General features: G+C 42.4%; 6 protein-coding genes across 16 annotated transcripts in view; 5 read left to right on the forward strand and 1 right to left on the reverse strand.

The window, feature by feature from the left end:
- Positions 1–15,934, reverse strand: part of arhgef1a (Rho guanine nucleotide exchange factor (GEF) 1a) — a 55,292-nt gene extending 39,358 nt beyond the window's left edge. For 3 of the 5 annotated variants that reach the window (XM_034545929.1, XM_034545927.1, XM_034545926.1), the window contains exons 1-9: positions 15,720–15,934; positions 6,832–6,994; positions 6,308–6,375; positions 5,777–5,840; positions 5,508–5,640; positions 3,220–3,329; positions 2,302–2,445; positions 1,902–2,152; positions 1,045–1,170 (exon numbers count right to left, since the gene is read on the reverse strand). In XM_034545929.1, coding sequence (XP_034401820.1) covers positions 1,045–1,170; positions 1,902–2,152; positions 2,302–2,445; positions 3,220–3,329; positions 5,508–5,640; positions 5,777–5,840; positions 6,308–6,375; positions 6,832–6,994; positions 15,720–15,782 — 1,122 coding nt within the window. In that variant the 5' untranslated portion in view covers positions 15,783–15,934. Of the gene's footprint in view, positions 1–1,044; positions 1,171–1,901; positions 2,153–2,301; positions 2,446–3,219; positions 3,330–5,507; positions 5,641–5,776; positions 5,841–6,307; positions 6,376–6,831; positions 6,995–15,719 lie in introns of those variants that run through there. The other 2 variants (XM_034545928.1, XM_034545930.1) reach the window with 2 other exon arrangements.
- A 4,865-nt stretch (positions 15,935–20,799) lies between these two features.
- On the forward strand, positions 20,800–38,151 carry thap7 (THAP domain containing 7). 3 transcript variants are annotated; one of them, XM_034545816.1, is made up of 5 exons: positions 20,800–20,862; positions 26,097–26,176; positions 29,275–29,412; positions 29,532–29,642; positions 35,667–38,151. In XM_034545816.1, the coding sequence occupies exons 2-5, from the start codon at positions 26,097–26,099 to the stop codon at positions 36,982–36,984; spliced, it is 1,647 nt and encodes a 548-aa protein (XP_034401707.1). In that variant the 5' UTR covers positions 20,800–20,862; the 3' UTR covers positions 36,985–38,151. The 3 variants fall into 3 exon arrangements, with proteins under 3 accessions (XP_034401707.1, XP_034401708.1, XP_034401709.1); XM_034545817.1 differs by lacking the exon at positions 20,800–20,862 and adding an exon at positions 20,870–21,066 and having other exon boundaries at positions 35,667–38,136; XM_034545818.1 differs by lacking the exons at positions 20,800–20,862; positions 26,097–26,176; positions 29,275–29,412; positions 29,532–29,642 and adding an exon at positions 32,285–33,992 and having other exon boundaries at positions 35,667–38,136.
- Positions 38,152–40,653: 2,502 nt separating this feature from the next.
- On the forward strand, positions 40,654–48,634 carry s100v2 (S100 calcium binding protein V2). Its single transcript, XM_034545186.1, has 3 exons — positions 40,654–40,761; positions 45,600–45,731; positions 47,172–48,634. Exons 1-3 carry the CDS (start codon positions 40,753–40,755, stop codon positions 47,337–47,339), a joined length of 309 nt encoding a protein of 102 aa, XP_034401077.1. The 5' UTR covers positions 40,654–40,752; the 3' UTR covers positions 47,340–48,634.
- A 10,598-nt stretch (positions 48,635–59,232) lies between these two features.
- On the forward strand, positions 59,233–86,997 carry sema4ab (sema domain, immunoglobulin domain (Ig), transmembrane domain (TM) and short cytoplasmic domain, (semaphorin) 4Ab). Its single transcript, XM_034545456.1, has 14 exons — positions 59,233–59,329; positions 59,906–60,066; positions 60,916–60,975; positions 61,277–61,375; positions 61,558–61,651; positions 64,554–64,676; positions 65,511–65,638; positions 66,167–66,348; positions 69,907–70,051; positions 70,749–70,938; positions 76,816–76,931; positions 81,942–82,105; positions 84,859–84,953; positions 86,183–86,997. Exons 1-14 carry the CDS (start codon positions 59,233–59,235, stop codon positions 86,995–86,997), a joined length of 2,469 nt encoding a protein of 822 aa, XP_034401347.1.
- A 4,455-nt stretch (positions 86,998–91,452) lies between these two features.
- Positions 91,453–104,275, forward strand: LOC117739556. Of its 5 annotated transcripts, none has more exons than XM_034546034.1 (10): positions 91,519–91,641; positions 92,003–92,212; positions 94,174–94,276; positions 94,735–94,848; positions 94,942–94,998; positions 95,639–95,776; positions 97,498–97,545; positions 97,761–97,874; positions 100,970–101,056; positions 103,205–104,275. In XM_034546034.1, exons 3-10 carry the CDS (start codon positions 94,181–94,183, stop codon positions 103,310–103,312), a joined length of 762 nt encoding a protein of 253 aa, XP_034401925.1. In that variant the 5' UTR covers positions 91,519–91,641; positions 92,003–92,212; positions 94,174–94,180; the 3' UTR covers positions 103,313–104,275. The 5 variants fall into 5 exon arrangements, with proteins under 5 accessions (XP_034401929.1, XP_034401925.1, XP_034401926.1 ...); XM_034546035.1 differs by having other exon boundaries at positions 92,006–92,212; XM_034546036.1 differs by having other exon boundaries at positions 94,177–94,276; positions 103,205–104,242.
- Positions 104,276–106,848: 2,573 nt separating this feature from the next.
- tmem106bb (transmembrane protein 106Bb) lies at positions 106,849–113,161 on the forward strand. The gene is made up of 8 exons (XM_034545447.1): positions 106,849–106,943; positions 108,341–108,544; positions 108,750–108,813; positions 109,206–109,365; positions 110,323–110,463; positions 111,489–111,538; positions 112,799–112,852; positions 112,966–113,161. The coding sequence occupies exons 2-8, from the start codon at positions 108,349–108,351 to the stop codon at positions 113,114–113,116; spliced, it is 816 nt and encodes a 271-aa protein (XP_034401338.1). The 5' UTR covers positions 106,849–106,943; positions 108,341–108,348; the 3' UTR covers positions 113,117–113,161.
- Positions 113,162–119,600: the final 6,439 nt, after the last annotated feature.

Raw genomic sequence — 119,600 nt, forward strand, 5'->3', positions numbered from 1 at the left:
TTAAAGCTGCTATACATAAATAGAGCCCCACCAGAAAAAGAAAAGTATAAATACTTGAAGAATGGATTGTTAAAAATAAATAAAAGAGGACAGCTTGTCTTGTTAGAAATGTACTTATGAGTATGGATTATCTTCTAACATTATTAAAAAGATTTAAATTCCAATTGTTTGCGCTTCTGTTATGCCTGATACTTTTGTATGTTCTGGCTATATAGTACTGAAACTATGTACTTTTTGCTATAAAATTATTTGTAAATAATAAAACAAATCTAAAATAAAGATTGTTCCACTCAACAGTAAAGGGTAATTTTTTTTCAATAAGTTCACTTTTTAAGCAAAAAAATATATCTAATGTATGTGTTTGTCAAATCATCGTTTAACGTATCTAACGTATATACCTGAGTTAGGTCTAGAACTTGGATTGACTGTAGCCAAACTCAAGACTTCAAAACTTGTCAACATACCTATTGGAGGACATCACGTTGTTCTCATAACAATCTGATACTTGGTGTCCCTTTCTAGCAAATCAAAGTATGACATTGTATAAATATGAATGTTTGTTGACCCATCCACCTCCACTCTATCCCAACCTGCGTGACTTCTTTGGTTGTTTTAGTAATCATCATCCTCTCGGATATTTGTCTCTGAGCATCTAATAATGACGTGGATGGGTTTACATTGTAGTTACTTCAAGCCGCCGCTGTGTGTGTTTGACTTATCCACCTGACCTCCTGCCGACCCTGTGTGGAACATCTCACTCTTTATACTACGGCAGTTGGTCCGAGACTAATGCCGCCAAAGTTTCATACACACACTAAATGAGTGTCAGACGCTGGATGAGAGACTGACAGAGATTGAATTAGGTTTCACTTTCATTCATATTTCCATGCTTGTTGAACAGATGTCTTTCTAAAATATCTAATTAAACAATACAATTCACATATTGTGTATAAACTCTTAATTCAGTCAGTATAATCTCACTTTTTTCTCATTTGTAATGCACTGTATTTTGGTGTGTTTGTAATGTCTGTGTGCCTGTCTCACCCGTATGAAGCACTGGAACTTCTTGTCTCTGGCCATCAGTTCCTTGTATAATTTGACAGCCTTCAAGTGGCGGCTACAGAACTCAGCGTAGGTCTTTCGCATCTCATCTGCACACTGGCCTGAGAACTGGCAGAAGAACACATGCACATGTTGATTTGGGGTAACTTCAGGGTTAACCCAACATAATCTGCTCCGGAGCAGGTTATGTTGGAGATAAGAGATCAACTGTGTAAAAGCATCGCCTAATGACTAGTCAAAGCTCGGTACATGGAATGTTAGATTATATTGTTTGTACATGTAACTATAGTCCGATCGATCATGCTCTATATGAAGTGATATTATGAATCTATTCATTTACATATTCACACAGTCGGTTATTTCTTGCCAGCTGTCCTTCCCGCATTAGGCCTTTTCAACTGTGTTACTCTCAGCCCAAATGATGTATTTATGTCTATAAATATTTCTATAATATAGTTTTCTCTTGGTGTGTAAAATGTGCCGCTCTATTTTGCAAATATTTACAATAGTTAATAACATCACAAAAATCAATATAAAAAAACTAAAAAGATCATACAAATATCAATATAAAATATGAATACAAATTTGTGCTTATTTTAGCAATTAATTGCTAATCAACTAAAACTTAAATATAACTTAAATAAACTTTTGAAAAATCATTGTTTTCTTAGTGAAATTGTGTTCAACTCATGTTGGAATCATTCATTACCTATTGTAGTTATAGACTTCTGCGAAACTATAGAAAAAACATCATCTAATGACCGAATACAGTTACATTTTGCTTCCAGTTCTGTGTCACTGTGCCAGTGTGAATGGTTGTGAGAATGCATGGCAGCCACCTGCTCTAGTAGCATATCCCCCAGCTGGTGAATGGTGAAGTTGCGGCTGGATCCAGACTGCAGACTGCTGTTGCGCCTCAGGAGAAGCTGTGCCAGGAAATGGGAGTGTATCCTGGTCAGCTGGTCCAGGCAGGGGAACATGGCATACACAGTGCACAGGTCCAGCTGAAGCTCCTCCAGCATGCCTTGCCGGAACACCCTCTCCATTATATGCAGCGTTCGCATGTGGTGCAGCTCTGTCTGAATCAGCTCTGAGAGGGACACACACACGCACACACACACACACATATAGTAAATACCTTCTCTGGACATTCATTTCTTTCCTCCAGCTACTGTATATTCAGAAATACATTAAATATCTGGGTTTAAAATAAAAAGGTCAATCAACTACACATGTCACCATAGATGACATCCTGCCTCTTGATGACGTTTTTGCGGTGTGTCTGCAAGTAGCTGCTTTCCACAGCCATGCTCCACGAGTCAGCCTTAAAGTCCTGGCTCTCCAGCTCCAGATCCTCCAATAGTGCAGTATAGTATAGGTCTCCTAAATAAGAGAAATACATCAACATCAAACATCACACGTCTGAGGGAAATATTGAGCTTTTTTACTCCACTACATATATTTGACACTTATAGCCAAGACTAGTTCATTTTCAGATGAAGATTTTTTTTAATGCTAAAATATGTTGATTTTATAAAATATGATGCAGTGCTATGACTACTACCCTGCAGTGTTGTAATGTACAAACTAGAACGGTATTTGCATAGGATTTACCTAAAAATAACACAACACTTTTAATACTTTACATTTTGCTCATAATACATTTTAAGAATTCAGGATTTGTGAATTATGTGTTATTTTTGGGGAGTTTTTCCTGATCCGATGTGAGGTCCTGGGACAGGGATGTCGTATGTGTACAGATTGTAAAGCCCTCAGGCTAATTAGTAATTTGTGATATTGGGCTAAACAAAATAAACTGAATTGAATTGAATCTGTTAATAATAAATAATAATATTTTCTTTATCAGACTAGTCTCTCCTGATTGAAATGTAGTCAGTTTTCAGCTTCTATTGCCCTTTTAACTATTACTTAACTATTATTACTCACCTCCACATTACTCAATTTACTTATGGCACTTATCACTTCTTTTCAAACATTTCCAAAAACTTTTTAAGTAAAGGTCTACATTTAATAATTCAAACGTCTATCCTGCTTATGCACTATACACCTTACCAACTAGCTAACCCACATCTCCCTCCAATGTATCCAGATTCCCAAGCCATTGTACTATGATGTATAGGTTGAATGTAGTGATACCGTCATCATTGAGAGACTCCACTGACATAGCTCTGGTCCTGAAGCTGAGTGAGTCTGTCGACTGGGAAAGGATCCTGCGCAGCCCGAGGGGAGAGTTGTCAGTCAGGGTCCTACAATACACACACACACACGCATACACACACATACATTGGTAGCTCCAAACAGACAGTGGCCGTCCAGGCAGAGCTACCTGCTAGTTCTATTGTCCACATTTGGTTCCAGCCTGAGTCTTGACTTTTAAAAGGTTTTTTAATTAACATCTAAATAGCAATTTTGTGAATTGTGGTTGTGGTTACCAGTTGTGGTGGCTGGGGCGTGGTTAGGCTCAGCTGCAGTAGATAAGGGTTAATGTGTCTTGCCCCTATATCAGGCGTGTTGGAGATGGAGCAGGGACCGGCAGAGCAGATATCAAAATAAAGTATCTTGCCAAACATTACACGACGTGTGTGGGGTTGTGACAGGACTTGTTACACCAGTCATTAGTTTTTGATCAGTGTTCGGTTGACTGGTGGTATATCTTGATATTGAAGTTTGCAGAAAGTATTTGAGAATGCACGTCACAAGAAAAAATGGTCTGTCTGCGTGTCTCAGCTGCACTGGGGCCAAATCGTTTTGGCCCAGAAGAGGCGGGTCTAAGAAGCAGTTTAGCCTATTACTGATTAAAGATATAAATAAGTGATATACAATTGAGCCAATCAGCGTCCTAAAATAGATTCAGTTTTGGGCCAAAGTCATCTGGCCCAAAAGCTGTGTGTTCTTGTCAGGCGCCTTTTTTTTTCTTCCAGCATGGACAGTTACGGGAGTAAGAACATGAAGCACTTGTTGGAAGAATTAATAAAACATGAGAACACCGGGACACACATGATAACTCCTCAAGCAGCCATATTGAGCAAAGTGAACGTCACTACCAGCTGGACCACGGACACAGGTTGAGGTGAAGAAACACAAAGAGGAGGTGGATCAAAACAGGCTCACTTTAACCCTACAAGGTTCATAGGGCCATCTTAATATATAAGCATGTTCTATCAGATTTTTATATATATATATATATATATATATATATATATATATATATATATGTGATTTATACTATACGATATTTATATGTTATTATAATATATTTATGATATATATATTATATACATATACATATATATATATATATATATATATATATATATATTAATATACTGAATTATATGAATAAGATGTCCTTATTATGTCAGTGTTAGAATACATGTTAAATATTTAACTACAAAGTAGAAATATGTGTTTGATACTTGTTTGCATTGAATCACATTGGGATGTTTGCTGAAATTGATTGGATGGCCCAACCAAAAAAGATTCCACCAGCCGCCACTGTCTGAAAATATGCGATGATCAGGGGGCAACTTCTGATTCTGAGAAATGAATCAATGTCTATGATTTAAGGGCCCCTTCTTCTTACCTAAAACTCTCAGCTAAACCTCCCTAAACATTGTTAAGATGAGTTTATGTGTCACTAGTATTTCCAATACAGCATAATGTTCACTGGTTGCAAAAAAACAAATCCAAGATGTCAACGGACAACCGGACTTAATGCTTCAAAACCGCACTAGACAAAGTCTAGCATCTTGTAATTAATTTCTCTACATTTAAAAGTCTGTCACCTGTACAATATTTCATGCAGACATAATATAATCCCCTCCATATCTGTCTCACCTCCTCCAAATCAACATCCCCACCCGGTCTCTCAGGTCTGCCTCCTCCATCAACCTGACTGTCCCCCCAGCTCGTCTGTCCACCATGGGGTCAAGAGCCTTCAGCCGCTCTGCCCCTCGCCTCTGGAACTCCCTCCCCCCTGACATCAGAAACATTGACTCTATCATTTTATTCAAAACCCACCTCAAAACCCACCTTTTCAGGCAGGCCTATGCCTGACGTGTTCCCCTCTGGGTTGCTCTGCTGCAGACTGTTCTGCTTTTAACTGCGCTGCTTTTTAAATTGTGTCAGATTTTTAAATATGTTGTACGGCGACCTTGAGTGCCTTGAAAGGCGCCTTATAAAACAAATGTATTATTATTATTATTATTATAATCAAAACCAGGATAAAACTCACATGTATAATATACTGCTGAACAATGTCATCTCACAATGAAAATTAAACAAAAGATGTGCCTAGCCAATTCACAGGATCAAGATCCACAATTGTTGTGCTTGTGGACAAGTTCAACAGTGGGACCAAATCCTTGGGTAGCTGCCTGTGCCTCATTGTGTTGTAGCTGCTGGCCAATGAAAGTGATGCTCACCCTGCAATGTTGTTGGTAGAGACACTTTTGGACAGGGATAGGTTTGAGCGTCCACGGCGGGATCCCAGCAGGGACTGTCGGAAGCTGTCAGAAGGATAGATGGCTGAACTTGGACGCTCGCGCATTCCTGGAGCTGGGAAGTTTTTTTAAAAGGTTGCAGGAGAGTGACAAGCAAATCGGAGGAAGGCAAGAGGAGACAAAATAGGAATGGCTAAATCAGAATTATTTGAGAAGGAGACTGAATATATGTGTATATAAGAAAAACTCACTTTTTGTGCGCAGCGTGACATTCTGTACGGCTGAGTTGTTCCTTATTAGGGCCATCTTCTGCTGCTGTATTAATAAAGAACACAAATCGTAATGTTACATCTACAATAGTATTCCATATAAAGTATATATAAATCTATTTGTAATGTGTGTCGATCTGAAATCTTACATAGCATCAACATAAAATTCATTTTGACACTAAGCTACACTTTCTGTATTCTAATTCAAGAAACTCTGACAAAACCAGCGTTGCTTTGTCAAACTCTCAATCACATTTCCATTGTTTCCAAAAAACTGTCATCAATTTGTTTAGAATCCACATTTAACTGGAAGAGATGTTATAGACCTGCTGGCCTGTCCCCTTCAGTTGTTTTACCAACAGTCTATCAGCTTTATCTTCAAATTCAAAATGTCACTGATTTAATTACGCATGAGGTTTTATGACCTGAATGGAGTAGTACTCATACTGTGTGTAAAGATGGTCGCCATATGTATTAAAAAAATGATGATTTGTGGTGTAGCCTTCATCTTACCCTCTGTTTCATTTTGGCGCAGTTTGGCAAAGTGTCTCGACAGCGGTTGTGGATAGTGACATTACAAGCTGGAAAAAATGGGAGACATAAAGAGGACGAACATGTTATACCTCCTCTCTCGTTAACATATTTTCTCCCAGATTACGGTTGCAATTTAAAACTCGTGGTTAACGTTGTAAATTAAATAAAACTAATCAATGCTACAAATGCACCTGGTTAGGTTTAGTAACATACATCAGGTTTTGGCTTAAAATGACTCAGAAATTTAAACAAAACAAAACAAAAATGCTTAGTTATATTTATGCAACCAAACTACTTGGTTCAAACAGGGCAAAGGCAACCTCTCTCGGGTAAAAGAGTCCAACCTCCTCCCTACACAGATTCCCGCAGACCAACGCAGTTTTATTGTTTGGGAATGTAAGTCATAGATACCTTCACAGTCTTACCTAAGTATGAACTGACAGAACTGTTACTTCTTCTTCCATTTACCCACCTCTCACTGTGTATGTGCACTATGTACTTACTAGGGCAGCTGAGCGCCTCCTTGGCAGTAATACTCTTGTTGCATGCTGAACAGAGTGTGGTTGCTGACACTGTCAATGACGTGAAGAGGTGACCATTGCTGTAACGTGCCTCCCTCTCCCTTGCCGCCTTCTCTCGCTCCCTCATGCGCTCTCTCTCTTTATTCTGAAAGAGAAAACAGAGACTCAATGTGAAAAAGACTTTCTGTACATTTGTAAAGAGACCTATGACCTCTGTCAGCATCAAGTTTTGACATGTGTCTTTTGACCAGTGGTTCTCAAACCTTGTGCACATCAGGGGACTGCCGGCCCACGCAGCCGAGAATGTCTGCGACGTTTGGACAACGCGCAGACGTGTTAGAAGTTTTTTTCCTTCATGGAGTGTCGCTGGAAATTATGCTTTAAACAGTCCACCACTTCCTGTATCAACTGTGTGGCACTAGACAACATGCATCAACAAGTGTAGTTCATTTGCTAGGTTGGAGGCAGTTCTAAGTGGGTTAGATGCACGGCTCCGCGCCATCGAAGCTCAGACAGTTACACTAGTTAGCCCGCCTCCCCCATAGCCGGTGCGGAGCCTTTAGCATTAGCCTCTGTTAGCTGTCCCCCGGCAGCCCCCGAGCAGCCGGATGGCTGGGTGACTGTTCGAAGAGGTTTTAAGTAACAGAAGTCCACTGAGCACCGCCAACCTCTTCACGTTTCGAACCAGTTTTCCCCACTCAGCGACGCACCCGCTGAGAAACCCACTCTGGTTATAGGTAGCTCCATAGTCAGAAACGTGAAGATAGGGAAGCCAGGGACCAAAGTCATATGCATCCCGGGGGCCAGAGCGGGCGACATTGAATCTTGTTTAAAACTGCTGGCTAAAGATGAGCGTAGTTACAGTAAGATTATAATACACGCCAGCGGTAATGACTCCTGACTGCGGCGGTCGGAGGTCACTAAAATTAAGGTGGAATCGGTGTGTGCTTATGCCAAGACAATGTCGGACACCGTAGTTTTCTCTGGCCCTCTCCCCAATCTGATCAATGATGACATGTATAGCCGCATGTCGTCATTCAACCGCTGGTTGTCCAGGTGGTGCCCAGCAAACAATGTGGGCTACATAGATAACTGGCAGACTTTCTGGGGAAAGCCTGATCTGATGAGTCGAGACGGCATTCATCCCACTTGGGATGGAGCGCGTCTCATTTCTGCAAACATGGCGAAGTTGATTAGCGGACTTAATCCATGACCCAGAGTTCAGATCAGGAAGCAGAAGCAGAGTTGTAGTCTTCACCCTTCTCTGCACTTCCATCCGAGCCGTTATCCACCCTTAACCTTAACTCTATACAGACTGTGTCTGTCCCACGGCCACTTAAATTCATTAAATCAAAAGTAACCAGAAGAGGAGTCATACAAAATAACCTCATCCAGGTTAACATCACTATTTCAAAAGTGCAACAAAACAAGAGAATTAAATGTGGACTCCCAAATATTAGATCTCTGTCATCTAAAGCTCATTGTTGGACTTGATTGGCTTCTGTCAGAGAGTACAGAAACCCACTCACTGCTTTCGCCACACCCTCAACCTTGTTCTTGCATATGGCATTGACATTGAGCATTTGGTGGTCTCCATTACCTCATAAGTTTTGAGTTCATACTCCCGGAGTGTACACCGTTAGTCAAAAGTTTCTACACCAGATGTCTAACTGACAGTGCTGTAGCTAAATTTAAAGAAGCGATTCCTTCTGCATTTGATTCAATACCACGTCTCAATGTGACGGAGGACTCCTGTGCTAACTTTAGTCCGTCCCAGATTGATCATATTGTCGATAGTGCTATAGGCTCACTGAGAATGACACTAGACTCGATAGCCCCACTGAAGAAAAAGACAGTGAGGCAAAGGAGGTTTGCTCCCTGGTAGAACCCTCAGACCCGCAAACTAAAGCAAACATCACGAAAGCTCGAAAGTTTATGGCGTTCCACCAAACTGGAAGAATCACGCTTAGTTTGGCGAGACAGCCTTAAAACATATAAAAGGCTCTCCGTAATGCCAGAGCAGCCTATTACTCATCAGTAATATAGAAAAATAAGAACAACCCCAGGGTTCTCTTTAGCACTGTAGCCAGGCTGACAGAGAGTCACAGCTCTGTGGAGCCGTGTATTCCTATAGACCTCAGTAGTAATGACTTTATGAACTTCTTCAATGAAAGGATTTTAACTATTAGAGGCAAGATTGATGATCTCTTGTCCTCAACTACTGCCGATCTGTCATCAAGAGGAGTGGCCTTGGAAACGGCTGTATGCCCTGGTGTATATTTGGATAGCTTTTCTCCCATTAACCTAGACCAATTGTCTTCAACGTTTTCTACTTCTAAACCGTCTAACTGTCTCTTAGACCCCATCCCAACTAGGCTGCTTAAAGTTGCCTTTAATTGGCACCTCTCTGCTGGATATTGTTAATGTGTCTTTGCTAACAGGGCATGTACCACATTCCTTCAAAGTAGCTGTAATTAAACCTCTCCTGAAAAAGCCCACTCTTAATCCAGAGGTGTTTGCTAACTACAGACCGATCTCTAACCTTCCCTTCCTCTCTAAGATCCTTGAGAAAGTAGTCGCAAATCAGTTGTGCGACTTCCTACATCAGAATAGTTTATTTTAAGGAGTTTCAGTCAGGATTTAGAAAACACCACAGCACAGAGACAGCACTGGTAAACATTACAAATGACCTCCTAATTGCATCAGATAAAGGACTCATCTCCGTACTGGTATTATTAGACCTTAGTGCTGCGTTCGACACCATTGATCATGACATCCTATTACAGAGACTGGATCAGTCGATTGGCATTTCAGGTACCGCACTAAGTTGGTTTAAATCCTATTTATCAGATCGATCTCAATTTGTATTTGTAAACGATGAAGCCTCAATGACCACCAACGTTAATCACAGAGTTCCACAAGGTTCTGTGCTTGGACCAATTTTATTTACCTTATATATGCTTCCTTTGGGCAATATTATCAGGAAACACTGCATAAACTTTCATTGCTATGCAGACGATACTCAATTATATCTATCGATCAAACCAGAGGAGACCAACCAGCTCGCTAAAATTCAAGAATGTCTTAAAGACATAAAAACATGGATGACCTGCAACTTCCTGATGTTAAACTCAGACAAAACTGAAGTTATTTTACTGGGCCCTGAACACCTCAGAGATCAATTATCTGGTGATGTGGTTTCTGTAGATGGCATTTCCCTGGCATCCAACACCACTGTAAAGAATCTCGGCGTTATCTTTGACCGAGACTTGTCCTTTAACTCCCACGTTAAGCAAATCTCAAGGATTGCATTTTTTCATCTACGTAACATTTCAAAAATCAGACACATCTTGTCTCAAAAAGATGCAGAAAAGCTGGTTCACGCGTTTGTTACTTCCAGACTAGATTACTGCAACTCCTTATTATCAGGCTGCTCTAATAAGTCTCTTAAATCCCTCCAGTTGATCCAGAATGCTGCAGCTCGTGTACTCACAAAAACTAAGAAAAGAGATCACATGACTCCTGTATTAGCTGCGCTGCACTGGCTCCCTGTAAAATCAAGAATCACATTTAAAATTCTTCTCCTCACCTACAAAGCCTTGATTGGTGATGCACCATCATATCTTAAGGAGCTTGTAGTACCATATTGCCCCACTAGAGAGCTGCGCTCACTAAATGCGGGGCTACTTGTGGTTCCTAGAGTCCTAAAAAGTAGAATGGGAGCAAGAGCCTTCAGTTATCAAGCTCCTCTTTTATGGAACCAGCTTCCACTTTCAGTCCGGGAGGCAGACACAGTCACCTCATTCAAGAATAGACTTAAGACTTTCCTGTTTGATAGTGCTTATAGTTAGGGCTGAATCAGGTTTGCCCTGGTCGAGCCCCTTGATATGCTGCTATAGGCTTATAGGCTGCTGGGGGATGTTTTAGGATACACTGAGCACCTATCTCATCTTCTCTCTCTCCTTATGGATGAATTTACATCTCTCCATTGCACCTTATTAACTCTGCTTCTTCCCCGGAGTCGTTGTGACTTCACGTCTCATAGGGTCCATTGGACCTGGAGGTGTCTGATGCCTGGTGAGCCGGCCTCCCGCGGTGGCCCTACTGATGCCCCGCCCCCTCCTCTCTACCTCCTTCTGTTTCATGGATTGGAGTTCCATTCATACATTGTCATATTCATGTAATGTGTTTATGTAACTTTGTAAATGCTGTTCATTCTGTACACATGACATCTATTGCTTCTGTCCATCCGGGGAGAGGGATCCTCCTCTGTTGCTCTCCTGAAGGTTTCTTCCCTTTTTTCCCTGTCAAAGGTTATTTTTGGGGAGTTTTTCCTGATTCGATGTGAGGTCCTGGGACAGGGATGTCATATGTGTACAGATTGTAAAGCCCTCTGAGGCAAATTTGTAATTTGTGATATTGGGCTATACAAAATAAACTGAATTGAATTGAAAGTTAGTCTCAGAATATTATGAACAATACCCCGAGTGTGCTCATTCCTTGGTGCTGGGGGGGGTAACCCGGGGAATGTGACAGGAGCGTGTACAGTGTAATATCAATTGGGTTGTGTGAAACGTAGCTCATTCACTAGCCATGACGATGAGGTCGTCGAGATAAACGAAGACCCTGAAACCATGGTCTACACTGCTGAAGGTGTGGGGAGCCATGGAATAGCTAAACAATAAATCTCATAATTCTCAACTCATAGGCTATCACCTAAAAGGCAAAACACAAGAATTTCCTGTGTTATGAAGACACCTCAACATGAACGTGTGCATCCTTAAGTCCATGCAGTGAACCAATCGCTTGGCTGTATAGATCCAGCTACTGTCTGATGGTTAACCCCCTATGTCAAGGGCGTAGGTTTGCATATGGTCCATAGGGGCTAGTCACGACCAAAGTTTTGGGAAAGACACAATTGTTCCCACCAATATTTTGTTAATTTGAAAAAAATTATTGTGCACAATATATTTGCAAACTCATTTGTATCATTATCTATTCAATATTATGTTTGTCGCTCAGAAGAGTGAAAAATAATTTCCACGATTTCCAACGCGCCCTCGAGCCTGCGAGACACGATGCTGTCATGTAAGTTAATTGGCTGAAGTCAGAAACACTCCAGTGCAGATGGAGTGCAGGTTGAGGAAGCAGCAGCTGGACCACCAGTGCTCCAGGTGAGGTCTTGATCATGGCATGTTGTGAAGAATTACCATTTTACCATACATTAGCAAGGAAACTGAAGGATGTTTGGGGAATCTGACCTCATGTCAGCACTTTTGGATTGTGAATTATGTGATGTATAAAAAAAAACAAGGCTGTTCCATAAAACCTGAACCTATTACCTAAATATTCAAAATTGCTTTCAACATAAATACATATACTACTCATATGGTCTACATTTATTCATTAAGGCATTATTTTGAAATGCATTCAGGAAACTCAGAAATCAGGATGAGGAAACAGCAGCTGGACCACCAGGGCTTCAGGTGAGGTCTTACATTGATTCTGTGTTGAGGTGTATTATCATGGCTGACAGGGTAAACATTGTCTACCTGTTTTAAGTGAATTATTATTATGTTAAAACATGCATGTGCACACTAGGCTAAGTTCTTTTTGCTCTTTAGGGAACAGTCAGTTTGAGTGACAGTGACCGTCATGAAGTGAGTGTAGCAGTGTCCTGGACCTGGGGAGTGAACCATACAGCCTGACCTTAAATACATCAGAGTCCAGCAACTTCAGCACAAGTGTTACAGTTTCAGGCAAAGTGGTATAGTCAATATCTGTGGCTGCATTATAGCCCTACATTGAAAAAGGTACTTTGTTTTAAGTGTGTCAAAGCATAACCATCAAAAAGACCATTCAAAAAAAGAATGGCCCAGCCTTCGGCTTTAAGGGTTTTAGTAATTGGAAAAATGTCATTGAAAGCTTTAATCGCCATCCAGCGAGTAAAGCACACCATCAAGCTGTAACAACACATGCATTGGAGAAAACACCAGTTCACACCCAACTACGACGTGCAATGTCTAAAACACAGCAGGAGGCAAGGTACTGTCACTACACAACTGGTAAAAGTTGTTTATATATATTTTGGATATAGAATATACTGTTACACTATAATGGCATTTTATTAATTTATTATTATTATTTATTTGGTGCAGAATAGTGTTTTGTATTTAAACTATTTTTTTATTACTGTAATTATGTTAAAATCAGTTTCAAGTTACACAAATGTTAATATATTTTAATAAAGTTTGCCTGTTCAACATAATATCAACTATGTTTTTTTTTATATGGGGGAGGGCGGGGTCGAGGGAAAGCTGGCAGTGTCCCTACCAATGCTGAGACCAAACCTACACCCTTGCCCTATGTCTGTCGTGAGTGAGGACAGTAGACAGATCTGTTTCTGTAAAAGGCCCTAACTCTCTTCTGAGAGGTAATCTATCTCTTCCTGGGAGGATAGATTCACCTCTTTGACCCCCATGAACAGAGGAGGGACGCTGCAGAACTGGAGAGAATAACCCAGTTTCAGTTTATCCATACTGTCAACACGCAGCTGTGTCGTTACTCCCCTAAAAGCTGTGGTTGGGGATGAGTGACTAGTTGTGGTGCAACAGCTAGAAAGCTGTTATATCCGGCTCTTGTTTTCTCTTCTGCCAGAACCTCCCTAAACATGAGGATGGCCCTTGGGGGGCCGACATAGAAAGGGCAGAGATGGCAATGAGGTCCGAAAACATACAGTAGAAGACATTGTGTTAGCAAGGTTACTTCAGGGTTAACTCTGTGTTTTTAAATTCCATTAGGTTTATTTTGTATAGCCCAATATCACAAATTTGCCTCAGAGGGCTTTACAATCTGTACACATACAACATCCCTGACCTTTGACCTCACATCGGATCAGGAACAACTCCCCAAAAATAACCTTTTCACGTTTTCAGTAAATAAATATTTGAGGTATGTTTTGCCTTGGCTAACTTAATAAATTAAATTAATATAGTGCTATAATGCATTGCACTGGCAAATTGTATACCACTAATCTATAATAATACCTTCAAAACAGGATTTAGATATACTCAAAAACTAATGTTATTTTCTGACACCGTGTGTTGATGAAGATGAACACATTCTAAATACCTTAGAGGTATGTTTAGCCTTGGCTAACTTAATAAATGAAAAAAATATAGTGCTATAATTCATTGCACTGGCTAAGCCTAAACTCATAATCCCCACCTATAACTGGCCCATTATAAAGGGAAATAAAGTACTTATTGTTTCATGAACACTGGTAAATAGACTGCATATATGGTGGGGACGGAGTCACTGTGACATCACCCTTAGGTTTTTGGACGAGTTTTGAAGCCTTTGGTTCAGCATTTTGGCCGGCGCCATTTTGTTTTTTTTAAACCAAAGTGACACGTGTTGTTGGATAGTGGTACAGTCTTACATTTGTCAGCCACTTGGGATCCACACCTTCAATTTCATTGCAAGCCTGTTTGGTCGTTGTTTCCCAGATGGTGTGTTGCTTGTTGGCTTGCATAATAAGGAAAGAGCACTCACATTTCAACTTCTGGTCACTTCCTGTCCTTGCAAAACGGGTTCTTGTGATCTGGGGACTGAATCCAGTCACAAGTTCCTGTTTTTGGAGTGTTTAGTATTCTGGTGTGTCTTGAAGCCAAGATTGATATAGCTGTCCTGGTAAATACGCTTGTTATTTTTGACACCTTCTCCCTGACGATTGGCCATTTCTGGGTCGGCTCTCTGGTAGTTTTAAGCACATAACTTTTGTAACGCAGGACTACACTATTTAGCTAGCTTGCTACATGAAACAGAATGAAAGCTCACTGAATATGCTCACATCTACAACGTACCACTTTTCTCGCAAGACATTCCTATCTTCATTTTTTTCTAAATGGATAACTTACAAGAAATAACTTTTTTTCTTTTCTTCGCTGAATGTTTTGTTTGTTTTCTTTCACCCCTTAAATTCAAGAGGTCTTTGCAACCCCCTGTGAAGCTTTCTTAGTAAGAGTTTGTTCCAATTATTGTTGCCAAGTTCTCATCTCGCACAATGAGACATGCATTGAATTTATTATTGTTTTTGTCTACAATGTATCACCTTACAGAAGAAGCTCAATACAGTCTGGGACACTACAGTCAGGGTGGATAGTGCGCAGCTGATGGCTGTAAAATGGGGAACCTTGGCAAATCAAGTACATCACATGATCAGTTTTTTTGTGTGTTTGTGTGAGTGACCTAATGCACATCTTTCAAATGAGAATGCACATATGTGCATTTAAGACTAGTGTCACAGTAAATCCCAGCAATGACTACTTTTTTATGAATTTATTTATACAAATTTCTGAGGCCTGCAACATTCTCAAAGAAAGCAGTAATATTACAACGCACACCCACTGCCATTTCTATGGCAACAGTTGCTATAGTTAAATATCCAGTGAAAAAGGACACTGTGTACAAGCAAATATACACACCACCACCTACATCCAAAAAAATACAGAGAGATTTATCCTGTTTATCTAGAGGAAAGATGCAGTGATATCAGGGCCTGAGAGGCCCTGATATCACTGCTCTGTAGGATGTGAGAAGAGGGCAGGCAGGCCCTGTGTCAAATTGAGGAAATGTATTCTGACTGCGAGTGCAAAAGCAGGCAATGACACGGATATAGACAGGGGGGGAAGTGACAAAAGAGAAATCTACAAAGTACCATTTAGTCGTCATCTCGAAATATCTGTTGTTTTGACTGTCCTATTTAAACACTGTGTGGCTGGCCGGAACTACTAAAGTGAATCCAATGCCATTGCCTGATGTTAATGTATTTAATGTTACACTCAATGATGAACATAATGCCAACTTACCCGCAGGTTGATCTCCCTCATCCTCTCTTGTCGCAGCTTCGACAGATTAGCAACTCTGGACATTGTGATGATCTTAAAATAAAATATCCAAAATAGGCAGGTGTATACTTTTTGGATCCCTCAGATCCCTACCAAAGAGAAATAAAAAGACAACAAAAATCTTCCTTCACTGGCCAACTGCAATGTGCTTCTGCTTCTAGTGAAGTGACTGTTCCTGTGAGAAATCTGACTTCTGAATCATCACCGCCCCCTCACACACACACACACACACACACACAGTGTTCAGCTGTGTGTGAATGCCTTGTATAGACGATTATCTGCACTTTACTACATCCCAATATGAAACCATTTACAAAATGCTAATATTTAAGAGCAGCTTTTTATACTCGGAAAACAAAAGTAAATTGTACACATATTGTATGTCTAAGAGCATGAGCAGTTAGTGTGCTGAGAAAGGCTCAATTTGAAACACACTCATCTGAAAGTATTCAGCTCCATTAGTTTGTAGGTGAGAATGTAATTTACAAAAACGTGGGACCTGACAGGTGAGTGGTCTGTTCTTTAGTCATTACTCTTATGGGCATTACAGTTAACAACTGGTCACAGGCATACAATTCGATCAGGAGAGACTTAATTGCTTCACCTCTTTGTTGACATAGCTGGTTGGTCGTGCTTTAAATGCATGTTATTGCATATTAGTGCAATAGAGGAGCTCTGCTTTGACAATGAAGTAATGAATAAGCTCTGCTATGAACTAATGAATAACGTCAGCTATGACTATGAATGAATGAAAAAGGTAAGCTATGACTTTAAACTGATGACTAAGGTCCGTTATGACTATGAACTACGACTAGGTCAGCTAGAAATATGTAATAAATACTGTTATTACTATGAACTAATAAATAAGGTTTGCGATGACTATGGTCAGCTATGACTATGAACTGATGAATAAATTCAGCTATGATGATGAATTAGTTATTAATGTCTGCTTTGACTATGAGCTAATAAATATACTGTTAGGACTATAAATTATTGAATACTGTTTGCTCTGACAAAAATCAATTCAATTCAGTTTATTTTGTATAGCCCAAAATAACAAATCACAAACTCCCCTCGGAGGGCTTTACAATCTGTACACATACGACATCCCTGACCTTTGACCTCACATCGGATCAGGAGAATATCCCAAAAAAACGGAAAAAAAAACTTTCACAGGGAAAAAAGTGAAGAACCCTTCAGGAGAGCAACAGAGGAGGATCCTTCTCCCCGGATGGACAGAAGCAATAGATGTCATGTGTACAGAATGAACAGAGTTACAGAGTTACAACACATTCAATGAATATGAGAAAATATATGAATAATGAGTAGTAGGCATGGACCACAATCCATGTCCCAAAACAATCGCCACACCGGGTGGGCGGAGGGGATCTGGAGGAGGGCTAATACTCCTCAGACATCTCCGCCCTCTCCTCATCGGCAGGTGAGTTGTCCGGATCGGAAGATGGCTCGTCCTCAACCTCCCCGATGTCTGATGCTGCCAAAGGAAGAGAGGGAACAGAGTCTGGCTGGGTAGCCCCCTTGGGCCCAGAGCACTTGGAGGGCTGGTCACGGTGGCTGCGATGAAACTCTCTCATGAGAGGGGCATCCATGATGTGTCGGGCCGGGACCCAGCATCTCTCCTCTGGGCCGCAGCCCTCCCAGTCAACCAGGTATTGTAACCCTCTTCCACGACGACGGGAACGAAGCAGGCGGCGAACCCTCCCTCGATGAACCGCGGTGGGGGCTGTACACCAGGGACCAGTGGACACCGGTTGGCTGCTGCGTAGTAATGGTTGGCTGAGATAAACAGCGCAACTCTAGCCTTGGCCCAGGTACGGTGGCAGCGGCAGACGAAAGCCTGGACGGAGGGGCAGGAAACCTCTTTCTCCAGGGCCGAAAACAATGGAGGTTGAACCCCGTAGGCACACTGGAACGGGGACATTCCAGTGGCAGAGCTGGTCAGGGTGTTGTGGGCATACTCCACCAGGATGCTGGAGTCTCGGAGACCAAACACCGTAGAGCCGTCTCCATCTCCTGGTTCTTGCGCTCAGTCTGGCCATTAGATGACAGGCTCGCTGTGGCCCCGATGAGTGTGCAGAACTCCATCCAGAATACTGACGTAAACTGAGGACCCCGGTCAGAGACTACATCCGTGGGGAGACAGTGAAACCAGAAGACGTGCAGCAGAACCAGCTCAGCAGTATCCTTGGACGAGGGGAGCTTGGGCAAGGGCACGAAGTGGGCCATCTTGCTGAACCGATCTACCACAGTTAGGATGGTGGCGTGTTTGTTGGACAGTGGGAGACAAAGTCCAGGGAGATGTGAGACCAGGGCCGATTGGGCACAGACAGTGGTTGCAGTAAACCAGCGGGAGCCTGGTGGGATGGTTTGTGCTGGTTGCAGACAGGACAGGCATTGATGAATTCACCAGAACCTCTGCTGCAAAGCATCCCTAGTACGCTGGCTCCAAGGATGGCAAGTGGGACTGGAGCTATGGGCCCACTGGAGGACCTCGGACCTCAGGGTCTGGGGAATGAACAGGCGGTCAGGGGGACAGGAGCTTGGGCCGGGCTGGGACTCCTGGGCAGCCTTGACTCTTTCCTTTACCTCCCAGGTGATAGAGGCAACCAAGACGTGTGTCCATGTGTACTTGAGTCCTCCTGTACTCGTGTCCTTGTGTACTTGTGTTAAGTTGACTTGTGCGTACTTGGGACAGCCAATATCCCAGAATGCATTTCGCAACAGGGAACAATGGCGGAGGAGAAATAAATACTACTGTTGTTGAGTAACAGAATGAAATTGTAGGATGTTTTCAGGTGAGAAGTTATCTGTTTAAGCATTTAATCTGTGGTCAGTTTGTCAAGATTCAGCCAATTTTAAAAAATATGGTCCGCCGATTTTGGAGAAGTCTGCCAAAGTTCTTCTCTCAAACGGGTCTTGGAGGAGAGATTTTACCGGGTCGGGTCTTCTTGGAAGAGAAGTGCTCACGCTGGCTGTTGTCATGTCGTTAAAAAAGCACCTGACAAGAACACGCAGCTTTTGGGCCAGATGACTTTGGCTCAAAACTGAATATATTTTAAGACGCGGATTGGCTAAATTGTATATTACTCATTTATATCTTGAATCAGTAATAGGCTAAACTGCTTCTTAGACCCGCCTCTTCTGGGCCAAAACGATTTGGCCCCAGTGCAGCTGAGACACGCAGACAGGCGGAGAGGATGTGCAGGAAGTGCAGGATTTTGTGCAGATACCCTATTTTACAAATATTACTGGGTATATTCCATATTTCCAAAACACAAATATTGACAATTTGTATAATTTATTGATATTATTAATATTATTATTAGGAAAGTCTTTCTGCAATTGTGGGCTGCACGGTGGTGTAGTGGCTAGCACTGTCGCCTCACAGCAAGAGGGCCGCGAGTTCAATTCCCGGTCGGAGCGGTCCTTCTGTGTGGAGTTTGCATGTTCTCCCCGTGGCAGCGTGGGTTCTCTCCGGGATCTCCGGCTTCCTCCCACAGTCCAAAGACATGCTGCAGGTTAATTGATCTCTAAATTGCCCATAGGTGTGAATGTGAGAGTGAATGGTTGTATGTCCCTACATGTGCCCTCGATGGACTGGCGGCCTGTCCAGGGTGTCCCCTGCCTTCGCCCTATGTCAGCTGGGATAGGCTCCAGCGCCCCCGCGACCCTAATGAGGATAAGCGGTATGGAAAATGGATGGATGGATGGATGGGATGGATGGAAAGTCTTTCCAGCAGCTGCTGACTTAATGACGTCAGCACCTCAGCTGAGTTTACTCGATTCCAATTAATCAGCATGTCTTTGGACTGTGGGAGGAAGGCAGAGAACCTGGAGGGCTGCCACGGGGAGAACATGCAGACTCCACACAGACCACCGTGCAGCCTCAGCTTCACATTTATTCAAATAGCAAATGTCATTGGAAGTCTATATATTATACAGCTAGTCAAGTCAACATTTCACATAATGTTTTGTTAGTGTGCAATGGAATGAAAGACAAAGTGATTGAACTCTGAAAAGCATTTTCTTTGTCAACATGCTAACAATGCTACGTCTATGTTGACTACACTCCTGTGAGCCCCCTGAATGTGCACCATGTTGGCACCTATGCTTGTACACAAGAGACCCATCTATGAGAAAACGCCATGTAGCCTCAAACTCAACAGTTTAGCATGACAATGGTAAACATCTTAATAAATATACACACTTTTAAGAACTCATCTGCAGCTCTCATGGATTCCCTGTCAAATGTGTCATGGAAGAGTATAGACAATTCAAACATTAGCTGTTTTTGCAAATATAAGTGTAAGATGCATTCTGCTTGTAATCCGTCCTAATGTGGGCCTGAGGTCAAATGTAATGTTATTGTCATAATGCTATGATTAGGTTTGTAACTATTCAGATTTCGATTTTTGAGAATTGTAGATGCAATGCTTGAACATGCTGTAATTAAGTGCAGTACGGTATGGGATGCTTAGTGGTATTAATTGTTCAGTCCTGTTTGCAAAAAAAAAAAACTTTTCAATATGTGCCAATATCTAATCACTACTTGATGTATTGACTTAGATTTAGGACAATACGTGTATACAAATGAAAGACCTGAAGAACAGGAATTTCTAGAGCTAGATATGAGTAAATCAGACCGCCCCACTTGGGATACCTCATTGTCCAATAATTAATCTCCTCACTTTAAAATGGGACTCAAAAGATTCATCAGAATAAATAATGCACGTTGAGCTTGTACCAAACAAGGTGCATTTTAGGATATATTTATTCTCTGGCGCCACCTTGTGGAATAACAGAACTATAGCAATTCATAATGACATTGATAACAAGATTGTCTTAATAATAACATAACATAGCCGATACTGTAATACGCTTGGTTGAAAGTACGAAGCACACTGTATGCTATTTATTGCCCTATAACATTCTATTATAAATAAAAGGTGTTCCTTCAAATGTGAGCTGCGTGTTTTAAATAAAGTTGTATTTAGAAAAAAAGAGGAGGACGAGGAAAAAAAAGAAGAGGGCGGAAGAAGAGAAGATCAGCCATCTTCGTGAGGTCGAAATCTCCAGTGCAGGGGTAATATCTTTAGTATTTATGAATTATCATGTACTCCAGCGACTCAATGAACGTTCGTAGCCAAAGACTGAACGTTAGCAGCGGGTCGCTTCCGACTCGCTCCCCCGGTAGCTTGTGACAGTCTGCGGCGATCAGGGTGACGTTGACGGGACTCGGGACTCAGACTGCCGGCTACAAGCGGAATGAGTGGTTCCGCGTTACACGGTAACGGTGCCGTTACACGGTAACGGTCAAGATGTAACAACAGAGCTCTATTGTTCCCTTTCAGATAACTTTATTGCACACATCGTAACGCGCCATGAAATGATACAAACATAGATGCAACAAGGAGAAAGAGGAATGGAAGTAAAACATGCATTTAACATAACGGGGGACTTGAGAGTTACATTATTGATAAAGACGTGATAGATATAAAATAAATAGTAAGTGGTTAATGTTTTTGTTGGCTAATTTACATGTGACATGTTTTCATAATACAAATGTAATTAATAATGTACACTGTAATAATAATTGTCTTCCAACGTGTTGTGGGGCTGCAACTATGATTAATGTCTCTTTTCTTAGTCTTTTTTGGTGTTGTTTCCCACCCACCAAGTACAGCCTTAAGCACAACATGGAGCTCAAGGCAGCTGGTCCCATGTCAGACAGCTGGTCCCTTGTCAGACAGCTGGTCCCATGTCAGACAGCTGGTCCCATGTCAGACAGCTGGTCCCATGTCAGACAGCTGGTCCCATGTCAGACAGCTGGTCCCTTGTCAGACAGCTGGTCCCATGTCAGACAGCTGGTCCCTTGTCAGACAGCTGGTCCCATGTCAGACAGCTGGTCCCTTGTCAGACAGCTGGTCCCATGTCAGACAGCTGGTCCCATGTCAGACAGCTGGTCCCATCTTGTCAGACTGCTGGTCCCTTGTCAGACAGCTGGTCCCATGTCAGACAGCTCGTCCCTTGTTAGACAGCTGGTCCCATGTCAGACAGCTGGTCCCATGTCAGACTGCTGGTCCCATGTCAGACAGCTGGTCCCATGTCAGACAGCTCGTCCCTTGTTAGACAGCTGGTCCCATGTCAGACAGCTGGTCCCATGTCAGACAGCTGGTCCCTTGTCATACAGCTGGTCCCATGTCAAACATCTGGTCCCTTGTCAGACAGCTGGTCCCATGTCAGACAGCTGGTCCCTTGTCAGACAGCTGGTCCCATGTCAGACAGCTGGTCCCATCTTGTCAGACAGCTGGTCCCATGTCAGACAGCTGGTCCCATGTCAGACAGCTGGTCCCTTGTCAGACAGCTGGTCCCATGTCAGACAGCTGGTCCCTTGTCAGACAGCTGGTCCCATGTCAGACAGCTGGTCCCTTGTCAGACAGCTGGTCCCATGTCAGACAGCTGGTCCCATGTCAGACAGCTGGTCCCATCTTGTCAGACTGCTGGTCCCTTGTCAGACAGCTGGTCCCATGTCAGACAGCTCGTCCCTTGTTAGACAGCTGGTCCCATGTCAGACAGCTGGTCCCATGTCAGACTGCTGGTCCCATGTCAGACAGCTGGTCCCATGTCAGACAGCTCGTCCCTTGTTAGACAGCTGGTCCCATGTCAGACAGCTGGTCCCATGTCAGACGTCAGACAGCTGGTCCCATGTCAGACAGCTGGTCCCATGTCAGACAGCTGGTCCCTTGTCATACAGCTGGTCCCATGTCAAACATCTGGTCCCTTGTCAGACAGCTGGTCCCTTGTCAGACAGCTGGTCCCATGTCAGACAGCTGGTCCCTTGTCAGACAGCTGGTCCCATGTCAGACAGCTGGTCCCTTGTCAGACAGCTGGTCCCATGTCAGACAGCTGGTCCCATGTCAGACTGCTGGTCCCATGTCAGACAGCTGGTCCCATGTCAGACAGCTGGTCCCATGTCAGACGTCAGACAGCTGGTCCCATGTCAGACAGCTGGTCCCATGTCAGACAGCTGGTCCCTTGTCATACAGCTGGTCCCATGTCAAACATCTGGTCCCTTGTCAGAAAGCTGGTCCCATGTCAGACAGCTGGTCCCTTGTCAGACAGCTGGTCCCATGTCAGACAGCTGGTCCCTTGTCAGACAGCTGGTCCCATGTTAGACAGCTGGTCCCTTGTCAGACAGCTGGTCCCATGTCAGACGTCAGACAGCTGGTCCCATGTCAGACAGCTGGTCCCATGTCAAACATCTGGTCCCTTGTCAGACAGCTGGTCCCATGTCAGACAGCTTGTCCCATGTCAGACAGCTTGTCCCATGTCAGACAGCTGGTCCCTTGTCAGACAGCTGGTCCCATGTCAGACAGCTCCTCCCTTGTCAGACAGCTCCTCCCTTGTCAGACAGCTGGTCCCATGTCAGACAGCTGGTCCCATGTCAGACAGCTGGTCCCATGTCAGACAGCTGGTCCCTTGTCAGACAGCTGGTCCCATGTCAGACAGCTGGTCCCTTGTCAGACAGCTGGTCCCATGTCAGACAGCTGGTCCCTTGTCAGACAGCTGGTCCCATGTCAGACAGCTGGTCCCATCTTGTCAGACAGCTGGTCCCATGTCAGACAGCTGGTCCCATGTCAGACAGCTGGTCCCTTGTCAGACAGCTGGTCCCATGTCAGACAGCTGGTCCCTTGTCAGACAGCTGGTCCCATGTCAGACAGCTGGTCCCTTGTCAGACAGCTGGTCCCATGTCAGACAGCTGGTCCCATGTCAGACAGCTGGTCCCTTGTCAGACAGCTGGTCCCTTGTCAGACAGCTGGTCCCATGTCAGACAGCTGGTCCCATGTCAGACAGCTGGTCCCATGTCAAACAGCTGGTCCCTTGTCAGACAGCTGGTCCCATGTCAGACAGCTGGTCCCTTGTCAAACAGCTGGTCCCATGTCAGACAGCTGGTCCCATGTCAGACAGCTGGTCCCATGTCAAACATCTGGTCCCTTGTCAGACAGCTGGTCCCTTGTCAGACAGCTTGTCCCTTGTCAGACAGCTGGTCCCTTGTCAGACAGCTGGTCCCATGTCAAACATCTGGTCCCTTGTCAGACAGCTGGTCCCTTGTCAGACAGCTGGTCCCTTGTCAGACAGCTGGTCCCTTGTCAGACAGCTGGTCCCTTGTCAGACAGCTGGTCCCTTGTTAGACAGCTGGTCCCTTGTTAGACAGCTGGTCCCTTGTCAAACAGCTGGTCCCATGTCAGACAGCTGGTCCCTTGTCAGACAGCTGGTCCCTTGTCAAACAGCTGGTCCCTTGTCAGACAGCTGGTCCCATGTCAGACAGCTGGTCCCTTGTCAGACAGCTGGTCCCATGTCAGACAGCTGGTCCCTTGTCAGACAGCTGGTCCCATGTCAGACAGCTGGTCCCATGTCAGACAGCTGGTCCCTTGTCAGACAGCTGGTCCCTTGTCAGACAGCTGGTCCCATGTCAGACAGCTGGTCCCATGTCAGACAGCTGGTCCCATGTCAAACAGCTGGTCCCTTGTCAGACAGCTGGTCCCATGTCAGACAGCTGGTCCCTTGTCAAACAGCTGGTCCCATGTCAGACAGCTGGTCCCATGTCAGACAGCTGGTCCCTTGTCAAACAGCTGCTCCCTTGTCAGACAGCTGGTCCCTTGTCAAACAGCTGGTCCCATGTCAGACAGCTGGTCCCATGTCAGACAGCTGGTCCCATGTCAGACAGCTGGTCCCATGTCAGACAGCTGGTCCCTTGTCAAACAGCTGGTCCCTTGTCAGACAGCTGGTCCCATGTCAGACAGCTGGTCCCTTGTCAAACAGCTGGTCCCTTGTCAGACAGCTGGTCCCATGTCAGACAGCTGGTCCCATGTCAGACAGCTGGTCCCATGTCAGACAGCTGGTCCCATGTCAGACAGCTGGTCCCATGTCAGACAGCTGGTCCCATGTCAGACAGCTGGTCCCATGTCAGACAGCTGGTCCCTTGTCAGACAGCTGGTCCCATGTCAGACAGCTGGTCCCATGTCAGACAGCTGGTCCCATGTCAGACAGCTGGTCCCATCTTGTCAGACAGCTGGTCCCATGTCAGACAGCTGGTCCCATGTCAGACAGCTGGTCCCTTGTCAGACAGCTGGTCCCATGTCAGACAGCTGGTCCCATGTCAGACAGCTGGTCCCATGTCAGACAGCTCGTCCCTTGTTAGACAGCTGGTCCCATGTCAGACAGCTGGTCCCATGTCAGACGTCAGACAGCTGGTCCCATGTCAGACAGCTGGTCCCATGTCATACAGCTGGTCCCATGTCAAACATCTGGTCCCTTGTCAGACAGCTGGTCCCATGTCAGACAGCTTGTCCCATGTCAGACAGCTCCTCCCTTGTCAGACAGCTGGTCCCTTGTCAGACAGCTGGTCCCTTGTCAGACAGCTGGTCCCATGTCAGACAGCTGGTCCCTTGTTAGACAGCTGGTCTTATGTCAGACAGCTGGTCCCTTGTCAGACAGCTGGTCCCATGTCAGACAGCTGGTCCCTTGTCAGACAGCTGGTCCCATGTCAGACAGCTGGTCCCTTGTCAGACAGCTGATCCCATCTTGTCAGACAGCTGGTCCCATGTCAGACAGCTGGTCCCATGTCAGACAGCTCGTCCCTTGTTAGACAGCTGGTCCCATGTCAGACAGCTGGTCCCATGTCAGACGTCAGACAGCTGGTCCCATGTCAGACAGCTGGTCCCTTGTCATACAGCTGGTCCCATGTCAAACATCTGGTCCCTTGTCAGACAGCTGGTCCCATGTCAGACAGCTTGTCCCATGTCAGACAGCTCCTCCCTTGTCAGACAGCTGGTCCCTTGTCAGACAGCTGGTCCCATGTCAGACAGCTCCTCCCTTGTCAGACAGCTGGTCCCTTGTCAGACAGCTGGTCCCTTGTCAGACAGCTGGTCCCTTGTTAGACAGCTGGTCCCATGTCAGACAGCTGGTCCCTTGTTAGACAGCTGGTCCCTTGTCAGACAGCTGGTCCCTTGTTAGACAGCTGGTTGCTGTATAAAAACATTAGATGGAACAGGGAAAGGTTAATATCATTATAATATGAGTGTTATACTGTGAATGAATTGTTAACAAAAAACACGTTCCAGATGAAGTTTCATGCGAAAAAACAAATATATATATACAGTTGCTGGTATTAATATGGTGATATTACATATAATGTTTAATCCTTTTGGAGTAACTTTCTCAGGATGTTTCTGTTTAAGGTTCTCTGTTCAGATCTAATTATTATCATGTTTGAATTTGACATGGTATTTTTTTTCTTCTCGATATCAATTTCAGATGCCAAGACATTGCTCAGCAGGCGGCTGCAAATCTCGAGACAACCGCGTGACTCGTAATGCTGGTATCACCTTTCACAAGTGAGTATATTGTAGAACGTCAGGGTTGTTTGCTTCTAGGATTGAAAGACCTTTTGATGTCTGTTCTATTCACTATTTACAGGGCCCTTTCAACAATCTTTCTAATAAATGTAGCTGGTGATTTTGATGTAGCTTTCCTCTAGTGTTTTAATGATGAAGCATTAGTCAGTTGATAGAAAAATGATCTTGTGGGAACCCGTGTTAAACCGCCTGCCAAATTCTGACAGATTAACTAATGCTTTTTCTGACAACCCAGAGCTGTGTCAGATATTTGATTAAATGAATGAACATAGTAAAAAAGACATGTAAACAAGATGTTGTGGAAAGTTAACTCAGGCTTAGAGCAGCAACTTTAACATTAAATGTGATGAATTCAAAATTCAGAGCACATCTATGATTCAGGGATTGCCTACACATAACGCTGCACTGATGACAGGAGCTACGTGGCACCTGCCCATCAGGACTCTAACTAATCGTTCGCACACATTCACACGCCGCTGGAGCAACTTTGGGGTTAAGTGTCTTGCTCAAGGACACATCGACATGGACTAGCGGAACCGGGAATCAAGCCGCCGATCCTCTGATTGAAGGATGACCCGCTCTTACACTGAGCAATGCAAACAACGACAAAAGTCCTGACAGAAGTAACACTGTTTACCTGAGGGGGAACTGAAGCGTGGGTGCTATGTTTCCACGACGACAATGTGGATGCACTTATCAGCTGTTCCCGCCTAATGGGCGCAGTGAAGAGCGGTAGCGATTAGCTAGCCAGTGGGGCACAAGCACTGGGCCTCGCATGCATTACAATGTGAACAAAGCACAGATAAAGCTCTGATAACAACACACACACCACTCACAGGGAGAGAGACCGGGCGCCTGCGGCTCAGCGGTGAGCAGGGTCGTCCTTCAATCAGAGGATCGGTGGTTCGATCCCCTGCTCCACTAGCCCATGTCGATGTGTCCTTGAGCAAGACACTTAACTCCAAAATGTCTCCCGTAGCTGTTCTACAGTGTGTGAATGTTAGTTACTGCTGATGGGCAGGTGGAACCTTAGCTCCTCCCATCAGTGTATGAATGGATGTGAATGGGTGAATTATGTCATGTCGTGTTAAAGCGCTCGTCGGAAGGCTAGAGAAGCGCTATACAAGTACAGGTCCATTTACCATTTTACCATTACTTCCTTCTCTGCACAGGTAGGCATTACTCTAGATCTTTACATACTGTAGTCTATAGTTATTTGACAATATAGTAATGCTCTGAATATCAAAACATCTGCATCCAGATTATAACACATCCGCAACATGCATACTATGTCTCCCATCCCCATATTTTTTGACTTTTTGTCTTGACTATTATATATATTATATATATTTGAATATCAGAGTATCTTTGGAAGTCCCAACTTCTCTCCACGACGCTGTGTCAAAAAGTAAATTCGCACACATTATCAAACTGGTATAGGGAATAAAATGCTTTTAAATGTTTGTATTTCTTTAAACAATCACACTTGGGCTGTGAATCAGACTGTTTTGTAGCACACAAAACACAATTTATTTTACCTGTCAACATGCAGGAGAAGAATGTATCTTTTGGATCGTAGAGAACTGACACTATACAATGCTTATCCATGTATAACCTCTACGACTCTGGCGACCCGCCATCATTGTTTTTACTCCGCCATAGTTTCATATTCGACCGAAAATATCAGAAAGTGAAAATGTGTTGCGGCTCTGGCCGGTCAACTTTGCAGCACCCATCGCCCAAACTGTGCCGCTTCCCAGAGCCGTGAACTCTGTGCTCGCTGTACCCGCTCGTCCTGCGGGGCGTGACGGAGCCATCTGTTCCAGTTGTGACTGATCACCGGTGCGGATTGTCCTCAGTGTGTGGTTTGTGGCGATGTCAGCCACCCACCAGACCCGTCTTAAAACACGTTTACCAAGCTTTGACTGCAATGTTTTTGCTTTCATCACCTTCATATTTATACAACCAATGTGTTGAATTGTTTACTAGAATACTCAGTTACAAGTAAAAGTCCTGCATTGAAAATGTTACTTAAGTAAAAGTATGAAAAGTAAAATTATGCTAATTATGCAGAATGGCCCATTGCAAATAATATATTTACAGAACTTATATCATTGATGCATTAATATATTAATAATGCATTGAATTTATATAACGCTTTTCAAAACACACAAAGACGCTTAAGTTAAATTTGGGCTTAAATATGTTAATCACTTTAATGTTGCAGCTGGTGGGGTTCATTTTACTTGTATAATTAGGCTGTATACTACTTAGTATACATCATAGTTTATTTATATTTTGTATTAAGAATCTAATATTGTCAAATAAATGTAGTGAAGTTAAAAATACAATATTTCCCTCTGAGATTTCCCTCTATTGAACCAGAGGGATAAAGCTACATACTGTGCAATGGTCATACTCAAGTAAAGTACAAGTTCCTCAAAATTGTACTTGAGTACAGTATTCAGTAAATATACTTGCATCAAACCACTGCTAAAACAAGAGCGCAAAAGTGTTTATGAGAGCACATTTTCATAGATCTAGCCTCTGAATTTTGCTCTCAAAGTGCAGAAGATTGATGCATTTAACTCTGAAATGTACAACATTGTATGACTGGGTGTGAATGATGTCATGCAGTGTTAAAGCGCTTTGAGTGGTCGGAAGACGAGAAGCGCTACACAAGTACAGTCCATTTACCCTTTACCCCTCGAGGGTCGGAGGTCCACCCCCCAAAGTCGAGCCAAATCCTCACGGAAGAACTGGTATAAAGAAGGACCTGGCAACATGGACTCAAGAAACCGGCGATACATATGCTCACATAGCGAGCCTGGAGAAAATGTTGCTGTAATACAATTTAGATTCTACACGTCACTACAACACACTCACTGGGTGTCACATTAAAAATATATTAAGTCATCCATCTTGTTGTTCATAACTATCATAGATGTTCTTTGTAGCTTTTATGATGTTCTTAAATATCTCCCTTGAAATTGTGTATTGAAGTGACAAACGTGAAAACAACAATAAGGAGACACAATGTTATTTGATGAATAATAATTTGTCATTGTGATGGATAGATTACCAAAAGGAGCAACTCGAAGGAACCTTTGGATCACCAACTCACACCGTGCAGACTCCTGGGATCCTCAGACGGACTTTGTCTACTTCTGCTCCAAACACTTCACCACAGACAGCTTCGAACTGACTGGATGCAGGTCTGTTAACTCAATCAGTAGCAATAGTTTCTGTTATTGACCATGGGTGCTGAATATGAGTCTACTGCTGATTGTGTCTTTATAACAGCCTCTAATGTGTTTGACCTTCTCACCCCCAGTGGGATCAGAAGACTAAAGGAAGATGCATTTCCTACAGTATTTGATTCCTCTTCCACAAGCAAATGTAAAAGACCAGGAACCCTGCAGACACCAGAAGACCTTCCTGTCAGGTACTCAGAACTGATACAGAGTCACATTTAGTCATTGGTGATGAGCCGTGTCAGTGACGTACCATCTGCCAACCTTTGGCTCACAAGCCTCACTTGTGAGACAGAGCACAACATATTCTGATCTTGTAAAATGACAGTGAGGCATGAATTCATATGACTTGTTTTTGCAAGAATGTTGACATTACAATTGTTCTGTTCCCAGTTATGTCATTAGTGAGTATGGGTATTAAAAATAAATAAATAAATGACGGCAATCTGCAAAACAATATATACATTTAATTTAGTTTTTGTGACTAGAGTGCTATTTGTAAATTCACATGGGCTAATAATATTATATAATGTTTATTTTTACAGCACTGAGTTTAGTGCTTTACTATGGCTGTACACCATGTCACACCAATCCATTAAGTAGTTGTTGATATATTTCAGTCTGGACCAAAGTGGTGGACTAGATATTGCCATCCTTAGATCTATGCTGCTAGCATGGCTAAAATGTCATATATAAAGACCGTAAGCAGAGGTATTCATGGACAATACATCACCATAATCAATTATAATGATAATCATTGGTAAACAGGTAGACTTCATCCATTTCTGTTTCAATTCAATTTCAATTCAATTCAATTCAATTCAGTTTATTTTGTATAGCCCAATATCACAAATTACAAATTTGCCTCAGAGGGCTTTACAATCTGTACACATACGACATCCCTGTCCCAGGACCCCACATCGGATCAGGAAAAACTCCCCAAAAATAACCTTTGACAGGGAAAAAAGGGAAGAAACCTTCAGGAGAGCAACAGAGGAGGATCCCTCTCCCCGGATGGACAGAAGCAATAGATGTCATGTGTACAGAATGAACAGCATTTACAAAGTTACATAAACACATTACATGAATATGACAATGTATGAATGGAACTCCAATCCATGAAACAGAAGGAGGTAGAGAGGAGGGGGGGCGGGGCATCAGCAGGGCGCATCAGCAGGGCGCATCAGCAGGGCGCATCAGCAGGGCGCATCAGCAGGGCGCATCAGCAGGGCCAACGCGGGAGGCCGGCTCACCAGCATCAGACACCTCCAGGTCCAATGGACCCTATGAGACGTGAAGTCACAACGACTCCGGGGAGGAAGCAGAGTTAATAAGGTGCAATGGAGAGATGTAAATTCATCCATAAGGAGAGAGAGGAGAGGAGATAGGTGCTCAGTGTATCCTAAAACATCCCCCAGCAGCCTATAAGCCTATAGCAGCATATCAAGGGGCTCGACCAGGGCAAACCTGATTCAGCCCTAACTATAAGCACTATTAAAGAGGAAAGTCTTAAGTCTATTCTTAAATGAGGTGACTGTGTCTGCCTTCCGGACTGAAAGTGGAAGCTGGTTCCATAAAAGAGGAGCTTGATAACTGAAGGCTCTGGCTCCCATCCTACTTTTTAGGACTCTAGGAACCACAAGTAGCCCCGCATTTAGTGAGCGCAGCTCTCTAGTGGGGCAATATGGTACTACAAGCTCCTTAAGATATGATCAAGGCTTTGTAGGTGAGGAGAAGAATTTTAAATGTGATTCTTGATTTTACAGGGAGCCAGTGCAGAGCAGCTAATACAGGAGTCATGTGATCTCTTTTCTTAGTTTTTGTGAGTACACGAGCTGCAGCATTCTGGATCAACTGGAGGGATTTAAGAGACTTATTAGAGCAGCCTGATAATAAGGAGTTGCAGTAATCTAGTCTGGAAGTAACAAATGCGTGAACCAGCTTTTCTGCATCTTTTTGGGACAAGATGTGCCTGATTTTTGAAATGTTACGTAGACGAAAACATGCAGTCCTTGAGATTTGTTTAACATGGGAGTTAAAGGACAAGTCTCGGTCAAAGATAACGCCGAGATTCTTTACAGTGGTGTTGGATGCCAGGGCAATGCCATCTACAGAAACCACATCACCAGATAATTGATCTCTGAGATGTTCAGGGCCCAGTAAAATAACTTCAGTTTTGTCTGAGTTTAACATCAGGAAGTTGCAGGTCATCCATGTTTTTCTGTCATTCTTGAATTTTAGCGAGCTGGTTGGTCTCCTCTGGTTTGATCGATAGATATAATTGAGTATCGTCTGCATAACAATGAAAGTTTATGCAGTGTTTCCTGATAATATTGCCCAAAGGAAGCATATATAAGGTAAATAAAATTGGTCCAAGCACAGAACCTTGTGGAACTCCGTGATTAACGTTGGTGGTCATTGAGGCTTCATCGTTTACAAATTGAGATCGATCTGATAAATAGGATTTAAACCAACTTAGTGCGGTACCTGAAATGCCAATCGACTGATCCAATCTCTGTAATAGGATGTCATGATCAATGGTGTCGAACGCAGCACTAAGGTCTAATAATACCAGTACGGAGATGAGTCCTTTATCAGCACTAAGGTCTAACAAAACAAGAACAGAGATGAGTCCTTTATCTGATGCAATTAGGAGGTCATTTGTAATTTTCACCAGTGCTGTCTCTGTGCTGTGGTGTTTTCTAAATCCTGACTGAAACTCCTCAAATAAACTATTCTGATGTAGGAAGTCACACAACTGATTTGCGACTACTTTCTCAAGGATCTTAGAGAGGAAGGGAAGGTTAGAGATCGGTCTGTAGTTAGCCAACACCTCTAGATTAAGAGTGGGCTTTTTCAGGAGAGGTTTAATTACAGCTACTTTGAAGGAATGTGGTACATGGCCTGTTAGCAAAGACACATTGATTTCACACAAACGGAAAATCAAGACTTGTTTCTAGAGTAAAATCCAAATAAAAGCTTCAGCTTTTTTGCAACATACTGGATATGTCATCGATCCAAAACTGTATTTTAAGGTATATACAAACTCAAATGTGTTCAAATTGTCATGGACAATGCTGATCGTACTGCTCTCAAAGTAGTAAAACAAATGTTTAGTGTTTCCTGTAAAAACAGTTCATGTAATCTAATACATACTAAAGTTACTCACAAGCCTTAGCAGGAGTGGTTGCACAGCAAATTAAGAGTTTTCAGCATAGAAATTAAAGGCTAAATTTGCTATATTCTGCCAAAGGCCATTTCTGTATATTATTAATAATAGAGGGCCCAGAACCAAACATTGTAGTACCTTGAGAACTTGTGAGGTAGCACCACTAACTAAATTGCTTGTGGTATGTCTATGAGATTGTTTGCAATCCACCCAGCTTCATTTTCAGAAAAACGAACAACTGTAAGACGTTCAAGTAAAGTATTGTGCTAAACAGGTCTGAGCGAGGTCTTTGAAAAGAGAGTCCGCAATGCATGTTCTTTGGGCTTCAGTTGTATAGTTTGACCGTCATGGCAGCAGTAACAGTACTATGGTTTTAGCACAATCAGTATAGAGTTGGTTGCCATATAATAATAACAATAATTAAAGCTGCATTGATCGGAGTTTGTCGATCCCGTTCGTGCCCAGGAAGAGAGTTTGGTCGAGTTGCCCTCCCGACTCCAGCGAAGGATAGGAGGGTTCTGGATTCGCTGGACAATTCTGGTCGTTGTTTTGTTTGTTTTATTCTTTGCTGTTTCCCCTGGCATATTGGGAGAATAAAGTCCTCACTTTGATTTTGAAAACTGCTGCGTGAGCGTGCGTTTGGGTCCTCCACACCACACATCATAACAGAACGAACTGACCAACATGACGGACCCAGCCGCCGCAGCAGCATCGCTTCCTGCGGATATTCTGCAGAGGTCGATTTCCTCTCAAGGCAATCTCCTCGGCCAATACCATCAAGTGCTGCAGGACCTACTTGACTCATGTTCCATCGTGTCCCAGGTGGCAGAGATAGGAGGCCTGTTACGGGACCTCACGCTGCGCCTTTCTCTTCCTCCGGAGCCGGTCCTGCAGGACTCATCTGGCACCCATGAGTCTTTTGTTCCTTTATCTATGCCCTATGGTGGAGCGTACGGGGAGTGCAGAGGGTTCATGCTCCAGTGTAATTTTGTTTTTGACCAACAGCCCTGCACATTCGCCTTGGACAATGTAAGAGTGGCTTATATGGTGGGGTTGCTGCGCAGCAAGGCACTGGTCTGGGCTGAAGCTTGGCTCATCAGATGCTCCTCTGCCCGGGTTTCCTACGAGCGCTTCGTGGAGGAATTCAAGAGAGTATTCGACCACCCGGTGTACACCCGGGACGTTGTTCAGCGCCTGCTCAGTCTTTGTCAGGGGTCAACCAGTGCAGCAGAGTACTCTGTAGATTTCCAGATTCTGGCCATGGAGTCCGGTTGGGACAAGGAACCGGAGAAACCGATACAGCTCGGGCTGATTCATCTCTCTCCGGAGGAGAGGGTGCGACACCTCCGCGCTGGAAGCTGTTTGTACTGTGGTGAGTCGGGACACCGCATGGCCGTTTGCTCTGTTCGGCCAAAAGAAAGAGCTCGCTGGTAAGAGTGGGGATGCTGGCGGGCGATTCAAGGACAATTCCCCATTCCAAGTCTCGATCACTATTTCCTGTCACCCTGGGTTTGTCATCTGGGCCGGTACATCTGTCAGTGCTCATTGATTCAGGCTGAACAGAACTTTTTGGACACAGTTTATTAGGAGTCATGGAATTCCTGTGGCGGCGTTAGAGAGCGCTCTGCTGGTGTACGCTCTGCTGGTGTACATTCTGCTGGTGTACGCACTGGATGGCAGTTCACTGGCAGAGATAACACACTGCACTCAGCCTATTTCCCTGCTTGTGTCCGGCAATCACAGTCAGAAGACCCGGTTTTTAGAGTTTCCTTCCCCGCAGACACCCTTGGTCCTAGGACTTCCCTGCCTCAAGGAACACAATGTTAATCGAATGTTTTTTCTTGGAAATGTGTTCAGGCCTTGACTGGCATCATGAATGATTATCTTTGGAAAGATTGGTTTAGTTAAAGCAACAGTTTTAGCATAACAAAGCACAGAAAGTGGGATTTTATTGGAATATTTTTAACGACACGTGAGAGTGGGTGAAAGCGACATTTTTTTTGCTGAATAATCGTTGTCAAGGCCTTCTGATCATCCTGGAAAGAAGATTGAAGTCGATCGGATAATTTTTGTGGGAGATAACGTTAAATGTATAACGGCGAAAAGTGCCAAAAACGTGAAAAACGGGCAACTTCAGCAAATTATTGTAGCGCCCCCTAGTGTTTAAATTGCACAAGCTTTATTTAGCAAGTTAAGGCATGCCATGCGCACTTAGGAAAAATGTTTCAAAGTGATTAGTCTTAACAGTGTTGACGCTATGAGCATTAAAAAACAAGACACGCCCCTAAGATATTCATTGGGCCATAGATCCTTACCACAATGAGATATCAATAAACGGTTGACATATTCTAGGTCATCTGGCTTCAATGATTTGATTGATATCAGGTTTTGTTGATTTGGACCAAGCATGTAGTGTAGGCAGTCAATTGTGTGTTTTTCACAAAATTCAAAATGGCAGAAAATCTAAGTAGGCGGACCTTAGGGGTCTGAGAGGCTTTTTTGTAGAGCAGGTGGATATGGAAATTTCAAGTCAATCGGACATTCTGGGTGAGGGGCGTCGCCGGTCAAAATTTTAGGGGGCGGTAGAGAGAAACTATGAATTGCAAAAATTTGACTCCTTGATCAGATGGCTATTTTCACCAAGCCTGACAAGCGTGCCACATTTGAGCGGTTTTCGTCGCTCGCAAATACCCCAAAATGCGCTCAATGTTCACGCTAACAAACTCAATAGGCTTTTCTTCGCCCTGCATCCACTTTCCCTCAACACACTTAATATAATTTAATTGATGCAACGATTTTAACCAAAGAGAAATTGAGTCACAACATGGCACAAAATAAGAACCGAAAACAAATATACTCAATACAAACAAGTTCCAAACATTGGTGTTCAGTTGTGTTCAGCATCAACTGTTGTCCTAGTAAGAGTGCTGGAAATTGAATGTGCAAAGATTTGTCCTTCCATTTGTCACACACCTGCATGTCCTGCCATATGAAGGCAACACTAATGGTACAAACAGCCTTTGTCACTTTATGTTCTTTTCTGTAGGAAGAATCCCCGCTCAGGACACCAGGAGAACGCTCAGCAGGAGAGAGACAGGTATCGAACTCGAGAAGAACCCACAATTCAGAAGTCAGTTGCAGCAGTTGAGGAGAGTCATTTAAACATACCTGCATCTTCTCAAAAGCCATCCGGGATGGAGAACCTCTCACAGCAAGATTGTAGTCCATCACCAGCGTCTTGTCCCCTCTCCCCATCACGTTACATGAGGCGTTTGCCCCCTCCTCTAGGCTTTTACCTGCCTAAGGAGCACAGCTATGCTCAGCTCTGCCCCCTGCTGTGGAGGAGACGTTATGACCAGGCTATTGACTGCTTGGAGAAGGCTCTCCGGCAATTGCATGCTGCTAGGCGGAGGGAGAACCGCCTACGCAGCACTGTGCTGAGGCTCCATGATAAACCAGATGGTTGTAAAAACAGAGGGAGCTGGACACAAGTGGGGGAGAGGAGACAAGGAGGATCTAACCATGAAGAGAGTGAGATTGATGCTAAATCTGAGGATACAGGGTTGTGTGAGGACAGATATGAGGATCAGACGGAGTTGGGGAATACTTTTCTTCCAGCAACTAACAGCTGGTCTGAGGAGGAGAAGGCGTACTGCTTTTACTGTGGAAGAGGGCAGGCACAAGTTGGTGGTCAGGTAGCACGCAGAGATCCAAAGACTGGGAACGATGTCCAGACCACAGTGCACGAGGACTCTCTGCACATTCAGAGATGTGTTGAAACCAGTACTTGTGACACAGTTGACAATGCCAAAGACATACAAATAGTTAGGCTGGAAAAGGAAACCAGTGACTCAAATTCCCAAATCCTGCTCCAAACCCAAGGTCTTCAACATGTGATCCCTGCTGGAGGATCTGTGCCTGATACTCATGAGCAGAGTTTGCCGTTTTTAGACTCTCAGCAGAAGCTGCTCCCTGACACGTGTGAGGGGCAGACTGAAGCTTTGGGTCAAGACCATCACCTGGATCTGCAGCTGTTGTGGATACATGACAGTTTAGAGGGACAGGTCCTTCTGATGCCTGTCTCTGCTGAAGAGGGATTACAACGAGTTGTGAAGATGGAGGGAGTTGCTGATGAAGCACAAACCGTACTTGTTTCAGAACTGGATCTTAAAGGAGACTTGGGACAGGTGACAGAGAAGAGTGGAGGTCCGTCCAGAGTTCAAACAGCCTGTGATGAGGAACAGAGTGACCTGCATTCTGTTGTCAACACTAGACTGGTGGAAATGGGAGAAGATGTGAGGGAGAAACTTAAAGAACACCTGGAGGGATTTCACCTTCAGCTGAGCACCGAGTTTAGAAACTGACCAGAAGTTCATACTGTGTTTCAGAGGATGCTTGGCCTCTGAAACACAGATATGACACCAGATGTGGTATTGTTGTAGAAGCACAGACATTTAAGTTACGTAGTTAAGTTAAAATCTTGAAGATATCTGTTTTAATCTCTTTGGCAATTGCAGGTGTGTTTTTAGATCTCACATGCTTGTGATTTTATTGAAAGTCGCCATAGACGTTCATCTTACTGCAAATACAAGGGCTTTTATCAGTGGGCCATAGTGATTTCAATACACATCTTTGAGATTATTGCTTTAAGACATATTCAGTGTTTAGTCACTTCACAAAAGAGCAGATCAATGGATGTATGGGTTCTTAAATGTGCTGAGCCAAACCAGAAGTGAATATATCTACTAAGTGTATATATATATATATATCAAAGCCGGATTTATCTAAATACTGTATTTACCATGATGCTCCATTGTTGTTCAAAAGCTGTTGAAAACACATCAATGAGCCCAACTTTTTGCATTGGGTGACTAAATGAAACTATTTGTAAAGATGTATTTATTTAGTAGGAGCCAATGGAGTTTGAGTTGAAACAGACTGGGTGGGGAAGTCAGAAAGTAAACTTTCTAACACATTCAATACATTAAATTAATTGTATAGCCCAATATCACAAATGATCCTGAGAGGGCTTTACAATCTGTACACATACGACATCCTCTGTCCCAGGACCTCACATCGGAACATCAGCAAAACGCTCCAAAAAACCCTTTAACAGGAAAAATGGAAAGAAAGCTTAGGAAGAGCAACGGAGGAGGATCCCTCTATCAGGATGGACAGAACTACAAGAGATGTCATGTGTACAGATGAACAACATTACAGAATTGCAACATAGTCAATCCATGATATAAATGATTCATATGAGAGTAGTAATAGCACTATTATTAGCATAAATAATAATAGAAAGCTAATGACTTCTAATATTAACTGCAGCAGTGGTTATAATATAATAATAATAATGACGAGTACTAAAAGTAAAAGATTGTTGGTTTTGTACTTCTAATGGAATTTGTTGACAATTAGAACAAAAATCTTTAATTTTTAAATCAAACGTATTTTCAAAACAAAGATTCAATGGGGAAAACTACAAGACATGAAGATAAAGCTCTGATGTTGAAATAAAGGGATAATTGCAATTTTGACTTGTCAGTTTATTTCAGTTTCCCACGTATTCTTTTTCATTTTAACTTTGTTAGGAGGTGCAATGTTGAGTTCTAAGAAATGTGCAAGAGAAAGTTATTGTATAGTTCATAGAGAGCAGTACAAACTTTGTTTGTGGATGTTTTTATCATGTCAGGGAAAAAACAAACATCCACCTGAGAAAAACAAAGTGGATATAATGTTGGACAGCTGATACTTTTCTATATGCACAATTAAAAATGAATGTCAAAGCACTGAAAGAAAACATGTGCATGCTAAATAGTTGATTTAGCATGCACAGTTGGTCAAATAGATTACCGGAATTCAACTGCTGAGTGACTGTCACGACCGAACAAAGTTTCAACAACAAAATCACAGTTTATTAAACTGGAAAAACAAACAAAACAAACATGAACAAAGCAGCAAAATAACAAGACCTGGCAAATGGCCAATTCAATTCAGTTTATTTTGTATAGCCCAATATCACACATTATAAATTATCCTCAGAGGGCTTTACAATCTGTACACGTACGAAAACCCTGACCTTTGACCTCACATCGGATCAATGGCATGGATTACGCTGGTTCTCTGGCACAAAGGACAAGACGAACTGGCCCAGGACAAAGGGAGAGCAGACAATATATACACAGGTAAGGGCACAGGTGGAAACAATCAGGGGCAAGGCAGCCAATCAAACCAGAGGGGAAACAAACAGGGGGAGGAGCAAGTTGCCTGAAACGAGAGGAAAGTTAACTTTCAAAATAAAACAGGAAATCACGAGACAACATGGACACAAGACAAACTGATTAAATTGACTTAACAGCGTTTCTTGGACATGACAGTCACAGCTGTCACATACATATAATGTAATGTAGGTGTTTCTCTGAATTCATTTATGCAATTTTTGTTTGTGCATTTATTGTTTGCATTCATTATCTCCTATGACAATTAAGAGATTTACGAAAAAGTACAGTTCGAAATGAGGATACAGCATGGGGACAGGACCTAAAGAAATGTATCACAACCTTTATATCTTTACTGAAATAAATATTTACTCATTTACATAACCTTGTCTCGGTCGAAGGATCTTACCTGAAAATCAAAAACAACTTTTGTTGTTATCTGCTCTCAAATGAAATTAATTATTAAGAGACACCTGCTTCCATTAACAATATATATAAAAAACATATTGATTTACTAAGGGCAATTTCCAATAGAAACAAGGGCTTAGAATTGGTGGAGAATAATAACTAGAATGTTTTCATGACAAAAAATAATTAATAAAATAAAATAATTGACCGCTGATCAATCACTTGTAATGTTTCTTGCCAACGTGACAACCGCTTACATAACTTTACTGCAGTCACTGTTAAATTCCCTAACTTTACATCACGATGTGTTCCCTGGTCCCGATTAGTCCCACCCAGCCAGGAAAAGAGCAGTATGGCCTCTGAGGAGGAGCTGGTGATGTCGTCAGAGGTGTCTCAGCTTGAATGAACAAAAGAAATGCCTGAAGATGTGGGTGTTTACTAATCTTGCAGGGAGGGTCCAACTATGAGATGCATTATGGGAAGAGATCCAGTGTTTTTGGAGTTTGATTCACAGCGACTCCTTTGACAATACAGTATACGGCCAACCGAGCAAGTTTGTTGCCCAAAGGTTCTCCTAAAGTTGTGATTTGGACACTTTTTTGATATCATGGGATCTGAATGTTTATTGCTGTGGTGGCTGTGTTTGTACATTCACGTATCCATGTGTTCATGCTTATGGTCAACAGCTCAGAGCACTATCACAGTGGGAATATCCACTGTGTTTTCTTTGACTGGGTGTGGCTGTTACTCTTTCCAGTCAGACACTAAAGGACCTGGAGGCGAAGGGGGGGAGCCTGAACACCACACTGGAGAGACCAGCTAATGTCGGCACACACGCACACGCACGCACACGCACACACGCACACGCACACACACACTGAAAGAAGTCACAAAACAAGATATACATAATGTGTCCTTCTAACTGTGTGATTTTATTTGAAACGTTTCCAACAACACAACTGAATGTCTCGCATAAAGTCTGCATATTCTTCGTAAGTATCACAGGAAGCTGATGTCGCATTAACGGTTGGCAGTGAAGAGGTTAACCCTCAGTTTGGAGCAGAAGTACAATACCAGCCTCAACTTGCAGTTATTGCGCAAAACAACAGCGTCCAACTTCTTCTAAAGGTTTCCAGATGTGTTATGAGTTGTCTGTTGACTTGGATGTGCGCCTCACTGGAATATCCCAACACATCCTTTACACAGGAATATGCATATGTTATGTGTATAATCAACATATATTACAAGTCGTTTGTCCAAACCACTAAACACACAGCAGCTTCTGGCATAATATCACGTATGAGTGGAGGTGGCGCCTTCTTCCTGGCTTTTCTCTCATGCAGAGGGAGGCTCCGGGAACGCTGCCAGGGGCGGTGTGTGTGTGTGTGTGTGTGTGTGTGTGTGTGTGTGCGCGCGTGCGCGTGTCAGTAACACGCCACCCACACAAGCAGCAGCAGCAGCGAGGCAGACAGCAGAAGAAAAGTGAGCAGAGCAACAGTCGACATGTCTCAGGTAAGAACAATACTCCAACTTTAAAACGAACAACTTCAACCTGCGTTAAGTTCGACACTGTTTAGTAATGTTGACTTTTAAGAACTTTACAAGCTAACTTCAGTTCGTTCAGTCGACGGTCGAGTGACGAAAGAACGGCTTCATGCTCAAAACGCTGCTTTCTCACGTGACTGCGGAGGAACTTTTTCCAGATCGCTCAACAGGCACGAGCCTCGTCCACTTCTTAGAGCCGGGTGCCACCCTATCTCTAGCTCGAGTTTAACTCCACAGGCACGAGCCTCGTCCACTTCTTAGAGCCGGGTGCCACCCTATCTCTAGCTCGAGTTTAACTCAACAGGCACGAGCCTCGTCCACTTCTTAGAGCCGGGTGCTGCTAGCTGCCCCTCCCTGAGAAGAAGCCACACTGAAGCACTCAGTCTCGCGATTCATTTAGAAACAATGTACACATACTAGAAGCATCTTTCACCTGTGAGAGTAATACTTGATTATGAACAACATATATTATGCGGAGCATGTGTAGCTTGGACTATAATCTGACTTCATCAGGGGCGTGTCTCAGTGTTAAATCGGGCCCAGGTGGAGTTCATCCACCTGTCCATGTGTTGTATGTAAAACACTAGTGTGCCTATGAGCATGGCTTCCTCTTTATTACAGGATCTGTTTCATTCTGCTACATGTCCGTCGATGATTAATAGGTTATTTAGTAACTAATCATTAGTCTATAATGTATTTCTATTTATGTGTACATTGAGAGCAACCAACAATCTCAGTCAAATTCTTAGTGGGTGTGGCCGACTCAAAACCTGGCCAATAAAGCTGATTCTGAATCCGGATGTTTACATAAAGTCCATGGATCTTCAGTAGGGAGGAGTTTTTTTTGTCCCAAAAAAAATTATTTTCTCACACGACCAGCGCATATCTAACAATACACTGCAGTGACATTGTGTCACTTATCAACAGTGAGCTGGAAAGAAATGTAGGAATTTAGGTGAGGAAATAAACTTATAAAATACAGTCTGTTTTCAATTGTTCTCGTTGAAACTAAGTCACAAAATGCTTCTCCACAGCTACACTTTCCAATATTAGTCCAAAAGTATAAACAACTATTTTCTGCTATTAAACTTACTAAGCGTCCTGCTTGTATTTCAGAGTAATATAACCTTTATATAATACTTGAGTGACAATATATATATATATATATATATATATATAAATAAGAGTTCTACAGTAAACACATTGCCTTGTCCTCAGGCAGGATATTGGTGCTCTCTGACTCTGTGGGATAGTTTCTGTTGAGGTGAAGTGGGCTTGCAGCAGCTTGTGTGCATCAGTTAGAAAGGGTGTGGCTTTGAAAAAGCAGTTGGCCCACATGCATTGAATAACCGTGGCCACCATATTTAATACTGCTAGAAGGCACATTGAAATCAACACTGAATTCAAGTTGTTATGTAAAAGATGTTGCAATAAATTCTCACCAACGCTTTTAGCTGATAGTTTTGGTTTTAGAGTGCACTGTACACTACCTGCTCAGCAGCGGACAGACACAGTTACAGACTAGGGACTAAGGGGAGCATTTAGCAGCTAAAGAGACAGGACTCGGGTGGACACAAACACCACTCCATATGAATGATCATGTTGCTCAGTAAGCTGGATGTGTACATAACAAATAACCCTGCTTACAAGTTCATTATGATAACGTATGAACTTACTTAATTAGGGATGGGTATCATATGGATGTGATCCTTACTGCTTATCGGTTCGGTTCCTTAACGATACTCTTATTGGTTCTTTTTGATTATTTTGTGAGAAAAAAAATAAATAAACATTGCTTTATTATGCATATGTAAACAAATAGTCTTTCTTGAAAGGCAACAGCAGTATTGTTTAAATAACACACTATCGTTATTGCTATAAACTATTCAGATTATATTCTGTGTTGTTTTAAGTTAGTGTTATATAGCAGCTGAACAATTAGCTTTATTGATTATATGGTTCTTATAATCAAACAATGTATGCCATCGCTAACGTTACCTGCCGTGGACGGGACAGCTGCTCACCAAACAGTGGAAAGAAGTGCATTTCTGTTGATTGGTGTTCTTCGTGTTGACGAAATGTTTTGATAACACCATTTTGTTGAGGAAGCTTGTGTGATACGAAGTGGTAGATTGTTTTTGTTTATAGGACTTAAGAAACTTATAAACAACAGTATAACAACAATATAGCTAACTGCATGAATGCCGGTAGATCAAATAAAGGGCGAATCCCATTCATAACAGGATTTGACACCGCTATTCATTTCCTGTGCAAAACTAAAAGTAAAGATGACATTTTGTCATGTCAGATGATAGTCTTGTAAGTTATTAGTGTTGTTAGTCACGTGATTCATGTACGGTAGTCGAGTTAACATCACCCGCTCTCTTTTCCTAAAGCTAACTACGTGGTTTAGTTGCCGAAACCTAACCACATGTGAGTTGTTAGTCGGTCAAGTTAACGTCAACTAAGCTCTTTTCCCCAACCTGAGTATGTGGTGTTGCCATCTAAACTTCCTGTGAAGACGGAAGTTTATTTTTGAAAAGACACTAAACCTGTAACAAGCTTGTATTTGCTATTGTTGCTACTGAAGCCAAGTCCAAATCCATTCTGCCATTAGCTATAAAGTCCTTAAGGGTTGCTAAAACAAGCTAACTGTTGCTTTCGCTAATGCAAGTAGCTAGCTAACTAAAGAGCAGGTTTCCTTTTCAAGAGTGTGGTCTTTAAATTTGAGAGCATGCCGTATTGATTTCACAGGCTTTGTAATGCTTTCTCTCAAAACCCTGTCCTCACACCTGAGCCAACCCTAACATAAACCTGAGCCAACCCTAACATAAACCTGAGCCAACCCTAACATAAACCTGAGCCAACCCTAACATAAACCTGAGCCAACCCTAACATAAACCTGAGCCAACCCTAACATAAACCTGAACCAACCCTAACTATACACCTGAGCCAGCCCTAACATAAACCTGAGCCAACCCTAACATAAACCTGAGCCAACCCTAACATAAACCTGAACCAACCCTAACATAAACCTGAGCCAACCCTAACATAAACCTGAACCAACCCTAACATAAACCTGAGCCAACCCTAACATAAACCTGAGCCAACCCTAACATAAACCTGAACCAACCCTAACATAAACCTGAACCAACCCTAACATAAACCTGAGCCAACCCTAACATAAACCTGAGCCAACCCTAACATAAACCTGAACCAACCCTAACTATACACCTGAGCCAGCCCTAACATAAACCTGAGCCAACCCTAACTATACACCTGAGCCAGCCCTAACATAAACCTGAGCCAACCCTAACATAAACCTGAGCCAACCCTAACATAAACCTGAGCCAGCCCTAACATAAACCTGAACCAACCCTAACATAAACCTGAGCCAACCCTAACATAAACCTGAGCCAACCCTAACATAAACCTAAGCCAACCCTAACATAAACCTGAGCCAACCCTAACATAAACCTGAGCCAACCCTAACATAAACCTGAGCCAACCCTAACATAAACCTGAGCCAACCCTAACATAAACCTGAACCAACCCTAACATAAACCTGAGCCAACCCTAACATAAACCTGAGCCAACCCTAACATAAACCTGAGCCAACCCTAACATAAACCTGAGCCAACCCTAACATAAACCTGAGCCAACCCTAACATAAACCTGAGCCAACCCTAACATAAACCTGAACCAACCCTAACATAAACCTGAGCCAACCCTAACATAAACCTGAGCCAAACCTAACTATACACCTGAGCCAACCCTAACATAAACCTGAACCAACCCTAACATAAACCTGAGCCAACCCTAACATAAACCTGAACCAACCCTAACATAAACCTGAGCCAACCCTAACATAAACCTGAGCCAACCCTAACATAAACCTGAGCCAACCCTAACATAAACCTGAGCCAACCCTAACATAAACCTGAGCCAACCCTAACATAAACCTGAGCCAACCCTAACATAAACCTGAACCAACCCTAACATAAACCTGAGCCAACCCTAACATAAACCTGAGCCAACCCTAACATAAACCTGAGCCAACCCTAACATAAACCTGAGCCAACCCTAACATAAACCTGAGCCAACCCTAACATAAACCTGAGCCAACCCTAACATAAACCTGAGCCAACCCTAACATAAACCTGAACCAAACCTAACTATACACCTGAGCCAGCCTTAACTATACACCTGATGGACAGATGCAATAGATGTCATGTGTACAGAATGAACAGCGATACAGAGTTACATAAACACATTACATGAATATGACAGAATGTATGTACTCCACAATCCATGAAACAGAAGGCGGTAGAGAGAAGGGGGGGCAGGGCGCATCAGCAAGGTCCATGACAGGAGGCCGACTCACTATAACCTAGTGGGGTACTATGAGCTCTCTAGTGGGTTAATATGCTACTAATAAGCTCCTTAAGATATGATGGTGCATCACCAATCAAGGCGTTGTAGGTGAGAAGGATTTTAAATTTGATTCTGGAATTTACAGGGTGCCAGTGCAGAGAAGCTAATACAGAAGTAATGTGATCTCTTTTCTTAGTTGTTGTGAGTACACACACATTTCCAACCCTAGTGCTCAATAGTCTGTTCGTAAAAACAATGCTAAATTCTTTTTTTGTCCTTTTTAGGTTGGAAGATTATTTTGGATTCTCATTTATTTGTGTGCAGACACAGAGATTTGGGCAAAATCTTTCAGAGGGCAATGCCCCTGATCAAAGTCACCAGTATGCTGACCTTCCTATTTCATTTGTCTTCCGACTGTTTCTTCTCGCCAGCATTCAGACCTGGAGAAGGCCATCAACACGCTGGTCACCCAGTTCCACTCTGCTTCAGCTGACAATGCTCCAACTCTGAAAACCGATGAATTCAAAGGTCTTTTGTCCTCCCAGATGTCTAATCTGGTCAAGGTAAAACTGCTGGCAGTGTCCATGTGCTCCCGCTGGGCCTGCTATTGACTACAGCATTTTGGTCTGGCATTGCACCTCATATTTCTCACCTCACACAAAGGTCCCACAGGCCTCATGCACACACACATACAACCTATATATCATATAGGCTCAGTTAAACATCATCCACGTTTGGATTTAATACACAATCAAGGTTTGTTAAAGTATTATACGTTTTTAAAATGTGTTATTTGAATGTCAACATCCCTTTAGGTCTGAAAATTGGCTCTAATATTTGTGGCTTGCATAATTTATGTATGGGAAATATGTGTTTGCCACAAGTGAAATAGCTATTAATTAAGTGTGGTTATTATGTTGTATGTGGATGTTAAGTGTTGAAATTGGGTCACCATTGGAATCACTTTTAACAATAGTGCATTTAAGACTGCCTTCCTTTGCAAATAGCAAGATACACGCTTTTCAGAGCCACACTTCAAGCCTACCGGGAGTGTTTGATATTCAAGACCTATATTTTTGGTTGAGTATTCCTTGAAAGGACTTTCGCAGCACTCATCTACCGCCACCTTTCTGTCTTGATGCCAGTAGATGTTTTAGGAACGGACACAGGCAGATGAAAGGTTGATATGAGCGTTTTTTAATTATAATGAAGCATATCATTTTCCCCTCATCATTCAACAGCAGAGAAAGAGCTTGATGTCTGCATTGAATAATTTGTTCCTGTTATTTACGTACATTTGATCACCTGTGCTGTTTTGCCCAACTCACTTTGACAAAAGGCGTTTTTTAAGTGTAACTAATCCTCAGGGGTTTTTTTCTTCAAAAATGCGTCTGGAACTAGACAAACAGCAGAAAGCCACTCCATTCATGCTCAATGTTGAGCTTTTGTTTTGAAGGGCAACAGCAGAAAGCCACTCTCCATTCATGCTCAATGTTGAGCTTTTGTTTTGAAGGGCAACAGCAGAAAGCCCCTCTCCATTCATGCTCAATGTTGAGCTTTTGTTTTGAAGGGCAACAGCAGAAAAGCCGATCTCAAGGAGGCAGGATGTGGCGAGTCAACAATTATCTTAGCCGTCGCGGATGTGTAACCTGTTAACGGTGTAACGTAAACCTTTACACGAAGGTACACTAACACATTATAAAGATTATTAAAGTACACTGAGTTTTATGTCTGTGTACTTTGTGCGTTTGTAATATAAGTTCTCAATAAAGTACCAAAAAACTAAAACTTTCACAGGGAAAAAAGGTAAGAACCCTTCAGGAGAGCAACAGAGGAGGATGGACAGAAGCAATAGATGTCATGTGTACAGACATGTGGGAACAGCTTTTAAAATGCCTTTAGGGTGGGAGTAAATATGTGATTAGTGGATAGCGCCTTCACTTTCACAGTGAACACACAATTAATTTCTACCTGTTCTCACTTTGCTCATGATGACCAAACAGATCCCTTCAGACGACGTGTTCGGGGACATCCTGCGGAAGATGGGTGTGGGTGACGGCGAGGGCATCTCTTTCAAGCAGTTCTGGAACTTAATCCAGTCAGTAGCCACCAAACAGCACAACTTCCTCAGCGAGCAGATGGGCTCCTCATGCAGCTGTGTCCTCCTGTGAAGTACAAACTCTCAGCCCAACAGATCGACTAAAGAAAGTAACAAGATGCACATCACTTTCCTAACCAGGTGTCGGACAGAATACAAAGTATAGCACAATAAAGCAAGCTGTTTCACACTTTTCTGATTCAAACATAAAAAATTTTTTTATATTGTGATCTTTTATCTTACATCACACCTCTGCCTTTACATCAGTTAAAGTTCAAATTCAGTCTAGTTGACATTCAAATTCTCACATTGTCCCAAATCTGCATGTTACTTTAACTACAATTTCAACAACAACCATACATTAAAATAATCTAATCATCTTCATATGTAGTACCAGATAATATTGATTTCTAGCCATTTGGTGATCATGAATTATTTTCAGTTAGTTTTTGATTCTAAACCCTGCACATGTTATAGGGTGACAGAGGCAGAGACCCCTCCATCATCTTTATCTTTTTAAAACAGATTAGTAAATCAAATTAGTTTGATGCATATTGAACCCTTCAAACCCTAATAGACAATTCAACAAGAGCTCATTTGGGAATTAACTGGTGAAAAAGGCATCGGGCAATGTCATACTCTTAGTTACTTTTTTTACCATGTATAATATTGATTCATGGTGCCTTCAAACTAATAGGAGGATGAGCGGCTTTCTGTTTTGGTATTCCCAACTTCATAAGTACATTTTATTATACCTCAAACTGGCATGTTAACAGTTTTTGAAAATGTTCTATCATCAAATGGAAAAGATTTGAGAGAACAAGAATAGAGACTTTGTCATCTCACTAGTAAACCACAGTTTCTATTCGGTTATTCTATTTCAGAAATGCTAATTCACGAGTACCATTTGAAGTATGAGAGCATGTATCATCCAACAGAGTTGATCCTTAGAAACATTGAGGAAGAACGCGGTTACCTTCAGAAGCTTTAAATCATTTAGAATTTCTTTCTTTCTTTGTGCAGAACTGGCTCCAATTCACAGTATCTGTTATTGTCTTAGCAATGGCCATTTCAAATGTGAAACCTTGTCTATAAATATATGATACTAATCATCTGAATTTGACCATGTGTGTGTCAGTAACAAAACACAACAGTGTACCTTGGGTAGATACTAAATGTCTAATCATGTTAAACACCTTACATTGTGTGCTTTGTGCCCTTACGTTTCTTCAAGTAATGCTTTACACTGTGCAAGCCTGCATTTTCTATGTATTTATATTTTGTAATTCTCTGTATTCTGACCTGTGTGACACCTAAAGAAAAATGATGTAATAAACATACAAATAAATCATTAGTACTGCAATTTGATATTGTTTAATCATTTACTGATTTATAAGAAATATATTTCTTAAAGAGTCTATATGAAAAAGTGAGGGATCTGCTGGAGAAGTTATGTTTTATTGCTTTAAGTACATTATCAGGATCATTCCCACTCGCCTTTCTATTTAAACAGTCACATTTGAAGCAGTCTCAAAGCTGAAGCAGTATAAGTATATTATGCAGCACTGTATTAATGTATCATATCAGTATCAGGCAGAATACAACATCTCTGTCAGATCTTTCTGCATAGAAGAATACTAAAGCCAACTCTGCAACAAAAACGCAATAATCCAGATTTAAATTCTGATGGAAAGGGGGAGTACATCCTCTCTTGAGTTTCTTTCCCTCTGGTGTACCTCCAAAGAATTCAAGATAAGATGAGAACACATACTTGTTCATGACTTTAACTCTTCCAAAGATGTCCAGCTCTGTTTGCTCGTCATGGTCGACAGAATTCATCAGCTGTTTGGATTTGATGTACAGGACATTTTCCTTTGCAACAATCTGATCCAACCAAATCTGTCTGTTCCGCGGTGCCATTCCATAGTTATCAACGGTACAGCCATAGGATCCTCGTTGCAGATGCTCAGGCCAGGGTTGGTCAGTCACCATGGGGTGGTCTACTCCAACATATGCTGTACACTGGGGGCTGTCAGTCCCCCGTGAGCGGCCTACTTCACAACCTATGACACTCATAAGGAAAAGCGAAAAGGTTCTGAAGTTACACACAGATGATGAAAATATTGCAGCCATGAAGTAGCGACCCCATCTTTCACAGTTGTAGTTACACTGCTGGAATTAGAAAGTCTGGCGACAGAAACCATTGAATTTGGATGCTTTGAGACCATGTCTCAGCTCCTGCAGAGAAAACTCACCTAGCTGCTCACTGAAATGATCATGGAAATATTCAATGTCAGCTTGATTGTCAGTGTTGATGAACTTGCCTGCCAGACTTACATTTAGATTTGTCCTGTGTACTTTGTAAATGCAATCATTAAGAACGTAGTAAAAGGTCTGATGCAACTTCCTCTTTGGCATTGTATCGTATCTCCACAAGTAGATCCTGAATGTTATTGATATGCTTTAAAACAATATTGTTTTCTTCTGATTCTGGCTTTATAAGCCAAATTGCTTTCTGGAGTCTTTTGTCTGGGTTGTAATCGGGAGCACGCCTTCTTTCATTCTCTTCAAAGAATAAGCTCCAAGTAAGTCCCTCTAGGCAATCTATAGAAGGGTACTTTTTGCGCAGCTCCATTGGAACGGACATTTGAGGGTGATTTGGCCACTCCAGTGTCTGGAGATACAAAACCTTTCCTTCATAATCAGAAAACAGCCAAGTTCCACTTTCAAAAGCAGCTCACCTCTTTGGTCTAGTTCAGCAATAACTCTCTGCTGTGGTCATGGGACCTCCAGACTCTGTCAGTCCGAGTCATTATTTCTCCATCAGAACTACCAGACAGGAAGGAGTTGTGTATGTGCAGCTGAGTTTCCACACTGAGACCGGAGCAATTGCAGCAGCTGATGAGGCTGATGGTGCCAAAATGACCAAAAGTGCTTTCATTTTTGAAGGTCGACACAAATCTTGCAAGTTCTTCTGGGCCATAAGCAGCTAGCTGGACTGTTCCATTGGCACCATTGCTGCCATGGCCAACCAGTATGACATCATGATTTTGAGTAGAAAAGGAATGGCTTCCCTTGAGCATATGTAGCAGTCCCTTCTGGTACGTCAGCAAAGTTGATACAGTGAGATGCCTCTCAAAGAGGTAAGTGGCTGCCTCAATCACGGCAGGGTCCTCTTCCATAATAACTATTGTCTGGTGGCTGTTTTTAATGTAAACTCCTTCCCCAAAGGTCATAGGTTGTAAGTTACACATCATTTCTGTCTCAAATGTGTCATGTCCAAAAGTAAAACTGTCTGCCTGAGTCAAATGTACTGGGATGGCCACCTTAATGAGACACGTACCTCCAACACAAGCAGGTACTGTCTGATCAATGGAACACAGTACGTGAAAAACAGGATTCCAGGATTCAGTTATCATTTGACACAATTCAGACAAAATCTGAGATCCTCTAAACCACAAATCTACTCTTTTGTTAATTGCGCTCATTAGTTTTGACTTGGTGTTTCTGTATGTTGGCCACTTTCCAGTGCCTCCAGGATCAGGGTGGAGTGGGTCAAACCTTGGTGGAATCCTCCGAAGATATTCCCTGGAAATTGATAAGTGATATAGGTGTATAACGAGACAACATCAATAACATCAATGCACTAACTTAAATTAGTAGGAATTGTAACATGCCCTCTAAACACCTTTTTAATTTCCAATGAAAGCCAGTGACAGGGACAAAATTAGTTTGATTGGACACATGTTATAGTTGGTGAGATATTTGTATCAACATATTACTCTGGAACAGTTAAACAATATACAGGGACAGAGGTCTGATATGATTTAAAAAGATATATTGTCCCTATAACTCTGATGGTGACCGATCAAATAGTTTTAGTACAGGTATGTATTAGTACAAATATGTAAAGTATATCAAAGACATTAACTCAATGTTATAGTATGCAGCTGTTTCCCCTCCCATCATGTGGTGTCTCACCTGTTTCCTGGATTAGAGCCAATGGAGTCCTCTGAACACTCCGACCTGTCAAAGGAACTCATAGATGAAAGCTATTGTCTGAATCTCATTCCAATGCTTTTTAGGCAGTTAGTGTAAAATGATGCCTGGTGATGATAAGAGTAATGACCCGAATATGCTCATGCGTTGTAAAGCATGAGCATATTCGGACAAATATTGGTGTCAAAACAGCCCAATGAAAAACTTGTCGCTAGCTCATTAAATATGGATATACTACCATTAAAAATGTGACTAATTTCCTTTTCCTGACAGACTTCAGCAAAATGCCACATACAAAGATATGCATTCAAACAGCAGCACTATAGCATCTAGTTCAAACTAAAGCTTGTGGACAAGTGTGATAATCTTACCAACATTCATTCCTGCTGCCAAAGAAAGCTGAACGACAATAAGAGTAAATCCACAGGCTTTCAGCATGGTTTGTCTGTGGAGCAGCTGAAGTGAAGAGATTGTGAATTATTATTATATAATTATAATATTATATTATTGTTTACTGAATATGTAGCTTACAGAAGATTATGCAGATGTGTCAGTGAATAATAAAATGACTGTTCCAGCCGACTGCTCCAACTAAAAAACAGAACGGTTTACTAAATGCATTTGTATAATTTAATGCAATTTAATATCCAGTATGTGATATTGAAAGTACAGATACTGAACTCAAACATCCACATCAAGACTTGTCTGACAGAATCAACAACAACAATCAAGATGATATGCTTCATCAGAGAATAGAATGTATTGCATGAGGTTTTATCTATAGCCAATCAGATGTCCTTGGATGACCTGCAACTTCCTGATGTTAAACTCAGACAAAACTGAAGTTATTTTACTGGCCCTGAACATCTCAGAGATCAATTATCTGGTGATGTGGTTTCTGTAGATGGCATTGCCCTGGCATCCAACACCACTGTAAAGAATCTCTAGTTATCTTTGACCGAGACTTGTCCTTTAACTCCCATGTTAAACAAATCTCAAGGATTGCATTTTTTCATCTACGTAACATTTCAAAAATCAGGCACATCTTGTCCCAAAAAGATGCAGAAAAGCTGGTTCACGCGTTTGTTACTTCCAGACTAGATTACTGCAACTCCTTATTATCAGGCTGCTCTAATAAGTCTCTTAAATCCCTCCAGTTGATCCAGAATGCTGCAGCTCGTGTACTCACAAAAACTAAGAAAAGAGATCACATGACTCCTGTATTAGCTGCTCTGCACTGGCTCCCTGTAAAATCAAGAATCACATTTAAAATTCTTCTCCTCACCTACAAAGCCTTGATTGGTGATGCACCATCATATCTTAAGGAGCTTGTAGTACCATATTGCCCCACTAGAGAGCTGCGCTCACTAAATGCGGGGCTACTTGTGGTTCCTAGAGTCCTAAAAAGTAGGATGCGAGCCAGAGCCTTCAGTTATCAAGCTCCTCTTTTATGGAACCAGCTTCCACTTTCAGTCCGGGAGGCAGACACAGTCACCTCATTCAAGAATAGACTTAAGACTTTCCTCTTTAATAGTGCTTATAGTTAGGGCTGAATCAGGTTTGCCCTGGTCCAGCCCCTTGATATGCTGCTATAGGCTTATAGGCTGCTGGGGGATGTTTTAGGATACACTGAGCACCTATCTCCTCTTCTCTCTCTCCTTATGGATGAATTTACATCTCTCCATTGCACCTTATTAACTCTGCTTCCTCCCCGTAGTCGTTGTGACTTCACGTCTCATAGGGTCCATTGGACCTGGAGGTGTCTGATGCCTGGTGAGCCGGCCTCCCGCATTGGCCCTGCTGATGCCCCGCCCCCTCCTCTCTACCTCCTTTCATGGATTGGAGTTCCATTCATACATTTTCATATTCATGTGTTTATGTAACTTTGTAATGCTGTTCATTCTGTACACATGACATCTATTGCTTCTGTCCATCCGGGGAGAGGGATCCTCCTCTGTTGCTCTCCTGAAGGGTTCTTCCCTTTTTTCCCTGTGAAAGGTTTTTTTTGGGGAGTTTTTCCTGATCCGATGTGAGGTCAAAGGTCAGGGATGTCATATGTGTACAGATTGTAAAGCCCTCTGAGGAAAATTTGTAATTTGTGATTTTGGGCAATACAAAATAAACTGAATTGAATTGAATTGAATAAATTAACAATAACACGTTTTAGAACATACAATATAAACGATATTTATAGAAAAAGCATGCATAAAAGGATTAAATCACATATATATAAAATATATATCTCAAATAAATGACTCCCAGAGTGGAGGTACGGCTGAAAAGAAAGAAAAAGTGGGACTGGGTGTGAGTATTTTTTGCTTAGCCCGTGAGGGTCTATGGTCCCAGTCGGTGGATCCATCTCCTCTCCGCTGTATTCCACCGCCTGTTGCCCTCCAGGAGTTTAGGGTTCACAGGCTTCACCTCCATACCACTCACCTGCCACTGTCAGCGTGAGCAAACGTTAGCTAGCTATATGTTTGTTTGCCAGTCTTTCCTTTAACATTGTGGCTTTAAACTTCAGTCAAGTTGCTGTGTCACTTTGTTTGGATTCCTATCTGCCCATAATTGGTTCTTCAGGGCGGGGCTACCTTGTGATTGACAGGTCACTATCGCTACCAGAGCTAAATTCGGCGCCTCTACGTCACTCAGGGACGCACACTCGTCACATGTACGCAGCAGTTGTTGCACACATTAGTTGCCTCTGAGTATTTGTTGTCTGACAAAGATTGACCAGTAACATCACCTTCTAAAATGTCACTGCCATGTTGTTGTAGTCAGTGGTCTGTAAAGCCACCATGAAGCAGATGACGGACAGCTACTGGTCGTGACATACTCATTGCTCAGCAGCTTCATGTTTGACACTGGGAGGTGTAAAGCCTGTTACCACATGGTTGTTTCCAGGTCACTGCTAATCCTGTCCAATCTTCTTTTCTCCTCATTAGCCATCTTAACCACTCCTGTAGCTGCTGCACTCACGATGAAGCCCATCTATGACCAATTCTAATTTGACATGCCGTAGTTTAAACCTTAATTTGGTACTGGAATTATTGCTGAATTCTGTGGTGGTGTGGCATGGCAGATAAAACACGCATTTTGACCAACAGAGGAACTCAAAGCTGGAGCTGGATAAAAGTGGCTTTCATAAGAACCGAGAATGGACCGTCTCAGCAAGCAACATCCTCAGTGTGGAAGTTATCGCTCATGGCAATATGGTTTGCCAATTCTGCAGAAATAGCGTTTTTCCATTTGACGGAGACTGAGTAGAGGAGATAACCTGGTGGGAGACCGACTGTGGAGCCAAAAATCAGGAGATTCTACAGCAAAATATCAAGATGAAAATCAAGTAAACGACAAGATACCTGACAGGTACATATACAGATAACTCACTGACAACTACCCTTTTCTCTTTAAAAGCATGTTCTCTGCTATATTACATATATAATATATACACATACATATCTCAATCTAGCTATTTTCATAATGAGTGAAAAGATTCTATTTAAAGGAATTATGTCGATCAGGGGGTTTAAAGAGATATAATAGAACACAAAGCTAAGGTTTATTAGTAGATCATATGGATGTATTATTATTAGTTTAGTACTTTTGTATTGTACCTTTGAAGTGTATATAGTAGACTTGCAAAATATGTTTGACAGATTACTGTATTACAGAATGGTGAAGTCAGGGCAGTGATTTAATGAAGGTGTATATGGCCTTAGTGGAAGGTGCACGATACATGAAGCAGACCGAGGGTCCAGACATCAGGCAGAGGTTCAAAACTGGCAGCTACCAAATTACAAATATCAGTTTTCAGAAAGCGCAGAACGGAATACAGAAGCTAGTGTTCAAATGATCCTGTGAAAATGGATTTATGTCACTTCATCTGTAGAGGCTGTGGGTGGAATGTGGGAGCGAGTTCAGGCAAAAGTGTCTCCGTTATACGGCCTCTCGTACCCGGCCGCTCGGTGTCGCCCGTCTCTGACGTGGAGGAGCGAGAACAAGCGTTACAGACGTCCCGAGGGCACATCTGTACACATACAAAATCCTTGACCTTTGACCTCACATCGGATCAGGATCTCTCTCCCGGATGGACAGAAGCAATAGATGTCATGTGTACAGAATGAACAGCGTTACAGAGTTACATAAACATTCAATGAATATGACAGAATGTATGAATAATGAGTAGTAGGCATAGACCACGAGCCTACATAGTTTGTCATATCAAAACACAATGGCAGTGCATCATTTTGACATTAAATGTAGTCATTTGCTCAATCAAAACTATAACAGTCAGCTTCATTGGCCAAGTACACATTTGTGTTACTCTCAATGTATGCACAGAAATAAACATAACAACATAGCTGGAGAAGGTACAAATTCAAACAGACCAGCCTTCCTGATTACATTCAATCAACACATCGAGAGGAAGATAAACAGCTTCAGGGTTTAGATGGCTGTAATGTGTGTGGCTGCCCTGCCTGCTGGACCTTCGGATGGGAGATGGGAGGAGGCTCTGAGGCTTTGTTGTTATAGTAAAGGTATACACACACACACACACACACACACACACACACACACACACACTCACACAAGTGTGTTTGTTACTGATGTGTTAGTGGAGTGTGGACAAAACATGGGGGCTAGTGACAGATGTTATACCTTATACATTGTACCTGTGTCTGTCAACATGTGTGACATGCTGCTTATAAGCATGCATGTGAAGTTGATATATGGCCTATAGATTTCCAGCAGCAGAAGAGCTGCACAGCAATAGTCAGCTGTTAAATGTGACAGTGAGTACTGCTGCAGTCCAAAATGTTTCGCCCGTGTTAAAAAATTCAGCGTGCGTGAATGAGGCGCATTTTTCTACGTCTGAAGTTACTGAATAGTTATGTATGTTGTATTACATTGTGTCCTTAAGATGCACTTTTTGGTTTATAATTGACTGTAAAAGGGAATATTTATAACTAGTTGTGTTGTGCATACTGTGATATTCTGAACTATCTCAGGTTCAAACTGCACTATCTTTAAAAAGTTTAAAATGTTCCTCGATCTGGGTCTCGGCTTGTCATTCAGGGGTGATGGTGGGTCCCAGCCAGAACAGTGGAGAACCAGTGCCCCAGACCAGTGGAGAACCACATCCAGAACAGTGGAGAACCAGTGCCCCAGACCAGTGGAGAACCACATCCAGAACAGTGGAGAACCAGTGCCCCAGACCAGTGGAGAACCACTGCCAGAACAGTGGAGAACCACTGCCAGAACAGTGGAGAACCAGTGCCCCAGACCAGTGGAGAACCAAATGCTCAAATGGTTGGCTGGTCACTGGAATCGGGTACAGCGGCAGAGGTTTTAACGTCTGGTTCAGTTTGTCAGTCAGCTGGCATATATGGCAGGTTTTTTTAAACTTGGAGAAACTTTTTCACAAGAGGCCAAAAGAAGTGCCTTCGCGGTCATATGTCTGGTCACACCAGAGTGCCCAGACTCATCATGAGCCACTTTTAGCACCGACTGACGGGTAACAGGCAAAACTATCTGAAACACCGGCTCCCCAACACAACTCTCACTGTGCTGCATCCACTTTCTCACCAACAGCAAATCCTGAAGAAAATAACCGTTTCTCTTCACCTGGTTCCGAACTCAGTGGCACAGGTGACACCACCGGAGTCCAGACACATGCACCAACCAAATCGTTATCCAGGATGACAGAAATCCCCATGATTGGAAAAGCTGGGCGCACAGCCAGCTCCACTCTGGAACAAATCACAGTTGAGCATTACTTTGTGCAAAGGAAGTAACAGAAGATTTAAATCCATCCCACGAACAGGAACGCAGTCTCCTGTCTCAGACTCCTTGGACAAGGGAAGAACTCCAGCCTGAATGAAAGAGTCAAAAGCCCCTGTCCCTCAAAATACTCACTGGCACCTTTACCCCACTTCCTATCATGGACACAACAGCTTTATGAATAACTGTCAGGTAGGGATCCAAACTCACCGAACCAGAGTCTTTTACATGCAAGTCAAGACCGACCGGAGTGTTGACGTGCAGAACCGGTGCCGCTAAACCAACACCCTTACTATGGAAACGAGAAGCAACATTTTTAGGCTGAAGCCTCAACAAATGATCTACCTTCCCGTTTGTGACAATAATTACAATTATGTTCTACATTACCTTTAACTGGAGAAGTTTTACCATGCAGGCCAAATGACTCCCCGCCACCGGCAGCACTAATGTCTCTGTTACCATTAGCAACCCTGTGATAATCTCCATACCGCCTCTGTGCGTCAGCACGTAAGCGAGTGCCGCTGCTTCAGCTGAGTTTGTTACTTTCTGCTAACTGACGTATGCAAAAGAACAGGATTCTTCACCACAGAACACCTCTCCACATCTAATTATTTTCAGCAGTTGCTCTTTAGTGAAGAGATCTAAACCCTTCTCTGAGGGAGAAGCAAAGAAGTTCTCAACACTGTCAGTGTGCTCAAAATCAACGCAACGAATAGTGAACTCCCCTTCAACAACTAGGGAATGATGGGATTTGATCATCAATAAATTCAGTGGTGTAGGTGGATGTCTTCTTACAGTGCTGAGTGCAGTGTAAGAAATGGATGTTGCATGGATGGGAACAAAATAATAACGCACAGAAGCGAAGAGAGCTCTTGCCACCAGAAAGGCGGAGCTTTATACGTGGAGGCCCAGGTGCCTCCAACTAGGGCGATCAACACCTCCCGGCACCCGTTGCATTAAAGAGTGTGACGCATTGGGCTGTCCTTCAAGATGGAGCTCTGAGATCAATTTCTGTATCACAAATTGAAGGATTGAGGAGATGAGGAGGCACAACATTGGGAAATGAGAAAGGCCCCTTCATTGCCTGTTATTGATTTGGAGCTGACGCTTCTTCAGCGTCCTAATTACATTACATTACATTTAGCTGACGCTTTTATCCAAAGCGACTTACAATCATGTTACATTCATACACCGTAGAACAGCTACAGGGAACAACTCAGGGTTAAGTGTCTTGCTCAACGGCTCATCGACCAGGGCTAGTAGAGCCGGAGATCGAACCGCTGATCCACTAATTGAAGGTCGGACCTGCTATACCCAACCACTGAGCCACAGTTGCACCTTACTAATGTAATACATTCTTCTCATCACCTTGATTGGTGATGCACCATCATATCTTAAGGAGCTTGCCTTAAGATACTTGTCTTTACTAACAGGCCATGTACCACAGTGTTCCACTCTTCTCTCTCTACTTATGGACACATGACCTGGCCTCCTTCCCAATGGCCCTGCCTCCTTCTCTGTGCCTCCTGCCTCAAAGGCCTGGCCTCATTGGTCTGGCCTCTTTTGCGATGCCTCCTGCCTCAAAGGGCCCCTGCTGATGCCCTCTCCTTTCTACCTCCTTCTGTTTCATGGATTGTGGAGGTCTGGATCGTGGTCCATACCTACTACTAATTATTCATACATTTCTGTCATATTCATGTAATGTGTTTATGTAACTCTGTAATGCTGTTCATTCTGTACACATGACATCTATTGCTTCTGTCCATCCGGGGAGAGGGATCCTCCTCTGGTTTTCCCTGAAAGGGTTTTTTCTGGGAGTTTTTCCTGATCCGATGTGAGGTCAAAGGTCAGGGATGTCGTATGTGTACAGATTGTAAAGCCCTCTGAGGACAATTTGTAATTTGTGATATTGGGCAATACACAATAAACTGAATTGAATTGAATGATGGAAATGTGCCATTGGGAACGCTGTAACAAAAATGTCCAATCTGACAATATTCTTGCATACATAACTTACCTGAGGGTCTTTTTGTCTGTTTCTCTGTCTGTGTGCCTATCTTAGATCCAGTGATGATCTGCTCTAGAAAGCAACGTTTGTGGCTCCTAACAAGTATTTGACAGTCTGGATGGTCATTTAACCTCTGACCTTGGATGTAATTAAGATCAGACTCCTCATTCCTACTGTAATGGATACTCCCAGCCTGCTGTCCCTCACTGTGGCCTTTCTAGGTTTTCTGAGCCCATGTCTGACCAAACTGACCCCCAGAGTCTCTTTTCCTATGGGTGAGTAAAATGTATCCTGTTGGCACACACTTAAAAGTAGTATTGTTAACAGTGCAGGTTTAGTCAATTAAGTAGACATCACATTTTGTTTTGTCATTTTTAGACTGATGATAGCACCGTGTTGGTGATTAAGGTACAGGTTAGAAGAGGAAAAACAAATCAACAAGTTCAGTTATAAGCCTTATGAGACACAGATATACTGCAGAGCAGTTTTTACACTTATAAAGCGAGGTTTCTCAACTTTGGAATTGATTATCAGGAATAATCTACATCATAACAGATTTAAAGAGCAGAATCAGTAGGATGTAATATTGTGCAAACAAGGTATTGCACCTGGTAAATGTATATATTTTATTTATAATGGTAATATTGTTTGTCTGTGTTATTCATCATTGACTGATAATGATTTTCCAGCGAATATGAACACATCCTACTTCTGTGACATATGCAGGGTTGTTTGACATGTGGACAATTAATTCTGATGCAAATGAGCAGATTGTAGACTATTTTAATTGTCTGTGGTTTTGAATTGAATGAAATAACCTAATCTCAGTATTCACTGCTGTGAAACAACAGGTATACCTGGAAGACATCTCACCCGCTTCAGTAGCCATGATGTCAGCAACACCACCACACTGCTGCTCAGTGAGGATGGAGACATGCTTTATGTAGGAGCCCGGGATACTGTATTAGCACTGGATGTTAGCTACAAGGATTCCATCATACTGAGGAGTAAGGTGGGGGAGCAACCATTGATAACGTAAAGTTATACAATTATTACGTTACTAATCACTTTTCTTAGATTTTGATTTTCCATCCATCCACCCATTATCAGTTGCTTATCCGGGGTCGGGTCACGGTGGCAGCAGACCCGACCCCGGACCCAGGCTTCCCTCTCACCCGCAACATTCGCCAGCTCATTCGGGGGGGTAACGAGGCGTTCCCAGGCCAGCTGTGAGATATAATCCTTCCAGCGTGTTCTTCCCCGGGGTCTCCTCCCAGTTGGACATGCTCTGAAAACCTCTAAGGCTGAGCCCGCCCCCCCACGGAGAAAACTCATCTCCTTACCCTATCTCTAAGGCTGAGCCCGCCCCCCCACGGAGAAAACTCATCTCCTTACCCTATCTCTAAGGCTGAGCCCGGCCCCCCACGGAGGAAACTCATCTCCTTACCCTATCTCTAAGGCTGAGCCCGGCCCCCCCACGGAGAAAACTCATCTCCTTACCCTATCTCTAAGGCTGAGCCCGCCCCCCCACGGAGAAAACTCATCTCCTTACCCTATCTCTAAGGCTGAGCCCGGCCCCCCACGGAGGAAACTCATCTCCTTACCCTATCTCTAAGGCTGAGCCCGCCCCCCCACGGAGGAAACTCATCTCCTTACCCTATCTCTAAGGCTGAGCCCGGCCCCCCACGGAGGAAACTCATCTCCTTACCCTATCTCTAAGGCTGAGCCCCCCCCCCCCCCCCCCCCCACCACCACCACACCACCACCCTGAGCAATAACTATAGCTTTGTAATGGAACATGTAATGTGATGTGACGTTTTTATCGTGGTAAAGATGTAAATCTCAGCTGCTCTTCTTTCAGCTGGACTGGAGCCCTTCAGAGAAAGACATTGAGCAATGTTCCATGAAAGGCAAGAACATGGCAAGTAGTGGATTTGTAATGATACTGGGAACTAATTACCCTCCAAGGATCAACATATATCTTGTTAAGTTCGGGTACCAACCAAACAAGTCAAAGCTGTCGGTAACATACAGCAACCATTTACATTTCCTTTAATCAGCAGAATAAACACAAGGAAGTTGGTGTTTATGTTTGACATGTATGATAACTGTTTACTTTGTATGAAGCATACTTTGACAAGAGATTTACTCAATCCAATCATTGCTCTACTTTTGGTTTTACTGAAACATCTGAATTGATGTCCTTTGTCTCTTTTTTCTAGACTGACTGCCCCAATTTCATTCGTGTACTGCAGTTCTTAAACACCACCCACATCTATGCCTGTGGAACATTTGCCTTCAGTCCACGCTGCACATACATTGTAAGTTTGTTCACGCAGACATTTGATGTGTTTAACATTGTGATAATGCTCTCTGTTTAAGGAGTGCAAAATCCTATTCTCTGTAAAAGCAGTGAGTTGCATTTAACGTGATGTGATTTGATTTTTCAGTACATCTTTATTAAGTAAGATGTCAGCTGGACTTCTTCCTCTTTTCTGTCCAGAATTCAGAGACGTTAACAATGAGTCTCAAGGCTGATGAAGGAAGAGGTCGCTGCCCCTATGACCCCTTCCAACGCAACACTGCTATCATCGTAGGTAGGTGATGCAGTGGTACATCTGCGAGAATAAAATGTTAACTTTTAGAGTTGAAAGGATGATTTAAAAGACGGCATTCTAGACTTAGTTCCTCAAGTAGGCTATTCCAAAGGGTCGTGGCACTTCAAATGCCACTTCCCCCTTGGTTTTCAGCCTTGACCAGGGAATAGGTAACAGTGCCTGTTCAAAGGACCTCAGGCAATAATCTGCTGAGTAATAATTCAAAAGGTCAGCCAGGTAGCTTAATGACATACTGTGCAGGGCCTTAAAAGTCTAGATTAATATTTTAAAATCAACTCTAAAATGGACAAGAAGTAAGTGAAGCTAAAATGGGGGAGAAATGATCATGCGAGTGTGGCAGCAGCGTTTAAGCCAAGGCATGTAAACACAGCATTACAATAATACGGACAAGATGTGATAAAAGCATGAACCAATTATATTTTAAATGAATTTGAAGTTCATTAAATGTAAGAAATGCAAAAGAAATGAGGTGGGTTGCAGCATGAGCTACAAAAACTCATGGATCTGTATAACAATGTAATGCTAGCAATATTTATCAAGTGGAAAAACAAGACTGAGCTAGTTTTTTAACATTGGACTCAAGATTGAGATTGAGATAAATGTTTTGGAGTTGAGCTGAGAATACATTTATGAGACATCAGATCCTTAACTGCAGCTAGGTAATTATGCAGAGAAGATAATTTGGCTAATTCTGATGTATCATCAGTGTGGCAATGAAATGAGATATCATGCTGTTTGATAAAAGCAGGTTCATAAATTTGGTGATGGGATCTGTTAGTGTTGTGTTAATTTATTTAGCATGACGACATCCGTAACAAATATAGCCATTGTTTTGGATCTTTTAAGAGATCTTTTTATTCTTGTAACCTCTGAATGAGTGATGTTTCTTATGCCGAATGTTAGCTCCATTTAATATCCTGGACAAACATTTGTATTCTCAGACGAGAAACAGAGCAGCAGAGCTTTTTCACCAGAGATGAGCTCTTACGTTAAACAGGGAAAAAGTCCAGCGGACTAACTTCCATCTGTATCTTAACATCTGTAGAATGACTGGACATTGTAGTCAAAGGTGCGCTCACCTTTACTCATGCAGTGAAACGCCCCTCACACCGCTGCCGGGCATATTTCTTTCCAACGTTCGGTCACTGTGCAACAAACTGGACACACTTCAGCTACTGGAGAGACTTCATCATTGGCTCCTCCAGCTGGCAGACCTCCAGCTGTTCAGAGCGGATTGTGGATGGAGAAATCTGCTTTTACTCCACCAGTGTCTGGTGTAACGACATGACAGTGATTCTGCCGCACTGTTCTCCTGATCTGAAATCCTTCATCATAAACTGCAAATCCATAACTCCACAAGTGAGTCCACTTCATTCATACTGGACAGTGTTTATTGAATCCGACCGCAGGCCAACGTGCAGGAGGCACAGCGCAGCTCGCCTCAGTGCACGCCACAGCACACGCACGCACGCCACAGCGCACGCACGCACGCCACAGCGCAGCTCGCCTCAGTGCACGCCACAGCGCACCCACGCACGCCACAGCGCACGCACGCACGCCACAGTGCACGCACGCACGCCACAGTGCACGCACGCACGCACGCCACAGCGCACGCACGCACGCACGCACGCACGCACGCACGCCACAGCGCAGCTCGCCTCAGTGCACGCCACAGCGCACGCACGCACGCACGCTTGCACGCACGCACGCCACAGCACACGTTATTATTGTTATATTCACTGCTGCTGTTATTATTATTATATATAATTTTTCTAATATTCTACCATTATTAGTGCTACTACTGCTACTCAAGGCAAGGCAAGTTTATTTGTACAGCACACTTCAACAATAAGGATTCAAAGTGCTTCACATAAAAACATTAAAAGCATCAACACATAATGCAAAAGAAAACTAGATTTAAAAACAATTAAGAACATTCATTAAAACATAAAAAGCTTAACAAAATAGAATAAAAGTTGCAGTGCTGTTGAATAAATAAAATGCAGTAGTGAGATGCAGAAATGAATTAATATCCTTGAATCTTGTTCAATTAACGGCAACAGCAAACAGAAAAGTCTTCAATCTGGATTTAAAGGAGCTGAGGGTCTCTGAGGGTTTCTGAGGGTTTCTGAGGGTCTCTGAGGGTTTCTGAGGGTTTCTGAGGGTTTCTGAGGGTCTCTGAAGGTCTCTGAAGGTCTCTGAGGGTCTCTGAGGGTTTCTGAGGGTTTCTGAGGGTCTCTGAAGGTCTCTGAAGGTCTCTGAGGGTCTCTGAGAGTTTCTGAGGGTTTCTGAGGGTTTCTGAGGGTCTCTGAAGGTCTCTGAAGGTCTCTGAGGGTCTCTGAGAGTTTCTGAGGGTTTCTGAGGGTTTCTGAGGGTCTCTGAGGGTTTCTGAGGGTCTCTGAAGGTCTCTGAAGGTCTCTGAGGGTCTCTGAAGGTCTCTGAGGGTTTCTGAGGGATGTTGTTTAACTGCCTGTTGCTTCGTCTCCTCTCTCCTATTCTCCCTTCCTTGCCTCTTTCGCTTGAATTTCCTGTGGGTGGGAGGGACTAAGATGCGAGGCGAGGGAAGGAATTGAGGATTGCCCGATATGCACGATTATTAATGCAATGCGAGTCATTACATTTAAAAATGATGGACGACATAATAATATGAGCAATGACGGATTCCTCATGTTATCGAGGGAAAATGAAACGTCACTAATCAAAACTAACTTATTTTAGTTTGCCATTTGGAGAATGATGTCGTACAGATGTTCCCAGTTGGGCCACTGACAGCATGACATCAGAGACCACCTGTAATATTAAAGGGGCATGGCTTATCATTGTTGTGGTCATATTCAGTGTTTCTCTTTAGTAGTGTGCTAAGTGGTCTTCTGTTTCTCAGATGGAGAGCTTTATACGGGGACGGTGGCAGACTACAGGGGGAACCGGCCAGTCATCTCCCGCCACCTCGGTGAGGGCCGGCGTGTGGACCTGAAGCTGGATGATACATTAGGATGGCTGGAGGGTGAGTGTGTTTAAACCTATGATAGTCATCGCAGTTGGGAAGATAATTGTATTAACGATTAAACAGATTTGGACTAAAGTGGTTTACAGTTACTGAGCACTTGATGATTGTTTTAAAGAGCATCTGAGTTATATAAACTTCCAAAACTGAGAATAAAAAGAGACAACAAAAACACAACTGGTGAGAGACCTGAATAAACCCAGTTGGCCAAGTTGTTGCACAGCCGAGGGAATTCTCGTTCCCTTTAAAAGTGTCCTTCAGTGTTTCTCAGAGTTACTTAAATGAATTGTATTCTCTTAAATGTTTATTTTCATTGTCTGCCGATCTTTTGCCCAGATTACATTAATAAATGACTCTTATTGGCTTTTTGCTGGCTGGCAGTGCTTTTGTTGAACCTCTAGTGGCATGTTGAGTGTGGTGGTCATCGGCTCTCCAACGTTCTGTGTCTGTGCTGAAACACCATGTACCATAGATACAGTACCTCTACACGCGAGTGCACATCAATTATGTAAGTAACATCAAGAAATGGTTTATGGTGTGTGGTGTTTTGTCGAGACTCGGGGCTCAGCCTTCGCTGTGCAGTGAAGTGGAGGAGAGTTGATGATTTGGAGACGACTTGATACTGATCAGTTAAAAATGCCTCAAGTACATTCCCTATTTACTGTAGGTGTTATGGCAACTTTCAAATGCCCTTGACATTCTCCTATGCATGGACTCAACGTGTCACTGGCACAAACGTGGGGATAAGTGGCAACATATTGTTTTACTTGAATGATTTTACATATTTCCACAAACTCAAAATCTTGGGAATACTTTGCCATCTGTTTGCTATAGATCCAACCTTCATCAGCTCCAGTTTCATTCCTGAGGAGGAGAAAATCTACTTCTTCTTCAGTGAAGTGGGCAGGGAATATGACTTCATCGACAAATGTATTGTTTCTCGTGTCTCTCAGATCTGCATGGTAAGGGTAAAACAATGGGCCTCAGCAAGAACCACTTGCACACACACATTGGTTCTTTGGTGGCACAGATGAGTTACAATTATCTGGTAATTAAAATGTTCTTTTGGGTACTAACTCAATTCAGGAGTGTTATATGACTCACAGGTAGCCTGTTAGCCAAAATACGTGAATACATTCTTTTCTCATGTACTTATATTTTCATTCTCATATGCATTTTCACTCATGCACACATTGTTATGCTCTAACCCTAACCCTTAACTCACACAATCATACATTCAATGCACACATTTACTATTATAAAGACTCTGTCAGGGTTCAACACTAATGGTTTTTTCCACTTGCCCAATCAGGCAAAACAAAAGTTGAAAAAAGTCTGTCAGAGGTATCGTGAAGCTTTGATCCGGTGGGGGGAGGTCAGGGGGTCGGGGTCCTACACACTGCTGTGTCTGAAATACGCTGTTGGTTAAAACAACAGCAGGTTGCAGTGCTGTGTTGTACTTGATGCCTTTTCCCGTTCTTGTGGGTCAGAGTGATGTTGGAGGTCAGCGGACTCTTCAGCGACGCTGGACCACGTTTGCCAAAGCTCAGCTGTTGTGCCAGGCTGACAATGAGCTGCCCTACAATGTGATCCAGGACATAGACACCCTCCCACCAGCAGAGGGAGCCCCTGCAGATGACACACTCTTTTATGGCATCTTCACCTCCCAGTGGTCAGTTACTAAAGGGGCATGATCCATACAGCAGCTAATGTACATTACCTGTGCAGCTCCACTCAGCATCATTGTATAGGTGGTACTTGGTGTGCCTCTGGTAATGTTTTTCTTTACCAGCACTTTACTTGGCTGTGTCTCATATCAGCTGTGACTTGTGAAGTCCTGGGGTCCTTATACCCTTATAACCTATAAACTATGTCTGAAAGAGGACTACGCCACTTCCCACGCAAAGGTTGTGATCTACAAAAAGAAACTTGACGGGAGAACGTGCACACCTGTATGGAATCTCTGATCCATACGAGACAAATGAAATGGCGAGGTAGTGAATTAATGCAGATGGTGAGATAGTGAATTAATGCAGATGGTGAGATAGTGAATTAATGCAGATGGTGAGATAGTGAATTAATGCAGATGGTGAGATAGTGAATTAATGCAGATGGTGAGATAGTGAATTAATGCAGATGGTGTGGTAGTCAATTAATCCAGATGGTGACGTAGTGAATTAATGCAGATGGTGACGTAGTGAATTAATCCAGATGGTGAGGTAGTGAATTAATCCAGATGGTGAGGTAGTGAATTAATCAAGATGGTGACGTAGTGAATTAATGCAGATGGTGACGTAGTGAATTAATGCAGATGGTGACGTAGTGAATTAATGCAGATGGTGAGGTAGTGAATTAATGCAGATGGTGAGGTAGTGAATTAATGCAGATGGTGACGTAGTGAATTAATGCAGATGGTGAGGTAGTGAATTAATGCAGATGGTGACGTAGTGAATTAATGCCAGAACTGTAAGAGGCAGTTAATTTGCATTTATGGATCCTCTTTAGCATTAACAGTCAAACTAGCAGTGCTATGTAAGTTTGTAATAGTGTAGATAACTATAAGCACATTTAAATTCTTAAAGATAAAAAACAACTCAAACCTCAAATCAAATTTCGCTTAATATTTCATAAGCTGTCTGCACCCCAGAGCCCAGAGGAGAGGGCTGGACTGCATCTGTGGAGCAGCTGATGAAATGATCATCATCTGTAGAACAGAGCAATAATAGTTTTCAATAGTCTCCTAACTGTGCATATACCACCATGTATGACTTTAGTTTAATAAGTGTCTGTGATGAAATCACTGCAGTGCACACCAACTTCATGAATGAATTGATTGTTCATTCACAAGGGACAGATAGAGCAGACTGTATCCCGACTGAAACAGGTTTCTGATGGGGTATCATATGGGGTCAGATCAGGCTCACTGGAGTCACCATGGTGACCACTCTCTGCATTCTTCATTCATCTCACCTTGGAAATCATCACCGCCTGCACTTATTGATTGTGTAAATTAGAGAACATTAGTAAATAAATACATAAATTGTGTTCACCTCTCATAGGGTGGTGGATACCACTAATTGTCACGATAATTTTGGAAGCAATCTCTCTGAATCCTGTTAATCAAAAAATACTGCGGTGACACTTGTGATGCGTTATGCTGCATGATGAATACTCTGGCACAGTTAGGACCGCATTAATACAATAATTAGGAGGAAACAAGTGTCCATGGATCCCTTCATCCACAAGCAATTTAATTTTTAGTAAATCCTGGAGGGAGCAATCCACCGGTTTCCAGCAGAGCACTGTGGCCTCAGATTTGGAGGTGCTGACTCCTCTCTTCACCCGAGTCTCCAAGACTAATAAACTGTGCTGCTTAAAGCAATGATTCCCAATTTTAATCATTTGTCATCACATAAAAAATACATGGCCACTTTTACATCAACTACATTTTTTTTACATCAAAAACATTATTCATATGAAAAATGAAGAGTAAACTTTTGATTAATAATTTTGACGAACCTCTTGCCGTTCGCTGGCTCGCGGGCGGGCTTTACACTGCAGATCATACCGTTCACTGTCCATCTATTTATAGTTAGGTAGTAGTGCCATATGGTTCTGGAAGCCAACTCACCGATGAAGCTTCGTTTTGAGCCACACATCATAACAATCCAATAAAAACAGTCTTGTTACGTCGTACCAAGGTCCAGACGATCCAATTCAGTAAAAGATGTTGTTCAAAACACATGATTACATCCATAAATATCCACAAACTGGTGTTGCATCATTTCAAGCCGGCAAATATGACAACATATTTCAGAAGATTTCCTATAAAAAACGTTCTCATGCTCGCACTGATAAAAACGGATATCAGACTGTCCGTTGAACTTTAACCTTTCGAATGACACTGAACTTGTCTTCACAGCCCACATTAGCCAACCAGAGTCAGCGTAGAAAGAGAGGGCCGACCCTCTTCGTCTACTGTGCGTGCACAACAGCCAATGAAAAGACGAAAACAACGATGTTTCGTTTAGGTTGCCAGTTCTGGGATAAAACCCGTAATGTCACTGCGTAATGATAACCTATGGATTTTGGTTCATTGTGCACACAATTTGGTTTCAATTCGGGGAAAAAACACTATAAAATGTTTATGCTTCAGTTCCTTTGTGTCAGCAATAGTGAATATGTATATGATACCTCTGTTTCACCTTTCATTAGGGCCTAAAACGGAGTCTCCAAATGGCCTTTATTGGAAAACGCCTAAACATACCCTTATTAAAACATGTGTAAAATCTTCATTTTCTGTAAAATTATAATCTACTTTTTACTTGGACTAGGTAAGGCTTTATGCTATGCTCCCATTGTGTTTTCCAGACCATAAGTCCCAGCTATAATCATCTGCAGGCATCTATTTCACAAAAATATTCAGGCGGAAATAGAAAATCTTCTACTTATGTGTTATTGCCAACTTATATTACTCGATGTCAGCAGCACTCAAAGTGATTCTGACTGTTGGGGGGAAAAACTTCAGTGTGACATTTCAAAAGAGACCAGAACCTGCATTTACTCCAAATGGTTCTCCTACAGCTTTCAATTTACTTTGGGTACATCTGGATAGGCGTTTTTTGTGAATTTTACAGGAACGCTAAGAGGTTTTAAATATGATGTTATGGCATGTTATGGTGAAGACTTTTCATAGTAAAACAACATGGCACACAAGTTTTCTATGACCACAGCAGTAAGAAATATTGTTCATTGTATATAGAGATGGTGAAACAAGGAAGGAAAAACAATGGTGCCAAATACGAGTAGGAGACATCTTGGATAGTGAAGGGATGATGGTGTGCATGGAGCAAAAAGGAAACCCAAAATGATGACGTCTGAAAAAAACACTGAAAGAATAGTTCAACATGGGAATTATGCCATGATATCCATCATCTTGTGTGTTGTATACACTCTGGGAGAACACACTACAGGAAGATACAGAGGCCCTCATACATACAACATATAACAGACAACATTATATTGAGGACGACGTGCACATTTTGGATAGAGACGACAGAAGCAATGAGGCTACTATATACTGTACGTCAAGATGGAGCAGGTAGTGAATCCACAGGTGAATCCTGTATCTTCTGACAGAGCTGTCATTCTTAGTTATCTACACATGTATTACTCTATTGTTTGCATCATTAGCTCTTAATCATATTGTCTTTTCTTCTCCATTAACTAGGTCTGTCAATTCTGGACGCTCAGCAGTATGTTCATTTCGCCTGAATGACATCAAATCAGTTTTCTCTGGTAACTACAAAGTCCTGAACCGGGACACATTACAGTGGAGCACACGGGTTCAAGACAAGGTTGCAAATCCAGGAGAGGTAAATAGTCACCTCTTCTTGATATGGGAATGGAACTTTAACATGAGCTGGGACTTATTTATCCTGAGAAAATTGTTGTGCAGCAGTTATAGCAATATAAAGTTTAAAAGTGTTGAACAAAAGCAACAATGAATGTGGGCAATGGTAACCTCATGAGATCAAGGTCGCTGCAGTGTTTAGCCCCAGGCACTTCAGCTGCTCTCCACCAACTTCAAGACCAAGGCATGATAGGAAATGCCTGGCTGTCGCCTGATCAAAGCTGATAATAGCCTACAGTCTAACGTTAATATATAACAATCAATCATAAAACAGAGTTGTTAATATTGTATTCCTTTGCTGCCAATTATTCCCCTAATTGTTTACACACCGTAAATCAATGAGACACCCAGGCAGAATTTACTGGCTTCATCTCTAACAATTTGAGTTTACATTCCAATGTATTTGAGGAAATTTCGATTTAATATTAGCCAAAGACCTGAGTTAATTACAACAGTAATACAACTCTGTAAATATTTAGAACAAGCTGTCACTTAGCTCTGTTTGCTCAATGTTTGTGAATCTATTGTAGGCTTAATATTAGTCTGATCCAAGTTGTGTGTACTCAAATTGTCCCAATTCACCTTAAGGTATCATTTTGATCCAATACAATTGTGTTTAAATGGCTGTGTTACTGTCAAACTGCCTTTTTGTGTGGTAGTGTGGACTGCACAACGCGTCTGACAACGCCCTGCGCTTTGTCAAAGAAAACTTCCTTGCCGACGATAGTGTGCGACCAGTTGGAAGAAGTCTGCTCATGGTGTCTGCTGAGCACAAGTACAGCCATGTGGCCGTCCAGAGAGTCCAGGCTGCCAACAACAGAGACTACACGGTCCTGTTTCTGCTTACAGGTAGGCCAGGAAGCATTTCTAAATGGTTATTGTCACTCCGGTTACACAAGTATAACTTGTAGAATGCTTTGCTGTAAAGCTCCATAAAATGTGGAAAAGAAATGGTAAATATATAAAGATATAGAATATATACAATAAATATAATAACAATATAGAAGAAATACAAATATCCAGCTAAGAAAACCACGACAGTATGAAAAGGCTGCATGTTGAACAGTGTTTCAATTGCACGTTGTGTATATATAAGTTTATGTGTGGTATGCAAGTGTGTGCTATTTATTTAGTTGTCTTCTGGCCTGTGGAAAAGCTGTTCCTCAGTACGATATGATATACTTATTTGTCTCTGTAGGGACATTTTTCTTGGACTCAAATGCTGCACACATGTTTTGACACATAGTATATCGTCTTATTATTAAAGCTGCCGGGTCGTAAATAAAGAAACAGAAAAGTACATTATGATTTATTACACATATTGCATATATTAAACAACCAGTCATAAGAAGCAAAACATTGCAAAACCCCTCTCGTCATACCACAAAGCTATTGCACAACCCTTGCGGCCTCAAGCAACATTATTTTAAATTCTTATTGAGGTAGGAATAAATTAGTTTACATTGGGATACTCCATCCCTACTATCAGAGGGCAAGAGCTTATACTCGATGTGGAGAATATAGGTTGGATCAGTCAATACTCTCTGTGCTTGCCTGAGAACTGACTGCTCATACATTGAGAGACTGTTCATTCTTCACCAGAACATTAATGGCAGTCCAGACGAACAAACTTTGATTTGAACTGCACAGAGATTGCCATACCATGCTGACATGCCATATCGAGATGCTCTTCAATACCGCCTGGTAGAATAAGAACTAAATCCTCTGATACATCCCTTACACTCAGAGTCTGCGTACAAAGTATAGTTTTTGCTGTAAAGGAGAACACACGCTTTCAACGCGGGCCTACAAGCTAACTGTGTTAGCCGGGCTGACACATAGACACACAACGCTCACATTCACACCTACAGGCAATTTAACCTAAGTTGCATGTCTTTGGACTCCAGAGAACACAGAGGGAACCGACGCTGACGCAGGAAGAACATGCAAAAGTAGGGCTGTGAAGCCCGGGATTGAACCCAGGTCCCTTTTGTTATATATTATATGAAGTTATACTTACTTAAAGGCGTCATCTATACTCCGCTTTACCTTTTACCTTTTTTGGGGAACTGGAATAATGGTGGGGTTTTTTTCAACGGGTTTACACACCTAATCAAAGCTAATGTTTGATGTTTAATTTTTATAGGATCTCTATGGCATTTACTTGTTTACAACTCAATGCACCAGGAACAAAAACACCATGGTCAAAATCACACTGCTACGCTCTGCTAAAGGACGCATACCGCTCAGTCCCTCGTGCAGCTTTGGGACTCTCTGATCATTGTCTGGTTTATCTTCTCCCGTCCTACAGGCAGAAACTAAAATCTGCAAAGCCTGTGGTGAAGACGGTGAGGAGATGGACCAATGAGGCCAAGCTGGAGCTACAGTCCTGCTTGGCCTCCACTGATTGGAGTGTTTTTGAGGCTGCTGCTATAGACCTGGATGAGCTAACTGACACTGTGACATCATACATTAGTTTTTGTCAGGACATGTGTGTGCCGACTAAAAACTTCTGCACATACAATAACAATAAACCCTGGTTTACTGAAAGACTCAGGTAGCTTCGTCGGTCTAAAGAGTAGGCCTACAGAGGTGGGGACAGGACTCTGTACAACCAGGCCAGAAACACCCTGACGAGGGAGATCAAGGTAGCTAAAAAGAGCTACACTGGAAAATTGGAAAAAGGTTTTTCAGCCAACGAACCCTAGTCAGGCCTGGAAGTACTCACAAACTACAGGAGACCATACCCCCGCTCTGAGGACAATCACCGACTGGCTAACGACCCGAACGTCTTCTACTGCAGGTTTGATAAGCCCACTTCCACCCCCGCACCACCCAACTCCCCCGTCATCAAACAACAACCTACACTCTCTGCCTCCTTCTCACCTCTCCCAAACAACCCCCCTCCGGCACTGAGGATCTGCGAAGAGGATGGAGTCGGTTGTTTCAGACAGAAGATCAGGAAGGCTCCATGCCCAGACGGTGTGTCCCCCTCCTGCCTGAAAGTTTGTGCCAACCAGCTGGCCCCCATCTTCACGCAGATCTTCAACCGATCACTGGAGCTGTGTGAAGTCCCATCATGCTTCAGGCGCTCCATGATCATCCCGGTCCCCAAGAAATCCTCCATCACAGGATTGAATGACTACAAGCCCGTCGCCCTGACGTCTGTGGCCACGAAATCCTTTGAGAGACTGGTGTTGACCCACCTGAAGGACATCACAGGGCTCCCGCTGGACCCCCTGCAGTTTGCCTACCGGGAAAACAGGTCGGTGGATGATGCAGTCACCTCCACTCCCCAGGGACATACACACAGGTCCTGTTTGTGGACTTCAGTTCAGCGTTCAACACCATCATCCCAGAGGTACTTCACCATAAACTCTCCCAGCTCAGTGTACCCGCCTCCACCTGTCAGTGGATCACCAACTTCCTGACAGACAGGACGCAGCAGGTGAGACTGGGAAAAATCACATCCAGCACCCGGTCTATCAGCACTGGCGCCCCCCAGGGATGTGTGCTCTCCCAACTGCTCTTCTCCCTCTACAACAACGACTGCACCTCAGGGGACCCGTCTGTTAAACTCCTTAAGTTTGCAGACGACACAACAGTCATCGGCCTCATCAGGACCGGTGATGAATGCGTATTATTAAATTTTATTCAGTTTATTTTGTATAGCCCAATATCTCAAATTACACATTTGCCTCAGAGGGCTTTACAATCTGTACACATACGACATCCCTGACCTTTGACCTCACATCGGATCAGGAACAACTCCCCAAAAATAACCTTTCACAGGGAAAAAAGGGAAGAAACCTTCAGGAGAGCAACAGAGGAGGATCCCTCTCCCCGGATGGACAGATGAATAGATGTCATGTGTACAGAATGAACAGCATTTGCAAAGTTACTATGACAGTTAATATGACAATGTATGAATGGAACTCCAATCCATGAAACAGAAGGAGGTAGAGAGGAGGGGGGGGCGGGGCGCATCAGCAGGGCCAACGCGGGAGGCCGGTTCACCAACAGACAGGAGGTTGAACAGCTGGTCCTCTGGTGTGGTCAGAACAACCTGGAGCTGAACAAGCCCAACACTGTGGAGATGACAGTGGACTTTAGGAGGAGCCCCCCAACACTTCCTGCGCCAGCTCCGGAAGTACAACCTGCCTCAGGAGCTGCTGATCCTGTTCTACTCCGCCATCATCCAGTCTGTTCTCTGTTCTTCCATCACTGTGTGGTTTGGATCGGCCAACAGACAGGACAGAGACAGACTACAACGGATAGTCAGGTCTGCTGAGAGAACTATTGGTTCCAGCCTGCCCTCCATCCTGGACTTTGTAAGAGTTCAGAGAATCTCGAGCTGCCTGGTGCTTGGAAGAAGAAGCTCCGAAGCCAGAGATATATAATCATTATTTAATCATAACAAACAAGAGTCATCTGTATACATACAGTCCCGGCCCAAACGCGCTCACGTGATTTCGCTTCCACAGTCTACCGACGTAGGCAGCAGGTTGTCTGGCGTCACCACGTAAGAGACCAAATTCACGTCTTACAATTAGTTTTATTCGCAGTCCATTCGCTGAGCTAAGCTCCCATTGGTTAGTGGAGGTATTCATGTAAATACCTTTCAGAGACACAGCATGCTGCTGACCAGAGAATAAGACATGAGGTTCACACCTGAAGGTTAGTTCCATTGGTTAGTGGAGGTATTCATGTAAATACCTTTCAGAGACACAGCATGCTACGCTGACCAGAGAATAAGACATGAGGTTCACACCTGAAGGTTAGTCCCATTGGTTAGTGGAGGTATTCATGTAAATACCTTTCAGAGACACAGCATGCTACGCTGACCAGAGAATAAGACATGAGGTTCACACCTGAAGGTTAGTTCCATTGGTTAGTGGAGGTATTCATGTAAATACCTTTCAGAGACACAGCATGCTACGCTGACCAGAGAATAAGACATGAGGTTCACACCTGAGGGTTAGTTCCATTGGCCACTTCAAAGAATGCCTCCAATCGATAAACTAGCGGGGTCAAAGCTCACACTTCCGGTCAAGGACAGGAAGTTCCTCTTCAGAATAAAACCCTATTATCCTGCCTTCAGAATAAAAGCAACATCTCAGGTTTCAATCGGCATCCCTTTAACTATTGTCTAAACAATAAAACATCCATTCATTCTCATGCATCATACAATGAATCATTACATTTGTCATTAACAAACAGTGATCCTCTCTTATGCTTCATAATACATTCCTCAGAATATTCCTCAAATTAATTATCATATCTTTCTTTATGTATTAATTTAAAACATAACCTCTCTTATCTACATGTGCAAGTGTATATAAAATCCACTACAACTCAACAACTTGTACACCACCAGAGTCAGGAAGCGGGCTGGAAAGATCACTACAGACCCTTCACACCCTGGACACAAGCTGTTCCATCTCCTCCCCTCTGGTAGGCGCTACAGAGCAGCATACGCCCAAACCACCAGACACAGGAACAGCTTCTTCCCTCTGGCCGTCACTCTGAACAATTAATTGCACTATCGCCACCTTTCTGCACTACATCTCCATTTCACTGTTGATATTGTTGTCTTTAATGTATTTTTTATATTTATCCTGTCACTTGTAATTGTAATTTAAATATGTTGTACGATGAGGGCGTATGTGTAACTGAAGTCATATTCCATGTACGTGCACACAAACATGGCCAATAAAGCTGATTCTGATTCTGAATGTTATGGTTACATTACAAATGCTAGTCACCAAAACACATTGGCCCTAAAAGAAGAATGAAATGATCACATTTCCATTTGGTCGATGTTTCTACAGCATGGCAGGGGAGAATACTGTTGAACTTGGATGTTTTCCTGTCCAGTAAAGCATCTTTGACCCTCGATCTTTATTAGATCACAAGTTAATTAATCAATTTTTCTTGGTGTATATGAAGACGTAAAAAAAAAAATGTAAACAAAGACGACAGCACATGGGTGTTCAGCCCGATAAATTACATTTACACAACAACATTAAGGATTAAAGATGGAATATACAGAGGAATGCAAGCATATATATATATATATATATATATATATATATATATATATATATATATATAATTTTTTTTTTAATCAAACATTTTGTTTCGTTATTACAGCTGTTTTGCCTCTTTCTGCCCTTTCATTTGCCATTCTGGTTGAACCATTATACAGCATTTGGTTATCCATGTACAAAACAAAGTCTTCATACAAAGTTATATGTAAAGAGGAATTTATTACAACCTAAAAGTATGAAAGACCATTCAAACATATGGTAACATAGATGTTTGACATGAATGTTTATAGCGACTGGGACCTGACCTAATCAAGCTGTTGTGCCAGGAGATTCTTAACTTTTCAACAGTAGTGTATGTGATATAATCAACTGTGGGTCAGTGGTTAGTTGGTCCGTCTTTCAATCAGGGGGTTGGTGGTTCAATCCCCGCCCTAGTCCATGTGTCCTTGAGCAAGACACTTAACCCTTAATTATTCCCTGTAGCTGTTCTACATTGTATGATTGTAAGTCGCTTTGGATAAAAGCGTCAATGAAATGTAATCTTGATGTTTTATCTTGGAACTCAACACGTTAACATCAAATGCAACAACTGTCAATTCCATGTATGCTGTTCATCGAGAAAGTTTGTCTGTTGTAAAAATGTGACCTGTGTTGTCACTAATTTTGTTTGTTTCAGAGTCTGGTTACCTACACAAATCTGTCCTTCTGCAGAGTGGCGCCCATATCATAGAGGAGGTTCAGGTTTTTGAGCAACCTCAACGTGTCAAGAGCCTGAAGCTCTCCATACCCAAGGTACACATTTCATAATGACATTTTGGACTGGATTGGTATCTTGAAGGTATCTACCTTCAAGATACCAATCAAAAGCATGATGTTGTTAACCCTTGTGTTGTCAGTGTGAGCCCAAATTAAATCTTTTGCCATCAAAATATGTTTTTTTATTATTCAAATGGTCTGAAAATAACAGGGGGTTGTTCGATACTATGCTCTTCATGATTATAATACATTTGAAGTAAATTGATTTAATTATGGGTGATTTATTTAATTGAATGATGTCGGTTGTCCTCTGGGGTCAAAAAGACCCCAAAGCACTAAGTGGTGCAATGGGGCAACTTGTCACACCAAACTGATGTCCAAAACATCTTTGATCTTGGATGTTTGATGTGTGAGGTCAATAAATGGTTGTAACACCAACAGCAAAAACACGTCTTTTACCACAGGTGTTGGGGCATTTCACATTTTAGAGGCTTGTGAGCTCATTTTGAACTATGTTGTGGAAAAGATTGAACAGGAGGACAATGCTGAACATCATCTCTACCTGTGAGACTTCAGACTTCTGGACCACTTGGATCCTGCCTGAGTACCTTCTTTAAAGAGGTTTCTCTGCAAGATTACTATAACTGCTGTATTAGGTCTACTATATTGTTAGTCTGTCTTTTCCTTATCTGAATTGTTTAAGCCGGGACCTTGCTTCACAGTGACTGAATGCACATTAAACTTGCTAGGTATTAAAGTGTCTGTTCTGTATTCCAATTTTACTGAGGACTGAGCTCAACTTTAATTTCTACCTTTGAGGTAAATAGACCTTTGTCCCTAATCAGTTTTGGCAAGAACAGGAGACTCTTGTTAAACTTCAACTTCACTGATTAAAGGGAAGACCTGCTATTGTCCTGAGACAGATAGTTTCTATTGGTGGGCATTCCACTGACGAGTTGCTTCCATTATTTACCCCACTGTCTTTTGAGTTTCATGCAGTGACGGTTACTCATCCGGTTCAACTAACCATTGTTGTTCTCTACCGTCCACCTGGTTCTTTGGGAGATTTCTTGGAAGAACTAGACGTCCTCCTATCAAACTTCTCATAAAACGGCCCCCTTCAAGTCACCTTCTGAACATCCAGGCAGAGAAGTCATCTGACCTGCTACTCTTACGGTCTTCCTTTGCTCTCTCGCTCAGTCCTTCCCCTCCTACTCACAAAGTCAGCAACCACCTCGACTATATTTTCACTAGAAACTGGTCTACATCTAACCTCACTATAACTCCACTTCACGTCTCTGACCACTTCTTTATCTAATACTCTCTCGTTCTCTGGAACTAACAACCCTCCCAAATCAAAAGACTCTGTATGTCACAGGAGCACAAGGTTAGGACCCAAAAGCAGACCACAGGAGACAGAATCAGATAATGGAATTTATTTTGGAATGGCAAGGAATTGTGGAACCCGAGGTCCGACACAGAGTCAAGCAGATCACGACGTGAATCCCATGGCTTGACACCGGAGACAGGCAGAACAAAACAGATGAGGAGAGAGAGTTAGCGAATGCATACGAACAGCGGAGAATCTCACAGAGCGGCAGTGGAGATTACCGGGGCAGAAGATGTAACAGACTGACAACCCAGGCCTGCAGGACCAGGGTTGATTAGCGACACATGGAACGTTGGGTGGACCTTTAAGGATGAGTTTCAGACGTACCGCGGACAGGTTGATAATGGCCTGGATCTCAAATGGGCCGATGAACCGGGATGACAACTTCCGGGAGTTGTGGGCGTACTCCACCCAGGGCAGGTAAGTACTCCGGCTGGAAGGGTTGGACGCTGCCATGCCATGGAGGGAGGCCTTGAGCTCCTGATTTAGTCTCTCCCGTTAGACTGGGGGTGGAACCTGGAGGACAGAATGTAATTGTAGGATGTTTTCAGGTGAGAAGTTAGTAGTTTAAGCATCAAATATATGGTCAGTCTGTTCTGTTACGGGAGCACAAGGTTAGGACCTAATAGCAGACCACCGACAGGGATCCTGACACTGTACCTGTAGCATTCCCTCTCTCTCTCTCCCTCCCTCCCTCCCTCTCTCTCTCACTCTCTGGAGCTGACAACCCTCTCACATCAACAGACTGTACCTGTAACATTCGCTCCTTCTCTCCCTCCTCTCTCGCCTCTTCTGTGCTATCAGCCCTCCCTTCAACTGACTCTCTCTCTCTCGTTAAAGATGAACTGATCTCTTTTGATTTGTCTGCCAACTTGGATGGCTTAGTAGAACTGACTTCCTGAGTGGACAGACGCATCCAGGCAAGGTGACGGGAGCAACGCAGGGGGGAGACAGATCACCGCGTTTTCACCCGGTGTCGAGCTTCTCCAACAGGATTGCATCCTGTCACCTGATCTGCCTGAAACAGGCTGCTGCACCTCAGCAGTCAGCTTACCCCAGCTCTGCGTTGGACCTGTCAGGAGTAACTACACCAGTGGTCGCCAACCGTTCTCGGAGACGTTCCCTGTCGCTCTCCAAAATAAAATAAAAATAAATTGTTCCTCATTCTCGAACATTTTCTGAAGTGTCTTCTGAAATATTTTCTTACGGACTTCAGAAGATCAACGTCAGAAAAGATCTCTGATCGCCTGATTCACGAACGCCTGAAAATGTGTTCTTCCACAGCGGAAGTGTTCTCAGCTGCAGTAGTAGTGGTGCTACATGTGGGGCGCAGGGGGACATGAGAAATTCCTTTATTGAGAACTTCACATATTAAAAAAATTACAAAGCACACGGACATAAAACCAAGTCATTAATAAATACATGTTGAAATGCCTGTACCTTTGTGTACATGTTTACGTTACGGCGTTAACAGGTTAACAGGCCAAGATTCTTGGCGACTCGCCAGGTCCTACCTCCGTGAGATTGGCTTTTATGCTGTTGCCCTTCAAAACAAAAGCTCAACATTGAGCATGAATTGAGATTGGCTTTTCTGCTGTTGCCCTTCAAAACAAAAGCTCAACATTGAGCATGAATTGAGATCGGCTTTTCTGCTGTTGCCCTTCAAAACAAAAGTTCAACATTGAGCATGAATTGAGAATGGGCGTATCAAGCCTCGAACCCCGTTTAAAAAAGAGTTGTAGTGGAAAGCAGTTCATTGCAGCCACTAATGCTGATGAAACATGATGGCTCACATATATCTGTACTAATTTTGTTTTGCACAGGTTGCAGGATATTGTTGTTTTTAGATTAAATGTAAAACTCAGTAAAACTCTTTATTGCCAAATATTTGAACTTGTTTAGTTTAGTTTTTCACAGGTTGCACTTTATTGTTATATCTTGAAAAGATATTCAGTGCGAAACAGGTTAATTGCAGCCACAATAAGCTATTTTTTGCAATTTTATTTATTCTATTATTTGAAAAAGCAAAAGATTTCAATAAAATTATTTTTGTTGGGGCGGTGGGACATTAACATTTTTCTTCCTCCGAAGTGGGGCGTGACAGAAAAAGTTTGAGAACCACTGTTATATGTGCAACCGCTGTCTGTGCCCAATCGGCCCTGGTCTCACATCTCCCTGGACTTTGTTACCGGTCTCCCACTGTCCAACAAACACGCCACCATCCTAACTGTGGTAGATCGGTTTAGCAAGATGGCCCACTTCGTGCCCTTGCCCAAGCTCCCCTCGTCCAAGGATACTGCTGAGCTGGTTCTGCTGCACGTCTTCTGGTTTCACTGTCTCCCCACGGACGTAGTCTCTGACCGGGGTCCTCAGTTTACGTCAGTATTCTGGATGGAGTTCTGCACACTCATCGGGGCCACAGCGAGCCTGTCATCTAATGGCCAGACTGAGCGCAAGAACCAGGAGATGGAGACGGCTCTACGGTGTTTGGTCTCCGAGACTCCAGCATCCTGGTGGAGTATGCCCACAACACCCTGACCAGCTCTGCCACTGGAATGTCCCCGTTCCAGTGTGCCTACGGGGTTCAACCTCCATTGTTTTCGGCCCTGGAGAAGGAGGTTTCCTGCCCCTCCGTCCAGGCTTTCGTCCGCCGCTGCCACCGTACCTGGGCCAAGGCTAGAGTTGCACTCCTCAGCTCGGCCAACCGTTACTGCGCAGCAGCCAACCAGCGCCGCTCCAAAGCCCCCATCTACCATGTTGGCCAGAAGGTGTGGCTATCGACCAGGGACCTCCCCTTACGAGTAGAGGCGAAGAAGTTGGCACCCAGGTTCATCAGACCATTCGAGGTCCTGAGGGTCATCAATCCTGCAGTCCCTCACTACTTAGGTCCCCTCACTTGCACTTGTCCTCTGCCAGATTGTCTTGTGTTTTTCCGACCAAGCTCTCCAGCGTTCTGTAGTGTGTTTCCCTATTTCTGCCTGTTCTGTTCCTGCCGGTACTCCAGTAAAGGACTATTATTTATTACCTCTGTCTCGTGAGTCGTGCTTGGGATCCCTGGTTATCGCCTTGTGACAAGCACAGTCGAGTTGGCATGTTTGGTAACTTGCAGAAAGCTAAATGATCAACTGCAGGAGCAACTTGTTATAAATAGGTTGTTAACTAATAATAAATAATAGCAAAAACTACAGTCCTTGATATGTGTGGCAGATAATAAGATTGATGTCCAGGTGGTCCAAAATATCATGGGCGGACGTAAAGGTGATTAAAACCAAAGACCTCACAATGAGTAAAATGAATCAATTATCAACCTCTTTTATGATAAAATACAACTAAATTCTACTTAGTGATTCACATCTTATTTTATCCAAATAAAACTAACTAAAATGCAATAAATAAATCAGTCAAAATTGCTAAATCCAGCTCAATTGGATTATCTTTTCTACGTAGAAGTGATTTATTTACTAATTTGTCGTCTGAATTTAAAATATCATTCCCTCTCTAATACCTTTGCTGTAAAATCTATATTTGTTCACATTTATTGCAAAAAAATATGTTAAACTGCAAAGAATTTGCAGTGGTTTTTGCTGAGGAGGATCATGTAAAATCATCTTAGGATACTGTTCTAACTGTTTTGATCCCATTCTATCCCAATGCAGGGTATGATATATCTTGGCACATCCGAGGGTGTGGTCAGTATTCCAACAGCCAACTGCTCTTTCTACTGGACCTGTCCCCAGTGTGTTCTGGCCCGAGACCCTTTCTGTGGTTGGGACCCTGCCAGCAGGGCCTGTGTGGAGGCCTCCAACAACCATGCCAATCTGTGAGTACCACAAAATGTTACCATTATCATATACACAATTACTCATTCTGTTTGCAGTTAGGGTGTTATGATGATATAATACTAGTTAAAACAAAAAAGCATCATTAGGCTACAAAATAAAACACAATAAAGGTCAATGTACAGACTACTGAAACAACACCACACCACAGAGCCCTTATGTTCAAACCAACCATTGATTCCCTTTCTATTGGCCACACTTTGCAGCTTGTGCATACTATTGATTAGAACTCGAGCAGTAGGACCGATTGGTTTTTCTAAGGATTATTATTATTATGACCCGAGCACCGACTAGCGGAGCCTTGCACTCCATGCAAGAAATAACTTCTAACTTGCGTGCACAGTGACGGGTGGTCGCGGACATGCCTGGTCATGTCAACCGGCATCCCTCCACTACCCCTGACATCTCTATTCTTGGGCGTACTTCTCAGATCACCCTCAATTTAGGTCATTAAAATAGTAAGACCTTCACAATGCCGAAAACCCAAGCTCTTGGGTTTTTGTGGAATGCTGTTGTGATGATGCATTACTGCATAACTTTTTTCTTTAATTTTTCAATGGTTGCAATTTATTGTTATTACATATCATTTAGCTGACGCTTTTATCCAAAGCAACTAACAATCATACACCGTAGACACAGCTACGGGAGCAATTCCTTGTTCGAGGAACCATCGACTAGGGCAGTGATGGGATTGAACCGCCAATCCTCTGATTGAAAGACCCACAGTCGCCCCTTTAAGATGTATAATCTTAAAAATATATTCAGTGCAAAACTGGTTAATTGCAGCCACAATAAACAATTTCTTACCAAATATTAGTTATTTTTTGCACAGATATAACTTTGTTTTCATTGTCATTACAAAGTGATTGCATTTTTATTTATTTTTTGGCTGGAGCAATCTCGTTTACTTAAAAGTGATTGCAATTGTTTCCTATGAAGTTGGGCGTGACAGAAAAAGTTTGAGAACCATTGCATTAGAGTAACAAAACATATGACATAGTGCCGAGCAATAGAAAAAAATGTTCATTCTCCTGTTCACCATACCCAATTAGGATAATGTGATTTAAGGGTATGTGTGTGCTTTACCACTTTGTGTTACACCCAGACCTTCTGTGTACTTCACTGTTTTCTGTTGTGTTGTCTGTCACTTACCTTGTCTCTCGTTTCAGAATCCTCCCTCCTCGTGTGTCGTCCTCATGTGTGATTGCAGACCCCGCCCTCATTGTTTCCACCTGTGTCTCGTTTCCCTGTATATTTAGTCTGTGTCAACGGGACTTTGTCATGACACCACATTAATGTGGGCCATTAGGCATATACTCTCGATAATGTGATTATTGTGATGATATTGGGAAAAAACTGCCATTGAGATATATTTAATTCAATACAGTTTATTTTGGATAGCCCAAAATCAGAAAATTACAAATTTTACCCAGAGGGCTTTACAATCTGTACACATACGACATCCCTGTGCCAGGACCTCACATCGAATCAGGAAAAACTCAAAAACAGAAAAAACCCTTTCACTGGGAAAAAAGGGAAGAAACCTTCAGGAGAGCAACAGAGGAGGATCCCTCTCCCCGGATGGACAGATGCAATAGATGTCATGTGTACGGATGAACAGTGTTACAGAGTTACATTAACACATTACATGAATATGACAGCAATTATGAATAATTATTGGGCTAATGTATAGCCCAATATCACAAATTACGAATTATCCTCAGAGGGCTTTACGATCTGTACACATACGACATCCCTGTCCCAGGACCTCACATAGGATCAGGAAAAACTCCCCAAGAAATAGAAAAAACCCTTTCACAGGGAAAAAAGGGAAGAAACCTTCAGGATGTAGGATGAGTAGTAGGCATGGACCACAATCCAGACTTCCACAATCCATGAAACACAAGGAGGAAGAGAGGAGGGGGGCGTTGGCAGGAGGCAGGAGTTTGGCCCACCAGGCAGGATGCATCGTGAAAGAGGTGGGACCAATGAGGCCAGGCACTTGAGGCAGGAGACACAAAGAAGGAGGCCAGGCCAGGGACTGGATGCAGGAAGCAGGGGCAAGGATGCAGGGGGGGCAGGACCGGCTTCAAAGAAGTAGAGTTAGTAATGTGCAATGATGAGACGTACATTCACCATAAGGAGAGAGGAGTGACTGTGTGTCAGTGATTAGCAGGTCCGTCTTTCAATCAGGGGGTTGGTGGTTCAATCCCCGCCCTAGTCGATGTGTCCTTGAGCAAGACGCTTAACCCTGACTTGTTCCCTGTAGCTGTCTCTACAGTGTATGAATATAACTTGATTGTAAGTCGCTTTGGATAAAAGCGTCAGTGAAATGTAATGTAAAGAAAGGAGCTCAGTGTACCCTAAAACATCCCCCAGCAGCCTATAAGCCTATAGCAGCATATCAAGGGGCTGGACCAGGACAAACCTGATTCAGCCCTAACAATAAGCACTATCAAACAGGAAAGTCTTAAGTCTATTCTTGAATGAGGTGACTGTGTCTGCCTCCCGGACTGAAAGTGGAAGCTGGTTCCATAAAAGAGGAGCTTGATAACTGAAGGCTCTGGATCCCATCTTACTTTTTAGGACTCTAGGAACCACAAGTAGTCTCGGATTTAGTGAGCGCAGCTCTCTAGTGGGGCAATATGGTACTACAAGCTCCTTAAGATATGATGGCTGCCATTCAATATGACAGTTGACCTAGCCTATGCTGACTGTAGTTCTCCCTCCTCAGAGGCCAGGACATAGACAGAGGAAATGTTGAAGAGGCATGCAACACCATTTCCTTCACAAACAGAGCCAGATTTGGACCAAACAAACTGCCTGCAGGTAAGTTTCAACTATATCAGTTACTGGTTACATACTTCTTCAAAGAAATATTGACAATTACTGTAATAAAGCTAGACTTTTCTTCATAGAAACATGTATTGTCCAATATGCCACTAATGCTTATTATTAACCAGTTTTCCTGCATATTTTGTGTATATCAAGTTTGGTTCAGAATCCCTTGATTTTTTTATTTTATTTTCAAAAGAAATGGCGAAGATGAGCACTGTGCGGAACATTTTAAAGTGTAAAATAAACTTGTCAATGAACAAACTGACACAGAGACGCTGTTTGGAAATTACCTGAAATCGATCATTGACATTTTTGTTCTGAAATGTGCACTTATACGATGTATGCAATAAGCCTACATTGGCCAATTTATCACTTGGGCTCCAGTTACTGTATTGTTAAAATCCCAGAAAAAAAAACAACTGCAGCTGCAACTTTCTCTCAGGATGGAGAAATGGAAAGAGCGGCAGCAAATCTCTGTACCGCTAATGCAACAGTCGCAACGGGCTAACTTCCATGGAAACCAATTTGTGGCAAACTGGGGACTGACATGAGAGCGTCTGCTTCTAGTTTGTCTGTATGTGTAGTCCCATGGAGCTAGTTGTCCTTTTTATAAGTATGTAACAAAGAAAGTATGATCGTCCCTAACAGATGGCCATGCTAGTTTTGGACGGAGCAACACACTTGGCCCCACTGATGTGCGTTGATACGATAACAACTAAAAGTAATTCACATTTTCTTATGACCTATAGTGAAATGACCATGGCAAAAAAAGTTCAATGTCCATTCTACTCCTATTCTATTTCTATGCCAGTTCCTGCCAGCCTGCACATATATCACCCAACCCTGATTATCTTGATCAGGATTGTCTTTGGTGTTGAAACAGTCTTATACAAACAAATGTCTAGATTCATCATTTAAAATCTGAGGCACAGATAGTTACAGATTACAAATCACTCTGCATTTATTTTTCCATTGTGTAACTTGACATTTGTTTATACATACAGTACATATGAGACACATTAAAGAGTTAAAATTAGCACATTCCACATACCTGACTAGGCACACTTGGGCATTGGGTATGGAACGTTTCCTGACTAATATTTACCTTTAGACATTCAGGCATTTCTTTACTTGTGATTGCTGTCTACAGCTTATTTTATATTTGATGATGCTGGGTTGAGGGGTATGAAGGGTTTTGGTGAAGAACATCTGTATGTCAGCCTCATGTCCTGCAGGAAAGCTGGTGCCAGTGTCTCTGAATGAAGTGGTACGGCTGCAGTGTCCCGCAGCGTCACAACTCTCCCAGCAGCTGTGGGAGCGTCCAAACAGCCGGCTGTCTTCAGACTTGTACCTATACCTGGAGGATGGGAGTCTGAGCTTTGTGGCATCCCCCGCCACAGTGGGTCACTACATCTGCCTGTCTACTGAGAACGGCTACCAACAAACTATGGCCATCTTTCATGTCAAACAGAAGAGCAGCCCCATGACTCAAACTCCAACTAGCTACACCTGGCCTGAGCCACACCATATACCCAACACAAAGAGTGTGGCCAGGCCTGGGCCAAGACTGCATACCTCTGTGGGGACTTGGCCTCAAATAACAGAAACAAGACAAGGAGAGACTGAGGCAGCACTTTCCAGCAGGGACACTCAAGTCACCACCAGACAGCAGGGCAGAAACGTTGCCCTGCAGACCAACGAATCTGGGAAGAAAGAGGCTGAGTTCCAGGATGGGGAGCCCCTGCTGTCAGCCCGAGGATCCTGCTACCTTAAGGAGCTGGTGGTTGTGTCAGTTTTGCTGGTGCTCTGCCTCAGTCTGCTAATCACCATGCTTCTGTATGTCATCAGACAGCGCTGTTGTAGCCGAACGCAGATAGTAACTCCAACCAGAGAATCTGAGAGAAGGACCCCTACGGAGCAGGAGGCTCTCAAGGGTAACAGGTTTCTGAACAAATGCAACGGACAGACCAGTGGGCTAGTTTGTAATGGGGCACTCACAGGCTCTAATGGGCATTTGTCTAACACCCCCATCTGAACAGTCTCTGAGATCAGAGGGAAGGAAAGGCCATCCAAGGTTCCAGGATTACTATGGTGACATGGTCAGTCAGCTCAGTGGGAAGTTATGTTTGTCCAGCCAATGAGACAGTACAAACACTGTGGACTCTGATCCTGATGGACAAGATTTGGATGGAAGACACTCTTTTCGTCATACTTAAATGCAGACTCATGACTTTTAAGATGAGACTTTTTGTTGTTGCCAGACATTGTCATGCCCACTGTTATGTCCTGAATGTTTCATGTTTTCACTTGCTCAACTGATCCTATATAGCTGGTTCTTTAGACCTTTTTATAGACTAGCAAGTGTTTTATGCAAAGCCAGTGACAGTCAAAGATATGCATCTCTTTTCATGGGACCATTGCATCTTCATGAGTTTATTCAAAACATAAATGAACAGAATGATATATTTTGAAGGGATTGTTCAGATGCTTTCAACTAGGGTTGTATTAGGTACTTCTCCATAGTCAGTATATGGAGTTTAGAGAAACAGATAGCAGTATCACAAAGGGAGCAAAACAATGTACTGCTTGCTGCAAGGGGCCGCCAACAACAAAACCTATTTTAGACACCTAAAATAAATCAGTATTTTGAATATTCTCTTACGGGAAACTGCACTGAAAAAGAAACTTATACATTCAGTTCAGTTCCCCTCCAACAATATTTTGAATATAGCATAGACTGAAACTGTTATTTAATTGTTTGTAGGTGTCTGAATATGTTTCACTGTTGCACCTGTCCACAACAGAACATCACTTTGTACTCCTGTCTGTTTCTCCAAACTTTATCTAATTGTAGGTAATACGCTGACTATGGAAAAGTAGCTCATACAACCTCCCTTCAAAAAATCACAACTATCCCTTTAAAATGTCCTCTTGGTTGAAAAAGAGAGATGTGTACGTGCTCATCAAACATCTCACAATCAGACATTTTATAGACAGGTCGACCAAACCTGGCTGTGTATGCGACTCAGCTAATTTGCTTTGGTAATTAATACACATTTTATACTAACTGAGCAGATAACATAATGAATTGGTTGTAAAGGGCCACAGGGGTTGGACCAGTAGGCTTGTTTATCTTTTGTTTGTGCGATGGTATTACACATATAATGGAAACGTGCTTTGGCAATAGTTGACATCATGCGTATCACTACTTTCCTGTGCATCATACACACTGGGCCATTTGGACACAACATCAGGAAACATGTAGTCATAACCTCTATTGTGATGACACAGTGCTCTCACGCAGTATTTTTAAATGCTCTTCAATAAAGAGGTAACTGTCAGCTTTCTGCAGTCAAGGGATTTCTTACATGTCATGTGACTCAAAACCTCAGGCGTATTCCCTTCTCCTCTGAGAAGAGAGGAAACAAGACCAGATGCAGCTCTGATACTACATCATCAGTTTATACTGTATATAAAATACCCCCACCAAGTTTAGATTTTATTTGTGTTCTGAGGCATAAAACAACTTAATTTCCCATTCAAACCTGGATGATGGACAGAATGTTGAAAGCTAGAGTGCAGAGGATCTTGAAATATATTCTGTAATTTTCAAAAACAACTTGCCTTTTCCATTACTTGTCATTTAGCTACGCTTTTATCCAAAGCGACTTACATTCATACACAGCTACGGGGAGCAATTAAGGGTTAAGTGTCTTGCTCAAGGACACATGGACCAGGGCGGGGATTTACTCCGGCCACTAGAGGTTGGATGTGTCTTCATGTATTCATATCTGGGATCTGACCCATTTCCTTTACGGGTCCTGGGACAGGGATGTCGTATGTGTACAGATTGTAAAGCCCTCTGAGGCAAATTTGTAATTTATGATATTGGGCTATACAAAATAAACTAAATTGAATTGAATTTCTACGAGGCTGATAACTACTGATAACGCCCCCTCAATCAGCTAATGACAGTATTAGTTATAGTGAGATTTTAGTTCCATTGAGGTCGGTGGTTCTCAACCTTTTTTCAGTGATGTACCCCTGTGAAATATGTATTCAGCCAAGTACCCCCTAACCATAGCAAAGCTTTGTTGGTTGGAAAAACAAATGTAACAGACAGCGCTGTGCCATCAGTGTCTGATTTATTATAGGATATATTTAGTTAATGGACTCATGGACGATTTTTAAAGGATTTTGGAATGGAGGCTAAAATATATACATACATACATACATACATATATATATATATATATATATATATATATATATATATATATATATATATATATATACACACATTTAAATATCATGTACCCCCTGGAGTGGCATCACGTATCACCATTTGAGAACCACTGGTTCTAGGCAGTGGCGGATTTAGCAAATTGGGGGTCCAAGGCGAAGGTATGTATGGGGCCCCCCATCCGATCTTTAAAAGAGAACGAAAAAAGATTTTACCGACTGAATGGTGGATAGGCAGGTAAAGCTAATCTACAGGGAAGTAAAGGTTGGAGAGGAAAAAACAAACCTTCCCCTTTAAACCCTGCATACACTTCTTTACTCCAAAATGAAGATGGAACTTAGAGAACACACAAAGTGTAGCACTACACAAACTAATAGTCACGATGGAACTGAACAGAGAATAAAGTTTCAGATAACACCTGTCTTTGCCAACATGCCAGGAAAACCAGCACTGTTTATTGTGTGTGAGTGAGAGAGTGAGAGAGTGAGTGAGAGAGTGAGAGAGTGAGAGAGTGAGTGAGAGAGTGAGAGAGTGAGTGAGAGAGTGAGAGAGTGAGAGAGAGAGATTGTTCTCCACATCACACGCTTCTGACACACACATTTTCTTACAGGTCTTCACACCAACATGATGCGCAGATGTAGGAGCTGTACCTGTAAAATAATAATGATAGTAATAATAAAAAACATTGTCACCAACTAACAATATGGTCTATGAACAAAATTAGCTTCTTCCTTCTATCGTGAAGTGAGAGGATAACAAAAAACAACAGCAGTCCATCATTGGGATTAAGAAATGTGATTTTTTGTATTGTTAAATGATTACCTTCTCTCTTTTGTGTCTGTCCGTTCCTTTCTCTCCCTCATGTTTCTCTTCCTCCGTATGCCTGTTTTTACTCTTTCTCTTTCTCTTCCTCCGTATGCCTGTTTTTACTCTTTCTCTTCCTCTTCCTCCGTATGCCTGTTTTTACTCTCTCTCTTCCTCCGTATGCCTGTTTTTACTCTTTCTCTTCCTCCGTATGCCTGTTTTTACTCTTTCTCTTCCTCCGTATGCCTGTTTTTACTCTTTCTCTTCCTCCGTATGCCTGTTTTTACTCTCTCTCTTCCTCCGTATGCCTGTTTTTACTCTCTCTCTTCCTCCGTATGCCTGTTTTTACTCTTTCTCTTCCTCCGTATGCCTGTTTTTACTCTTTCTCTTCCTCCGTATGCCTGTTTTTACTCTCTCTCTTCCTCCGTATGCCTGTTTTTACTCTTTCTCTTCCTCCGTATGCCTGTTTTTACTCTTTCTCTTCCTCCGTATGCCTGTTTTTACTCTCTCTCTTCCTCCGTATGCCTGTTTTTACTCTTTCTCTTCCTCCGTATGCCTGTTTTTACTCTCTCTCTTCCTCCGTATGCCTGTTTTTACTCTTTCTCTTCCTCCGTATGCCTGTTTTTACTCTCTCTCTTCCTCCGTATGCCTGTTTTTACTCTTTCTCTTCCTCTTCCTCCGTATGCCTGTTTTTACTCTTTCTCTTCCTCCGTATGCCTGTTTTTACTCTCTCTCTTCCTCCGTATGCCTGTTTTTACTCTTTCTCTTCCTCCGTATGCCTGTTTTTACTCTTTCTCTTCCTCCGTATGCCTGTTTTTACTCTCTCTCTTCCTCCGTATGCCTGTTTTTACTCTTTCTCTTCCTCCGTATGCCTGTTTTTACTCTTTCTCTTCCTCCGTATGCCTGTTTTTACTCTCTCTCTTCCTCCGTATGCCTGTTTTTACTCTCTCTCTTCCTCCGTATGCCTGTTTTTACTCTCTCTCTTCCTCCGTATGCCTGTTTTTACTCTCTCTCTTCCTCCGTATGCCTGTTTTTACTCTTTCTCTTCCTCCGTATGCCTGTTTTTACTCTCTCTCTTCCTCCGTATGCCTGTTTTTACTCTCTCTCTTCCTCCGTATGCCTGTTTTTACTCTCTCTCTTCCTCCGTATGCCTGTTTTTACTCTCTCTCTTCCTCCGTATGCCTGTTTTTTAACTTCCAGTCCTCCTGTCACTGTGTTTATCTTTCGCGCCGCGCACCGTTACGGACTAGTCCATTTCATGGTGAAAGTAGGGGGTGTAGGGACACGACGGATAACCATGAACTGGACATTTTAACTACTACTTCAACGTTTCAACCTATTTCTTAAGAATATCAATAAAATTGACCATGCTTTTGAAGCGTTCGTGATAATAAGGGCCTTTTTCTTTTTTTGAGGTTGGTTGGGGGCCCCCCTACTACGACCACTGGTAGGGGGCCCCAAGCAGCCGCCTACCTATGGCTTTATGTTGAGACCGCTTAAGGTTCTAGGTAACTGACGTAATCCTCTATAGACTGTGGGAGCTCCTGGAGTATGTGGAGGAATTCACTGCTGATTCAGGGACATCACCACACCGGTTGGAGGTGTTTTAAGTATTAACGTCTAATTAAAAAGGTATTACGTAATAGATCGCTGGCAATAATGAAGCCTATGACGTCGAAGATGTTGACCTTTATCCAATCATGTTCAACCATTGTGTCTTCAGTGCGTGGGGTCCGGTGACCTGTGACTGTGTGTGTCATCTATAGGCTACAACCAATGTGTCCATGATAACATTGTCTCATAGATATAGCCTCTTAATGTTGCTGTGAAAGTGCAGCTGATTGATGCATTTAATGTTAAAACGTGTTTTTGTAACACACACATGATTCAACACATTGTGTCACCGTCTTTAACGGGGCATGGTCTTAAACAAGAAAGAAAGAGCATCATGTCCTCATCAGTGAGTGGTATCTGTGTTACGCTTCTTGGGCAGTAGTCTACGTCATAGGAGCAGCCGGCCGGCTCCCCTTCTGCAGTCGTGCACGCCTACTGCAGAAGTTGCAGCATTGTCTGTACTGCAGTGGAAGCGGCTCCTGAACACACCACACCCTGCTGCTGCTGCTGCTGCTGCTGCTGCCACACGCACATCCCCGCGGCTGGAGGCTGGACGTTGGCCGAGCAGATCCGAAGAGACACAGCTGAGGTAAGACCGGCTGCTCGCCGGCTTTCGTCCCGCAGCAGACCCGTTAACGTGTCACTGTCCGCGTGCATGTGTTGTCATCGTAGTTTGCATGGACACAGTTGTGAGGAAAGAACGCCATTCGCCTTCTAAGGAGGCCTGTCTCTGTATAAATGATAAATGAATAGCCGAGACTCCTGCACGGAACGGCTCGGCCTGTGAGGCTGTCCCGGGAGCCGTGCCAGGCTGCACTGCGGTCCCGTCCGCAGCCTCACTGCAGACAGCGGCATGTGAAGCACTGCGTGTCACTCTATCTGTCTGGACAGCTAGTTGAGATGGATGCTCACAGACACGCTTTGTTCAAAGGTAATAAAAAGGCCTGGAGTGTTGTCCAATAGCTAAAGATCACCAACAGCATTTGGCTGCACGATATACTCCTCAAAATATGCTTGAAAGTTTTCAAATGGCATACATATACAGGGTACTACATAACTTCACCTATACATTTTTTAAGAAAGGATCCTTTGTAGTAATAAACAAACACCAAGGCAGGTGACTACAATATAAACCATACTTCTAGAACATCCTTCCTAATTGAATGTTTCAGGTCATTTATTGTCATTCTGCCACACAGGGTTGCGCAACAACAAACAGATCAAATGTCTGTCATCCCAACACAAACAATGTCACACTGGGACGAGGGGAGCTGAGCTGCACTCTTCCCTCTCTTCCAGGGTCCCCCCACTCTGCTTTCAGAGCCATCTGACTGGGTGGTTGGAAGATGCTGTGGTCTCAAGGTCCACTGCACATTATCCAATCCCCATCAAAGAGGGAAGCTTTGATGGGGATGAGTGTATTCTGTCATAGGCCATACATAAATACAAAAGGCAACAAATTAAAACTAAAAAGAAGCAAACTTTCCTCGGAGCTACCGGCCGTCACATCTACATGCACCACCTTTGCCATGGAGATGAGGTTCATTGTCTCTGGAGCAGTTCCAGGCTTTATAATTGACATTACATCTGGAGTGTTATCACACTAGCTTTTGGATTTGGGAGATAGTCATGTTTATGAATATTTTTGGACTGTCTTTAGTATTCCATCTTTGGTCTGGACATCCCATTTGTCAGTTTATTTACTGTATCAGTACGTTAATGTCTACCTGAAGCGATAGTAGGGGACAGCGGGGCATCTGGTCACAGTGTTGGCTGTTGCTGTTAGTCAATTCCAGAACACAAAATATTAATTAGAGTTTACTATCGATGTATATACACTTTTCACAAGTCAGTGGATTGGATGCAACAATATGGTGAAATTGTCATTGCACTTTTGAACACACAATATTTTGACAAACTAATCTCAACTCAAGGTCCACTTTGTAGCTTTTCTTGAGCTTTCAACTGCATGTCACCGTCTTAACCAGTGAATGAAGTTCTCACAGTGGCCGGTCTACAAAAGTGTCAAAGTCACTCAGAATTAAGAAGCTGGATGTCATTTTGAAAACCTTTTGTAAGTCTTGAGCATCACTCAGTGTCAGAACAGTTTAAAAGAATGCATATAACCCTTCTGTCGAACATAAGTCTAAATCAGATGAAGAAATTATTATATCAGAAAAAGTTAAAGAATAAGAAAAAGCATACATTCTTTAAACTATAGGGTGACTTTAATACAGTGGCGCTGTGGATTTTCTTGACTACTGTACAGCATTGTTTTAAAGAGCAGTCATCACATCTACACATCTATAAACTAGCAGTTTTCATATTCTTGCCTTTTGCTGGCTGGTGTCTTACCAACAGATCGGTCGTATTAAGTTAAACTAAAAGATATATGCCAGTCTCTGAGGTAAATCGTGTCACCAACTTGTTCTTGTGCATATTTTATAGTATATTTATTTTTATTTATTTTAACAATCCTCTCCATTCTTTAGCTGTACTCCTTTTTTTTGATTGAATCATTTTGTAAATTCAGTTTTTGTTCTCCATCAGTAGCAGGATGGCTCTTAATGACAAAGATCCAATGCCTGCAGCAGGGACCCTCTCCCCGGGCCAACTGCTGTCCCACCTCAAGATGGAGCCAAAGACTCTCGGGGTGAGCTCACATGACAAATGACTGACGTGACAAAATGGCAACGTTTTCTTTTAGTTCCGCATGGCACAGGGACCACGATATCCCATACTTGTGTTTGTTTGACCCAACCACTGGCCCTCCAGAACTTTATACTATAGCAGTTGCTCTGATTGTGATAAGGATTTTTAAAGGCCAACATAATAATGATAGTGATGTGAATAAGCACTCGTTGACTCTATTACAGACTGTACAAACTGGATCACTCTTGAACTGAACATCAAACTCAAAGTAATAAATACCTAAATAAATCTGCTGAATCTGGCACAGCTTGTTGGGACACTCAGCTTTAAAGCAGGACAGTCTCGGACAAACTGTACAATAAAGAGCTCTGAAATTCTAACAAATAGAACCATATGTTGCTGGTCATCTTGGCTAAGTGCTCTTTACTATCTCCCCCCTCCCCTCTCTCTTTTTCTCAGGCAATCCAGATCGTTATTGGGGCTTTGATTCTCTGTCTGAGTGCCTCTGTGCTCCAGATCCATGAGGTCCACTTTACAGGAGATGTGGCCCTCTTCCTGATTGTTGTCATACAGGTCAGTGTCCTTAAACACGTCGTGTTGTCAGACTTTCATGCTTCTCGCAGCAGAAACTACAGTGTCTAAGTAAGTTGTATTGTTCCCCACCAGGTGACCTTGTCTGGTTCAGTGTTGGTGCACAGTGGGAGGAAACCTACTCTGTTTTGGGTGAGTGTCACTTTTGTACAGTAGAAGCCATTCACTCTAGTACACTTAGACCTCTAGTTTCAAACGGGCAACAGCGGTGTGTGTAACTCATTATCAAGCCCCTACACTTATTATACTGATGATGCCATACAAATAAATGATCATCAGCTCACTGTGCTGTGGCTTAAACTAAAGTTACTTTTATGACAGGAATCCACCATCCTTTTTTGAAGAATATTTGAACATATATGTGATGTCATTTGGGAACAATAAAACCTCAAAGGCCCCTTCATCCCCCTTGCTCGGACCCAGACCATCTTGTAACCCAACCTTCATTTTGATATCAACTACACCATTGCACCCTTGTGAACCTTTCATGGTAAAAAAAAAAACAGGCTCGGCAGAGTATTACACATCTTTGTGGTATTTCCTGCGGTAGGTGTGTCAATGTTACTTTTGTGACACACACACACACACACAGACACAAGATAAAAACAACATGACTGCTAACAAAAGGCTAAGGAAAGCCTTTTCACAGGCAAATGTGAAGGATGCTGCATAACAGTGCATACAGTCATGACACAGCATTGTAAAACACTGCTTTTCTATGCTGGGGTTAGGTTTTGAGTAGGTACAAAAGCACTTTTGTTATCATTTGCAGGTGAAATGTGTCCTGGTTCTGCACCTCATCAGTGCTGCATTTGCCACTGCTGCTTTGGGTCTGATGTCCAAACACCTGCCCTACCGCCAGGACTCCTACCACTGTGAACACTGCCGCAGACTGGAGCTGCATGCCGTGGTATTGTCTTGAAAACATGCACACAGAGCACTATATGAAATTCAATAGATTTAAGGTTTCAATGATCATAAAAACAATCTGTGGAAAAAAGGATAGCAACTACTGTAACAAAGCTGTGGACATGTAGTCAAATTATGTTATAGTATGATTAGGACTAACATCCACAGCACACGACTGAATGATGTATATTGTTATTGAAATGAATAGCCTGTGATCTGTCTTTGGAAGACGTGAGTCTTGCCTGGTGCAAGACTGAAACAATGTTTGCAGGACAGACATATATTAGTACCCCTCTCCGGTTATACTGTATATTGTCGCAATCAAACTAAAAACACATTTCCAACATTCACTGTGTAAATATAATAAATACATTCTAGAAGTAACTACAGTTGAGCTGCTGTCACATCATCACAGGTGTTTACTGGCCTAGTACTTGTTTTCTCTTATGTATGTTTTGACAACACTTATATTTTCTAATCTGACTCGTCGAGTATTATCTAGTTCCGCCCCTAATTTCACAAATGTCCTCCTGTGAGCTTGAAGGACACACACTTACATTATTGTACAAGCTGGAATTGTGGCGTTACCAACTATAAAATCATGGAAGGGGTTCACAACATGTCTTAGGTAAACATATTAGCTAAAGGTAGCTTCTAAATGGCAAAGTTAGCAGAAACTCCTGAAACTAATTGGCGTGTCACTCCTAATTTATATTATGTATGTCTCTCTCTCGCTCTTTCTGTCTGTCTCTCTCTCTCTCTCTTTATATTTATATGTATATATATATATTAGACTATTAGCTATTAGCTAAGGTTAGACTATTATACTACTATAGACTATAAATGAACTCCAACACAGTTGCACGACTTCCTGTCACCACCACAGTCTCGTTTAGGCACAAGTTCACAACCGCCTTTTTTAAGACACTTAAAAGCTTTGAAATTCAGTGGGATTATTTACCGACATATTTTATTTTGTAACCAGAAGTGCAAAAATGCTGACTCATTTCTGGATTTCCTTAAGCACTCTATAGAATATATAATGAGATATGGCAGCCTGTATGTAGCTTGAGAGATGAACACCAGGGCAATAGACTCCACCATACAATCTGAGGTCCCCACAGCAGCCACTGGGCTGCCAATTCTAGTTGTGTTCCTGCTGTTGCTTGTGTCACTCAGCGCTGACTCAGAAGACTAATCACAAAGACATGCTCAGGATCAGCCAGCTGACGTCTCATTCATGCAACTCAGAGACACTTATATGAAGGAATCAACTCTCCAGAAGAATCCCAACAGCATTAAGGACTCTGCTTGCAGGACTAGTCCCCCTGATCCAGCACATACATGAGCCCTCAATCCTCAGTTAAATCAAGGGAAGCACAGAAGGAGGTGGGAAGGGTGGTGGAGGGAGCTGCAGCAGGGTGAAGGTATGACATGATGGCCACTCTGTAAACTTACATAATTGGACATTACACGTGGTCCAATGATGTGAATGAATGAGCTGCCAAACTAATATAAACTACAACAAATAAATACATGTCGCTGAATTTATGGCCATGTCGGGGCATGCATTACTTTTTCGTAATGCAGTAGAGGAGGCAAGCTACGTAGCATCCACAAAGCCATCATGATCCCTTAGTGGAATCACATGAATTCATAGTTGACACTACATGTTGTGAAAAAGAAGACTCCGTGTTTCTTTGTCTTTACTGTCCACTGCAGCAACATTGTTTCAGGAAATGCACCGGGCTGATCGAGCAAAAGTGTAAAGTAAGTGACTGACTACTGTTACAACTAATACTTTGGTCAGATAGGCTATGTTGTCTTGTCTAGTAGAGTGCATGGAGATGATGCATATATATTTCATTAATAGACACTTCTATTTGTTTTTAGTATCATCAGTGTCACAGCAAGAAACCCTTTGTTTCAATGTACATACTCTTCCTGTTTTCTTACCTTGTATGCTCTTGGATTTCTCTGGCTAGCTGTTGATTGATGGGATCCTCGGGACACTGGTGATCTTCCTGGTGCTGGAGCTGTTGATTTGCATCACTGCCATGCTGTTTGGACTCACTGTCCTAGCTGCTGGTGGAACCCAGGTGAACTCTTATCCAAAGTACCCAAATAAGGCAGGGCTAAGGGATGTAAGAGAGCAGATATTTAGATGTACATTAAATAATGGGTTTGGATACATGGTAAACTAGATTTTAAAAAAGTTTGCAAAAAGTAAAATGTGGATAGATAGATAGAAATATAGATACTTTATTCATCTCCAGGGGGGACTTTGTTAATAGGTGAGGTGGGGGTACTAGGAGGTAAGATTGGGTTAGGTTGAATGGAAAGGACTGTTAAATTCTACTGGTTCATAAAACCTGTGGCCACCGATTAGAATGCACCCTAGACAACATGTTAAAAGTACGACAAATACAGGAACAACATTGTTTTTCCTGTATTTGTCGTGCTTTTAGGTTGTAGAAAGGCCTCTTCACAAATCTGTTATTTTGCATGAAAGGGTTTGGAAAAAAGTTGTGTTAACAGGTGTGTTAATACTAGCAGCTCTTCTTAAAACATCACAATAGAAATAGAAGGTTAGTATAGAGTTAGCAGTATTGGAATTGGATCAATAAATGGACAACATATGGACAAACAAATCACAGTGTAAAACTACTCTTCCTGATCCGATGTGAGGTCAAAGGTCAGGGATGTCGTATGTGTACAGATTGTAAAGCCCTCTGGGGGGAGTTTGTGATTTGTGATTTTGGGCTATACAAAATAAACTGAATTGAATTGAATTCAATCCCCCCCACTGAGTAGATTGCAGAGGGCCCAGAATATTTAAAGCCCAAATGTGCCGTTATGTTATAAGAATGAGCTTGGGTCATTAATGCAAATTAAAAAACGAAGGGTGTTTGGGGGGAAATAGTTGTAACAGTATTCTCGCCTGGCATGTAACACTGTGTTTCTGTGTCTGAAGAGGAGAGGGAGGAGCCTAGACGGGCGATGCTTTTAAGATGAAAGAAGTGTGATGTGCTCGACGTGGTGTTCAAAGCAGAGGGTTGGATCAAAGATGACACCAAGGTTACAGATGTGTGTGGAAGCAGGAACCAAGGTTCCATCGATGGAGAGGGAGAAGTTGTGGTAGGATTTGTTTAGTGATTTGGGGCCGATGATGAATTAGATGAAGATGATGATGATGATGAGGGTTTCAGATTAGTCGCTGTTGAGGCAGTTGCTGATGCTGGAGTTAGTGGGTGTGATGGATTTGGTGGAGATGTAGAGCAGTGTGTCATCGGCGTAGCAGTGAAGGTGGAGATCGTGGTATGATGTTGCCAAGGGGGAGCAAGTAGGGGATGAAGAGGAGGGGGCCGAGATTTCTGGGCTGTGATGAGATTTGAATCCGGATTGAAATGGTTCATACAGTTTTTTGGAGTCCAGGTGGGTTTTGAGTTGGTTGGCAACGGTGCATTCAAGTATTTTAGACAGAAAAGGGAGATTGGAGATGGGTCGGTAGTTGTTGAGGATGTCGGGATCGAGGCCAGATTTTTTGAGGATCAGTGTGACTGAGGTGAGTTTGAGTGAGGAGACGGAGCCAGTAGACAGGGAGGAGTTGATGACAGAGAGGAGGAGCAGGTGGAGGGCCGGGAGACAGGCCGTGACTAAAGTGGAAGGATGGGGTCCAGGTCGCAGGTTGGAGTCCTCATGTCAGATATGGATTCATTCACTCTGAGAGGGAGATTAGGGAGGAGTGGAAGAGTGACCGGACGGTTAGTGGCGGATTTACAGAGGTGGGTGGGGGGTTGGAAGGGGCCAGTTCATTTGAGATAGTCTCAATTTAGTTTTTGTAGAAAGATAGGAAGGAGTTGCAGTTCTCAGCGGTGGAGGAGTATGAACAATTGTCTAGAGGTTTGAGAAGTTTATTTTTCGTGTAGAAAAGGACCTTAGGGTTGGCGGAACCTGAGTGGATTATGCCAGAGTAGTAGGTGGAGCGTGCAGTATTGAGAGCCAGTTTTTATTGCTGCATGTATTTCTTGTAAGCCGTGGTGTGTACTGTGAGTCCAGTTTTGTTGGAGTCGCTCTAGTCGGAGTTTCTGGGATTTCATGAGGTGGAGTTTAGGTATGAAACAGGGGGCATTGTGGGTGAAAGACACAGTTCTGGCTTTGAGAGGGGCTTAGCGTGAATGGATGGAAGAGGTGATTTGGCCAGTGATGGGGGAGAGGACAGAGGAGGACTGAGAGAACGGCGCGCAGGAAAAGACTGGCATAAGGCGGGACCCGGAGCCGCAAGGCGGCTGGTGGGATGGTGGAGGAGGCTGGGAGTCTCCAGCTAGAGGAGGGAAGTCCTGGAGGGCCAGGATGTCGTGTTTATTTTCAAGCTGGACTTTGAAATGTTGAGTGGCAGTAGAGAGTTGCTGTGAGCACGGACCTAGGACCACGGCTCGTGGTGGGCTAAAAGCTGAAACTATAGCTGGTAGCCTCGGCAGGTAGTCCGGTCCACGGAGCAATTAACTTAAAGTGTCTAGTACGTGTTGGCTGACACCGTACGCCTAGTTAACACATATGGATTAAAACAGCCAGGATCTGAAATATTTAGTGTAAAATGTGGCTAAAACTGGATAGAAATGTAAATTTGAGGAAAGAAAGGGGAGCGGAAACAACAACAACACACAACAGTGACCTTTTATTATGCATTATAGGAAGATTATAAAGTATTACAACTGTAGTAATTCTAATACACTATTGGGGGTCTACTGTAGCTCATGGGCAGAGTGGTCGTCCAGTGGTCAATCCCCGCTCTCCCCATAGTTCATGTTGAAGTGTCCTTGAGCAAGACACTGAACCCCCAGTTCCTCCCCGGGTGCTTCACTGCAGCCCACTGCTCCTTAATAACTAATGATGGATCAATAAAGTGTAGACTTCTTCTTTTCTTTTATCCATGCAAAGAAATGTCTATGTGACCAAAAATTCTAAATTATTATAACACATGACCTTATAAGTCATTATAAAATGCTTTATAATGGCTCATGATTATTTTTTAACGCATTATGAATATTTATGGGTTCTATACAGTACTATACGCAGATTAGAACACATTATAAGTATGTTTACAATGCATTACATTGGCATCATAGAAAGTGTTACTAAACTACAGTACAACGAAGAGCTGTCAAATATTGTGTTTGTGTGTATCCTGCAGCCTTCCAGCCAGAGACCCGTCTATCCACAGACGCGCCCGCCGCCGGGTCCAGCGCAGGCTGCTGCAGCCACAGCCGCGCTTCCCCAGGTACCACAAACACTTCGTTAAGGTCCTGTGTGTGTGTGTGTGTGTGTGTGTGTGTGTGTAAATATCTTTCTCTATATATAGTTCCATAGCCCAGTCCGCTATCATTATGGTGCACCTTTTGTAGTAGTAGTTCTCAAGATCATAGATTGTATATTTTAACAAGCCTGCGTTGGACGGGGTGCAACATCTGAATTGCTTGTTGAATCACATGTTTTCTGATCTAGACAGCACACACACATGACTGGGTTGTCTTATTTTACAGTTTGTGGATTGGTATGCACCAGTGGCGACTCGCCACTCTTTGTGACTTCACTAATTAGGGCGGACATGGAGTGTCATGTTAATTTACACTAGTTGGCTACATTTTGCAGTTTTTTTGAAGAAACCAAACACCACATTTTCTGGTAACAATGTTAAGTCTTTAAAGATGTGATCATTGACAAATTGCAACGGTCTTGCCAGAATTTGTTGTGTGTGAGAATAATAGCTAAACAGGTGCAAAACGGTTTCTGAATATTCATCAGAGTAATTTTAGTTTAACTTTATTTTTCTTTATTTCTGCATGTAGTTATGGGCAGGTTGATATTTATGAATAGTTTTGAATTACACCTCCTTAGTCATGGTTAGGTATTTATGAGGAGGCATCCAGTCTCTCTTCCAATATATATCATGTGTGGCACCCTGGACATTTTAAGGGCTAACATTGTTGTCAGAATTGTTATTGTATTATATTGTGTTAGTACCTTGCCCCCGCCATCCTTATTTTCTGGATATTATAATTTAAAACGCTTTGTGTTGAACTTAAAACTCACCTGTTTCACCTAAAGTAGCTGCAGGGCGATACTCATGTTCGCCAACAGGTGTCAGTAGCGGGGTTTGGTATGACTGGCGCGGTAATTATTGTCTTAAATAAGCGAGTTAGACCAGCGTCACACAGCGACAGTCGAGATGTGACGCAGATGTTCATAGACTGTCTTATAACATCATCAATAACATCATCTTGAATGCTGAATGGAAATTGTGTAACACATGCACAAACCAATTCGATTGACATATGGAGTAGTGACAACATCTCCTTGATTAGGGCAGTTCTGCCGTTATTAGTATTTTGGGATGTTCAACGAAAAATGAATCATTAAAACAATGGCTTGAAAACAGAGTTTTTCAAAACAATCTCTGCAGACTGTGGATGGCAATTAACCTCAGGTGTGTGTATGTGTCACTGCCTGTCAGTCAACATGTGGGTCACAGCACCTAGAATGTTACAATGGGAACTCCCACAATGCCATGCAGCCCATACAATCCAGTCCTGGGTGTTCTCGCTGTGACCCAACAGAACATGTTGACCAACAATAGTAGCTTGCTAATGCTCGATAAAGAAATGCCTAATTATAATGGGGTTTCTTTGTGTTTAAAATGTCATAATTTCTTCTGTAAAGTGTGCTGCAGAAATTAGCCCATAAATTCCTCTTGTCTCACGGTCAGTGTTTTTTATTTAATGGGTTTGGGTGAATGAATGTGTTTAAAACAAGCTTAAAAGATGTTTGTGTTTTGTTATATAATATCTCTCTAGTGAATTAAGAGGCTTTTCGTGGCTAAAAAAGGTCTGTCCGACTAGTCTGTCTTCATAGCCTCATTGTGTACACTGGTGCTCATGCTACTGTGGTGTATACATTTGACTGATAATTGAGAATGATCTATTTCAACAAATTACTATTTTGTATCTCCCTCTTGCCTTTCAAAAATAGAGGTGGATCAACCTGCTAGATGTTCTATTCTGATAGGCACTCCAGATACCCAGGCACTGGAAAGTGAGCATGTAATCATAAGTATCTGGTTTGCAGTTCAGAGTTCATCAGTTTGGTGAATTGAGTGTTTTCTTGTCCTACTGTTAGTTTTATGTTACCGTTGTCTTTTTTTATATATGATGTAGTAAAGTTGAAATGCTGTGGAGCTTGTGGCAATTACACATTGGACCTTTTAGTGTGGTTGGGCCATTCTATGTTGAACCAGCAGAGATTGCATGGAATCTGAGGTATCCACAGTAGCCCAGCAGTGTTTTAACACAAACACAATAACCACCCATTACCATTTAACATGTTTATGAAATGTCATGTTTACTTTTGATTGCTATCTGTGTCTCAACAGGTGGCTGTTGTTGTGACTGAACCAGATTCAGAGCAGGTGGAGGACCTCTCCACCCCACCCACTGAACCCCAGGTGGAGCCGATGAAAGCTGTGACAACAGAGCCGTGACCTGTGCACACACTGTGGGGTGTTATGTCATGTCAGGGTGTAAATATGGATCACACCTGAGAAAAACTATTCTTGTGAGACTCATGGAGGTCATTAAAATGTGCACCGTTATAACGTGACAACCAATCTGCTCGTGGTAGTAGTCAGAGTTAAGAATATAATAAGAATTGTGGAAGAAATAAATGTAAGTGTCAAAGATAGGCATCCTGTCCTCCTGGCGTGACATGAACACAGAATAAGTATTATAACTTATGCTCCTACAGTATGTTGTGTCACAGTTATGTTGATGTAATCTTCCAATGCTAAATCACTAAAATAGGTATAGAGAAATATAAGTATAGAAAAAATAACACAGACAGACAGCCAGACTCTCCGCTTGAAAAGCAGAGGAAGGCAAGAATATGTAGTAGGATATATTCACCTATCTAACAGTCTATGCACCTTTTGTGTTCATTTGAGTGAAGGCAGATTTACTTTTTAACTTTGAACTATTTTGCCTTTCTTGCTTCAAACATATTTGAATGTTGAAATAAGATGATGTTGTTGTTGTTATGTGGTTATAAAACTAACCTTGTATTGTGTTCATGCTATTTAATGCTTAATGCCATCCCATAATTAATGGATGAAAGAGTATTACAGCAGCCAATCTACTGTATAATGTACATTTATTGTTGATTCTAATATTTTAAAGCTGTTATTCTGATTCAAACTTGTTCATTCAATAATGACTATTATGTTGATTATGTTGAAGTGGGGCACTCAAAAAAGAGGCAGTAAAGGATGAAATATTAGGAATTTTAGTTTTAGTTGAGTTGAGCTCTAAAAACACTATCCAGCTTTTCCCATAATGCTAATAAACCTTCCCAGCCTTGTAATTAATCACTTTTTCAAACTTCAATCACCCTCTTTGTGGAATAATGCACACTTTGTGGAAACAATAAAGAAACACCTCTTTATCTGTCATACGTTCTTCAACTTGTTTGGTAACAACTGAGAGAATAAAAACATCTGTGTGTGTGTGTAGCTTAGAATGGAAAAGAGCTCCTTCCCATTGAAGAGATGTGGATTTTTTAGGAAACGTCGGACCAGTTGCGACGTAATGTTTTCAGCGGCGCTAATGTTGTGGTTAATTTATCACCATACAAATCAAAAAGATATGGCAGAATAAATGGAAGAAAGGGAGCAAAGGAAGATATCTGTTTAATAATAAACCATTGGTTGGGAGTGGACGAAATAGAAGCGAGGAGAGGGTGATGACGAGGCTGAGGAATGGCCATACGGGTCTTAATAGTTTCTGCTAAGTTATTAGAAAACATAAAAATGGAAAGCGTGAATTCTGTGAAGAAGAAACGGTGAATCATGTTTTATTGTTCTGTCAGAGGTAGCTATGAGTCAGCGAGAGACATTTAAAAAAGGGGCTAAGGCAGATGGGAGAGGGAAGTATGAATGTACTAAAGAAAAGCTTTGGTCATGAATGCTGGAAAAGTCTCCTGGAATATTTAGAGTCAACCAGACTAATGAATAGAATCTCGGAATTAATTTTATTTTTATGTTTGTTTGTTTGGTTGGTTTTCGTATAAGATGTTTACTTTAAAGTCCAGACTCCAGATTAGTGGGTGGCGGTAATGCAGCCGACAGCTGTTTGCTAACCGCCATAAGAAGAAGAAGAAGAAGAAGAAGAAGAAGAAGAAGAAGAAGAAGAAGAAGAAGAAGAAGCAGCAGTACAGGCAGTGGCGGATTTAGCAAATTGGGGGTCCAAGGCGAAGGTATGTATGGGGCCCCCCATCCGATCTTTAAAAGAGAACGAAAAAAGATTTTACCGACTGAATGGTGGATAGGCAGGTAAAGCTAATCTACAGGGAAGTAAAGGTTGGAGAGGAAAAACAAACCTTCCCCTTTAAACCCTGCATACACTTCTTTACTCCAAAATGAAGATGGAACTTAGAGAACACACAAAGTGTAGCACTACACAAACTAATAGTCACGATGGAACTGAACAGAGAATAAAGTTTCAGATAACACCTGTCTTTGCCAACATGCCAGGAAAACCAGCACTGTTTATTGTGTGTGAGTGAGAGAGTGAGAGAGTGAGTGAGAGAGTGAGAGAGTGAGTGAGAGAGTGAGTGAGAGAGTGAGAGAGTGAGAGAGTGAGTGAGAGAGAGAGTGAGTGAGAGAGAGAGATTGTTCTCCACATCACACGCTTCTGACACAGACACATTTTCTTACAGGTCTTCACACCAACATGATGCGCAGATGTAGGAGCTGTACCTGTAAAATAATAATGATAGTAATAATAAAAAACATTATCACAAATTTTTTTTTAAGACTTTCCTGTTTGATAGTGCTTATAGTTAGGGCTGAATCAGGTTTGCCCTGGTCCAGCCCCTTGATATGCTGTTATAGGCTTATAGGCTGCTGGGGGATGTTTTAGGATACACTGAGCACCTATCTCCTCTTCTCTCTCCTTATGGATGAATGTACATCTCTCCATTGCACCTTATTAACTCTGCTTCCTCCCCGGAGTCGTTGTGACTTCACGTCTCATAGGGTCCATTGGACCGGGAGGTGTCTGATTCTGGTGAGCCGGCCTCCCGCGTTGGCCCTGCTGATGACCCGCCCCCCCTCCTCTCTACCTCCTTCTGTTTCATGGATTGGAGTTCCATTCATACATTGTCATATTCATGTAATGTGTTTATGTAACTTTGTAAATGCTGTTTATTCTGTACACATGACATCTATTGCTTCTGTCCATCCGGGGAGAGGGATCCTCCTCTGTTGCTCTCCTGAAGGTTTCTTCCTTTTTTTCCCAGTGAAAGGTTATTTTTGGGGAGTTTTTCCTGATCCGATGTGAGGTCAAAGGTCAGGGATGTCGTATGTGTACAGATTGTAAAGCCCTCTGAGGATAATTTGTAATTTGTGATATTGGGCTATACAAAATAAACTGAATTGAAAAAATGTAATTGAACCAACTAACAATATGGTCTATGAACAAAATGAGCTTCTTCCTTCTATTGTGAAGTGAGAGGATAACAAAAAACAACAGCAGTCCATCATTGGGATTAAGAAATATGATTTTTGCATTGTTAAATGATTACCTTCTCTCTTTTGTGTCTGTCCCTTCCTTTCTCTCCCTCATGTTTCTCTTCCTCCGTATGCCTGTTTTTACTCTTTCTCTTCCTCTTCTCCTTTTTTTTGCTTTTCTCCTGTTCTTCTTTGTGACTGTGTTAGTGCTGAGTGTTCCATCTGCTTTTGTCTCTGTCCCTTACTCTCGTCCTCCCTCTCTTCCTCCTCATGCATTTGTTTTGTCTTTCTCATCATGTTCATACCAATCTTACTCTAGTTCTGAAGGAAGAGATCTGTGGAATATTCTAGAGTGGGGATCAAGTAAGCTGGGAAGAAGGTGCTTGAGCAAGTTTTTGAGAGCAACAGGACTGATGGGGAAGGTGGGATCCGAAAGGTGGCAGTAATGCAACAGCAAGGATGCGAGCTGCCGTTAAAAACCATAGAAGAAGAAGAAGACTAAGACAGTTAGGTTCATTCTCTCTGGCCCTGTGTTAGTGGACCACGTGTTATTGCAGCGCGTCACACCCTAACCCTGGTGGGTGGAGCATGTTAAAGTAGCTAAGGCTAGGTGAGTACGCCGTGGTAGTGGTACGGCTAAGGTTAGCTTTCAGCCTTGGCAACTGGAGCGAACTAGCTAACAAGCTAACGTTAGCTGTTCCTGGTGGGGTTTTCTTTTAAGGAGGCATTTTGGAAGTTTAGTAGTTCACTTAGGATTATTGTAAACTGTTGTTAGCTACACCGACATTGACAGTCATTTATTAACTTCTCCCATGCCAATATATATATATATATATATATATATATATATATATATATATATATATATATATATATATATATATATATATATATATATATATATGTGTATGTATGTATGTATGTATATATATATATGTGTATGTATGTATGTATGTATGTATGTATATATGTATATATATATATATATATATATATATATATATATATATATATATATATATATATATATATATATATATATACACACACATATATACATACTGCCTTCCCTCTAACCTAAAGCTCTCGGGCCTAAACGTTAGCAATGTTAGCGTGAGCTTGCTAAGTAAAGCCCTTGCTATAGAACACGTCTCAATGTCAATGGTGTTCCAGCCGATGGGCACGAGGGGTTCCCGTGTTCTATCACACATGCTCTGCAACTTTAGAAGTTATGGCTGACAGTTGACACTTATCTGTGCCTTTTTGACGATCAGCTGTGTGAGTTGTCACCTGCCTACATATATTACAATTTATTTAAAAGATCCCTTTTTTAAAGGAATGATTGTCATATTCATGGGTTACAGACTGATTGAAAAGGAAGCATGCCAAGAGATTCTTCTCTTGAGATCATTTTCAGTAAGAAATGTGTTTTATGAAAGCATGAAGATTGTAACTGATGAATGAGATCTTTAAAACATTTGTTTTTGTGATTAGACTCTAATCACAATCAATGTAATCACTTTGATGTATATCTATACTATGAAACACGAACACATAGAACTATTGAGGCCAAAGGGGAAAACAAAATGGATATAAAATAACATGAACAGTCAAAACAGAATTGTGATCAGGTTCTCAGAACTACAAATGATTTTTGTGGAGAATTGGAAGGGATGTGAGCCATTTCTTAAAACGTTGGATTGACATGGCTGAGTGAGAATGTGCTGAATGAGAAATAAGAATGCAGTGTTTTCGCAAAAGATGGTAATGTCCCATAGCCCAAGGTGGTGTCTTCAGAGGTTTTGTTTTGTAGCTGATTCATTATCTATCAATCAGCTAATTGATCAGTTGACTAATCATAGCAGCTCTACTCTGTTGTTACGGTCAGTCAGTCAAAAGGGCTTTCCATTGGTCCCATAGCTATAAGTCAAACATTGAACTCGGTATGGATGGACTGTGGACATATGCAGCTGACGCTGTGGATCACAGACTTCTTGTGTTTTGCAGGTGTGACAATGGGAAAGTCTTTTTCGCACCTCACTAAGCAGACAGGCCTAGATGACAGCCAGGAAAGCCTCACTTCTCATCTGGAGGACTCTCAGACTGAGGACGGGAAGTGTGGAGATGTCTCACAATTTCCTTATGTGGAGTTCACAGGACGGGACAGTGTGACATGTCCCTCATGTCAGGGGACCGGGAGGATCCCCAGAGGTAACACTACTTAGTAAACAGTCTGGGTGGGGGTAGTCTAAATGTTAGTTATTTGTCTGTTTTCCGTAGTCATCAGCTTTAACAGTATCCAGTAATAATCCTTGAGGAAAGCAGGGGGATGATGTAAAAAAGGATTTAGTTGTCACGGTCTTACTTTTCGAAACAGCTGACAGTGACTCATCATTGATTGTTGCCTCTGTTTCAGGACAAGAAAATCAACTTGTGGCATTGATTCCATACAGTGACCAAAGGCTGCGACCCAGGAGGACGTGAGTACTTTTAGCTGTGTTAGATAACACTGACATGTTAAAGGTCTTTACAATCAACACTTAAATTAAAACGGTTAACTATTCACATGTAGTTTAGCAAGGACACTCAAGTGTTTATGTTTAGTAACTTTTTTTTAATTGCACAAAAATGAATACTGATTGGCTGGAGTGTGTGCAGTGAGATTCCACTGTTTACCTGGATGTCAGATGGAGGATAAAAGAGGAAGTTTACATACTGCAATTTATGCTGCTGTAAACAATCCTATTATTCTATAGAGTGATGTGACTTGATATTTGGATAAAATATCATACACCAATATTCTGAAATGAAATGCAGAGCTTTTGTAGTTCTTAAGTAAAGGAATCACATGATTGTCTTGTGTCCTCTTCAGGAAGTTGTATGTGTCGGCGTCGGTGGTACTCTGCCTGTTGCTGTCTAGTCTGGCTGTGTTCTTCCTCTTCCCTCGCTCCATCGATGTGTCCTACGTCGGAGTGAAATCAGTTTTTGTCAGCTACGACCAAGAGAAACGCAGCGTCTACCTCAACATCACAGTGGGTTTTATCTGCAGTCCAATCAAACGTTCCACTACTGTAAATCATGTGTAGCGGCGATGAATACATAAACTACAAATAATGCATTAGACATTCATCAGAGGTATCTATTATTAAAAACCCTCCACGCACAAGAGCATAATTTCCAAAGTTCTCTTTGAGGTCTTTAACTGTCTGTAAAATATACCAGGAATGTTCTAATTTCTTAGTTTTTATATAATTAATGTTATATACATATGTACCCAACACATTTAAAAGTCATTGTGAAAGGGAAGTTGTAGTGTCTGTTAGGGTTGCACAGGGTACCGATACTAGAAAGGTACCGCGGTACCAGTACGTTCAAAACGATATGGTTTTGCATATTGTTAGTATCGATACTTTATTAAAATAGCGCTATCAAAGCGGACTCACTGCTCCGCCCCTCTAATGCTGCCCAGCGTGTTGACTGCAAGGGGGCTGTGCAGCGCTCACACACTGACAATGCTGTGATGGCACCATGTAGTTTTCATTAATATCTTGCTGTAGGCTAATACTAATGTTAATGCCATTTGTTAAGTGTTGAAAAAGCTGGGCAGGAACAAGCTGGTAAAAAGGCAACCATACAGATGTTTTATTTATTACTATTATAGATAAATATACCAGTATCGTATTTGTGGTATCGTCATATTTATGGCAGGTATCGTATCGAAGTTAGAATTTGGCATGGTGACAACCCTAGTGTCTGTATCTTCTATGTGATGCATTTCAGAGTAATACAGGATGTCTTACAAGAGGGTTTTTAATCAAATCCTTCAGATTTTGGTGTGGCTCATCCCTCACCTACAAACACACAACCATGATATACTGTAGAACATATTTAACAGTGTTTTTGTTTCATGTGTTAAGGAAACTAGAAGCTGCTAGAAGTATAAAACGTATCAATACTAATAAACTCTTCCAATGTTGGTTCTCCTCCAGAACACTCTTAATATCACTAATAACAACTACTATTCCGTGGAGGAGGCCGACATCACAGCTCAAGTGCAGTTTGCCAAGACGGTGATCGGTACATCTCGCATCAGCAACATCACCGCCATCAGTCCTCTGGACATGAAACAGGTACAGCTCAGTGTCCGTCCATGAGCTCAGTGTCCGTCCATGAGCTCAGTGTCCGTCCATGAGCTCAGTGTCTGTCCATGAGCTCAGTGTCCGTCCATGAGCTCAGTGTCCGTCCATGAGCTCAGTGTCCGTCCATGAGCTCAGTGTCCGTCCATGAGCTCAGTGTCCGTCCATGAGCTCAGTGTCTGTCCATGAGCTCAGTGTCCGTCCATGAGCTCAGTGTCCGTCCATGAGCTCAGTGTCCGTCCATGAGCTCAGTGTCCGTCCATGAGCTCAGTGTCCGTCCATGAGCTCAGTGTCCGTCCATGAGCTCAGTGTCCGTCCATGAGCTCAGTGTCCGTCCATGAGCTCAGTGTCCGTCCATGAGATGAGCTCAGTGTCCGTCCATGAGCTCAGTGTCCGTCCATGAGCTCAGTGTCCGTCCATGAGATGAGCTCAGTGTCCGTCCATGAGCTCAGTGTCCGTCCATGAGCTCAGTGTCTGTCCATGAGCTCAGTGTCCGTCCATGAGCTCAGTGTCCGTCCATGAGCTCAGTGTCCGTCCATGAGCTCAGTGTCCGTCCATGAGCTCAGTGTCCGTCCATGAGATGAGCTCAGTGTCCGTCCATGAGCTCAGTGTCTGTCCATGAGCTCAGTGTCTGTCCATGAGCTCAGTGTCCGTCCATGAGCTCAGTGTCCGTCCATGAGATGAGCTCAGTGTCCGTCCATGAGCTCAGTGTCTGTCCATGAGATGAGCTCAGTGTCCGTCCATGAGCTCAGTGTCCGTCCATGAGCTCAGTGTCTGTCCATGAGCTCAGTGTCTGTCCATGAGCTCAGTGTCTGTCCATGAGCTCAGTGTCTGTCCATGAGCTCAGTGTCTGTCCATGAGCTCAGTGTCTGTCCATGAGCTCAGTGTCTGTCCATGAGCTCAGTGTCTGTCCATGAGCTCAGTGTCTGTCCATGAGCTCAGCGTCCGTCCATGAGCTCAGTGTCCCTCTGGATGGGCACAACTCCGACTGCTAATTGTTGTCTCATTTGTATTTTCAGATAGACTACATGGTCTCCACCACCATTGCAGATGAGATGAACTACATGTAGTAAGTACTGTTAAAGGGTTAATTTATCTGTCCTTATACAACACAGGGTAGCATATTGAAAGTGAATTGTAGCCCCTTCACACTACATGAACATAGAATGTATACAAATATTTTAATTAGAATAGAGTTAAAAGGAAATAAAATAAAACTATATACAGTTAATACAAATATACCTCGAGACTTTGGTTTATAGTGGTATTTAAGGGTATTGTAAAAGGTATTGCAGTTTGCATATTCTATTGTTAGTATAAGAGCAGCTTAATGTTTCCGTAGTGAGAGAGTGTGACGGTGAGCAGAGCAGAACGGGATAAATGATGACTGAGAAAATTGTCATTTAGCCAAGAGGGAGCACGCTTTATTTGTTATCACTCTATTTATTTAGTACTTTCAATTTCCCAGCATCAGATATGCTTTTCAATTTAGAGTCGAGTAAAGGACCTGTTGCCTTTTTGGGGAAAGTGTTTGTTCAGTGTCTTGTTATACACAAGTTTTTGAAATTTTCCTTAAAATGTAAAATAGTTTACCATAGTTTCCAGTGGGCAAAAGGAGGATTGTGTCTGGCACCTGCTCTATTGAAATGAAAACCAACAGATCCGCTGTACTCGAGTTGCACCGGACTGAGTCCTACACCACGGTGTGACTGCTGTGTACCATTACACCGTTATTAGCTAATCGGTCAAAGAGGTTTGAGATCATTCAGAAAGAGTGTCTCAATTTCCTGTAGGCCTTTTTAACTCCAGGAACAACCCATCACCTGGAGTGTAAACCTGTAAAACCACGTGAAGTCTAGGTTCCACTATTCTGGTTTTACAAACTAGTTTTAAGATGGCTTGTTTATCGTACAGATTACCAATCACTTTGTTCACTCCTTTTTTTTCTTGGGTTTTAAACCAGAAAATCACCACATAGGTACATTTGCATTATTTTGCTCGCTTATTAATAACTTGCATAAACATTGCCGTCAATATCCAGAGGCTTCCACCATCTCTTCCCGTTTCTCTCAAACGCATGCCCTCGTACAACCAACAGTCCCAAACCCAAAGATAACCAGTTCACTGTCGTGGATGGTAAACACATTGTGAAATTGACTGGACTGCAGTTGTTACTCCCCACATTGTGAGAACAAACCATAGTTTACATGAGAACATTATTTACATTGCATCAAAACACCCATCACATATTCTGACTCAAAATATGGCCCGTATAGTACAACACACCATTTAGCAGTACATATTTACCAGCACTTGTTTTCTTTTCCAGTGACTACTGCACTCTCCAAACCATCAAGGTCCACAACATTGTCGTCACGATGCAGTGAGTTGTGTTTTATTCTAAACATTTGCGCTTACTGTGTGCAGTGTGTGTGTGTGTGTGTGTGTGTGTGTGTGTGTGTTTTCTCGGCTTCACCTCGTCCCCCCCCTGTGCAGAGTAACCGTCACCACCACGTACTTTGGCCATGCGGAGCAGGTGTCTCAGGAGATGTACCAGTACGTGGACTGTGGAGGGAACACCACCTCTTTTAGAGGGCTGCCCAAGCCGTTCAGCACCCCCCATCCTGCTGAGTCCTCACCAGCCTAACATGGGCCGCTGTGTTCCCTTCTCCTCCTGCCCTGTCTAACTAACTGCTGCTGTCACAATGCAGCGCTTATTTACTTCAATAGAAGTCCACATGAAGACAAGAAAATGATGTTCTTTCTTATGGAAGTGAATTGCATTCAGCAAAGAAAAAAAAACTATTTAGAGCATTAAAACTTTTTATAAATTATGAAATACGGATATTGTCATTAATAGAAGACTATTTCATGATCAAGATCTGTATAAAACTATAACCAGGAGATCTGTATTTAAAAATTACAAGATACCTAATCCTAACATTCCTCTTGTATTACACAAACTGTTTTGTGATTTATGAGATCAGTATTTTGTAAGATAACTTTTTTAGAATTACAAGCTCCATATCTCACGATAAGAAGGAAACCAAGCTTGGTAGTGTCTGTACATTTCAGGCATCCCAATGTGTCAACCTGAACCAGCCACAGCTCAATATATTCACCTCACTTCCTTTGTCCTCTTCTTGTAACCATAAGTGATTATGAGGTGACGCTGATATTGAATTTGATCTTGCATCACTATATATCCTCTTTTATTTACCCCTCAAAATAGTTTTGGTTCAAATGTTATGTTTTTTTTTTTTAATCCTTAGTTTGAGTATTACAAATGTCTCTGCAAATATCTTTTCATTTAGCAAAATATGCTGAAATAACTTCTAAAGGTATATTTGCATATTTTAGACGGCATTCCAAAAATATAGAAGTTTGATGCTCTGCTACCAGGCTAAGTGATGTAGTAATGTTTACTCTATGGCAGGCCTCTTTGTCAAGACAATGGGACAAGGAAGTGGAAAACTATTTAAGAGGAAGACATATATAGGTCCTGATTGTGAGAAACCAATATTTCATATCTGAGGATAACCTAATTTAGATGGTATTTCAAAAAATAAATAGAATGATGAGCATAGCTCAACATTTACAATTTATGTTCCAAAGAAAACTGGCTTAAAAAGTATCACAGCTGCTCTCTTTTTCCTGCATCACATGATGGAAATATAATATCATTTTTTAGATATTTTTTTTCTGACTCTTTAAGTGGCATCATCATTTTATTGTGACAACACTGTAATGAGTAGATTCCACTCCACCGTAATCTATGATTTTTGCAAGCGGGAACAAAAAACTATTTGAAAAAATAATAAATATCGATCTGAAAACTTGGGCTGCACGGTGGTGTAGTGGCTAGCACTGTCGCCACAGTGTTATTGCATCATAACAATATTCAGATACTGCAGTCTGATTCTGAAATAAGCTAATTGTTTACAAAGTGTTCTCCTCTGACTGCCCTGTCTGCTTTGAATTTGTATGAGCTGCTTAATTACCAACTATAGTATTCAGTTGTCGGGCGCTCATATTTATAGTTTATACATTAGTTGTTGTTCATAAAAAATAATTTTCTTCAACTTTGTAATGAAGTGTCATTCCTCTTGGCTTGTGACTAATCACTCAGCTTCTAGCAGTACCTATTTCACAATGTGACTTTCTGATGCGACGAGGCCTGAACTCCTTGGACAGAACTATAGAGACATGCTCTCATTAAAGCCACACAGGGTGGAAAGGACCGGAAGGCTCCACAAGCAAACGTATTAAACGGAGTGGAGTTGCTCGTTAATTCAAAGGGTTTAGAGGGTTCACGTCCTCGACCCAACTCTGTAATGAAAGGCTGCACGGTGGTTTAGTGTCAAGCACCGTCACCTCACAGCAACAGGGCAGCGTGGGTTCCCTCAGGGTTCCCTCCAGGTTCCCTCCGGGTTCTCTGGCTTCCTCCCACAGTCCAAAGACATGCAGCTCAGGTTAATTGGAGACTCTAAATTGCCCGTAGGTGTGAATGTGAACGGTTGTCTGTCTCTATATGAGCCCCGAGCTAAACTGGAGACCTGCCCATGAACCCAGCCTTCACCCAATGTCAGCTGGGATCGGCTCAAGCATCCTCGACCCTGAATAGGAGAAGCGGTTCAGATAATTATATTTCCTGTGCTGGTTCCTAGATTTTTTTTTTTGGGGGACCTCGCATAATAATGAATAACTTTTTTTTTTTTTTTTGACGGTCCAGTTTTGAATCAAAGATTTTGAATTTAAAATCTTAGGAATTTTGTATGATTTGTCAATATCCTGTAAACATTTAGAAATTGTCATATCATAGACAAACATGAGAATATTGTGTGCTATGACGAATCTGATAACGGCTGTGTTTTAGCATTCCTTACGGTGAGAAACTTTGAATTGGTTATGAAACAGCTGCCGTCTTCGACCTACAGTCAGAGCTCAGCACCGTCTCCTCCGGCAGCAGCAGATCTCCATCTTGCTCCTCCGTCGGTCCCCACTGGGAGCCCACAATGACATCATGCTGGGGAGAAGACCGACTGACCGGGGAAGACATTCAAACCTGGCTGCAGAATTATGTGAGGTTTTCTAAAAGGATTCTGGTATCAGGAAACATTACTGCTTTTGTAAAAGGGAACGCCAAAATCTGGACAAAATGAAAGTAGCTTTAAAACATGCTGATCATCAAGGAAAAAGCCCTCTTCTCTGGGCTCGCTTATTAAATTATAAAAACATTGTCGGCGGAGATGAACGTGAGTCTGGGTGATACAACAGAGCAGTATGGGGTCAGATCAGTCTCAATAATTGCAAATGCACACAGAGAGACTTACAAATGCAAACACAAGTTTTACAAATGCGCACAGAACAATTTACAAATATGTTCGATTTAAAAAAGGATTTACAAATAAATTAGACTCTCAAATGCACGCAGAATGACATGTCTGTGTTTATTTATTTGTCAATCGCACTGCATTTGTTTGTGGATTCTTCACGTGTGTGTGGATTTATGAGACTCCCCCGCCGTGGATGGATCCACAAATGCGTTTTTTCAACATAGACCTATCTGTAGCCAATCAGATGTCGGCCTCATTTTCAGCCAATCACATGAGCGCATCTCCCCCTCCCCTCCACACGGGGCTGCCAGCGTTACAGTTGCACAATTTGCAGAGGGATACACAATTAATGTACACCCCCCCCCCATTGTTGTAAGTCATTAAAAGTTCGGTTTAATCTTGTAAATCTTGTAGAAAATCTTGGCGCGGCACGAATGTCGTTAATAGAGCGAAGCGAAAAGTTCGCCCGCTGTCATTCAGACGTCGTCGGTGAAAGTCACCGAGCTGTGATGTTATGTATAAATATATACATATGACATTAATGTTATGAACCCAAACACGAGGGCGTTAGATGTTCCGACATTTATGGGATGTCCACAACAAGTATAAAGCAGAAATAGTGGATGACGGAAGTTATAACTGTTTCCACGGAGTAAAGCCACGGAGATAAGCCACGCCCCTCTAAGGCGCAAATAAAGCGAATGACGCAAATGTGATTACAAATTATAAATTTACCTCAGAGGGCTTTACAATCTGTACACATACAACATCCCTGTCCCAGGACCTCACATCGAATCAGGAAAAACTCCCCAAAAAATGGGACTTACAATCATACACAGCTACAAGGAACAATTCACGATTAGGTGTCTTGCTCAAGGACACATCGAATAGGGCGGGGATTGAACTGCCAACCCTCTGATTGAAAGACAGACCTGCTAACATCTTGGTCTGCATCAGGACATTTTATTATGGAAATACATGCATCAGATAAAGGACTCATCTCTAGTGGTCTTGTTAGACCTTAGTGCTGATAAAGGACTCATATCTGTACTTGTTTTGTTAGACCTTAGTGCTGATAAAGGACTCATCTCTGTACTTGTTTTGTTAGACCTTAGTGCTGATAAAGGACTCATCTCTGTACTTGTTTTGGTAGACCTTAGTGCTGATAAAGGACTCATCTCTGTACTTGTTTTGTTAGACCTCAGTGCTGATAAAGGACTCATCTCTGTACTTGTTTTGTTAGACCTTAGTGCTGATAAAGGACTCATCTCTGTACTTGTTTTGTTAGACCTTAGTGCTGATAAAGGACTCATCTCTGTACTTGTTTTGTTAGACCTTAGTGCTGATAAAGGACTCATCTCCGTAATGGTCTTATTAGACCTTAGTGCTGCGTTCGACACCATTGATCATGACATCCTATTACAAAGACTGGATCAGTCGATTGGCATTTCAGGTACCGCACTAAGTTGGTTTAAATCCTATTTATCAGATCGATCTCAATTTGTATTTGTAAACGATGAAGCCTCAATGACCACCAACGTTAATCACGGAGTTCCACAAGGTTCTGTGCTTGGACCAATTTTATTTACCTTATATATGCTTCCTTTGGGCAACATTAGCAGGAAACACTCCATAAACTTTCATTGCTATGCAGATGATACTCAATTATATCTATCGATCAAACCAGAGGAGACCAACCAGTTCGCTAAAATTCAAGAATGTCTTAAAGACATAAAAACATGGATGACCTGCAACTTCCTGATGTTAAACTCAGACAAAACTGAAGTTATTTTACTGGGCCCTGAACACCTCAGAGATCAATTATCTGGTGATGTGGTTTCTGTAGATGGCATTGCCCTGGCATCCAACACCACTGTAAAGAATCTCTAGTTATCTTTGACCGAGACTTGTCCTGTGAAGCAAATCTCAAGGATTGCATTTCTTCATCTACGTAACATTTAAAAAATCAGACACATCTTGTCCCAAAAAGATGCAGAAAAGCTGGTTCACGCGTTTGTTACTTCCAGACTAGATTACTGCAACTCCTTATTATCAGGCTGCTCTAATAAGTCTCTTAAATTCCTCCAGTTGATCCAGAATGCTGCAGCTCGTGTACTCACAAAAACTAAGAAAAGAGATCACATGACTCCTGTATTAGCTGCTCTGCACTGGCTCCCTGTAAAATCAAGAATCACATTTAAAATTCTTCTCCTCACCTACAAAGCCTTGATTGGTGATGCACCATCATATGCACTTCCTCCTCCACTGTTAGAAGACATTTCCACTTTGGGGAAGTAAAGTATGGAACTCACTAATGGTAAGCCCAGAGGAGAAACTGTCAACTAATTAGTGACTGTGGAAAGCAAATAATATTAATCTGCTGTCCTTTCACCTAGAATAACTAACTATATTAAATTGTATACAAATTGAGTGTGCTGTATTGTATTATCAGTATAACCTGCATATGGGACCAGTGTACGTGTATTCTGTAAAATGCTTTGGCGACATATCTTTTTAATGACAATAAAACTACAATTTAATTTAATTAATATTCTGACAATTCATCGTCTCTTTTCAGTTCCACAAAAGTTCTTGGTTAAAGAAAGTAGAGGGTTGCGGTTTGAGTTTGGTTTGACCTTCTATAGTAATAGAACAAACAATCCAAGGTCACAGTTGAGACAGGAAGTGACTCTGTAAACTGTAATGTCTTCAACAGACAGTTTGGGTTATCATTTTACCCTCCACCTTTGTTTTCTTAACTAGCCTGATGTTTTTCTCCTGGTTCTTTGTGTGTCACACTTCACACGATCGCTATTCACTCGGAAATTGTAGTTTTATACAACTTGTATGCTGTTCTCAGATTTCACCTCTCCAACCATACATGCATACACAGCATGAACTGCTTCTTAAAGCTGACCATCTGTGTTTCTCCTTTCTTTAGGAGCGAGACTGCTGAAAGCGGAGAAGCAGATGATCCACTCAGAGAATGAGGAGAACGATGTGAAGGATTAAAGGATGTAATTAACTCAATGAATTATTATTATTTTCTCAATGAATGTTCACAATCTCATTAAATATGGATATGGTAATCGTCAGTGTCCCCCTCGAAGGAATGCCCTTTGACCTGTTGGAGGAAGGGTCTGTATGCCTGTGTCTGAAAAGTATGTCTTTGGTTAGGGGCCCCTGTGTGACGTTATGTTATCTCCAGTTTTGCTCAAGACATCTTCCCTATATAAATGGTCTGCCTCGCACCGTCCAGCAGAACTTCTGATTGACAGGAGAGTCTCCGGGCATACTAGTCGCCCGTCCTGACCTGTGATTCCTGTCTGTAATAAACTTTATTGTTTATTGTCCGCGGAGATTCCTTCATCATCATTCTTCAACATCACCGTCGCTTGAAATATACGACAGGGAAGAGGAAGGATTACTCAATAAATATTTAACCTACACATTACCAACTGAAATGTAAACATACCAGTTGAGCGATATAGATTTTATATCCAGAAAAGACCTTTTTGAATTCTTCCATACATGCAATGTTTAAACTATAATACTAACCACTTCAATACAAAGGTCATTCATCACAATTCAGACAAAAGCACACAAACCTGCCAACTCTGCATTTGTCTTACTGGTAACATTGTGATGAGTTTTATTGACAAGATTGTTTGGGATTGGTAAAAATATTGGTCGGGACAATTCAGCAGTGCCTTGAGATTGTCAGCCCTAAATATAACAAATAGGCAAAAACACACAATGAGTGATACAAAATAGGAAAAGCAGTGGAAGCAAAGG

This window comes from Cyclopterus lumpus, chromosome 11 (assembly GCF_009769545.1).
Source record: "Cyclopterus lumpus isolate fCycLum1 chromosome 11, fCycLum1.pri, whole genome shotgun sequence".
In the NCBI taxonomy this organism is placed as follows: Eukaryota; Metazoa; Chordata; class Actinopteri; order Perciformes; family Cyclopteridae; genus Cyclopterus; species Cyclopterus lumpus.

What these genes read in the sequence shown, in the direction of transcription:
- thap7 (XM_034545816.1), top strand. Translation starts at nt 26,097, where the DNA reads ATGCCAAGACATTGCTCAGCAGGCGGCTGCAAATCTCGAGACAACCGC. An exon ending in GCTGGTATCACCTTTCACAA is followed by an intron (nt 26,177 to 29,274) that starts GTGAGTATATTG and finishes TGTGATGGATAG; the next exon opens with ATTACCAAAAGGAGCAACTC. An exon ending in TTCGAACTGACTGGATGCAG is followed by an intron (nt 29,413 to 29,531) that starts GTCTGTTAACTC and finishes TCTCACCCCCAG; the next exon opens with TGGGATCAGAAGACTAAAGG.
- tmem106bb (XM_034545447.1), top strand. Translation starts at nt 108,349, where the DNA reads ATGGGAAAGTCTTTTTCGCACCTCACTAAGCAGACAGGCCTAGATGAC. An exon ending in GCGTCTACCTCAACATCACA is followed by an intron (nt 109,366 to 110,322) that starts GTGGGTTTTATC and finishes GTTCTCCTCCAG; the next exon opens with AACACTCTTAATATCACTAA. An exon ending in GATGAGATGAACTACATGTA is followed by an intron (nt 111,539 to 112,798) that starts GTAAGTACTGTT and finishes TTTCTTTTCCAG; the next exon opens with TGACTACTGCACTCTCCAAA.
- sema4ab (XM_034545456.1), top strand. Translation starts at nt 59,233, where the DNA reads ATGGATACTCCCAGCCTGCTGTCCCTCACTGTGGCCTTTCTAGGTTTT. An exon ending in GTGTCTCTCAGATCTGCATG is followed by an intron (nt 65,639 to 66,166) that starts GTAAGGGTAAAA and finishes CTTGTGGGTCAG; the next exon opens with AGTGATGTTGGAGGTCAGCG. An exon ending in GGTCCTGTTTCTGCTTACAG is followed by an intron (nt 70,939 to 76,815) that starts GTAGGCCAGGAA and finishes TGTTTGTTTCAG; the next exon opens with AGTCTGGTTACCTACACAAA.
- s100v2 (XM_034545186.1), top strand. An exon ending in AGATGTCTAATCTGGTCAAG is followed by an intron (nt 45,732 to 47,171) that starts GTAAAACTGCTG and finishes ATGACCAAACAG; the next exon opens with ATCCCTTCAGACGACGTGTT.
- LOC117739556 (XM_034546034.1), top strand. Translation starts at nt 94,181, where the DNA reads ATGGCTCTTAATGACAAAGATCCAATGCCTGCAGCAGGGACCCTCTCC. An exon ending in TCCTGATTGTTGTCATACAG is followed by an intron (nt 94,849 to 94,941) that starts GTCAGTGTCCTT and finishes GTTCCCCACCAG; the next exon opens with GTGACCTTGTCTGGTTCAGT. An exon ending in CCACAGCCGCGCTTCCCCAG is followed by an intron (nt 101,057 to 103,204) that starts GTACCACAAACA and finishes GTGTCTCAACAG; the next exon opens with GTGGCTGTTGTTGTGACTGA.